The 144,179-nt window shown below is 40.1% G+C and overlaps 1 protein-coding gene and 1 non-coding gene across 4 annotated transcripts; both read right to left on the reverse strand.

The window, feature by feature from the left end:
* Positions 1–3,727: 3,727 nt before the first annotated feature.
* Positions 3,728–106,255, reverse strand: CUL3 (cullin 3). Of its 3 annotated transcripts, XM_056120821.1 has the most exons (16): positions 106,082–106,255; positions 82,983–83,180; positions 57,212–57,325; positions 34,080–34,240; positions 32,386–32,500; positions 31,040–31,268; positions 26,378–26,523; positions 25,061–25,237; positions 22,644–22,814; positions 22,015–22,122; positions 18,085–18,209; positions 17,524–17,620; positions 15,762–15,896; positions 11,759–11,945; positions 9,590–9,735; positions 3,728–5,426 (listed from the first exon to the last, which is right to left on the reverse strand). In XM_056120821.1, the coding sequence occupies exons 1-16, from the start codon at positions 106,145–106,147 to the stop codon at positions 5,295–5,297; spliced, it is 2,307 nt and encodes a 768-aa protein (XP_055976796.1). In that variant the 5' UTR covers positions 106,148–106,255; the 3' UTR covers positions 3,728–5,294. The 3 variants fall into 3 exon arrangements, with proteins under 3 accessions (XP_055976796.1, XP_055976803.1, XP_055976811.1); XM_056120828.1 differs by lacking the exon at positions 82,983–83,180 and having other exon boundaries at positions 106,082–106,254; XM_056120836.1 differs by lacking the exons at positions 82,983–83,180; positions 106,082–106,255 and adding an exon at positions 81,561–81,623.
* A 27,031-nt stretch (positions 106,256–133,286) lies between these two features.
* On the reverse strand, positions 133,287–133,393 carry LOC130030904 (U6 spliceosomal RNA). Its single transcript, XR_008793569.1, has one exon. It is a non-coding gene; the product is annotated as a U6 spliceosomal RNA (small nuclear RNA).
* Between the last annotated feature and the right edge of the window lie 10,786 nt (positions 133,394–144,179).

A 144,179-nucleotide genomic window follows, 5' to 3' on the forward strand; every position in this document is an offset into this window, starting at 1 on the left:
AATGATTGTTATATTATTAAGTCTAACTATTCTAGGATGTTGTGATAATGTTTTAAAGTCAGTTTTTAATACTGTGTAGAACTCAGCAGTTGGTTTGAATTTTCCACCTTTATACCTAAACTTTATTTTAAAAAAATTAACCATTTTATCATCTTATTACCAATAATGGGCTGGAGCAATAGCACAGTGGTAGGGCGTTTGCCTTGCACGCAGCCAACATAACCAACCCGAGTTCAATTCCTCCGCCCCTCGGAGAGCCCGGCAAGCTACCGAGAGTATCTCGCCCGCACGGCAGAGCCTGGCAAGCTACCTGTGATGTATTCAATATGCCAAACACAGTAACAAGAAGTCTCACGATGAGGCTACTGGGCCTGCTCGAGCAAATCGATGAACAACGGGAGAACTGTGACTATTACCAGTAATGCAGCACAGATTTCAATTTCTGAAGTTCCAAATAGTGATTACAAATGTTCATTAGAGACTTATGAAGTGCCCACACCCAACACATGCCAAACACTGTACTGAAACATTTAGGAATCACAACTGCATGTTCTAGAAACCCAGTAACTAATTTCCCCACACTTTATATATATGTGTATATATGTATATATATGTGTACATACATATATGTAGTACCATTACACATACATACCTATATGTATACATATGTACATACATATATACACACACAGCACCATTACACATTATTTGAATGGTACTTTACCTGAACACAACTTCAGTGTTACAAAAAATATACAAGGCTAGTTTGAGCTCCTCATATATTATTAACTACTTTTGTGTCACCCGGAGTTCACCTTAGATCCTAATGGTTTATCAAAAGGGACTTAAGGGACTGGAGCATACAGCAGGTGGGGCGCTTGCTTGCCTTACACGCTGCCAACCCAGGTTCAAATCTGGCACCCCATATGGTCCCCCTAAACACCACCAGGTGTGTGACCCCAAATAAAAACAAAAACAAAGCACTACATATGTCCAAAGACAAATTTGGGGGCTGGATAGCATAGGAGTTAGTAGATAGTATAGGAGTCACATGCCTTGCATGTAGATGAACTTCTGGCAACACGTGGAACCTCTGAGCCCTGCCAGACTGGCTTGCTGAGTCAGGTCCTTGCACTGAATTTTCAAACAATTGTGGGGTGTGGCTCTGTCCCTGTGGACTGGCTAGAAACTCCACCACTCCCAGGGGGAAATATTTGTTACGTTAATACAAAATCATTAAAAAAAAAAATTCTAGCCGTTCATGTTGTTCCTCGAGTTAGTTTCATGATTCTTCCTGTCATTCTTATTCTCTCTCATTTTTGGCTACTGCATTTTGTCTAGGGAAGAAAAGATGCTAAAAACCATGGATCTGCTTCTAACCATCTATTCAAGTAGGTAAAGCTGTCATTGAGACTCCGGAATAGCAGTTATTGGTGGCATTTATGCCAAAAATAGATACTAGCAAACCTAATAAAAATCCTTACCCTGTTGAGATGCCTCATATTATTAAATTTTAATTTGCCTTACTACATATCATGTAAATGAGGGACAAGGTGGCACTGCAATGTAGCACTGTTCTACCACTGTTCATCGATTTGCTCAAGCAGGCACCAGGAACATCTCCATTGTGAGACTTCTTGTTACTGTTTTTGGCATATCGAATACGCCACGGGGAGCTTGCCAAGCTCTGCCGTGCAGGTGGGATACTCTCGGTAGCTTTCTGGGCTCTCCAAGAGGGGCAGAGGAATCGAACCCGGGTTGGCCGCGTGCAAGGCAAACACCCTCACCGCTGTGCTATTGCTCCAGCCCTTGAGGGAAAAAGTAAATGATAAAATTATACATAGAAAATCAAGTCACCTAGGACACAGGATCAAATTGGTACCGCCATTTAGTAGCAGCGATACTATCAAGTGATACAAGTGTATGGAATAAAACAAGGCACTCAGAGCTGTGCTAACCTAATGCTGACACATTATTCTATGTACTTAAATGTTACAGCAATTTAACGTTTCTGCCATGGTTTTGTGCTTTGGGAAATTAGAACTACCTTCAATGTTTTCTTATCTGAAGTACAAAATACTATGTGCAGAACCATACAGTAAGCTATGTAGTCTGTATTTTTTTTAATAACAGCTTTCTCCCAAGACTGAGATGATCCAGGAACTAATAATTCAGTAATAGATAATCCAATAACAATGCATCAGAAAGCTTAAAAACAGACTACATAAAAACTGAGTCTAAAATTATTGTTTTACTTTTGTTTATGTAGGAAACAAAAATAAAACTAATAACAGTTAAAGTGAAATGATTAAAACTGTAAACACAATCAGCATGATCTAAACGTCTCAAAATTATTTCCTAAATGGAGGAACTAAGGAATACTTAGCAGAACACGAGACGATGTCAATGAAGTAATTTTCTAAAGATAGGGCACAATCTTAGCATCAATGGTTGTCATGTAAGCCTATCTCCACACCCAATATACATACTAGGGGCATGGGCCATCTTGGGACTTTGAAACTAATACTTCTTACATAGAAAGCTCATCAGCATTTTAAGGACTGAGTGGTATGTGTGTCTCACCTACATAGGTGACTCTAATATACTGTTTAAATGTAATGCATCTCGAATGCATCCTATCCCCCACCTCTTTTGAAAATTCACGGACATAAAGAATTCTTGCAATCACAACCACATTTTATTTTTGAGGCTGTGTGCTCTGGAACTGCAACAAGTTTTCCATCTTTAAATAATATGGCAATTCAAAATAAACACTGTCCTGGATTTGAAAATGGTTGAAAACTGTATAACAAGTGTTTAACAAAGATTACATCGTTTTTGCAGTTGGAAAACTGTGTTCACCACCCTCCTTTAAATTCAAGTATGTCACCAAAATTGATTCACATCAGACAGGAATAACCAAACAGGTTAGGATGCATTGTTCTTTGAAATTAAATAAAAAACAAAAACATTACTTGCTGCAAATAAAAAAAGCTCGGTCAGTATTTACTGAGTGGCATGAACTAAAATACTTATGAGCTAAACATAAACATCAGGAGGTCCAACTTTTTCAATGCAAATCTAAACTCAGCTGCAGGTGAGAGATTTTAACATGTAAACTTTAGAAGCATAAATATCAAATATGTGTTCCAAAATCAAATGTGTACGTAAATGTATCTCTATACACTAGATTTGTATATCCACACTTGAGACAATGATGTAAATTTAATTTTTACTGACGTTAATAGCTTGAATTTGCACTTAAATGCATTTATTTCATTTAGTTTTTCAAATGAAGTTTCTGTATCTTTCACAATTCATTCTGTATCTTCACAATTTCATTTCCCAAGGTGTTATATAAACATCATTTAACTGGGATTTGAGAGCAATGAAAAAAAGTTCTAAAACCTAAAATATCAGTATCTTCCTGAAGATACAACATTTTGCCATAACAAAATACCAATTATGTAAAAACAGGAAATTGAAAACCTTCTGTTTTCCAAGTTACACCCAAACTACTAGCTCTCACGTTTGGTTTAAGTATCCTGAGAATAATGTTCATGATAGTTCTCAACTGTATCTTAATTGCATAATGGAAAAGTGAAAAAAATGTAGAGATTAAAGCATAAGGCTTATAATTTCTACAGTGCAAATGGAGACAAAATTAAATTCAGCAAGAGCATATCTGCAAGTGTGAAAGTAAAATTATAACCCAAGACGCATGGGGAAAAATATTTATATGGAGTTTTTAATCCATATTAGAATTCAATCGTCGTTAACTTGACCATAAATTTAAACAGATACCATCTTTCGAGACATACATTCTAATAAATGTACCAACAGTATTGATAGTCAACGAAGGATCAGTTATTTGAACTTATTAGTAACATTTCATATTTCTATTCAACAGAAATCTATAGTGGTTTGCCCCAATTACATACCTGAAACATTGTCTTATAAAAACAAAATGAAATAAAATTAAATTAAATTGAAGATAAAAATACTCTGAAGTTAAAATAAAGCAAATTATAAATCTTGGCAGATCAGATAAAAAAACATTGGTGAAAGTTGGAAGCACAGGAGAATTGACATAATCCTCAGCACAAAGCACATCTTTGAAAACAAGAGACAATGACTCTTTGGCGGACAAGAACGAAATACCCAAGAATCATCAGATCTGAAAAATATTGCTTAATCATGTTCCAAACGGATGTAAGAACTGAAGATTTTGTTGGAAAACATCAAGGTAACCATATTTATTGCATCTTTAGAATGCATTTTCAAACGAAATGAACGGTGCACCCCAGCTTCACCAAAACACACATCTGAGAAGGGAAATCTGAACTTAGTTATAAATAGTGTAGATTGCGTGTGCTTTTCAAAGGGGCTGAATTAAATATAACCAGCTGCCAACTTTGTGCTCTGACATACTTGAATTAGTGGGTACGTGTGTACTAAATTCATTTATTCTTCTCTACAATAAATGAAATAAAAACACCACCCTATACAATCCACTATTAGCAGTGAGTACAACAGCAAAAAATTATTATACAATTTATACATACTAAAATATTTTCTTTTTATAGAGATAAAGCTGAACAGAGCCTAATCAATATAATACTTAATTTGGGAAATCTCAAATTACAATAGGGAAAAACCAAATCAGGGTGTGTCGTGAGCTCAAAACAAAGGTTCCTGGTCATAAGGCTATAAGATTAGTAAGTGCAAGTGGTAGAACAAAGCATGCTCAAATCGTATGCTTGGGTCTGTGTATATTTATCAAACGTTTAAATTAAACAAGACTAGCTAAAGAAATGTTTGAAGCAGAGCAAGGTAATTGGGAACTGTGTCATATCTTTTACCATTTTTGTTTTTACCCAACTTATACAATGCGCAAAGTGCTAAGCAACACTACAAAAACACATTTACATCAACACTGAAGACCTGGGGAAATGAAATCCAACAATTTTATTTTAATGAGCTGCATTTTCTAAATTTTTTGTTTTATTTTTTTTTCCTGTTTTCATACAGTATTGAAAACAAAACGCGGCACATTCACATTTTCCCGAGGAACTGTAAAGATGATCTCTACAGGGATAAACGTTGGAAAGCCTGAAGCTCAATCAATTGATGTTGAAAACTCTCAAAGGGAGTAAAGGCTTGATCTGAACGGTCTAGAACATGTACTGCAATTTAATAGAAGAGATGGTCGTCTTAATATTTAATGATTTAAAAGAACTTCCCAGTCCATGCGAAGAGTACAGTCCGAGAATAAATCAATTTTTTAACGCATTTTATGCTACGTATGTGTATACTTTGCGATCCTCAGGCGTTCGTGCCAAATATTCTCTCTCAATAAGTCCTTCAATACGTTTCTTAATAACAACTGGACTTGGTAAGAATCGTGCCTTCAACTGTTGAGTTACCTAAAAAAGGTTAAAAAAAAAAAAAACCAACATTAATTCCTACTAGACAATTCTAATGCAAGACATCCGTATAACATTTTTATATCTTAATGGAACAGTAAGTTCTTATTAAGACTCAGATCATACTTCAGTAACCTGAGTAGCACTGTTAAAAGTACAGAAAATTTTGAGTATTTTGTTCAAAAATATAATGTATGGTAAGAGCATACTTGTGGTGTGAGAATGTAACTATAAACACATTAGTTAACTGATTTAGCTGGAATACAGTACCAGTATATTCCTTCTAGTTTAACCACATCGATGCTATAATCCACTAGCCTGCCAATTATTCTCCCAATTCACAGAATTTGGGAAGCACATGTGAAGCACATGGGAAGCACATGGGAAGCACAAACTCTGGGTCTTGACTACTATCTTCAAAGTTCCAGCTCTCAATCTTACTAGCTCTGTTGTTATGGGTAAGTTACTTTTAACTTCATTAAGCTGTCATGCATAGCAAATGAGTTAACAGGTGTAGTAAAGTGATGCTTTAAAATAGTACATGTCTCTAATTTCTTTAACCACCGTTACCATTCTACAAATTATATCAGTAATAATCAGTCGTAAATTAATCTCAGCAAAAATAAAAGTTAATCTCTATGACTCTGATTCATTAGTCATTTCTGATACAACACTTTTGGGGCTATGGTGATGTGTCTCTCCGCAGTGCTGGGAACCCCAGGGGTCACTGCCAATGATGTGTGACCTGGCAATATTAGATCCAAGGTTCGGTGCCGGGCACAAAGAAGATGTGTCACCTGAGGCACACCAGGTGTAGACACAGGAGATGCTTGGGAGGTCACTAGGCTCCACCTGGTATGCTCGGGGCAATGGAGGGCCAGAGATACAATTGGGGAACCCAGTCCTTATTGACATTCTTCACTGGCAGTACAGGAAAATAAGCCAGAGAGGAAAACGGATTTATCCAAGCAGTAATTGAGCCAGTAGTCAGAGATTAGAATCTGAACTGTTCTGCGCCCCCAAATCCATACTTTCCCCATGAGTCTATCTACTCTGCTGTCTTGCAGACCACCCACATGTGAAAATTTGAGTTTTTCTTTAGCTCCTGCTGGCATAGTTCATTTCCCAAGAGCACAATCATTCTTTGAAACCTGAGACTTCACTATTTCATTCTCCAACAAAACTTCAGTATCAGTGAGCTTCCCAGTACTATCACTTCCTGCCCTCAATCCACACGAGGTCTGTCAGCTCTGACTCCATTTCCCATATGATTATCAACTTCCTTTAACCCTGGGCCACACCCCGTAGTGTCAGAGGTCACTAATGGAGGTGTTCGGGGGGACCAGTGTATGAGATGCTGGAATCAACCAGGTCTGCCACATGCAAGGCAAACACCCTAACCCACAGTATTATTGCTCCTGTCTTAAACCTAACCACTTTCTTAACAGGGTCCAGACTGTGCACATGCACACTGTGTGTGTGTGCGTGTGTGCATGCATGTGTGTGTATTATGTACTTGATTTCTCTTGGTTTCTAATCCAAAAACACCTATTCTTCAATATATCATTCAAAATTGACCACAGTTCTTTGCTGAGCGAAGCTGTAATTTTCAAACTCTTTATGTAGACCAGGACAACAAAATGCAGTCCCACAGATCTAATATACCCGCTACCCGCTCTGCACACTTTCACTAGAACAGTTACACTTCTTTACAACTATTCCTTGCTATGTACAAAACAACACAACAGAAACCTACATTGCCACCCTGTGTTGTCAACCAATTCCACACAATTGTAAATTCAAGTTCGGTTAAGTTCCTGTGTATCATTTTCTGATATATTTCAAATTCGAGTTTCCTTATACTCCTAAACCTAAACTCTACTGCATAACTCTACATTCTGTTACATGGGGGACGAAGACACATGATACGGACCATTTCAGTTTGAAATGCCTCAAATTTCCACATCTTACAAATATTCATCTGGACTTGCATACATCCTTGATCAGTAACACCTCAGTTCACTGGCCTTTGTTCTTAGACAAAGGTATTTTCAGAAACACGTGTACTACAAATTTACCACCAATTTGTGTCCTATTAGTAGCTCTGGTATGTAGGTAGCACATACAAAAGGTTAAAAATCACTGCTCTATGCTGAACGTAGACTATAGACCAAACATGACTGCCATTCATTGCCTCTTTTGCAAACCACAACACTCAAAAGGAGAGAGAGAACAATAGGGAATGCCCTGCTACAGAGGCAGGGTGAGATGGAGGGGATGGGGGTGGGAGGGATACTAGGATCATTGGTGGTGGAAAATGGGCACTGGTGGAAGGATGGATGTTTGATCATTGTGTAACTGAAACTCAAGCACAAAAATTTGTAAGTCTACAACTGTACCTCATGGTGTCTCACTAATAAAAATTAAAAAAAAAATCACTGCTCTAGGGGTCACGGATGTACATAGTTGAGCAGGTAAGGTACTTAAACCTAGCGAGCCTGGGTTAGATCCTCATATAGTTCTCTAAGTTTAACCAGAAGTGATCCGCGAGCATAGACCCAGGAATGAGCTATGGGCACAGCTGAGTGGAGCCCTTGCCCCTGCCCCCAATCAAAAAAGCCGAAAGCCAAAAACAAAAACAGAACAAAAATCAGGGCTCTAAATAATTTTCATTTTCAGCCAGGCTTGGTACATCAATGATCCCTTCATTCACCCCACCCCGCCCAAGCCGTCTCCCCCAACTCTCCCAGAGCCTTATACATAAGGCATGATTTCTGTCACTGAGCTCAACACTGGCTTTTGCTTTAAGCAATTTTCCTTTACTCTGAGTCATCCAGAAGAATAAAACCAGAAGTCCTCAACTACACCATTTTATCTTCTAAGACTACTTACTCTGCCCTTGCCTACATGGCAACCTCACAAAGGACAAAACCCTCACTCTCAACGATTCAACTCCAATTTCTTAAGTCAAAGACATTAAATGTCCACCGTTATCAATCCAATGAAAGCATTTGGAAAAACTGAAACAATCACTGTGCTCCGGTTTCTTTATTTGGTCTTTTTAGTTTCGACACTGCTGACTACTCACACTTAGAATTCTCTTCCCAATTCCATGTGACACATGTCAACATGTATAAAAACTGATACGCAGCACATTTGCTCCCACTTCTGATTGTGCAGGTCACCTTCTAGCCAATCAAGCAAGAAACTGAAAGTTACCCTAATTTTTCCCCCCTTTTCAGCTTCAATTAATCCCGCTGATTTTATTTCCCACAGGTCATTATTCTGCTCTTCACCCTCTACCAATGTTTTATTTAGGCCTGATCATCTCTCCTCTAATGGCCTTCCATTCCTATGTTTCTTGACTTGTAAAACAGCAACAATTATTCAGAAACACCTTTGGAGGGCCAGAGCCATAGTCCAGCGTTTGCCTTGCATTCGGCTGACCTGGGTTCAATCCCCGGCATCCCGTATGGTCCCCCAAGCACCACCAGGAGTAATTCCTGAGTGCAAAGTCAGGAGTAACCTCTGAGCATCGCTGGGCGTGAACCCCCGCCCCCCCCCAAAAAAAAAAAAAAGAAAAGAAAAAAGAAAAAGAAACAGCTTTGGAAGTTGGAGTAGTTCTACAGACGGGACTTGCATTGCATGCAGCCAACCCAGCTTTGATCTCTGGCAACCTGTATGGTCCAGAGCATGCCCAGGAGTAACCTCTGAGTGCAGAGCCAGGAGTAAGCCCTGAGCACAGCCATGTTGTGTTTAAATTACCCAAAATTTAAACAAGCAAACACTTTAGATTTCATGTGGTAATATCCCTTGTCTGTTCACTATGCATGGATTAGCTCTTGAAGTGTCTCATTATTAGGTGTCGCTTTTCTTTTTTATTACTTTTAATGGAGTTGGTTTGTTTTGGGGCCACACAGGGCTGTACTCCGGGCTTACTTCTGGTGGTGCTCAGAGGACCACACGGAGTGCTAGGAGTCAGCAGGAGCAGGAGCGCAGGGCGAGCACTTTCCCTTCTGCTGAGCTGTCTCTTCAGCCCGTAAGTGCCATGTTTATAATGTGTTACCTGGCCATGATCTCCTAATTTGAAAACTAGCTGCGTACAGCACTTTTCTAAACTGTCAGCGCATGCTGCTGCTTCTCCATTAACCGCGTGTCCTCACCTCTGCTACTAACACGTTGTGCTGCATCTTCTTTCTAGATTTCATTATCCGGACTATAGCAGCTTCTATCTCATGTTTTCTGTCGTCATCTACTTTCTGCCTGGTTTCTTTCCTTTCTGGGTCAGATTCACCTTGTTTGGCAGCAACTGAAACAGAAGCACAGGCATTAACCAAGAAATCAGCATATAGTTTCCAAAGTAATGAAAATTTACTTTAGGAGCAAAACAGTATGATTTAGCCCGATTCACAGGAGAAAGTCTGTTTCGACTTGAGTATGCACATTTATTAATAAATCCAAGTAACCAGTAAACTGCTTAGTAACAAAAATCCTGTTATTCTAAATTAACTTTTTTTTAAAGAACTGGAAGTTTAATTTTACAAAGATAATAAACCAACTTTATTTTTGTAAGACAAAAATGTTTCTTCCTGGGAGAAAAATGGTAGCTTGCGTGCTCGCTCGCTCGCTCACTCTTGCTCTCGCTCTCTCGCTCTCGGCTTTTGCGCCAAGAGAGAGCACAAGGTACCATTTTTTTTTTTTACCATTTACACCACACTAGAAGGTGCTCAGGGAGCACCAGAAATTGAGCCCAGGTCAGCTGTATGCAAGGCAAGTGCCCCACCTGCTGTACTATAACTCTGGCCCCAGTAGCTAGGTATCTCTAGCTATAAAACTGTTGGCATGCTCTTGTGACATAAAGAGGTACTTTATCTAGTATTTTATCACCCTGTCTCCAAGTTAAACCTTTCTAAAAGTACCTAAGATAACACCTTCCTAGACTCTACAGGAAGGAGTATGTTATAGCTAAGGTTCAGCCAGATTTCAATAATTCAAAATCACCATTATTTGCCAGTAAAGGAATTTCGCTTAATTAATTTGTACCTCTCACCAATAACCTAGCAATTTCCTATTGTTCATCTTTTTTCAATGGCAACCACATGATCATAAATGAACACTATATTCCAATTTTTTAGGAGGTTTACTGCTCTGAGTCTTCAGGGCAACTGCTGCCAAGTCTTTCCCCTACAACTGTGTGCTGTTTTAAGTAGGAGAGGAGGCCAGAGAGATAGTATAGCAGGTAAGGAAGATGCTTGCTTGCATGCGCAGACTTGTGGTCAATCAGTACCATATATGGTCCCCTGAACACTGTCGGGAGTGATCCCTGAGAATAGAGCCAGGAGTAAGCCCTGAGCACAATTTTTTGTTGTTGTTTTGGGGTGTCCTTAAACAAACAAAAAACCACCCAAAACAAAACAAAAAAACAGTAAAATAGAAGAAAAAAGAATAGTAGTAACTGGCTTATTATAATCTGCTCACCAACTTCTGAAATCTCTAGAGGTAAAAATTGGAAGATTTACAAAGAACCATCTGGAACACTGCTGATTCAGGCAGTGGCACACCCACCACCAGACTAGAGATTTAGAAGATGATCCTGACATGTACATCCACGAAGCCCTTTCTAATTAGAATCCCAGGTAAAGAAAATGGCTTTAAATATCTTTTCAAGTTAAAATATTTTTAAAGTAAATTAAAAGAGCATTTGCACTATTAAAGCACAAGAAATAATAATGCCTTTTCTTTCAAAAAGTCAGTGTCATAAAGAAAAGGAGGGGCCACTAAGATAGTTACGTGGGCCAGGAGCTTGCCCTGCACATGGATAGCCTGAGTTTGGTTGATTCCCGGATACTCCATATGGTTCTGATCCCTGAGCACAGAGCACTGAGCCAGGAATAAACCCTGAGAACCTTTAGGTGTGGCCCAAAAACCAAAAAGAAAAGGTTTAAGAGGTACTGATTAAGAATAAATAGAACCAAAGAGATATACCAATCAGGGTTATTTGATTAAAACCTGGATCTAAGATGTCCATTAACCATTAGCTTAACCAGTGAAAAACAACTATTTTATAAACGCTAACACACTCATAAAAACCAGTAACTTTTAAGTAGAGAACCATATGGAAGTAAACTTGTCACAGCCTGAGTTAGATTTTTAAACACTTACTGTACTTGGAACTCAACCACATTGTAACAGAAACACCAAACACTCGTCTTGTTTCTTAATTCTCCATATTATGCCATACCAGAAAGCAGTCTTTTAACAGCAGAAAACCAACAGATAGGATTTAAGGAGGAAAATGTGTAATTTAGAGGGGAAAGTTTTCCTTCAGATACCTGTTTGAATCTTGACTCTGTGTAGTTTAGATGTGAACTGGTCATTGACTGTGAATATGTGGCCGTTTTCGATTTCCTTGGACTTGGGTTCTTTCGTGAGCACCCGCTGTGTTGGTTTACCACAGGCGAGGGACTGCAGGGCTCTGACAAGTTCTCTTTCAGGGATATCTGTTTCTTGCTGAATTTCCTGAAATTCCATCAAATTGATATCATTACGGTTAAAAAAATAAATTAATGACACTAGGAGAGGCAATTCAAGAAAAAAATTTCATGAGGTGATCAAGGAAATGATTTACAACAAAGAATTCCCTGGTTTTGATATTTATACTATTTAAACAAAACCTGATGTTACCTGACTAGAAAAAAGGACTTAAATTACAAAATACTGAAAAGGGGTCTTTTTTGTTTTAGAATATGAAATATTCTAAAGCCATAACACAGCAGAGATTAGGTAACTGCTTTTATAATGAAGTAAAAATAAAAGTGCTAACCAATAATCACTAGTTTTACAAAGACTTTAATTTCCTTCCAAATCTATCCATACTACTTTCTGCTAAGCAACTTTTGCTTCATGATAAAGAAGTGCAAAGTGTATAATATACTATCATGCAAAGTGTATAATTTAAGCTGTTCACATTTAGTACTATGTGATTAAACTTTTTAAAAACTGCTAATATAAAAAATGAAAAAAAAATTCGATAATATGTTCTGGTGCGAACGTGCAACTTTGGTTACATTTTGATAGCACTAAAATAAATTACAAATCTGAAAACAAAAGCAGTTCAGAAGAGAATTAGTGTGCAATTCATAAATTTAGGAAAGGGAAGGAGAAATGTGAATTTTAGTGATGAAGATTTCTTTGCTTCAATAGATCTTTCATATATTCACCCATTTTAGACATTTTAAAATGCTACAGACGTTAACCCTAGCAAATTAAATAGAAACTAAGAGAATGTTGACTATAATTATTCTAATGGGTGTTAAGTGACTTATTCACATATTCCACTCTTTCATACATTAAAAAACTATAAATAACTTCGGAAGAGATATTTTTATGATTTACTACAGCAAATTAACATGCTGTCTATGCTTTTGACTACCTATCTACATACCAGTAAAATTAAATGATTACAAATACACATATACACTAGCCCAGTGTTAAACACAAGTGGTATATCTCACAATGTAACTACTTCTGGGGAGTTGGTGCCACAACAGGCAGTGCTCACGGATCACTCAGGGCTGAGGAGCAAACACATGTTGGCTGTGTGCTAAGAAAACACCCTAGCCGCTGTGCTATCCCCACACAACGTAATTTCTTCTAGTGATTTCTTAAAGATTTTCCAAACAAGGAAAAAGACATTACAGCTATAGGAAATTCCATATTACATGTAACAATATAAATGCAAACTGAAAATGTGTAGACTTTATATTGGAGCACGCTTTTTGCCTCGAGTGTAAGGGCAGGTTAGGGACCAGAATGACAGTATATTGGGCGGAGCATTTTGCCTTGCATGCAGCTCCTCAGGGTTCCATTCTCGGCACCCCATATTATCCTCTGGGCACCACCAGGAGTAATTCCTGCATGCTGAGCCAGGAGTAACCACCTGAACATCATTGGTATGACCCAAGAACCAATAAATAAATAATAACAATAATAGTAATGCAGATGGATTTTCCCCAAAGCACAGAGATTTTATATTTAATAAGGTACTGGAAAAGTGACTTTCAAGCTACTAACTATTCAGAACAGCATGTGAATTCATCCTCTTCAGCACAAAGTTACTCTTTTGCACATCTGTTGGACTAAAGATTGTCTCTTTGGGGGCCACAGTAAACAGAGTACCTGCCTTGCACACAGCAGACCTGTGTGATTGCTGGTATCACATACGATCTCCTGAGCAGTGCCAGGAGTGATCCCTGAGTGCAGAGCCAGAAGTAAGCACTGAACAATGCTGGGTGTAGCCCCAAAATATAAAACAAAAATAGAATTTGTACTTCCTTTTTTTAAAAAATAATGACTAGTTTAAGATTTTTGAGATATAACTTTCATACAATAAAAACATCAATTATATATATATATACATATATAAATTTGATGAACCCTGACAAATACATAGTCTTTTTTTTTTTAATTTTACTGAATCACCGTGAGATAGTTACAAGCTTTCATATTTGGGTTACAATCACACAATGACCAAACACCCATCCATCCACCAGTGCACATTCCCCACCACCAATCTTCCCAGTATACCCCCTTTCCCCACCCTCCCCCCTGCCTGCACGGCAGACAATATTCCCCATACTCTCTCTCTACTTTTGGGCATTATGGTTTGCAATACAGACACTGAGAGGTCATCATGTTTGGTTCATTATCTGCTTTCGGCACACATCTCCCATCCCGACCGATTCCTCCAGCCATCAATTTCTTAGTGATCCTTCTGTATCCCAGCTTCCTTCTCCCCTCCACTCATGAGGCAGGCTTCCAGCTATGGAGCAATCCTCCCAGCCTTGTATCTACTGTCCTTGGGTGTCACCCTCATCTTATGTTTCAATTTGTACTTTCATAGCCACAAGCAGAATTCTACCTCACCCCCATTTACAGGTTAATTTTCTTGCCTGCCCATGATCTTTTCATTGTTTCTTTTTTCTTTTAAATTACGGTTTGATGCTCTTTATGTGGCATGATGTATAATTTTTTTTAAACTGTGGTTTGTAAATTTAGTTTTATCCTTCTGTGGTTTATGCAGTAATTTTGAAAAGGCCCCACAGTTATCAAAATTATAAAACTATTCCATGTTTTCTTTTATCAGTTTTAAAGATTTGTTTTTATCTTTTTGAAATTTAATTCTGCATTTGATACATGGATCTAAGGTTCCCATACAATATATATTGCCACTCTCACAGGGATCAATTCTGGTAGAGTTTGGGAACAGTATGTGGTGCTGGGCATCAAACGCCATTGTCGAGTGAAAGGCAAGCACTCAACCTCACTGTATTAGCTCTCCAACCCTTGAAACTTCTTATTCCTGATATAAGAAATTAATCATAGGCCCAAATGTCAAATTAAAAGCAGCAAGTAACTTAGAAAACATTGGAAATTATTGGCAATCTTGGGGTAGCCAGTAATTTCTTTGGATATTAAAATTATAAGTTATTAAGGAAAAAGGTCAACAGACGTGGCTAGAATTTAAAATCCCACTCTTCAAAATATACCACTAAAAAATTAAACAAAAAATAAGCAATAGTTGAGGGAAAATATTTATAGGACACAAATCTGAGAATGGATTTGTATCTAGAATTCATAAAAAAAACTTTTGAAATATTCAAGACAGTTACAATGTCACTATAAACAAGACATATTAATAGTATAGACACATAAAAGATGCTGAGCATCATTAAATTCTTAATAATAAACACACCTGCTAAACTGGCTGAAATTCAAAAGACCAGCAGTGACCTAATTCTAGAAAACATGCATGGATTAAAGAAAAAAAAAAGGGGGGGGGAGGTGCATTTAAAGAATTTCATTCATGAAAAATTCTGCAAAGGTCAAAATTATTCTACGGTAATGTAATGCAGATCACTGGCTACCTGGGACTGGAAACAGTGGGAAGGAATGAGTCGAATCCTTTGACTACTATGGAACGTGCCTAATTTGGGGGAGCAATAGTTTATATTTTGATTCTGAAAGGTCAACTGTGCAGCTTCTTAAACTCATCAATTTATGCACTTAGTATATATTTTATTATAATTTAGGTCTCAGGAACGATGAAACATGACCCAAGATCTGTATAATGAATGCTCAGATGAATCCATGACCCGATTTTAGTAGTTTTCTTTAAAAGCATTCAAATGCCACTCAAAACACCATGACTGTCATGACCAGAATGCTCACCATCGTATTGTAATAATTCTAAAGGCTGGTCAAAGAAGATGCATCTAACATGTGAGAATCAGAAACAGTATGACTGGTTAAAATTTGCGTAATTATATTCCATACCTCAAATGTGTACTTTTCTCTATTATTAAAGAGCATTAATATGGTCATCTGGAAAGTGGAGACTTGCAATATGTGCTTCCGCGTATTAGAGCCAGTTACTTGTGCCCCTCCAACACCAACTTCAGATCCATCCTCCTGTTTCATTGAAAATAAAGGTAAGATTATCTACTGGTAACTCTGGCCGTACGTCTGAAAAGTCAGTCCTATAATAATGTCCAACCTTCCCCCTTTGTTAAAACGATAAAACACTCCTATAGAAAAAGAAAATGCTACTTAAAAACGTAGATGCTTATATGTATGAGAATATTTTATAGACAGGAATCTTAGCATTGTGAACAAAAACTGTTTTTTATACTTACACCTAAGATTACTTAAAAAGTACACAATGAAGTAATAATGGATTAATTAGCACTGCCACTACACCGCCACCAAAGGTGTGCCAAGGAGTAGATACTCTTCTTATGTGATTCAATCAGTAAGGTCACACAAACCAGAGGATGGGAGAAGTGCATGAGAGAAAATTTCTGATATATTCCTGCTCTCTGATTTAAGAGGTCAAAACAGAGATTTAAGTCTTCGCTAGTATATGATTTGTAAAAACCCACTAATCTGCTTATAACATAAAATCACTGATTTCTGTTGAACATGTTTAAGAAAAATATTTTTCTTTAAAATAAAAACAAGCCCACTGAGCTAAGCAGAACAGGGAGGCTTCCCATGTGGCGTGTGGCTTCTCTCCCTCCCCTGAGGAGGCTCCGGACCCAAGTACTTGATTGACAGGAACCAGCGGCCCCAGGCTCCTGTCTCTCCTCTGAACTACACCCTGGGACCAGTTTCATTTCCTATGGGTGGAGACTGGGCGCCAGCAGCACAGTCTCCCCTCAGAGGCAAATAAAAAGTGCTTGACACTCAAAATCAAAACAAATCAAAAAACCCCAAAACAAAAACCAATAACTGAAATCTTATGTATACTTCCCAGTTACATAAAACAGTGTCAAACATTATTCAAGAAAACAATGGCTATTCATTTCAATTAAATATAATAATTAGAACATGTATAAGCATTTTAAATGCTACTTTAATAAACAGTGTTCTAGTGACATCATATCAAACTAGGAAGAATTAAAATATTGAAAAGCTTATCTACTGCCAGGATGACAAATTCAGTAGTTTTCCTTAAGCCTTGTTTAGAATTTATTTAACTTTGTACGTTAGAGCATGTAAAGTCTAATTTGACCTTATATCAGTAGAAGTGACAAGAATAAATATCACAATTTTAAAATGAGATACATATTTTTTAAAAACTTTAAAAAGTGGAGGAAATTCCTAAGTGTGTTTTTGTTATCGGTCACATCGGTAATGTTTTGCATTTCACAAATCTTAAGTATTAACTGCTTTGGTTTACTAGAAATAGGATTACAGGAGTCTAAGATTATGAAAATAACTGATAGCTTATATATTCCCTCAAATCAATTTAAATTATTTTACACAATGCTTTCTCAAGCCTCTCTTATAATAACGCATATAATTATCTTACTATTAGCTATTCCTTAAGAAAAATTGATAGCTAATCCTTAAGACAAACTACTGATAGACACTTTTAAGTTATTAGCAACTGAGGGTATAGAAGCAAATACATTCAAGTTTCCCCATCTAAAAATACCCGAAATAGGGAAAGAACAGAAAAATAATTTATTCAGGTCAACAAATCCCAGACCTATAGGCTACTTAAGGTAAACACATTCAGGCCATCAATATTTACCTTTTTTACTGGTCCGTAAAAGGTGGCATTGAGATCTGCGGAACCCATATGATGCTGGAGTGTGAGTTGTCGGCCACTGTGTTTGGCTAAGTAAAACCTTGAGCAAATCAAACCAGGTTTAGAAAAGTCAGACCATTTTTCATATTTAAAATTATAAATGACAGGAGGGTAATAATCCTTAAACATCATTAAAGGGAGACTTTAAAACTCAAAGAAAACTTTAGGAATCAAAGGCGGAAACAAAGCAAGGGACAGATCCAAGTAACTTAGCTGGCTGCTAAGTGATGAAGGGGGTCTACTCATTTTTACGGGTATACTTTGCCCCTGGTCTGCTGCTCAGTCACTGTTCAAAAGATCAGCTTGCTCAATGACAAACATATATAATAGTATATATAGTAGAAGGCATATCCAAGGGCCAGTGGGACAGTACAGTGGGTAGTGCGCTTGCCTTGCATGCACTTAACCAGGTTTGGTCTCTGGCACCCCATACGATCCTGAGCAATAGCTCAGTGGTTCCCGAATACTTTGATTTAAAATAAATAAATAAATAAAATACTTTACCTTCTAAATATCTCAAAAGCGTGTCTTGGTGCTGGTGGGATATTGCACTTTGGTGTGGCTGACTGAGTGGGCCAATATCCTGTCGTGAGCACCCGAACCGTGAGGTCAACACCACCTAAAGAGACCTGTGGAAACGGGAAAAAAAAGAAGTTTCCTCCAAATTAACTAGGTTTAGTATATCTGTCTAGACACTGCATTGAGTTTTCAAATTTCACAATCTTAAACGCAAACATTTCTAGTATCTTGGTTATATTCCAACAACATTTATACAGGACAGAGTAGATCCAGTTCTAGACACTGAGTGTTCTATAACTTCCTCTACAAAAACTATGTTCAGAAGAATCACTGCCACAATCAGAATTCCTTTTGTGACTGAGATTCACGGCTATTCCTAGACCATTGTTACCTAACCTATTTTAGTCTGTGATACAGGTTTTTAAGAGAAAGATAAATTTATAAATACCAACAAGCATTTCACTCACATTTCATCATGAATAGTAAATGATGATTCCACTTTAAAGAAATTAAAGCTAGAAATCTTAGCTGATGAACCTTTGGAGCTATTCTAGCAGATGATGAACAGAGAGTGTGAAATTGCCTATATGCGAGTGGGTAATGGATGTGTGGGATCAATGGATCGATTCAATGCAGCCAGACAATGATATCTCTGCCCTCTTCTCTATACAAAACATTTAGCTCCCTATCTTCAGGCCTTTCTTCCAAGTGTCACTTTCTGAAAGGAGGACTCTGACCACTGTCCCCTGCAACTCCTCCGTATCTCCTTATTACTCTAAGGTGCCAAGTGTTTCTCACCTGTAACTGGGTAGAATGTAACTTCCATCAAAGTAGGAATTTTTTGTTCATATTTAGCACAGACAACAGTGATAACTGGGGGGTGGGGGGCGGGAGGAGCCTCAAAAAACAACCTAGTGATTAACATTTCCTCATCCTAGCTACCTTAGTAGGATTTTGAAACCATGCAATTTGCTTATATTCAAAGATGACACATGACAGTAACATGTACACAGAAGTGGAATAACCAAGAAAGACTAGAACCATTCACATGATTTACAGATGTAACAGAATTGGTAGCAATCATGGATTATTTTGGCCCATTCACTTAAAAATACAAACAAAGGAAAAATAGACAAACCTTAAATTACTCTCAAATATGATACGTGTCTAAAGTGAAATATTCTAAAGTAGTATAAGACTTTTAAGAAATTACTTCTTTTATGACATTGATAGGGCTGAAGTGACAGCGCAGCAGGTAGGACGTCTGCCTTACATGCTGCCGACTGGGCCGACCCGTGTTCGATTCCTACAGCCCCTCGGAGAGCCTGGCAAGCTACTGAGAGTATCTCACCTGCATGGCAAAGCCTGGCAAGCTACCCGTGATGTATTCGGTATGTCAAACACAGTAACAATAAGTCTCACAATGGAGATGTTACTGGGCCCGCTCGATCAAATCAATGAATAACGGGAGGACAGTGCTACAGTGCTATGACATTGAAAAGCAAGTTAAGAACTCTTTCTTGGTATATTTCAATAAATCAAGAATCACTAAGGAAGTTACAGAGCATCAGCTCAAGAACTGGTAGTTTAAGAATGAAAAAATTTCAGAAAGCTCTGTTTTGACTATGCAACAATTATAAAACTGTCACTAACTACATACAAAGAATACCATACAATAAGTAAGTGGAAGTCATAATTGAAGAGCGATATAAATACTTGTTGTAGATAAATTATAAAGCATATTCTATGAGAGCACAAAATACATCTGATTATGATGAAACACTAAAAAAATCTGATTTTTTAAACTAAAGAAAATAACAGACTGATAAAATCCTTTCTCCACCACCTTTTAATCAAACAGCTCTACTTAAAGAAGGTAATTTTCACATCCAAGGTCTTCAGCCAACATAGGCATAGTAATTAGAAACTTAAAAAAAAAATCCTTTGTGATGTGGGCTAATCTCGCTGCTTTGAGATATCTCATTGTTCTTTTGATGTGATCAATCAGTTCCCCAAATGCATTTGCAAAATAGTCTATCTTTTGTTTCCTACCAAACAGCTTCATACTTTTTACTCCTTTATTGAAGATAAACTATCCACCTAAGGACCTATTTCTGGACTCTTCATTCTATTCTGCTGATGTAAAAGTCTGTTCTTATTCTGGTACCATACTGTTTGAATTACGATGGCTATTACAGTATAGTTTGAAAGTTGAAAAAAGAGAAGCCTCCCATCTTTTCCCTTAGGATTGCTTTGACTATTGGGGCAAAGGCTATTACTTCATATAAATTTTAATCATGTTTATTAAGACTTTTAAAAAATGTTGGTTTTCTTGAAACAACAATATCTTCACAAGCCAGCAATATTGACACACATCACAAAGTACAAAAATAATCCGTGTTAGTGTGGTTGTGTAGAAAAAGGGACACTCATTCACTACTGGTGGAAAAGAGGTCTAGGCCAAAATTTTGGAGAAATATGGACACTTCTCCGAAAACTAGAAATTAAGCGTTCATATGACACAGCAATTTCACTTCTGAACAACTACACACAAAGTTTAAATGAACTATGTCTACTGCAACACTTCACCACAGGCAAACTCTGGAAAGAACCCATGAGTCTAAGAACAAAGCCTGGATAAAGGAATTATGGCACATATGGAATATTACTCGGCTTTAAGAAAAATGAAATCATTCAATTTGCTGCTACATGGGTTTGATGAGTATCATATGCTGACTGAAATTAGCCAAGAGAGGAACAAAGAACAATCTCTCTGAGATAAGTGGAATATAAAATGACAAAGCAGGGATATGACAAAATGCCTAAAAGTCACAGAAACTAAGAACAGAACTGGTTTTTAGAGGAAACTTACCAAAGGTAAGGAAAGAGGACAGCACTGGAACATTGGTCAAGGCACATGGACACTGGTAGAGGGTGTGGTGGTGGAATGTGGCAAGCACGAAGCTCTAACATTAATAGTATTGTAAACCAATTATTCAGTTTCTACCCAACCAAATTTCTATTTATCACATTTTGTCGTTCCTGAACTCAGCCATTTTCCACTAGATAGACCATTCTCCACTTTAAAGACTTAAGAGTGGAGAATCATGTAACTATTTACATTAGAGACAGACTAGAAATCTCCCATTTCTGAACCTCCCTACCCCCTGCCATTTGTACAGAATTAGGTGTTTTCCCCTATCTTATTAGGAATGAGATTAAGGTATCAGAAGAAATAATTTTATATTTAAATATCAAAGGATTTTGTTACTTGCTGTGAAATGTCTGAAAGTGGTAGTCACTTAAAGAGGGAAAATTTCTTTTTTTAAAAAATTATTTATTTTTTGCCACAACCAGTAGTACTTAGGGCTTACTATTGGCTCTGCACTCAGGGATCATTCCCGGCAACACTCGGGGGGAACATATGGGATGTCAGGTATCAATCCAAGGCTGACTATGTGAGGCAAAAGCCCTCGCCATTGGACTATCACTCTGGCCATAGAGAGAAAATTTCCTAAAGAAAAACCGGTGTTCTAAAAATAAAATTAAAGTCAAACTTCTCTTCCAAAATTTCCACTGACTCACATACGCGAGTACCAATGGTGTTACGTTCACCTCATCCCTATCTGCTAAAGGATGCCATGGCCATTTATGCTGATCTGACAGATTATAGAGTACGAATACCACGGATTAGGAAAATCAGATAACTATTTTTAAGACAGCACAGTGCAGGAGTAGTGCATGTCAACTCATTTAGTTTGCCTTGACCTAGTACACTTTCTAGGTATACATTCTTGCTGCCACCAATATCATGGAAAGAAATGCCACCAGCTACTCATCTGATATATGGAGGAAAATGATATTGTAAGGTACTTTAAATGACATACGTAAGTAGAAATTAATGCAGGTTCTCACCCCAGTGGCCTGTAGATGTTGTCTGAATTCATCCATAGTTGTGTTTGAGATGCTCATATCCCTAAACATTCCTTCCAGTTTTGATGTGAACTGACATCCACATTCAGTCTGTGGAAAAAGGAAACATTTATAAATGACAGATTTTCCTGAGAGAATGCACAAACTGATTTCACTTTACTGCAATCTTTCTGAATCTGAGTGTTTAAGCTGTTGGACAGCGAGAGCTCAACAGCCTAGAGGACCCCCCCAATACCATGCTGTGAGTGGCCCCCAAAATAATAGGCCAATAATTCTATTTTAAAGTAAAGAATCTCAGACTCAGGAGATTCCAAAAACCCTTTAGGGAAAGGGCAAGTTCTGCGCTTCAGGGGATACAGGCAGTCCACAGGTCACACTGAGTGTAACAATACTATAGGGCAATACTCCCCTTAGTAAGATTTGATGACATCATCAGCACAGATTTTATGCCCCTTTCAAATGTGCACTTCCAAACTGAAAGAATTTCCAGAAAAACTCAAAGTTCCAGATCTTGAATAAATGTATATAGACCATTTAAAAGAAAATCTAACTATTAAGATAATCATAAGATTAATACTAGCACTCTTTTTTCTTTCTTACATACAGCTTACCTTTAATTTAGATATCATATTTTTTTCAGAGTCATCTGAAACACTTTTGTTTGTGAGAAGCCTCCGTGCCAAGTGTTGTTTATAATAGCGTTCAAATACATCTTTTTCTTGCATAAACCTAAAAAGGACCATTGCTTTATCCAATATTGTTTCTACTTCTTGTTCTGTTAGCTGAAAAATTAATTAGAAGACTATTTAACAATGTTTTATGAGTTTTTGGAGTAGCACCAAAGTTCATGCACAGTTCAAGAATAACACTAGTTGAAAACAGGTTTGGCTAAGATACATCAACCAGAAGGGGTATCTGGTGGGCGAAATGCATCCTACTTCATACAGTAACAAGTACAATACTACATCTTCATCTAACAGAGTATCAACAGGGGTTGGAGTAAAGTCCCATTCTCCAGAGGACCACCACTGAACAGAGGGAAGGATCAATTATTAGAAATGGCTGCATTAAAAAATGGATGAGAACAAGTGAAATAAAAATTTTATCACACATACTTTGTAATGTCCTTGTACAAAAATCAGACAGAAATAAACATAGCCAAAAGGCAGAGACACCTTCATATAAGCTTCATATAAGGTAACACTGTTGTAATTCTTACGAGCAAAACGATCCCTTGCTTTCTATGGGTGAAATGATGCTGTGACAGGCTAGATTAAGCGTGTGTTAAAATGCACTAAGAGTAGACAAATGTCTCTTCGGTGTGTCTGTGGTGCTCCTCACACACTTTAAGTGAGCTGCCAGAGAAACCTGTTGCTTTCCCCCATTCCCTCACAAGTTCTGAAATGAAGTAAACACCACTAGGTTATGTGTGCTAGCAATAAGCTTAATTTTATTTTCTAAGCTATAGTGAGCTTCCAAGACCTCAAATACTTTGGGGGGGGGTGTAGAATAACAACTTTGGCACAAGATTTCATCCATCTTTTGACAGCTTGTCAAGATTATGACTTCAGATTCTTGATATTCACATACTATTTGATATATAACCCCCCCGTACTGGATTAGATAAAGGTAAAGGTAAAGGCCCTCCCGTTGATCATCGATTTGCTCGAGCGGGCCCAGTAACGTCTCCATTGGAGATTTTGTTGTTACTGTGTCTGGCATATCGAATACGTCACGGGGAGCTTGCCAGGCTCTGCCGTGCAAGCGAGATACTCTCGGGAGCTTGCCGGGCTCTCCGAGAGGGGCGGAGGAATCGAACTCGGGTCGGCCATGTTGGCTGCGTGCAAGGCAAACGCCCTACTGCTGTGCTGGAGCAGTATTTTGTGCTACCCATATTACCTTATGAAGCATCAAATCTTCACTGTCTACCAATGAATTTGTTTTGCTGTCAGTTATGTAAGCGAAACGTTGAAATATTTTGTTTGTTTTTGGGTGGGCCAAGGGCTTACTCGTGCAGGGATCACTCGTGGCAGATTTGGAAGGCCATATGGGGTGCTGGGGATAGAACCCAGATGGGCTCGATCCAAGGTAAGTGCCTTATGTGCTACACTATTGACTGATACAGGGGCAGTGTAAGGGAATGAGAGAGTGAAAGAAAGCCAGGTGAATGTAGTGGAATTTAAATCTCATCCATGGAACAGGTAGCCAATCAAAATAGATCATTTTACCTGTCAGCAGATAAAAGGAGGCCCCACTCTGCACACAACCAGGTAGAAGGCTGATCAGGTTGGGGCAGAATTCAGGCTGGGCTCAGACACCCAGGAACGCTCAGATTCAGGCAGGGCTTGGACACCTAAGCAGGGGCAGATACCATGCATAGGAGTCTCAACTGTGCGCACCATGGTTATGCCCACAGACTAGGATAGCAGGAACAGGAAGCCAGGAACTGCTGGGGTACAGCCAAGCGGCCCAGGTGACAGGCACAGAGCCCAAGGCTCTCGCTCATGTGCAGGAGTCTGGAGACTAAGGGAAGTTAAGGCGAGATGTCAGGGAACCACTCGGACAGAGTCTGGGAAAGGGCCAGGGCCAGGATTTCAGAGTAGGAAAGTGTCCATGCCATAGAGTGATCCAAGATGGGACTGGGCCATCACACACCAAGCAGGTCGAGTGGTGTCATTCATGGTTAAAGGAGGGACCTCGATATTTGGGGAAGGACTCAAACTCATGTACTTGAACTGTACAATAAATCCTAAGTTTTAATCTTCCAAGTTTTGTGTGCAATCTTTCATTCAATTCTCAAGAATATAGCAGCGCAAGAATATCCACTTTCACACTAACACTATCACTGCGGCCCTGGAAGTACTTTTGACCATTACAATCACTTAAATCCTTTTCAAAGATCCCTGCACATATTTAAGTACGGCCAAAAGGTCACGCTTCATTTTACAGGCATAAAAAAATCCAAATTTTATGCAAGTTTTATACTACTAATAAAATTTAATGTATCTTCAAATGCGTTCATACTTACCCCTTTAACCCCCTTTTTCAGCTTATCATCAATAAATAATGAGAGGTATTCAGGGGACCGGGAGTTGAGGTTGAGAAAATACTCAAAATCGCCCGCAATCGTCTGTTTAAATAGCCGATCATTATTGAACGATTCCTGGAGAAAGCGATCAAACCTGCTCTTCAAATCCAATAAACCCTTTCAAATAAAAACACAAAAAATTTAGTATGCACTGTTTTTCTATAAATTATAAATTTATGAGCATGTTTTTCTTATATTTACTACTAATAAAGATGTACTCTATATTGAACTTACAAATTACCTATCACAAGCCTAAATATACATGTAAGCCTGAAAATTTGCTGTGATGAAAAATATTTTAGCTTCCACTTACATATTATTCTATAAAAGATAAACCTAAGAGTCACCTCGCTGCTTCTCTCCACTTTTCTACCTTAACTGAATGACACCCATATACTGGCTCTAACAATATACGAAAGAAGTTGATTTTCAATATTAAAGCATGAAAAGCTTGAATATAATTATTGTTTGGAACTAAAACTGTGGGAAATCTTCCCCCTAACAGCAAAACAGGTTTAGTTTACTTTAGACATGAGGGCCAAAATGTGCACCAAAGCAAGAATAGTACCAGAAATTACTACGACCTTAAGACTATATATAAAGGCGCTTGTTGCAAATGCTTCATCACATGGCCATCTATGTAAATTTCCCAGCTTTTGTTCTAAATGTACCTCCCAACTGTTCTTAATGTGCATGCAAGTATGGCTCAGGAAGGCTGGGCCGGGGAGCAGAAATTGTGTCAACAAGCAAGCAGCCAGCTTATCCGCTGGTTCAGGCTGTCCAGGTTAGCTTACAACTTGCACCAGCCAAAGTTATCTGTCTCATTCTTTGCTACTGATCCTGTTGGACAGAGGTCAAGTTGCTAATCCAAGTGTCTTTATTGTGGCAAATCACCACATTTGTAACTAGCTATTTTCCCTGACAATTGGGCCAGAGAGGTAGTACAGGAATTAGTGTGCTTGCCTTACATGCAGCAAATCCTGGCTCAATCCCTTCTTACAGTCAACTCCTTGCACTGACTCTGGAGCAGAGTCAAGAGTAAGTCCTGAGTACGGGTGACCCACCTCCCACCCCCCAAATAGTTTAACTTTCATTCTTAAAAAATGGTTACCATACAAATGTGCATATGGAATGCTAAAATGCACAATTACATTAGGACAAGAAATAAAAATATATGCCCTGTAGGGGTAACATTTCCAGTACTTGTCAAAATTTATCATAAACATCTTAAAGAGAATCTTTAGAGTATTTTCTTACCTGGATATAGTCAACAGGATTCTTTCCTTCTCCCTCCTCTGAAACAAGGGCTTTACCTTGCTCCCTTAAGTAGGAACTCATACACTCACACATTGTTTTCAAACCATTTGGCACACGACTAAATAATTTGTACATGCAAGCAAGATCTGCAATAAGAACATACAAATGGACATTAAAAGTTAAGAAGGGGCTGGAGTGATAGCACAGCGGGTAGGGCGTTTGCCTTGCACACAGCTGACCCGGGTTCGAATCCCAGCATGCCATATGGTCCCCCGAGCACCGCCAGGAGTAATTCCTGAGTGCATGAACCAGGAGTGACCCCTGTGCATCGCCAGTGTGACCCAAAAACAAAAAAATTAAAATAAAAGTCAAGAAAAAAATGGAACCTGTGTCCATGCTGATTTGTGATACTCAGAGAAGCTTGATTCTCCATTATTATTTGCTAAACACACACATACACAAAAATACAATGAATTAAAAATAAATGAAAAACTTTTTTTTTTGAAAAGTGCTTCCAGATGAGATGCTTTGAAAGTACCAATAAATTTATCTAAGCAAATTTAATTTACATGGAAGAAAAGGGGCCCAAGTAGCTTAATATATAAAAAGAACAGGAACAACAACCTGAAGCTTGGGGTTCCTACATAATTTATTCTATAAATTTCTAATCTAAAACCTAGTGCTACTACAAATATCTATCAAAAGGAAAACTTACGGTGCAACTTTCTGTAGTCAACATAGCAAGGAAAAAACTTTTAAAACCAGTAAAACTGCAGGTATTTTTAAGCATTATCTAAAAGGTGTAGATGGTCGGGCTGGTGTGTGCAAGGCTTAATGTTTGATCCCTGACACTGTACAGTCTCCCTGAGCACTGATGGGTCTGAGAACCAAACACCTTCAGTCCCGCGCCAAAATCTCCAGGACAGATACCTGGGCATGGAACACCATTCTGGAGCCATGTCTGCTAGTGCCCCCTATTTTCTTTTTTTAAAAAGGCTCGGATGACAAAAATGTATACTCCATGGATTTTTTTGGTTTTTGTTTGTTGTTCACTCGCAGAGGGGCTTCAGGGGTCATACAGGGTGGCGGACATCCCTAGCTGACCCTTGCAGGGCACATGTCCTGCCTGTTGTAACACTGCTCTAGGACCTCGGATTTTCGACTTCACGTATCACTGCAAAGTCTACATAAACGTACAGATGAATTTCATATTAACATTTTCTTCAAGCAATTCCTAGTATTTTCCAAGTGATTCAAAATTATTTTCCATATTGAAATTTTGGTTTATATCACTGTATTATTTTTTTGTTAGAAGAAAAACACTCTGGATGCCCCATGTGATGTGATTTCTCACAGATTAAAATGTGGGCTTAAAAGAGAGCAATTCCATATTTAGTGTTTCTCTAAAATAACCTATTTTTGTCAAGCTTAAATATACAAAAAAAATGTATAATTAAGAACAGAAAACTGAGGTTTTGAAAAACAGTTAGAATAGAACTTTCTAGCTAGGTGGTTGGAAAACTCTTGCTTGGAAGGAAACAGATAGCAAATATTTTAGACTTGTGGGTCAAATGATCTCTGATGCAACTCCTGAACTTTGCAACTATAGCAAGAAAGAAACCATAGATAATACAACATGAATTGAGCACATAATAAAACATAAAAGAAGATTCAAATTTACACAACTGTCAGAGAAAATGTACAAGTATTTTTTTATGTCTCCCCCCCCCCCCCCCCCCGCCAGGTTTGGTAAGCCGATTTGGAAGATAGGCTATAAGCTTCCTACCCTGTTTTTGTAAGCTTGATTTAAAACCTAAAATTAAATTTGTATGAATTTTAAAATGATTAGGAGCAAGTCTTAAGAAAGGAGAATTTATTCCAGTGACCTTGAAAGCACATTTTAAAAAAACAAGTTTTTTAAATAATATATACACAAAATAATTTATACAGGGAAAAAGAAAATTTTAGTTTCTCACTTTGGCATGAATTACAACCAAATCTCCTATGTTCAATAAAGACATTACAGGAGCAGGGGCGCTAGTACAACGGGTAGGGCCTTTGCCTTGCAAACAGCCGACCTGAGTTCTAATCTCTGGCATCCCATATGAGCTCCCAAGCACTACCAGGAGTAATTCTGGAGTGCAGAGCCAGGAGTAACCCCTGAGCATTGTTGGGTGTGAGCCGAATAGCAAAAAAGAAAGACATTACAAATGCAACAGCAATTATGAACTTTACTGTAGTAAATTCGACATTCTGAACATCTCTAATAAAATAGTTCCCAACCTGCCTTTTTCATTTTGCTTAGTTATGTTATATATCTAATTAGATGTAAATTAGTATGATTTCGCTGTATTTAATCGTATATAAATGTATGGTATGGTAAAAATAAAATTCAAAATATTAATTACCTCTGTATACACATAATAAAAATGATATGCCAATAACTTAATTGCCTAGTGCCATCTGCATCTAACAATCAATCCAATTCCTCCTTCACTCACAGTGGGAAAACTGCTTGACTTGATGACTTATGAAATACTTAGCCTCATAATGGTGAAGGGATGGCACTGACATGTTTCACTATACTGCTTAACCAGGGACTAGCACAGTCAATACAGTTCACATTTAGGAAAACTAAACCCAGGATTTTAAAATTTAGAATCAGTGTCAATTACTTATTGAAGACTTTCAGTAGACTATGGTAACGATTCTGATTGTCTTCAAATATGTACTTATTAAGCACTCGACATTTGTAAGGCATTTTTAATAACTTTCCATTGAGATTACTGAGAACAAATAATTCAGGCATACCGCCAAATTTTCCCAAATATTTCCTATCCCCAATCTCCCCAGTAGGTTAAGAAAGTTGATCAATAGTTTATGAGGAGTTTGATCAAGTTTGTTTTAGAGTTTGATCAATTCTCATTTTGCTTAAGCAGGAAACTGCCATTCATACAGTTCTAGCCCCGCAGGAACTATGTAGCTTAGCACTTGTCAAATTAAAGAACATGGTCAAAGATAGCTTGATGCCTATATTTGTACAGCCCAGAAACTAAGACTGGTTTTCGCATTTGTAAATGACTGAAATTAAGTCAAGGTTTTACAGGAACACAGTAAAGTGTATTCATTTGTGTTATTATCAGTGGCTACTTCCTCTCTATGACAGAAGATTAGATGCTTACTACATGGTCCATAAGACAAAGCATTTGCTGCCTAGATTTTTACCAAAAAAGTAAAAAATAAAAAAATTAAAAATAAAAATAAAAGCGCCACCCCCTAACTTGACATCCTGGAATTTTGGGAGGGTCACACTGGCGGTATCCACAGGTTCCAATGCTCATAGGTAACTTGGTGGGCTTGGGACCGAACCAGGCGATCCCTCATGAAGAGTTCTCAGCCTGATGGGCTCTCTCCGTCCTGGTCTTTCTGTTTTATCAGGTATATGTATCATAAAGGTTTAGAAAGCAACTCTCTTCAGTTCAATTAAAAAAATGATTCACATCTTTTCAAGAACCTACTGCATTTTACAGCCATATTTATGTAACCATTTTAAAACACAAAGGATTTAACCAAAGGAAGCATGAACAATCTCTCTTCCTTTCAGCCTTCTGTTTCCATTTCTTAGTCACTTTTTAACACTAGGCCGGAGAGAGTCAGTGGTTACGGCACAAAACCTTGCATGTTGCTGCCCTTGGATCAATCCCCAGCACCACATGGTCACCTGAACATCCCGGAGGGTCCATGCATGAGCACAGTATCCTTACGCCTCATACTGAACTGCAAGTCTGAGTGGCTGAGAATAACTGGGAGTCCCTGTCCCCCAAGGATAAAAGCGAATAAAATAAATCCTGTATGTAACCACCCCATTTTCTATCTATAATTTTAGAGTTCTTCAAACCAAAGAACTAACTTAGCTAAATTACGTCAACACAGAAGACATACTTCTGCTTTTCTGGAATCCTTAGTAGACTAACTCCCTCAGGAAAACATGCAAAAACTTTTTAAAGATTGTAACTTCAGATTTTAGCTTATTGCAGTTTAGGGGACTCATACATGTAAGGCAAATGCTCTACCACTAAACCAATCCCTAGACCAAACTTTTAGATTTAAAAAAAAAAAAAAACAACTTTTAGTTTGGGGTATTTGGGACCAAACTTGGTGCTCCTAAGGGCTTGCTCAGGGATCATTCTTGGGAGGCTCAGGGGACCACATGGAATACCAGGACATGTATCCTGATCAGTTGTGGACAAGGAAGTGCTCTCTGTACTATTGCTCTGCCCCTCCTCTAAACCTTTAAATTTTAGAAGAATTAGAGGAAAGCATTTGGGAATGGAAGCAGTTCTAATTCTCTGCTGTATAAAAACTAAGGGATAATAGAGTTCATTCACTTCACACTGATATTAATCTTCTGGGCTGAGAAAAACATGAAGGAGGCTTAAGGTGAAAGAGTAAAAGGCCTCTCTACATGCACCAGACTATCAAAAAAATTTCATTAAGAAGTCCAAAGTTTTAATATTAAAACCAACCAACTTTACAAAGTACTACAAAGAAATAGCAACAAATTATTGAAACACACCACAATACTTATATTGTATTGCAATTAAGGGAGAAAGTAAATTACTGAAAAGCTGATTTAATTATTTTTCAAGTTCTAATACTTACCTTCTGTCTTTCCATTTTTCAACATATGTACTAGCCCAGAATTTTCCATTTCTACAATAGTTTTCATGTGCTTAGAAATGAGTTCCCTCTCAACCACCTTTACAATGGGCTCTTCAGTTGATTTGTCAAGGCAGTGCATCACCCGTTCTATTTCTTCATTAATTCTAGCTTCTACTTTCTTTATATATACGGAAGCACTGTTTTCTGCTAAAAATTTCTGGCTTTCCATCTGCAATTAAGAAGCATTTTTTAAAAAATGCAGAAGCAAAAGGTGCTTTTGCTTTTGTCATAAACCAAGCTCAGTAACATGCACACTCTAACATTTTCTAGTATGTCTTACAAATTTTACAAAGTATTACTTACACAGACTAAATGGTTAAGTTATCCTTAAACAGTGTTTTTCAAACTTTGCTAATGTACTCTGAAAAGCAGAAAAAAGCAAGCATTTTCAAGCCAAGGCTCAAAAAGCAGAATGAAGCATCTGACATCAGGAATGGGAATATGTTTAGATCTTTCTTCATCTAAGTTTCATATAAAATTATACTTAGAAATGATCACAGACTTACTGGCAAATTGCTAGTTACCAAAGTTTCCCTCTAAGCTTCATTCCCAGTCTCAAATAGTACATACATATACACTGAAGTCTGAGAAATAGATCTTAGCTCCAAAGACCTGGATCAAACCAGGGCTGGCTGCATGCAAGGCAAAACGCCCTAAGCCCTGCATTTATATTTAAAAAGCTTACTATTGAAGTTACAGAATACTTTAGGTTCATATTCAACTAAGCTTTGTGGCAATACAGTGAAGTTCCTGCTACAAAGCGCATATTAATAAAAGCTTTTTCAAAGATCTCTGGCTACTACTATATTGTACTGATCGTGGAACTTATTTGAGTTACTGTTAGCAATTGTCACTAAAACTTAATACTGCTGTGGGGCCACAATGGACTCAGAGGTATAGAGCACTTGCCCTGAATATGTAAAGTCCTGGGTTTGATTCCCAGTGACACTCCGAATCTTTGTCAAATATGACTTTTCACTTCACTTTTAGCAATTTAATTGGATTTTGGTACTCATTTATCTATTAACTGTACTACTGACCTTTTATAATCTCAGGGCTAGGATGAAAGAGACGTTACTGGGGCCTGCTCGAGGAAATCGATGAATAACAGGATGATGAAATGAAATGAAAAAAACTGACCTTTACTTTTCCTGATCACCATTCTTTAGGATTATGGAATCATGTATATTCCTTGATTTTATTGTATTTTAAAGCCTGAACAGAGAAGTTTCTACTAGCAATGAACAGTTGAACACCTTAAGAAAGCATTTATTTTCGTGAATTACCTGAAAAAATTCTGCAGACATTTCCAAAAAAGGAGCCTCAAAATCTTCCTCATATACGGATCGTCCTTCAAGACCTAAAATCATTAACATCTGGCAAGCATTTCTTATTGCGCCTCTGTCAAAAAAAGTTAAACCACTTGATAATCAAATTACATTAAAGATTTGTGTAAAACTGCAACAGGAAAATAGCTGGATCATGTGCAAATGGAAATGCGTATCTTCGAGCAATTCCACTTCTGAGTGTTTTTCCAGACCATGAACACAAATTTAAGAAGGTTATACACATATATGTTCACTGTGGCATTATTTTCAATAACTAAAATATAAAAGCAACTAGACATTAATGCTGTATTGATAAAGTACATGTACATGTGGCTTACATATAGACAATGAAATACTATCATCCAGCTTAAAAATAATTGAGGAGTAAATTAAATAGCGATGGAAGTAAACTTTCGATGGTGCTCAATATATACATATATATATCAAATTTAATGATGTATAACTTAAACTTATACAATACTTTTAGAGTAATGTTACTTCAGCAACAAAAGTTTTTTAAATCGTTTATCTAGCTCTTTTCCTCAGTTTTTGGGAAGCAATCTTTAAATCCTTTGATTTTCCCAAGTGACAGGAGTGGTTTTGATAGCCATTGTAATCTCTTGATGGTTTATACTAATGAATTGGCACATAATAGAGTCCCGGACTCTTACATTGGGATCACTCAGATGGTACCACCCCCAAACCTCACCCATAGCATCTCTTACTTTGACTAATATTATTTGTATCTTTTTATTATAATAAACTATAATCCTAAGTGTAAAAAAAAGAAGGTACAATAGTAGCTATCAAATTTCAGAGCACTATTTTATCAAGATGCCCAATCTACCAGAAGCATTTTGTTAATAAGATTAAGGTTTCAGATTAAATTGGAAAGCAGATCTTGATTGTTAAGGCAATTTACAAGTTGTTCTCACCTAGTATAACTTAAAATTTTTAAGTAAATATATCCAAGATGTCCATGTGTTTATTCTAAAAAAGAGGTAAAAGGGGTGTTTACTGAGAAAAACAAAATAGGAGAGAAAATTTTTTTTCTGAACATGTGAACAATCAAAGAGACGATCTCAATATTTGGTACCAAATGATTTTGGGTGTTCATGATCAAGAATCATAGTGGAGAGAAAAAAAATTTACAAATTCCCATCTAACAGCTGCTCTGAATACAGACAAGCAATCTTGCTTAAGTTTCAAGTTTTTCTGGCTAAAGTGTAACAAAATGGCACTAAACTCATTTTACCATGGGGGGGGGGGGGGGGACAAAAGAAAGAGATTTAACAGGAGGGTGCTGTTTCCTTTTAACAGATAAAGGATCAGAGCTAGACAAAAAGTCCTTAAAATGCAGCAAAGGAGAAAAATGCTAGCATACGTTTTCAACATGACAAAAATCAAAAGGGAAGATTGGAATGGCTGCTCTGTTCGATTTTTAAAGTACATTTTAAAAAAACAAGATGGTCTCTTCCAAAAATACATGTGCTCTTAAGTAAAAAAAATAATCAATTTCGTTAATTTAAAACGTTTGAAGATTTCCACACTGTATTCAAAATCAAATTTAAATTCTAATAAAATTAGGAAACAATTTAGCTCTCAATGTGTATTCACTGAAGACCAAACCCAGAATGAAAAGATGATCATACCTGTCTACAACTTCTCCTTTCCGCTCTCTTGCAATCATATCCAATAGTGTTTGTCGTAGATGATCCCTAATACACCCATATCGTACAACTTGATCTCGAAAAATAATTAATCCCAAATTGTAGACATTCTCCACATTATTTTGTTGTACATATACACGGTCCTGCAGTTAAAACAAAATCACATAAACATGAGTACAAGTTCTTGCAAACTAAAAACAGTCACTGTATGCTACAATAATGCATAGAATAGAATTCCGAAATCAAGTTTCCACTTCAAATGATCTTCAATAAGATGAAAATTACTTAATCTCTTAAGTTAAAAGCCTGAACAAATGTTATTAAAACAAATAGTGGGAAGAGAAACTGTTTACCCTAAGGAAAAGAGGAGAAAGAAATCACACCAGGAAGAATCAAAGACACTGACAACCAGAGAGAAAAGGAAGAGAACGAGGGTCCAGAGTGCTAGTCCAGGGTCAAGGCACAGGCCCTGCACACGACCCAACCAGGTTAGAGCCCAGTACCACAGGGCCTGAGTAGAGTAGCATGGGGTCTGGGGGCCCTCAAAGGCCTAAAATGAGGGTCCTCCGGATTCCCTAACACTACATCTGAATGTCCTCTTCTCCCCAGTCTTTGTCTCCCAAAGTTGTACCATGGCCAAAAAAATCTGTTTTACCTTATTTAATACTGTATTTGAAGTTCCATGAAATAAAAGCTTAATGAAAAACATCATTACGTTGACTTAGGCTGACTACTTACAGGTACGTATTAAAAGGTTCTAAAGGCTTAAACTGAGCTGCCAAATTTGGGAGGGAAAGGAGGGTAGGGTACACTGAGCAGTGCTCAGAGCTATCTGACGATGGGGGCATGGGGGGATACGCAGGGCGAAGGACTGAACCAGCGCTGGCTTCCTGTAGGCAAGCACCTTAGCGTTTATCTCTGGGGCTCACACCACTAAGCATCATAGATTTAAAACACCTCCAGTCTGTATCACTCTAACAGATTAATGACTGGCAGTCATTTCTTTTTCCCAACATAATCACAGGCATCTCATTCTCCCAACATAATCACAGGCACAGAACCCCAGAATTACTGGCAATAAACACTATTTCTACATAATTTGAAAACTCCCAGTTATACCAAAATATACTGAAATGTAACTTTTTAACTCACAAAGTATCATTCCTTTCAGGATATTTTCTTTTGAGGGCCACATCTACTTGTGCTCAGGGAGCATACAGGGTGCTGGGAATTGAACCCAGGCTCACCGCTACACAGCAAGCACATCACCAGCTGGACTACCTCACCAGTCTCCTCCTTTTAGTTCTTAATCTGCTGGCTTTGGTAAGCTATAAATTTCTTAAAATGTTGAATGACTGGGCCAGAAAGATAGTACCGAGTTAGTGCCTTACATGCGACCAACCCAGGTTCAATCCCCGAGTGCAGAGCTAGGATTAAGCCTTGAGCACTGCCAGGTGTGACCCAAAAATCAACCCTAAAATTACGATACTGCATGTTTGTGTATAAAGAGGCACTCACAGCTTTCATTGGATTCCTGAAGGCATCTAAATCAAAACAGTTAAATACCACCATTCATTACAAGCAACACTGAACAAAACTATCAGATGAACAAGAACAGAAGTTTAATAACCACATGGTATTGATCAGCCATTCAATTAATTTTATATAAAAGTAGAACTTCTTCCTATGACATCATTCCTCCAAACTTCCATCACTCATTTTATACAGAGGTACATAAGTAACAGCTACAAGGAAAGCTGCTCATCTATTAACATCTGTGATGGTTTAACGTTCTGACACTGCAGTATAACCTTGGCTAAGTTCTTATTTTTCAAATCCTGACATCAACTTTAGCGAGCTCAATTTTTTCACTGGTAACTTCTCCATTAAGTTCTTGGACTTCACACAATTATTTTCATTTTTGGTCACACCTGATGGTTACTAGGGGCCATTCCTAGCTTGGGGTTCTAGGATCACTATGAGGGTCACTGGTGCTTCAGTCTCTTGGGCTATCAACTCACCCAAATTCCCACTTTCAAGATTTCAAATTCCCAGTTTTCCCCTGACCACATCAGCCCTCCTTTTAATGACTTTTTAAAATTTTCAACTTACGATTTTTCGGGAGGCAAAGGGTAGGGGATTGAGTTATACCCAGTGGTCTGCACGGGATCTGATGCCCAGGATTCCACCCAGGGTTGTGGCTCATCCAGCACTGTCCCTCCTACACTAATGTTCTCCAGACCCTATTTCTTTGTAATAATGCTACCTTTATTCTTGTGACCATTAGGCCAAACCTGTCATTCTAATTTTCATTCACCTTTCAGCACAAAACAAGATGTATTCAATAACAGCTGTCACAGCACTGTCCACTGTCCTCCTGCTGTTCATCGATTTGCTCGAGCAGGCACCAGTAACGTTGTGAAACTTGGTGTTACTGTTTTTGGCATATCGAACACGCCATGGGGAGCTTGCCAAGCTCTGCCGTGCAGGTGGGATACTCTCGGTAGCTTGCGGGGCTCTCTGAGAGGGGCGGAGGAATCAAACCCAGGTCTGCTACATGCAAGGCAAATGCCCTACCCGCTGTGCTATCACTCCAGTTATTGAATAGTAACTGTCATAAAGCTAGAAATTTTAAAATTACTTGAAAAATTTAAAAATCCTGTTTCAAAATAAATCCCTTTTATTTGAAAAAAATCATTCCACTGCATTATTTATAAGTTAGATTTTCGTAGTTTTATGAATTTTCATGGTACAGTAAAGTGCCACCATTCTAATCCAATGACATCTATATCGGTATATGGTCAGTTAATTAAAGAGTTGATGAGGGACTAAACACACACACACACACACACACACACACACACACACACACATCTACAATCCTTAATGTTTTAATTTAAAATACATTCAGCTATTAAGACTTTCTTTTAAATATAAGAAATGAGTTCAATATAGATACAAACACAGATACACATATCTACTCTGATGCATTAACAGTTTTTAACTTTCATTAGTCTAATGAAGATGAAGCATAAACAAGGAATATTTTTTATGTAAAATCCCTTCTGAGATTTTACGATTTCCACTCCAATCTGTTAAATTATCCACACCTAATCCAAACCAAGAGCAATATGCCTTATCAAAATATTTCTGAAACGTTTGTTTCAAAACATTCATGGTTCAATTTACCATAGAATAAACTCAGACACTTTACACCATTTTATTCATTTATACAGCATCAAATTATATAACAGTAACAGGCATAACTGGCATAAAACAGGTTTGAAAACATAACTGATAGAAAGTACACAGATGAAGTATCAAGAGCAAAGCAGAAGACACACTGCAAAGCTGTTGAAGTGTGGAAGTGCTAGAGTAAGAAGTGCTGGCAATTCTGGCAAGTCCTTTAAATTTCAACTGTCATAAAAACCCACGAGACATTACACAAATCTTGTAGGGGAGACAGAAAGAAGGATGGAGCAGAAGAGGATGCATTTGAGCAAACTAAACTTAATATATCCACTTTAGATCTTTCATGAAAATAAAACTTTAAGAGATACATTAAAGAATTAAATTACATTTTAATTGCTTTTGGTGGAATGGCACAACCTATAAAAATCTCAAAACAGAGGACACATGACATATTTGCCAGTAACTTCTCAATAAGCGTTTAATTAAGGATGGAATCATTTTTAAAGCGCCTCCTCACCCCACCACTTTTGAGTCTTATTCCAGCTTGATTTGTATTATCATAAAATTCACTGTCTTTAAAAGTAGAGCTCGATAATATTAGCTTTATAACTACTGCCACTACCCATTCTGGAATGTTTTCATAACCCGCCCCCAAATTCACTCCTGTTCATTTGCGATCAATCTCCATACCGAGCAACCCCTGCTTTCTATCAATTTCCTTTTCTGAATATTTCCTATAATTGGGACTATATAATGTACTCTTTTGTGCCCAATTTTTCACTTTGCATTAAACTGCTATGTGGCTCATTGTTGTTGTTTTGGTTTTGTTTGTGTTTTGGACCATCCCAGCAATGCTCAGGGGTTACTCTGGCTCTGCACTCAGAAATTACTTCACCAGTTTGGGGACCATATAGGATGTGGGGGTTGAATCTGAGTCGGGCACAAACAAGGCAAGTACCCTACCTGCCATTAGTATTCTCTCTCCAGTTTCAATGGTTCAGTCTGAACAGTATTCCTTTACATGGATCTGCCATATTTAGTTTAGCCATTGACCAGCCCGTGAGTATTCAAACCTATTTTCTGTTGTGACTGTGGCCACAATCCTCCTTTCCTGGGGCATTCTGGCCATACCTGGTGGTGCCTGTGGGCTACTACTTGGTTACTCCCAGCTCAGTCAGTGTTCAGTGGAGTATGCAGTACCGAGGATCAAACTCAGGTCTCCTACATGTAAAGCCCATACTCGGCCCATTCAATTGTTCTATGGTCCCATTTGGGCACAAACCTTTTGTGAACGCAGACCTGCATTTACCTTAAACATATTGGTAGCAATGTAAGCACTGGGTCATATGAAAACTGTCTTATCTACTGAAAGTAGATACATCAGCCACACTAAGTTCTTGAATAGGAAAACTGTTGTGGAAAAAACTGGATATTAAATCAGAAATTCTTCATGTAATTTCAGTTCTACCATTAAATGGCAATGAGAGCTTGAGGAAGTCACTTACCACTCTATCAAGCACAAAGGGCTGGTAAAGATAACCTCAACTCTAATATGATTTCCTATGACCGTAACATTCAACCAAGATGTATTTTCCTCTTACTCTTTCCATTTCTACTTCTTACCAATCTCCTCTAGCTCTTAGTTCCCCTTCTCAATTCTATGCAGACCGATGCTATTACTACCAAAATAAAGAATATTTAACGTTCAGGACTATGGAGTACAGGGCTTGTTAAGGTGCTTGCCTTCAGATGTAACCAATTTCAGTTCAATCCCTGGCATCACGTATGATCTCCCGAGCGCTGCCAGCAGTGATCCCCAAGGCCAAAGCCAGGAGTAAGCTATGAGCACTGTCGGATGTAGCCCCGAACATCTCTCCACTCCTTTTGCAAAAAGAATATGCAACAACTTTATGACCTATGACGTGTACTGCCTCATGTCCTCTGACAAAAAAATAAAGGGCAGAAAAAGTGAAAGGTGCAGTAAATGAATTCTATCAGTTATCAAAGGTAAGGAAGAAGCATGTTTTAATGAAGGAAACAAGATATGAGAGAAAACATCATTGTAGTCCAAGCAGAATACAGAACAACAAAGTCCACAAAAGATGAAAGGAGACAAGGAAACACACTGTATAAAACAGTAGCTCAAACTACCTCAACTGGAAACTGGGAGATACAGATGACTGTAATATTTAATATTAAGAAAAAAGTTAACTCTGAAATCTGATTACAAATATTAGAGAACTGATGAGTGGAAAGAGAGCCCAGAAACTTGAGTATGGCTATCTTAATTAAACATTGTATATATGTCACCTGTATTGAATGTCTAGTATTTATAATTAATTTTATCAACAAAACAAAGGTTTTCAAGACATATATACAAGTGTTTCTGCACACACAATAAACTTACGATCTACACATATATACTAAAATATTTTTGTTTTTGCTTATCAGCACTAACAAAACAATTCAGCTTGTGGTACACAATCACATTTTCATATTAGATGCTGAGAGAACTTTTAAATGAAATAAGTAGCTGATTTCACATAATATAGTATTAACGCAGCATTAGTAACAATTTAGTAACAATTTTTAAAAACTATTGCAATAACTTATTTGTATTTTTGGGGGGGAGGGGACTTTTTGGATCACACCCGGCGATGCACAGGGGCTACTCCTGGTTCTGCACTCAGGAATTACCCATGGTGATGCTCAGGGGACCAGATGGGATGCTGGGAATGGAACCTGGGTCGGCCGCGTGCAAGGCAAATGCCCTACCTGCTGTGCTATGGCTCCAGCCCCAGCAATAACTTATTTGTATTTTTAAAAAAATTTTAAATCCCAACACCAGTTAATTTCTAGACAAAGAAACATAAATCTCAAAGTGAGAAAATAATCATCTTCAAAGAGAGGTAAAGCAACTAAAGGATAACTCAAAAATAATACTCCCAAATGAATTTTCAATGAGCTCAACATTTGCAACTTATCAACTGAAGAGAGCTCAACAGAAAGTCAGTGAATCCTTCTGTTTTGTGTATATTTTTTTTAGAAACTGAGTCCAGCATCACAGAACTGAACCACACCCCCACATCTGTTTGCATTTTTAAGCCAAAACACAGGCTTTAAAATATAAGATGCTCTGTAAAATATGCTTGAAAACCATGTATGAGTCAAACTTCAGATTTAGCAAGGGGATGTGAGTTTCATCATTACAGAGATAAAGTACATTTTAAATTTCTATTTATGGTTCTCTCTTAAAATTGCCACTCTAGTCTAAGCAAATAGAAAGCAAGCAAGGACATTTAAAGGCGAGATGGACTCAGAGGTGAGAGCGAGTAGCCGATGATGGAACTACTGTCTGTTTTCACCGAGTTTGGAAGACACTGTTTTTGCATGACTTCATCTGCAGTTAGGCTGACAAGTCAACAAAGCACCCTTATTTCCATTTAGTCCTGAAAGAACTGTTTATAAAAAACAACTTTCCTCCTAAGAACAACTAAGAAATTGCGGTGATACATTTACATTTACCAGTTTAAAAGCATACATTCGAGCAGTTAGTCTAACAAATTGAGGTGAGAGAAATGAAATCTTCCTCAGCTACAAGAAAGGGGAAACCAGCCGATCTCTTGTGAAACTCTTGGGTAATACTACTTATGACCAAGGGCTCACTGTGCAGTCCCAGCAGATCAGAATTGTCAGCCTACAAAATGCTTGGTCCTCTAAGATCAGAGATTACTATGCAAATCTTTTCCCTTTGGTAGATGATGGGTTCACCAAGATACCAAATCCATCAACATGCCTAAATATTTCACTAATGTACGTGAGAGCAATACTCAAGCAGACAACAATATTCTTACAAGTATCAGAATGCATTATGCAAACTGAAGCATATTTTGAAAATTAAACCTGTGCAAAGTTAAACAGCATCAAAGCTCATAAAATGGTATTAAAAACAAATCAGAAAAACAAAAAACCCTTCAAATTTGATTAAGTTTTTTAAAAAACTACTGCCTGCAAGAAAATGGTTCTATAAATATTTTTAACTAATTATAGAAGAGCAAAGTAGAATAAATGGGTAATAGGTACAGTGATTAATGGTGCTTTTAAGAAAAGACACAAAATAGAATAAGTTCTCTCAGTATTTTATGTTCTGCCTCATTTGAACAATGTTACCGTGAGAGATTAAATAGGTATTTGAGAAGCAAATTTCAAAACTAACCTTTGAATTACATTCAACTCTGAAAACTTAGTACTAAAACAGCAGTTCTTTGTTTCAACTATGAATTTCAAGGTATCGCTTATTATACTTTTTTTTGCTTTATATAACAATAGTTTCGTACTTGAACCTAGTAGTTACTGATTAGAATTTATTCATCTATATACCCCTGCCAGCTCGCACTGAAAAAACCAATAGTAATTTATTTAAAAAAGACTATTAAAATTGGAATAACTCTGAAAGCTGGTTTCCGAAACAAACTGCTAAATCTGTTAGTTAAAATTCTTAAGTAATGACTTCAATTTCTTGTCTTCATAGCAAGAGGATCTATAAACTTGGTTTTATCCAGATTTTAAAAGAGAACAGAAAAAAAAAACATTAAGAGGGCTAGCACAGCAGTAGGGCATTCGCCTTACAAGCGGCCAACATGGCCGACCCGAGTTCGATTCCTCCGCCCCTCTCGGAGAGCCCGGCAAGCTACCGAGAGTATTCGATATGCCAGACACAGTAACAACAAAGTCTCCAATGGAGATGTTACTGGGCCCGCTCGAGCAAAAATACTTATAAATATTAAATATTCATCCTACCTGTGAACTAGAAACAACCCCTAAAAAGTCCAATTCATTTTAAAGAAAGAGCACAGAACTGTAACAAGTGGCCACAGACTGTCAGGACATGTTTCTGTCTGAACCTGCTCCCCCCAAGCCTCCTCATGAGGGAAGCCTCTATCAACAAGGAATAAACTTATGTTTTCAACAGGATTCACTTTCAAACAGTGAAATAAATACAAATTAAGGAGGCTTAATACAGTAAGTAAAGGGATTAAAAAAATACTAACACACACACACACCACACACAAAGAAAAAAACAAACCAGAAAAGTAGGCTTCTACTGCTGTTATAGAGGAAAAAATTAGTTATCTGCTGTGAAATGCCCATAGTACACTGTTAATATACAAAATAGTAAACCATACAGACTGATTATCACTTTGTATTTTACTGAACTATTGGTAAATGAAAGCACAAAACAGGTATCAAAAAGCTTGGCTCGAAAGTTTAGCACCAAAGCCATAACTTTCACCACTGTGAAATGGGGCTGACATTTTTCACAGGGCTAGGGGTATTTATAAAATAATGTAGCTGTAAAAATTCTGTTTAAAAATACCCATTTATTTTAAGAATTGTATCCTAGGATATTTGATAAAATCAATAACTTGGTTATACTTTCTCAAAGTACTGTTCACTACTGTAAAACTTAATAATCTAATGATGATAGGAAAACAAACCATGATTAAACCAGGCCCTTTGGAAACAAAAACTATAAAAGTTCAATGAAAATAAAGCTATCGCACCTCATAACTATCGAGAGAACAACTATTTAAAAAAAAAAAAACCTCAGGAAATAACAAGTGCTGGCAAGGATGTGAAGAAATTGGAAATCCAACTAGGATAAAAAATGGTGAGGCAGCTATACATAACAGCATGGCAGTTGCTTAAAATATTAAAAACAAAATAATTATATATGATGTATAAAAAAAGCAAGGTCCAACATTATCTGTACATAAATATGCACAGTAGCATTACTCAAGGCACAAACAACCTGTGTTCACTGACAGACCAATAGGATAAGTAACATGCACATAACGTACAATAGAATTATCAGTGAGTCTTAAAAAGGGAAACTCTGGCACATGCTCCAACATGAATGAGCCTTGGGTAACAAATGGAAAATAACTCTATGAATCCACTTATGTACAATTATCTACTGAAGTCAAACCCAAAGAGTGAGAAAATATAATGGTGCTTATCGGGGGATAGACCAATGAGTGCTACTATAATGAATGTAGAGTTTTAGTCTTGCAAAATCAAAGTTCTAGTACATTTTGTGTGCAACACACAATTTAAGAAACAAATACGGGGGCCAGAGAGAAAGTACAAAGGTCTAGGTGCTTGCCTTGCATGCAAGCAAGTACAGTTTGATCCCCTCCACCTTGTAAGGCCCCCCAAGACCTACTGAGTGTTTCCTGAGCACAAACCCTGGAGCAAGCGAGAACAATGCTGAGTGTGGTCCAAATACTCCCCTCCACCCCCTCCCAACTTAATCGCCTGCCCCAGGCAAGCAGTTAGAACTTGAGGCCAAGGTTTACAGAGAAGAAAAATGCAAAAGAGCCATTTTCATTAAGTCTACTGACTTACCACCTAAGCATTAGTGAGACACCAAAGCAAAATCAAGAGTAACACTGATTTCAAGAGCTGAACAGGTAAATACTGAAACTCCTGACACACTAGCATGGACAGTAAATTGGCAAATACTTGGGCTTTGAGCGAAGACGCCAGAGGAGCTGGGTGTTTTTTGCCCACCCCCTTCCCTCCCTTTTTTCTCAGGGTCTGAGTGAAGAAGACATGCTCTGGAGATAAAAACAAAAACAAAACAACAGACTTGTAAGGGACCTGACTCAAGTGACAGCGCACCTGTGAGACCCTGGGTTTGATCCCAAGCACCACACACCACCCCTTTCTGCTCTCTCCTGACCAGTCCCCCTGGGGTCCACTGCTAGGCTTGACCGCTGAATGAGCAGGCCCAAAGCAGTAGTCGGGCGCTACTGGCCATGTTCTCAGATTCCCCCAAACTGGCGGGGCGATTAACCCTACTTTAAAAAAGACCAATCTTAACAAAGCCTGAAAGCCAGTCACACAGATCATGGTGGCCTGCCCAAAGTTGCCTACTAATCAGAAAAATCTCAAATATCCTTTTAAAAAAACATGATAAATAACGCTGTCAAATTACTGGGCTTGTCTCACCTGCAAAACAAAGTAACTGCAGCAGCAGCTCAAATACTGAAACCTCAGCAAATCAAAATATTCAAAGCGCCTTATACTATTCAGAAAGCAGAAAGCAGTTTTTTAAATAACACAAAGTAAACTCTAAGGAACTATAATCACCAAACTACTAAAAATAATAAAGCTATATAATAATAGGAGGTGAGATAAAGTATATTTCATGTAAAAGGCATAAAAGATGGAAAAGCCAATAAAGAACAGATGTGACAGATAGAAATAAAAATAGGCAGGGTTTTAAAAATATGTTTTAAAAGTATAAAGTGACACACATTAAGGACAGAGAGGGAATACAGGATGGTATCTATCCTGCAAACAATATCCTATAGAAAATTGACACAACTGGTGATGTAGACAAAACACACTCAGGCAAGAAGTTTTACTAGAGACAAAGGATAAGGAGTAAATTGATTCAACATGTAAACAACCCTAAATTTAGATTCACTGTGTAACAAAATCGAAAACATAAGCAGAATCAGACAAATACAAAGTCAAAGGTGAGGATTTTAGCACATCTGAATAACACAGAAAGGAGAAAAGCCAAGCCAGGGTCAAGGAGACAATGGCTCAAAGTGCTGGAGGCAGGAGCCCTGCAGGTGAGAGGCCACCCTCAATGCCCACCCACAGGGGACCCCAACCACTTTCAGGGGTGGCCCAGGTGCCTTGCTGGGAATAGCCCCTCATTACTGCTGGGGGTGGCCTAAAAACAAAAACAAGCAAAATCTTAATAAATATGCATAACAAATGCCACCAAAGTTTCTTCACCACAAAGGAAATTAACAAAATGTAAAGGCAATTTACTGAATGGGAGAAAATATTTGCAATTAACATCTGTCAAGAGGGCAAAGTATAATCACATAAAGAACTCAGTGTAATTCAAACGCAAACAAATCTAAAAAAAGAAAGAGAATCTAAATAGTATTTTCTCTAAATACACAGAAACAGAAAAAAATGCTCAACCTTATGAATCATCAGGGAAATGCAAATTAGAACGGCAATGAGGTACAAACTTCACAACTGTAGGAATGGCTAGTATTAAAAAGACAAGTCACTGAGAACTGGCAAGGATGTGAAGAAAAGAGAACTGTGATGGGAACGTGTATGTGCCTTACATAGGCAGTATAAAGGTTCCCGAAAACAATGAAAATACAACTGGTAAATGATTCAGAAATTCTATTTCTGGCTATTCCACTGAAAAACTCAAAAGATACATGGCCCTCCATGTTCACTGAAGAACTACTTACAGTAGACAAGATATAGGTCCAGACATAAAGAAACAGAGGAGGAAACCCTAAGTGCACAAATAGATGTGAACAGTGTATGAATGGGGTAAGGGAAAGGACAGGGAATGAGGAAATAACGAAGAAAGGGGAAGGAGAAAGGAGGGTAGGCGAGAAAAGAAATCTAGTCACAACATAGGTGGACCCCAAGGGCTCTATGGTAAGAGAAGGAAAACCCTTGTACGCGCTCGCTTACACTGAAAATCTAAAGAACAAAAAGAGAAAGACCGCAGATGCAGAGAACTGAGTGGTGACTGCCAAGGAAATGGACTGGAGGTAGGAGGAAAAGTGAAAATGGCTAAGAGAGTCTTCATCACAACAGGTGTTCATCTACAGGGGAGGAGAGGCAGGTAGCCCTGGCACAGCCATTTAGGGAAACAGCCAATCCCCCGATGGATGCAGTTTTGGAATAAAGCAAGCAAAAGGAATAATGGTATTGTTAATCCTGGTACCTAATAATGGTAAATGTTTTTAACGATTCTCTGTAATTAACATTAAGTCACTGAACACAATTCACAGCACGAATACTACAATGATATTGTAGTGCATGGAGATCTAAAAGTCATCATCAAGTAAAATATAATGTGGCTCTGGGATGGCTATTAGATGTAATGTAGTGACTGGTTTACCCGTGTGTGCGTGTGTGCGTGTGTGCGCGCGCGCGCGTGTGCGTGTACGTGTGTGCACGCGCATGAGGACATATATTATCTCACACTAAAAAATTTGAGTTATGTGAAAGATTTGGACAACAGGAATAATCAATCTGACGTCATATATATTTTATCCAACAACTGAAAACTGAAAAGCTATAATTAAAATTTGAAATTTTCCTTCAAAGAAATCACTGAGAAAAAAAGAGATTGCAAAATGAGATTTCTTTTTGTTTTGGGTCACACCCTGCCAGTGCTCAGGGCTACTTCTGGCTCTATGCTCAGAGTTCACTCCTGGTGGGACTCAAGGTAGCCTATGGGATGCAGAGGATCAAGCAATGTGCAAGGTACATTGAATCATAGCTCCAGCCACCGGAGGAGGATATTTGATCATAAATTTATATGCCCAGAACCTTTACCAGAACATATAAAGAACTTTCACAAATTCAAAGCACAAAGCTTAGAAACCTCACAATTTTCTATAACACGTGGCAGTCCTTTCCCAAAAAAAAAAAAGAAAAGAAAAGAAAAATAGAAAACCTTTCATATCAGCAAAGGGTTGGTGTATTCTGAAATGGATAAAAATAACTACTAAGAGGTCTAATACTGCTGACCAGCTTTTAAGTGTTTCATAATGACAATTTTAAACAACTTCTGATGATTAGGTACCTAAAGTCTTAAAAAATTGAGTAAGGAGAAAGAACACTAAAGACCTGTAATGCTTCAATGGCTTAGAATCACAGATTAAGCCACTATTCTTAAATGAGATTTGGGTCACCAGGATTATCTGCTCAAATAGGACGTGGACACCAAAAAACTTCCCAAAGACCAGACTGGAAAGGAAAACAGTTGTTAAAACTGTGCTGATACAAAGATGTAGTCATTGTATACTTGCAGAAAGAATGAATTTATTCTGACATGGTTGAACAATTTAAGCAATTTAAAGCTAAAGAACAAAAGTTAAAGATTTCCAATTCATCATTAAACGATTTGCTTACTACTCCCAACTACCTATATACTACTGGAGTAGTCTTCTGTGTGTAAATCAATCATTCAACCTTGGAAGAGTTATAAATTCTGTTGAGCAGAGCTAACTGACACAATTACTATGCACTACTATGTAGCTAAATAGTGAAGACCATAGGCTTTAGAATGAGGGGGAAGAAGACTTGGATTCAATTCACTAATCCAGTCAAGGAAGTGCTGATTTTTTGCAGGCCAGTTAATCTCTAACCTCAGTTCTTAATCTCTCTAACCTTAATTTACCATTCATTTGCAAAATGAAAAATACAATGCTAACCTGTAATATCAAGTATTTAAAACTTGTAGCACAGAAAAGCAGCTATGTGAAAAATGTTATGTCATGTATGAGAAACATACTTACTTTTTAGAGAAATTTAAAGGATTGTGTTAATGAATTTAATTCACTGCCCTATTGTTTAAAAACAATAAAGACACTGTGAAAATTCAATGAAATTATACATCATTATAACAAGTATTAGGTAGAACTTGCAGCAACCAAGGGTCGATCAACGCACTACAAGAGCGCTTAAAAAAAAAAAAAAACTCATTATTTTTTTAAAAAACATTGCTTTTTTCCCCCCCAGATACCAAATACGGGTGAAGTCTACTTTCAATTTTTACATGAAACTTTAGAGCTGTAAAATGTTATATTCAACAAATCCTCATCCAGATCCAATTGACAAAGCCTCAGAAAATCCGCAAAATTGCATATAAAAGGGTTTGTTATGTGAAGAGGCACATATATTTATCTCTCTGAGTGGCTATGAATTTGACTATTTTAGGGAGCCTATAGTCCCATCCCCACCTCTGCATAGGAGACTGCTATGAATTTTTACAAGTACAGAAACAAGAATCTTACCAGAAAAGTTAAACCACTTAAACAAATTAAAGCTAAAGAAAGAACAAAAGCTGATGATTTTTAATTCATCAAACAGTTTGCTTACTAATCCCAAAAACCTATATACTATTGGTAGTAGTCTTCTGTATGTAAAAACGGTTCCCTTTCATACTATGTCAAGAATTACTGCTTTGGGGACTGGAGCTATATAGTACAGTGGGTAGGGTGTTTGCCCTGCATGCAGCCAACCTGGGTTCTATTCCCAGCATCCCATATGGTCCCCCGAAAACACTGCCAGTAGTAATTCCTGTGTGCAGAGCCAGGAGTAACCCCTAAGCATCGCCAGGTGTGACCCAAAAAGAAAAAAAGAAAAAGAAATACTGCTGTTGTGTTGGAGAAAGAGTATAGGGCTAAGCCGCTCACCGAGCATGCAGCCAACAGGGGTTCGATCTCCAGTATTTCATGTGGTCCCCCAAGAACTGCCAGGAGTGATACTTGAGCCCAGAATCAGGAGTAAGTCCTGAGGAGGACAGCTGGAGTGACCCAAGAACCAACCAAAAGAAATATGCGCTCTTATTTCGGGCTGCACCACGGATTCTGCTTCGTGCAAGGCAGCAGGAACACTCATCTCCTTGAACACAACTGCTATACAGTCAGTGCACACAAACAAGAACCATTCACAGGGCAGAGTAATCCAGGAGATGTGGCTTAATCGGAACCAAGTACTGAGACAGTAAGCAAGAAGAAATCCTAATTATCAAAACAGAACACCATTTTTTGGGGGGAGGGGGCTCATTTTGATTTTTGAGCCACACCTGGCTATGCTCAGGATTCATTCCTGGCTCTACACTCAGCGATCACCCCTGCGGGTTCTGGGGACGAAATCAAGTGCCAAGAATTGAGTGTGGGTCAGCCAAATGTAAGGCTAGCACCTTATACCATGCTTTGGGCCCCTTTCTTAGATATGCCAAGCTATTATGTTGGCAGTAAATCACAAATCTAAAACTCAAACATCACTAAAAAAAGGTAAAAATAAAAAGCCTCCCATGAGCATACCCTTCTAGCAAAGTAAAAATACTCAACAGGAGCTAGAGAGACAATACAGCAGGTAAGTGCTTGCCTTGCATGTGGCCACGGATTCAATCCCTAGCACCACAAATGGTCCCTGAAACCCCTAAGAATGATCCTGAGCACAGAGGCAGAAGTAAGCCCTGAACATAGGTGGGTACGCCCTTTACCCTCTCAACAAGAGGCTTAATAGCCCAAAGCCACAGAATTCTATTTTCTTTTAAGATGTCATTTTGGAGCAGATAAGGTGTCATCAAGATTCTTAAGCAACTTTCCCTTACTGTGCATTCTAATTATTTTCTAAAAACTTGTGTCTAAAAGTGTCAAGATCTACAGGGAAAGAGAAAAAAAAAAAGACCCACAAATTCTATCGTTTCATGCTCCTATCCTCTTCTGACCTCCAAGGAAAGCTTAACATTATTCCTTGTCGTCTATTACCTTCGATAACCATGGCATTCAAACTAACCACCAATCTGACATCCTTACTGATGTCCAAAAATTTGCTTCCATTTTACCAGGCTTCCCTTCACCCACATATTGACATCAGCAAACTTGACCACGAGAACACGCCAATCACCACACCACTAAAGAACTTTCTCCTTCTGCCTTTCCTACCAAAACAACGTCATACTCATTTCTCAGGGACCCCTAGACCTACTGACTTAATAGCCAATACTTTAATATCCTGGATTTTACGATTCACCTATCTTTTTTATTAAACAGTACCACCCACCATCTTCAACCGTACTAGATTAGAATTCTCCCTCACATCCACTAAGACAAATGCTATCAGTGGATTCTCCTTATTTTGAACGTTTTCTGAAACCTCTAACCAAACTTGGAAAAATACAAACACTGCAAATGTTCCACTGAAACGTTGTGAGATTTACCCAAATTATCCCCTAAGAACTACAGACGATCCACTTCTTAGCTATTTCTCAGCTAGCCGATCGCAGCACAAGAGTAACACTCCAATCTCTGCCTCTCCTACATTACTTTCTCCCGTGACTCTGCGACACTACACTTCGTGTCTCACATATAACCTGTGAGTCCACCATGACTTAACTGGGAGAGCCTTTAGTCAACCTAAATCATTAGTCAACCAATCATAAGCAACTCTCCTGGTCTGCAACCCTCAACTGATGGCTACAGCTTCTATTTTACTAAGAGTAAGAACATCAGAATGAGTAGTTCAGTCTCTCATCTCTTCACAAAGTTATTGCTGTTTTCTATCGACCGCATCTCTTTACCCATCCTTGATGACTTTCCAAACAGCCCAAAGAAACGCTGACGCTCTATCTGGGTTCCCTATATCACCCCCATACAAACTTTGAATTTACAGTCTCTAATCTTGCAACACTACTATATTCTTGCCATTAGAAAAATGACTGGAAATAATCGAATTCAAATAAAATCTTGAAAATATCCTCAGAATTCCCCAGAGTTTTATAAAGAAAAATTTTTATCACTTCTATTCATTCTATGTATTAAGATAGGAGATTGTTTTTATTTCCTTTGACATTTATTCTAGTTTCTCAGAGGGAGACTATAGAATATCTCCCACAACTTCAATTTTTTGCTTGACACTGCATTTATTTTTATGGTTTAAGAAGAAAAAAAATGAACCGTATCACTATAGACTTACGGATTTATCAATGTTACTATAAAACTTTCTTCAAAAGGAACTCAAATCCTTTCCCAATCATTCTTTTCAGTTAGCTAAATAAAAATAAAACTTATTCCAAGAGTCCAAAATAATAAGTTTACCATGTTAAGATTTAATAGAAAAAAATTTAAAAAGATTTAATAGAAGAAATTAAAAAGAACAAATTTAAGTAGTGAACACAAACACGAATGCCTTCATAGAGAAGGGTGGGATTGCAAAATATAAAAGATAAAAGGTCACCTATTCAATTGAGGGACTTACATGCTTTTCTTTTAGACATGGAATCTGCCAAAGGGCAAAGCTATCTGGGACAAGTTCTGACCAATGGCTCCATGTAACTTGTGACTCAGTTTTAAGAGTCAGTTACGTCTCTTGTTTATGTTCACTGAGTCCCAAATGTGACATTTCAGACACGCTGCTTGTTAAAAGCAGAAGTCTGAGGGGGGTAGTTAAGTGGATCAACAGTGAAGCATATTTTCTCCCCTCCCCCGAGCTTGAGATCTAAAACTCCAACAGAAAAGTGTTCACAGAAGAAAATCAGTCTAGATACCATAAAAGGACATATAATTACATTTTAGGTATATCCCCTATTTTTGCAATTTATTTAAACCGAGGCCTCTGGAAAACAGGTAAAAAAAATTCCTCAAAGAAAGTAATATAGATACCATTAGAAAAAGTAGTTTTAATCTTTGGAAAATTGAAAAGCAATTCTTTATCCTGCTGAAATACTGATTGCACGGGTACATACATCTGTCAATAGTTTTGTACACTTTAATTCTAAACACTTTAACATGGAAATTTTACATTAATTTTATATTTTTACTAATACAGCCTGAGAAGTTTTACAGTCCCGGGAAATATACCTCATGCTTGTGAGGCACCACGCTACCGCTGAACAGATCCCCAGCCCTTACCTTAATTTTTCAAAGCACATTCATTAACTTAGCCCAGAATACTACATTTTGGGGGAAGAAAGTCGATATTTAAAAAAGGAAAGAAAGAATTCTACTTTGTGGAGAATTAAGACTGTTCTATCAAGTCTATTTTTTTCCCAAATGAAAAAGGTGTTGCTGTTTGAGAACTCCAATTTCCTTACCTTCTATGAATGAAAAAACTGAAAACTATAGAATTTTAATGTTCCTTTTCTTATTTCCTGTAACAGTAGTTGTGAAAGGGGAGGAGGGAAGGGAAGAGCATTTTCTAGAATTTTATTTTACTCATACCTCTCCTATGAGGGCTGGAGCAATAGCACAGCGGGTAGGGCGTTCGCCTTACAAGCGGCCAACATGGCGGACCCGAGTTCGATTCCTCCGCCCCTCTCAGAGAGCCCGGCAAGCTACCGAGAGTATTCGATATGCCAGACACAGTAACACCAAAGTCTCCAATGGAGACGTTACTGGGCCCGCTCGAGCAAATCGACGATCAACGGGAGGGCCTTTACCTTTTTACCTTATCTCTCCTATTGGGTTTATGTGAAAAGTAATATAAGAGAACAGGCCTGACTGATAGGACTGAGTGTAAGATCATTCAAAGGCCAGGAAGATAGTACAGTGGGTAGGGTACTTGCCTTGCATACAGCTGACTGGGTTCATCCCCTGGCACTGCATATGTCTCCTGAGCACTGCCAAAGTGACTCCCTGGGCATAGCCAGGTATGGCCCAAACGCCACCCCCACACAAAAAGACTACATGTCATATTGCTAAAGCTACCAAACTTAAGGACTTGGGTCTGCATCACTTGCAAAACATTTTTTGTTTTTGTTCCACACCCAGCTGTGCTCAGAATCACTCCTGGTGAGCTCAGGCGACCATATGGGCTTCCAGGGATTAAAGCCTGGTGGACCACTGTACTCTCTCTCCAGCCCTACAAAACATCTTTTTTTTAAGGCATTTTGAGGAAGCATGACTTTTGAAAAAGAATATATTAATTTAGTCGGTAAATTTATGAATACCTATTTGGGGTGAAGAACTATGCTAGGTATTGGAATCATATTAGCCGCATTCACAGGAAGTTCAAGCAGAGGGGAAGTAAGGCACTGAACTGTTGCTAAGGATAATTGTGACAACTGTTGGAAATGATACATTGTATAGGCTCCAAGAAAATCCAGAGGTCAGTGGAAAGCACACCAGCCACTCAAAGCCAGGGTTTGCAAAGATATTCGGGTACTGCTTATGCGACAGAAAAAAACAGAGGAAACATTTAGACAGAAAACATGCATCGTAAGATGGTAAAGGTTTCAGCATGGCAATAACATGATCACATGATTTAAAATACCACTAGCAACAAGAAGAAGACAGCAAAGATGACAGCCAAATGATGCTGTTAAGACTAGCTACTGAAGGGGTTGGAGCACACGGCCAACACGGGTTCGATCCCCAGCAACCTGTATGTTCCCCCGAGCACCACCAGGGGTAATTCCTGAGTGCAGAGTCAGGAGCAACCCCTGTGCATCGCCAGGTCTGACCCAAACAGAAAAAAAAAAGGAAAAAAAGAAAGAAAAAAATAGACTAGTTACTGAATACGCCGACAAGAATGGTGGTTGGTCAAGGGTAATCGATACGCAATAAATGATGCAAGGAGAGAGGAAAATAAACCAACCAAAATAATTCCCTGGTTTCTGGCAGAAACAAATGGATGATAATTGATTATAAACCCATTTGTAAATATCAAGTTTGTGTTAACTCTCAAGGAAATCCTCAACTAGACATATGAGTATGAGTCTAAATCTTAGGCTGGAGAGATATAATTTGGGAATACTGCACAAAGGGAAATATTCAACTATTGTAATGAAAGAGCTATCTTAGAGAGAAAATCTGTAAGGAATACCATAAGAAGACGAGAATGGGATAAAGCGGAGAAAGAAGAGTTCCAAGTTAGTAGGCATACCAGGGCCAGACAGAGAGTTCAGATAAGGCCTTGCATATGTCAACCAGCGTTTGATACCCAGCACCTATTATGGTGCCCTGAGCTCTGCCAAGAATGATCCCTGAGCGCAGAGCCCCAAGTAAGCCTTGAGTACAGTATTTAAAAAAAAAAGGCCAAAACCAAAAAATATTCTGATAAGCTAAAAGATAGAATCCTTCACACAGGTAGAGAACTGGAGGGCACTGACAGGAGACACTGCCCTCCTTTGAAACAGCGTGGAAAAAAGAAAAAAAGTCAAAGTGGAGAAAACTGATCACAGTTCAGTGGCAAGAGCTAAATTTGTTTCCCACCTGACGCTCTTCTCTTTCTCTATGAATAAAAGGAAAAATATTATTAATAAAGGGGACCAGCAGAAGAACCAGAGACTTGAAGAGAAAAGACTATCTGCAAGTGGTGGAGTGAGCTAATGGGAAGGCCAAGACAACAGACAACAGCATGATCTAACTCTGGGGCTTCAGGGGCTGGAGAGATAGTACAGTAAGTAGGGCATTTGCCTTGCACACGGCCGACCGGGGTTCAATTCCCAGCATCCCATATGGTCCCCTGAGCACCGCCAGGAGTTAACTCCTGAGTGCAGAGCCAGGAGTAATCCCTGTGCATCGCCAGGTGTGACCCCAAAAGAAAAAAAAAAGCCTTAAAAAAATAAATAACTCTGGGGCTTCCTCCAGTAAAAGCATAATGGAGATAAATTACTGGGTCTATTCAGGACTGTGCCAGCAACAGATCAGACAAAAAATATCAATAATAGTTCATTTTACTAAGCATATTACCATGCTTAACATGGATGGTTTCTTTAAGCCTCATGATGACTGTAGCCAAAAAGCTTATTATTTTCATCTTCTAAGAAAGTTAAGGAATGAATAAGTTTCTTGGTAATGGTCATGAAACAGCCAGGATCCAAGGTTTAAAATTCCATTTGGAATCCAAGAAATGGAAATAGAAAATGAAAAACTAACATGACGTAAGAGCAAGTATGTGTGTAATCTGAAATGTTTCTTTTAATAACAGAGTAATGAACCATGAAAATTACTTGAGAAATGGTTTTCTTAGTGAAAATGTAGTTAAAACTCACCTAATCCTGACTGTCAAAGAGAACAGTAGCAAGCTAACTTATCACAGTATCCTAAATACTAGGTTTTCACACTCTCATTTACCTCAAATGTCAATACAAAATGACAATGAGACTTAGAAGGAATAAATTAGCTGTATTTTTAGAAAGCAATCAGTGAAGTGTGTATGTTTTCTTTGAAGCACCATGACTGACAGTGCCAATAAGGACAGGGATTCATGCAAACAATGTCATGATAGCACACCTTCCACCAGTGTCCCCTTCCATCCACCACTGTCTCAGGGCCCTTATTCCTAACCACCATTGCCCTTGGTCAGCCTAGTTCTAAAACCAGTTCACAGGTTTTATTACCTTTGATCATTTGTTATTCCAATAAATATTTCTGATCAAATTTCTGTAGCACTGTCCTCCCGTTGTTCATCGATTTGCTCCAACGGGCCCAGTAACATCTCCATTGTGAGACTTGTTGTTACTTTGTTTGGCTTATCAAATATGTCACAGGTAGCTTGCCAGGCTTTGTCGTGCGGACGAGATACTCTCAGTAGCTTGCCGGGCTCTCCAAGAGGGGCGGAGGAATTGATCCTGGCTCGGCCGGGCTGGCGGCTTGCAAGGCAAACACCCTAACGCTGTGCTATCGCTCCAGCCAAAAAATGCATCTCTCCAATATACTTATCACTGAGCCCAGACAACCCAGAGATAATAAGCGTGACTGATTTCCATAATTGAATCAAAAAAACTTGGTTGATTGGAAGTTCTTTAAGAGAACCATTTTAGTTTGATCATTGTGTAACTGTAATTCAAACATGAAAGCTTGTAACTTTCTCAAGGTGATTCAATACAATAAAAAAAGAGAGCACCATTTTATGAAGTGAGAGAACTAGAATAAGTTTTAACCATTATATTACAAAGGAAAAGAAAAATGTGAAGAGTATAAAGGTTTAGAAGAAAATGACATTCAACCCCCAATTCTGCTGAAGATACAAATATCATACTTGATAATTTAGTAGTGATATAAGCTTAATACCTCGCTTCATCTTATAATACACTATTAGGAAATGTTATTGACAGCTTAGCTTAAGTCAATGTTTTCCAAATTGTCTCAACAAAGCACTGTTCTTGACAAAAAATAGTTATATATGTAAAGATATGTGTGTATAGATATAAAGAGTAGACACATTATAGGAATTTCTACTTGGAGATAGATGGCAGCTGTTATTACAAAAACAGTTATGTTAATATGAAATAAGTTGCTGAAGATATGAAACCATTAGATTTTACAAATTTTCTATGAATATTTAGTTTTATCTCTCATACTGTCATTCAGTCACTTTTACCCAGAGATGTATCTTTGGCATGCGAGTTTCCTGGAAGAAAACAGAGCAGTCTCCTGCCCCTGTGCCTGGCTGTCCTCGCCAGGGCCCCTTGGAGGAGGGCAGGTTGAGTTTCCCTCCCCGCCCCGACCAGAGCTCCGGTAGCTGAAGACCTCCAGAACCAGCCACAACCATGTTGAGACTACTCTCCATACGCATGAAGGTACCAGCAGAGGAACAAAGGCATGAGGGTCCCAGGGCTGAGCATACTCCACCCAGATCCTCCATCTTCCAGTAGGCAGGGGTCACACCCACCAACTGACCCCCAGCGCCGCGTAATCCCATCAATGGCCAAGACGCAGAGACTATAAAACCCAGCTTCCGGAAGCACGCTGCCGCATTTGCAGCCGCGTGACATCTATTATCTCATTCTTACTTTGGACAACCTGGCCGGCTACCAAAATGTACTCTGCCCTCATGGCAGAGTCTGGCAAACTCCCCGTGGCGTACCCAATATGCCAAATACCAGTAACAATGATGGGTCTCATTCTCCTAACCCTGAAACAGCCTTGAATATGGCACTTTTTAAAATCTCAGAGCTAGGATGAAGGAGACATTACTGGTGCCTGCTTGAGGCAATCAACGAACAACAGGATGATCGTGATCGTATCTTTCCCCTGCATTTTCTATTCCCTTCACCCAGCATATGTAAGAACAATTAAGATCTTACCCCGATAAGGCTGATCCTTGCCTAACTTTTAGGAATAACAAAATATGGTCAGAGAGATGGTCCAAGGGCTACAGAGCGCAGGTAGCTGACCCTAGCTAGATCCCTGGACTTCCCTACAAGGACAGAGAAGCCCAAGTAATCCCTAGTGCCCCAGGCCGGAGCAGCACTGAATCCTCTGAACCATGAGAACCATGGAGATCACCTGTTAAGTCAGCTGCAAGACACCACAACTTCACACCTCCCACCCCCACTCCACCTCAGCACTGCGTGGGAAGCTCCCCTACCAAAAGAACAATGAAGCAGCAGCACTTACCATATACATTAGTATGTCTCTAATCATCACCATAGCTGTTTGATGATCATTCCAAGCTTGATTTAGCGTTTGAAGAAAGTTGTTATTCAATGAATTTAGTACATCTTCTCGCACCTATTAATAGAAGAGTTCATCACAGTTTGTTTATAAGCATACATGCACAATGCACACTCAAAAACATACATGCACATCTGTTCAATAAATAATGCAGTGGAATTCTATTTTAAATCAAGAAATACAATAAGCTAGTAGAAATATTTTAAACTAAAGTAAAACCTACACACAGACTACCAAATGTGTTAATGTGTGGTCCAGGTCCACCTCATAACTTTCAGAAATTGCAACAACTTCCTGGGCACTTTTCAACGATTCATTAACTTAAAGGTCAGTCAGAATGAAATCCTTGCTACTTACAATGCACTATATTAAAGTGGTCCAATGCTATTGTTCCAACTAAATTTCCTACTTATATAACCCTTCCCCATCTATGAAGAAAGACTGCGAAAAGTGACTTCGCAGTAAGCCTAATTGGGCTCAAACTCCGGCATCCTGTCTATCTGTGTAGGTCTTGGGTACTTCATTTAATCGTTGTGCTTCAGTTTCCTTGCTTGTGAAATCATATCCATTTTGCTGTAGAGTCAGGGTAGAGTCTGGCACTCAGCAGGCAGCACATGTGCTGTACCACTTCTTCTTCCTTGATTTTCTCCCTTAACAAACCAAGCTTCCGTTCCAACTCCACAGAGAGGAGCCTTCTCATCACCGTAGTACAAACCACAACCTCTATCTCTTCATGCTCATCCCTATCACACTTTTAAATGACATGCTTATAGTTTCACCTACTATAACTTCCATGGCAGCAAGGATTCTAGTTTTCTGTGTATACCTCGTATACCTAAGAATTTAGTAGGGCAGAAGACCCTAATTTCATCCTCACCATCCAATAACACACCACCTCCAGTTGTTAGAATTTTTCAGGCTCTGCCTATGGAGTGTTAACTGTCTTCCCAATACACTCATGCTAAAGATAATCAGACTTCGAGAATTCCTTTCTATAGTTCACAAGCAAACTGCCACCTGCTTGCATGAAAAGTTTTACTATTGCTATTCCTTCCTGCTGTCATTAGTCTTATGAAGAGATATTTTAAAACTAGAAACAGAATTTGGACTCTAGTCTAGCTTTATCGTAAAACAAGTAGTGTACTTGTCCTGTAAGTTACTACAGCACTTCTGAGACTACTTTGTCCACCTCTACAGTCATTCAAATCCATAATCCTTTATGGTATAGTTCAACTCTGAATACCTTAAACCTAACCAGACATCCTCTATCTCAAAATGTCCTCTACCACAGATAATCTGCACTTGTGGTTAAACATTTTGGGGAGGTGTTGTGAAAGACTCTCAATCAAATTTGTTCTTTCTGAGAAACAAACTAACCATTTATCAAGATATACAAAAAGCTATAAGCCTAAATTATAAACACATGGCAAAAATGTCATTGTATCTTAGATCTAGCTTAAACAAGCTGAAATGCCAAACCTGAAATAATACACAACATACTTTCTTTCAATAAATAGGCAGAAATAGGGTTTTGTTTTTTCTTATGTATTTGTAGAAAGGAGGTCATTAGGAGCTTTTAATAATCAGTCACTGCAGCAATCCTATTAAACATATCATATGAAAACCACTAGTCTCTATCAAACAATTGAGAATCTTACTCTTTATCTTTGTTCAGAAGACAAAGCTCCTTGACTTCAAGATACACTATGTCGCAAATATGTTCATCGTACCAAATGATAAGCTCTCATGCTGGTCAGCTGACAGTCCGGAAACAAATACTCTACGCCAAATTAGCAATATATTTCAATTCACTAATCCTAAAACTTGTTAGATACAAATTCCTAGTTAACACTAAAAACACACCAAGCTGAAAACATGTCTATTTACAAAATTTTTCACTAAGCCTCACTGCTACTGAAACCTCTGAGCAACAACTGAAATACTAAAACCATGAACCACATAACAAAAATGAAATCTTGTATATTCCACACACCAACCATCTAGCCAATTAATCCCATGCACTTAAATGAACTCCCCACTGACCATGAATTCTGGGCCACACCCAGAGGTGCTCAGAGCTTAATACTGGCTCAGTACTTAGGAACAACTCCTAGAAGGGGGCCTCTGGGAACCACATGTGGCGCCAGAGATTGAATCTGGGTTGGCTGCTTGAAACGCAAGCACCCTACCCACCATATATCTCTCCAGGTTCTCAGTGAATTTCTATACACTCCTGTTATAAAATAGTTTTGTGTTAACTGTATATAAAGCTCCACAATGGGAAAGCAAAATGTTCTTGATGTACTTGCTGACTGAAAAAATGACTGAATAAAAAACATTGCCGTAGGTTACTCTCTTAATTATTGACTGACATACTTTAAAATAATCAAGCATTAACTTTTCTATACACTTGTCTTTCAACAAAATAAACACGCATTCAACTATAATTTGTCATAAAATAAAACGGCTTTATTTACATTCTTCAAAAATTATCAACCCATCAGTAACAATAACTTTTACTTAGAAAATAGCTGAGTAAGCTGACTTAATATTTATTTTTGAATGATTATACATTTGCAGACATTTTAATTGAAAGTGAAATGCTTTCTATAAACTTGCCACAATCTGTTTTTAATTAAATCACTCTATGAGCAAAAATTCCTCAAATAATATGCCAGGAAATATTCTTGCACTCTGATATATAAAAGTGATTGGGGTTGGGCGATAGCTCAAAGAGCTAAAGCACATGCTTTGTATGTAATCCTGGAGAACCTGGATTTACCCCACAGCACCAAAATGGTCCCCTGGGCACACAAACACCCAAAGCAAACCCCAGTATTAAGCTGAGAGTAGCCCCAGTTCCGTCAGGTATGGCTCAAAAATGAAGAGAAAAAAAGAAAAAAAAAAAACCCCTGAATGTGAATGCTTTAACCATTACAAAGAGCACAACAAGCTTTAAGAAACACCGGCTTATAAAACAAAACATACATGAGGTGAAAAAAGATTTTAACCTTTATTTTACAATATTTTAACAACATGGAATTTGAAAAAAACCGTGGGGTTTGGGCCAGAGAGTACAGAAGGATAAAGGCCCTTGTCTACCATGCCACCAACTCAGTTCAAATCCCTGGCAATGTTGATGGTTCTCAAGTATAGCCAGGAGTCCCCTGAACACCTCCAAATGTGGTCGCAAAATAAAAACGATGTGAGGGCAATGTGGGTATGGGTAATATTGCTAGTCTCACAGCCTAAAATAACCAGCTGACTTTGCACCGACAAAGGCTATATAAAGGCAATGCCAGGACTAAAGAGGTGTGAGGATCAGCACAAAATCAAAAACCTACATTAAGGTTTCTAGAGAAAGCATTGGAATTAGAAGGATTAGACCATGAAAACACAGGACGGAACCAGCAGTGAGAAGTAGGTTAAAATTAGTCACTGAAAATAATTGTCTGGGCATGGCACTTGATCCTGCAAAGGAAAAAGTGACAGTCCTTTAAAGTAATACTTTTTAAACGTTTACCACTAAGTTTACCTGAGAAATGTTTACACAAACTTGGGTATATAGGTATATAAAACAGGAATTTTAAAAATCAAGTATCTACTGCTAATGAAACTTTAAGTTACACAGGCACAGTCAGCAGCTATAAAACCTAGAAGACAGAACAAACTGAAAGAAAATAAGATGTATCTAATAAAAGATACAGAGAAAGAATTTATAAACCTCAATAAAAAAAAGCAACCTGATTTTTAAAGACTGACAAAAAGATCTGGACAACTCACCAAAAAGATATCCAGATGGCAAATAAGCAATGAAAAAAATACGTAAAGATAGCCAGTATCAGATCATTAAGGAATCATTAATCAAAACAATGTAACACCACTACATATTCATTACTGAACATTAAAATGATCAAGTTCAAAACACTAAAAACTAACAATAACTGCTGGTGAGGATACAGAGCAATAAGCACTCTCATTCCTTGACAGTGGGGTGATGCCATTTTCGGACACAGTCCGACAGTTTCTTACAAACTAGAAACGCTCCTACTATCTGATCCAGCTTCATGCTCCTCAAACATAAATAGCAAAAGAATGACAATAGACATGCGTACAAAACATCTATAGCAGTTCTTTTTCATAATTGCCAAAAACTCCAAAGCAATCAGTTCTTTAGTCCCTCACTAGGTGAGTAAATTATAATCCACCAGACAATGGAATATTATTTATCGCTAAAAGAAGAAAGTTATTAAGTTTAAAAAAAAAGGCAGAGGACCTAGGCGATAGGTGTGCACAAGCACTGCATACTGGAGACCAGGTTCAATCCCAGGCACTGCATGGTCCTGAGCATCTAGCTGGAAGGGCACCGAAACTAAATACAGACAAGGAAGAACTTTAAATGGAATAGACCAAAGGAAAGGAACCAATTTGAAAAGGCTATACAGTGTATGATTTCAACTATATGTCATTCTGGAAAAGGTACGACTATGAAAACGGAAGACAGTGTTTGCCAGGACCTACAGTGGAGGGAGAACATATAAATGAACTGTCAGAAACCAGGAGATGTTTAGGGCAGCGAAACTACTGCATATAAAATGGTAGACACATTCCATTTTATTTTAGGTCCACACTCAGCAGGGCTTAGGGCTTACTCCTGGTTCTGGGCTCAGAAATCACACCTGGGAGCCTTGAGAGATCAAACTGAGCAAGCCCCCAGTCCCAACAGGCTATACTATCTCTCCACTCATGGTAGATACATTTTATTATGTATTCATAAAGATTAACAGAATGTTAATTAGCCCTAATTGTAAGTGTAGATTTTTCGGGTGATATTTTGTCAGTAAAGTAAAACCACCATCCATGGTAAGAAATGTACCATTCGGGTGTGGAATGTTGATACCAAGGGGGACGGTGTGTGTGATAGGAGGAGAGACTAAAGTATGAGAAATGGTGGTATACATTCTGCTCAATTTTCCTGTGAACCAGCAACGGCCCTTCTTATTAGAAAAAAAAGAAAAAGGACTACCCAAGAGGAAAAGAAAGAAATCTGTCTGAGGGAAAAAAAAAAAACCCACAAACCAACAAAAACTACCTGGGTGATTCTGCTACAATAGTTAAGATGAGGAAACTTCTAGAGCAAGAGTGACCATGTGTTTTCCTCTGCAGAAACTTTTTCAACAGGATTATTTTATAGTTACAATGAAACAATTCTAAGTCTTTGACATAGCACACAATGCCTAGCTATATGGCATCATTTTCAAAGCACCATAAAAATTCAAAGAAAGAGGTTATTAAAATGAAATTTTTTAACAAAAGATTGTATTTAGGGAGGTGCAAGGGGATTCACACATTTGAACTGTGTTAAGGAATGAGAGAGTTAAATACCAATCCACAGAGTCAACAACACTGAAATCATGAGACCCAAACTTTAACAAGCCAACTTAAAAAGGTGCCTGTGAGATGGCAGGCCGGGAAGGGGAGGCAGGGGATGGGGATGGGAGGGAATGGGAGAGAAGCTGGGCTGGTGACAGGATGAGTGCTGAAACATTGTTATATGTAAAGCTAAGCTAACTTCATAAATCACAATGCTTTAATAAAAAATAAATAAATCAAACCACACTGAGGTAACAACAACAGAAAGACGTTCCAGTTTTAAGCAACTTCCAATATAATGTTACAGAAAGCATTAAAAAGGGGGGGGGGGGGCACAGAACACCATAAAAATTAAAAACGGCTGTTCTATAAAGTTAAAACAAAAACACTGGAAGAAAATGATTTCCAAAGTATCACAGAGATTCAAAGAAAGGGTTAGTTGAATGAAATGTAATAAAGGATGCAATTTTAAGTTACTTCCAATATTACCAAAAACTTAGTGTAGGACTGTCCTCATGTTCACTGATTTGTTCGAGTGGGCACCAGTAACGTCTCCATTGTGAGACTTGTTGTTACTGTCTTTGGCACATCGAACATGACACAGGGAGTTTGCCAGGCTCTGCCGTGCAGGCGGAATACTCTCGGTAGCTTGCTGGGCTCTCCGAGAGGGACAGAGGAATCAAACCCGGGTTGGCCATATGCAAGGCAAAAGCCCTACCGATGTGCTATATCGCTCCAAATCTGGAAGAAAATACAAAATGTCTTAAATTCAGAATACTAAAAAACAAAACTGTCAGCTCAGTAAATAATTAAAAAAATATATCCCTACATGCATCTCTTAACCGACTAAAACATATCGATAACTTCAAGTACTTACAACGATTAGAGCAACTAACTCTCATATAATGCTTGTGAGAATACAAAATGGAAAGTCCCTCCAGCAAGTTTAGCAGCATTCTACGAAACTAAATATACACTTGTATATGACCCTACCATCTCATTCCTAGGCGTTTAAAATCTATAAAAAAAAAACTATATTCATATAAAATCTACACAAAAATGTTCAGAGTTCTATTCATAACTGTAAGAAGCCGTAGAAAACTAAATGACAAGCAAATAGTGATACAGTCATACCACAGAGCATCGCTCAGTGATACAAAGAACAAAATACAGAAACATTAAGAGTCTGAACCAATTTCTTAACTCTATTGTAACCAGTCTGGCCAACAAGAAAATATATGTGAGGAAAAAAGTCTGAAAAGACTATGAACTATGACACTGCAAAGCAAACAAAACTATAGTGACAGAGAACAAATTGGTGGTTAATAGGTATTAGGATGAGAGAAGGATGTGACTCAAAGGGAAAACAGACACTACTCAGGGTGAAAAAAACACTTCGCATTGACTATGGTAGCCATTATGTGAATCTACACATGAGCTATAATTCGCATACATGAAAATACAGCAAATTTTACTGTTTTTAAAATTGGCAGTAATTATGACTTCTCCAGGTAAGTCATGCTTTATTATAAACATAAGCTGTGATGCCACAACCTTTAAGCATAAAAGCAACCTAACTACAATCAAGGATTTATTGAGCACATCAGCCTTATATTCTACAATAATTCTAATTGGCATACTACATTATTCGTTTCTGTGACCAGAGCTCTTGCAGTCTTTTCATTATATCCTTACCAAAGATTAAGGTAAAATTACTCAGTAAAAAGGAAAGCTTTATTTTTCAGCATTGAAATAAAACCTGTTCACTGATACCAAGTCCATCCAAATTGCAACACCCCCTCAGATTAATTAAATTACTGATAAAAGAAGAATGGTGCAAGAGTAAGAGAAAGATCGGACATAAGCTCCCAACATCTTCAGGAAATGAAAGACAAGCACAGACTCAGGGCTAGTAGCTCCCAGCTGGACTAAGGACATTAGTAAACCCCCAATACTTTTTACATAAGTAAAATTTTTTCTAACCACTATTTTCACCCTCAAAATTTCTACAGCTGAAGTAAATTTCAGTCAGGCAATCCTAATTAAATGTCTAGGTGATGCCAAAAAATTAAAATTAATTCATCAGCAAACACTGAATTAGAACTGAGTCACAGCCATGACAGGGACTTCTCAAGATTGAGAACTTTCTTCTTAAAAAGTCGCAAAACTCAGGGCAATATTTAAACCCCCAAGCAGACCAGTCATTAAGTTACATAAATTTGTATTTAGTATTGTCACTGTCACTGTCCTCCCGTTGTTCATCGATTTGCTCGAGCGGACCCAGTAACAACTCCACTGTGAGACTTGTTACTGGTTTTGGCATATGGAATACGTCACAGGTAGCTTGCCAGGCTTTGCCGTGCAGGCGAGATACTCTCAGTAGCTTGCCGGGCATTCCGAGAGGAGCAGAAGAATTGAACCCAGGTCGGTCAGGTCAGCCGTGTGCAAGGCAAACACCATACAGCTGTGCTATCGCTCCAGCCCGACATGAATTTAGAATAAATAATATACGCCATTTGTTAGCAGCATATGTTTGCCAGTAGCAGAGAACGTTAGATTTCAATAATAATAATATTGGTGTGGCTGTTAGTTGGTTATTATTTCATAATAATTTTGTTGTCCCAGCCTACTCGGATTGGAGTCGAGCATACTCCACCCAGATCCTCCAAATCCAGTAGGTGGGGGTCACACCCACCACCTGGTCCCCTGGCGCTGTGTAATCCCATCAACGGCCAAGACTCAGAGACTATAAAATCCAGCTCCCAGACAAGAACAGTGCAGTCTTCTGCCCCCGCGCCCGGCTGTTCCTCGCCGGGGCCCGTTGGAGGGGAACGGGTTGAGCTTTCCTCCCCACCCCGACTCCGGCAGCCGAAGACCTCCAGGACCAGCCACCACCATGCTGAGACCACTCTCCGCACACATGAAGGTACTGGCAGAGGGACAAATCCACGCGGGTTCCGGGGCCAAGATCTCCCAGCCTACTCGGATTGGAGTAGAGCATACTCCACCCAGATCCTCCAAATTCCAGTAGGCGGGGGTCACACCCACCACCTGGCCCCCTGGCGCCGTGTAATCCCATCAACGGCCAAGACTCAGAGACTATAAAATCCAGCTCCCGGAACCGCGCGGCCGCATTCGCGGCTGCGTGACATCTAATCAGGACATCTTTTTATGACATCTTATTATCTCATTCCTACTTTGGACAAACTTGCAGGCTATCGAATGTAGCCTGCCCACAGGGCAGAGTCTGGCAAACTCCCCGTGGCGTACCAAATATGCCAAATACCAGTAACAATGATGGGTCTCATTCTCCTAAAGAGCCTTGAATATAATCTCAGGGTTAGGATGAAAGAGACGTTACTGGGGCCTGCTCAAGGCAATCAACGAATAATAGGATGATGAAATGAAATGAAAAAAATGAAAATTTTGTTTGGGAAGTGGGCTTCCCTAGTGGGCCTCAGGGGCCCAAGGATGCAATGCTGCTTGGTCCCTGAGGTCTCTGGGACCACCAAGATCACCAGAATCACACACCTCAATGATCCACAGGCTATGAAGTGCCTCAGATCCATACAGCTTGGGCCAGTAGAGTCTTCCTGTGTCGTATCTCCAGCCCTTCTCACAGATTGTATTATTACCTTGTATTCCAAAATTTTCTTCCCTGCTTAAGTGAGCCTATGTGAAACTAAAAATTCTGTTCTATGATGTACTTGATGATGTGGAGGAAGAAGGATTTCTGGTTATCCCAGGTTTGATCATAATGAATGGGTCCAGTGTAGCGAATACATCACCCAGTGTGAAATCCAAAGAGGACCAGGGATTAAATGGGCACGAGGAGAAGGAAAACTCATTTGCAGAGTACATGTGGTTGGAGTATGAGGAGGATTTCAACAGACAGGTGGAAGAGGAGCTTCAGGAGCCAGAGTTTTTGGACCATTGCTTCCAGAAGATGTTGGATGAAGAAGACCAAGACTGGTTGATACCTTCATGGGACCTGCTGCAGCAACAGTTAAATGGACTGTCAGTAAGGGCTACAATTTTGTATTAAAATACACATCATGTATATAAAACATGAATGGGACATGAATAGGAATACACACTAATGATACTAAGATCATTTTTAAGTATCACAACAGAGACATTATACTATCCCAGAAATCCATAGTATTTTAATATTCACAGAACAGCCACAACAATAAAATCAGTATTTGCAGACAACACCTAGGCAGTTAAGTAGGACTTTGGCTAATTCACTTAACACACCAGCTGGTCTATATCTTCCCTCTTCCAATATGAATGAGGATGATTAAAAGAATTTCACACTATATTCCACTAAGCTACTTAGTAAACCAATATACGGCAGATTGTTTCCCTTGATTAAAATTGGTTCTGGATGATTTAAAGGGTCATTTTTCCATTGTTGTAAAATAACAAGTCACTGGAAGTCGGTTAAGTGCTTCTCTCTCCTTTAAAAGACATTGTCCCTTTCATCTGCTGAAATCTGAGTACTTACATAAATGTCAAACATTTACCAAGATCAAAGTTAGCATTTAAGCTGCCACATAATAATATTTGAATATTTTTTCAAATCCTGCATTTGTTATCTGGGAGGTTGACACTTAACAAATTTCACCAGCTTTGTAAATTCTACTTTTAAAGGACACCAATAATTACTCTTTAAGACCTCAGAAAAATTTATTTCCTCATATTACAGATTAATATGACATAAACCAAACAATTAAAGTAGCTTACTACAAGAAATGACTCTCAATAGAAGACAAACCAGGAAATACAAAGAACATCTCCCCTAAATCAACAGGCCTTAGCCCCCCCCCACACCCCACTGCTAGATTCCATATTTGAAAGACTAGAGCACAACTTTGTTGTTACTTCATCTATGGGTGTGCCTGTGAGCAACTCCCACACTTAGCAGGTGATAATTGACCATGATCAACTGAATTCACTCCTCTGTATAGTATCATTCATCACTTATAAATCACTTGTAATGATACCATTTTATTGCTATTATAAAATGCTTAGAATAGTAAATGCCACATAACATGTTCCAAATGTAGTAATATTTGTATATCTTAAATACATACTTTTTTTGAAGGGTGATCTGGGTTTACTCCTGCAGCTACGGGGCGGGGGGGGGGGGGGTTTTCACATGTGGTCCCAAGGAATGAACCCTGTGTTCCAGCATGCAAAGCATGTGCTCTAGATCTTTTGTTATCTTCCCAGCCTTTATGAAGTTATCTGGTCAGGATAATCACCCATGGAAAGCTTATTAGAAATGCACAATCTCAATCTCAGGTCTTATATCAAACTGAATCAGAAAATATCTTATATCAAACTGAATAACGAGATCTGAAATTCACAGGTGCCTTGAATTTTAAGAGGCAAGCAAAATATACACTTACACAGGTATGTTTACTTATTTCTTCTAAGCTTCAATTTTCACTCAATTCTTGCTTTCCTCTAACAAATTTAAAAACTGGAAGGAGTTTTTTGTTTATACTTTGAGGAGTCTGTAATGCAGTCAATGCATTATTGCATATTTGATATTTGGTCAGTAGACAATGCAATTGACACCTCTTTCAAATTCCTGGGAATCTTCTCAAGACACTATAAACTGACAGGATTCTATAATGATATAAAAAAAAATCGCTGCCTCCTTATATTCTCTAAATTGATCGAATTTTTCTCATTATTTTCCCTAACTTCTAAAATAAACATGAGAATCTTGGTCAGAGAAATCATACTCAGTACCATTAATGAAACAGTACAATAGCCATTACAGGGAAAGCTGTTTTCTTTATTGCCCTCAGATTGTTCTACAGATAATTTTACTAAAGTTATATACAGTTAGTAATGCAGCTTTAAAAGTTTAACAATTTACAAAGAGCCAACTGCTTGCAATTTCATATCAAATTCATTTCTAGTGACTATATTTTCTATTGCTAAGTATTCAAAATTTAGCATTTTTTTTTGGAGGGGTGGGTTCAGTGTTCTGGGGCCACACATGGCAGTGCTCCAGACTTATTCCTGGCAGTGCCCTAGAGACCATATGCTTTGCAGGGGATCGAACCCAGGGTGGCCTTGTTTGGAGCAAGCACTCTAGCCACTGTACTCTCTTAGCCCTCCAAATCAAGCTTTTGCCTAAAAAAAAAGTCTTTTCCAAAACTGACAATTCGTAACTTTAACGACCGCTTCCAATAAGTAAAATAGGATGCAAGGTGCCACAGGGAATGCAAGATATATTTAGTCACTTTACAATCTGTGTGGGGGCAAGGAGAAAAGTAAAGTCTATTATTAGCCCTTCGGTAACCTTTATACAAAGTAGAATACAAAAGAGCACTAGGAAACTCATAAGATTCAAAGCAGAGGTACACAATGGAAAGCAGGACAATGCAATTTCACACTATCATACATAAAATTTGTTACAAGCTAGAGGAAATAAAAGTTATCTGAGCTTGGTAACATTTTTTAAGTGATAAATACTTCAATTCTCATCTATTAATGATGTTTAGAAAATCAAAATCAACTCATGAAAAATAAGTCTTACCTACTGGTGAAAAAGGAAAGCAAAGAAGGAGCATGTGACAGAACAATATGAATCATCAGTTATAAACTATTACATTCCAAATGCTCAAGACAGCAAGACACGTGGGTCAGAGAGATGGATCAAGAGGATGAGCGCATGCTTGCATGCAGGTCTGGGTTCAATTCCCTGAGCACCTCTGGGGGTGACCCTGGAGCAAAGACTGGAATGGCTGAACACAGCCTAATGCATCCCAAAAACAAAACAAAAAGAGACAAGTTACAGATTAAATGTCACCGTAACATTAATGTCACTGTTATACTCTGAACAACTGGGAACATGAATGACAGAGTTAATAAAACATACAGTGCCGACAATTAAGTAATTAGTCTTTTTGTCTCCTTGAGTATCAGGGAGGAAAACAGAACCACAATTCTGTAAGATCACTATGATCTGGTTCCTGAAAGACTGACAACTCCAGTTTAAAAAAAATATTTACCAGTGGTATAAAATCCTAAAATTAGTGTGATTTTAAATAATGAGATACACTGATTAAACAGTGAGATAGTGATGAACAAAGAGATGAATTACCCAGAATACGTAAGACAAAACAAATCTCAGTAGTTCATGCTATAAACTATAATTTTCATTTGACTCAGTATTCTCAAAGATTTGTTTCAGCAAGCAATTGCTGAATGCCAACTATATGAAGCGGTAAGGGACACAAAAATGAATGAAACAAAGCCTAGGCTAACTCATTCACTTACTAGAAAATAAACAACCAAAACAGATACCTGCCCTCAAAATGTGCACGTTCTACTCTGTGCATCACAAGGTCTACTTGGGTACTGGAATCACCTGAGGAGGTAAAGAACACTGAGCCTGGGGGTCACACCCTCACAGGATTCTAATATGGATTATCATGACTGTCATTTGATCCTCAATATGTTATTAGGGATATTAGATTGGAATTCAAATAATTCTCCAGGTGATTCAACAGAAGTTTGAGAATCTCTGGTATATTCAAGAATACAAGCAAGAACAGTTCGTATTTTACATAGGAAAATACGCTAAGTAACACTTTAAACTTGACATACTCCCTTCCCCAAATATCAGTTCTCTTCCTGTTGTATTAAAGTAGATCTCCTAAACCCAGTACCCCATGGTTTTCGTCTTCCTGACCCAAATAATCCTAATTCCCCATCTATCCAGATAACCTCTTTTCTTTTCCGTGTGTGCTGTAGTTTGCTATTCTGTGGCGTTAGGAATCGTTACAGAGTCTCAAACATTGATAGCCTAGATTCCTCAGCAAAAACAAATAGAACACCCTAATACAAATTTAAATCACTCTTCCACATCATACATCAAAGGTTTTAGACACTCAGACACTTAAGTACTTTCAGCCATCACCCTAAGCAACAACAATCTTCTAAGTAATACGATCTCAGTGTCTTCCAACAATTTTAGCCTAAGGACAAAACAAGGTAGAAGCAAGGAGAGCTGTGGAGCAATCAAGCATCAAGCACCAAAGCGGCACTCATACTTTTAAAACTTTTACCCCACTCGATCCTTTTGATTATCAAATACCAATGTCTGTACCCACAGGATCCAAATCCCCTGTTTTCAAAAGCTAGCCCCACTATCATCCGTTTCCTACAAACGCAGCCAAGTCCATTAGACCCCATCCACTGACCTGATTGTGCCAATGTCTTGCCTGCTTAACTTAAAGCCTCTCTGAGACTACTTACCTACTGTTGTTCACGATATCAATGTTCTAATTCATAGGATAATGAAAAATGACCTCTTTTCTCTACTTTTCCCTGGCTCCCCCTCAATTCCACTTACTTCCCAGCACTGGGAGTTTCTGGCCGACCAGCATGTGCTATATTTTTGTCAGAGGCTGAAGCACACAACAGATCTTAAGATGTGGGACTCTGAGCTGGATCCATGCTTTCTTTAAAAAAAACTTCTAGAATGTTTTGATCAATGTCCTAAGTCACTGATACAATTACATTTTAACAAACTTCCCACACATATGCCATTAAAATCTTCATATTCAATCAGATTTTCTTAGAATTAACAAACTTCCCACACATATGCCATTAAAATATCTATATTCAATCACATTTTCCCCTCCCTCCCTCCCTCCCTCCCTTCTTTCTTTCTTTCTTTCTTTCTTTCTTTCTTTCTTTCTTTCTTTCTTTTTGGGTCATACCCAGTGATGCACAGGGATTACTCCTGGCTCATGCACTCAGGAATTACTCCTGGCGGTGCTAGGGGGAACCATATGGAATGCTGGGAATCAACCCCAGGTCGGCCACATGCAAGGCAAATGCCCTACCCACTGTGCTATCGCTCCAGCCCACAATCTCATTTTCTTAGGAAAAAAACTGACCTACAAAATGGCCAGTGCTTGCCATCAAAAATTAGTAACTCCATTTCCGCAAGCTGTTAGTATCCCCACACAAATATTTTAAATTTACCTACAAGCAATAGCATAGCAGGTAGGACTTTTACCTTGCACACGGCTGACCAGGGTTTGATTCCTCCGCCCCTCTTGGAGAGCCTGGGAAGCTATAGAGAGTATCCGGCACGCATGGCAGAGCCTGGCAAGCTCCCCGTGGCGTATTCAATATGCCAAAAACAGTAACAAGTCTCACAACGGAGACGTTACTGGTGCCTGCTCGAGCAAAATGATGACCAATGGGAGGACAGTGCTACAGTGCTACCTACAAGCAAACGTAGTATTATAACTCCGGTTCTTCTTCATTTCCCTCTAAAAATCAGGATACAAATTCACATATGGAAAAGGAATTTGCACAGACATATCACAGACATTAGCAACTGAGATACACACCACAGGGTGTTTTTCTACAAAGACTTCACACACACACACACACACACACACACACACACACCTCAAACAAGAACGCACACACACCCCTCAAACAAGAAAGCCACTGAAAAGTTCCAACTATCTGACTGTGAATGATTTTAGAGGAGGTAAGGTCCTTGGCCCACCTGGGCAACTCCCAGCCCGATATAAGGTCTCCAGAGCCCAGCCAGGATCACTCCTGAGCAGAGAGGGCTATGCTGAGGCACCACTGGTCGTGACCCAAGCCCTCCACTAATTATTTTTGAAGAAATTTTAAATCCAAACATTCTCCTTCTAATCTTCAATTCCCCTACCCGTAAAACAAAGTGCTCAGAACTGATTAGGATCACAAGAAACAGATTCAAATACATAAATTCAAAATATAAGCTATGTGGAGATAGGCAGCTAGATTAAGGGGTTGCAAAGCACACTGTACATGCAAGGAGCCCAGCTCAATTCTCTGCACTTCAAGGTCCCATGCACTGCATCAGGAGTAGCCCCCAGGCACTGTAGTTTCTTCAGTGCGTGGAGAGATGAAGTTCCTCTTAGACCGCCTTCCTCTCAAGTAAGATGTTAATCAAAGAACAATATATCCAAAAACACAGCGGAAAGTCACTATTCTCTGCAGCAATACGAAATTGTTTCTAAGAAGTTAAAACATTTCTTTTCAGCTGTTTTTCTAAAAGGCAAATAAATACATGACAACCGTAAGCACACTTATGAGGTTGCCGTATTATTCAATCATTACTATCAAATACTAACTTCTAAGAGGGGAAAACTAAGCATAAAACCAATTTAAAAAATCTGCTAGACATCACAAAACTGTAGTCCAAGTTATTGCCACATTAAAACTAAAGGCAGTTTTCCACTTTCTTGCCAACAACTGCAAGCGTCCTAGGTCCGCCTTACTGAAGCTGTAGCAGCGGGACCTACCCCCCTCGGCTGCAGCCAGCCAAGGGCTCAGCTCTGCCACTTCACTGGTGGCCCAGCCACAGACCCTGAAATTTCTGCGATTCAATGACCACTTCCAATCCCTCAGTACTGAAATCCCAGTAGGAGCACACCAAATCAGATGGGAAATAACACAGAAGACAACTCAACTCAAGGAAAAGCAGTACACAGAGGCTCAACTAACATCAAACAGCTTAGTAAATACTCAGACAAAGACATAATCCCATGAGAACAATTTTCACATAAAGACTGATTTAAAAATTTATTTTAATATTGGAGCTTTGTTATCTAGTCAACTTCAACTCTAGAACTGTATCCATATCCATCCATTGTGGCTTGTGGCTACACTAAAATAAAACAGGGGGCCCACACAGGGGGGATCAAACTCAGGACCTGACACGTTTTGGATACATAGACACACACTACAACTTGTTATGCTTTTAACCTAAAAGCATAACATTTTAGCAAAAGAATGAACAGTAAATTGCAAAAGTCACAGGCTAAGGCTGTGGCTCAAGCATAAGAACACATGAAGTACTGGATTTGATCCTTGTGGTAATATATCCCTCAGTCCCCCCAAAAATAGAAACCATGTCCTTCTTAAATCTTAACCCCAAATTACCAAACCACATAATTAATCATCACAACATTTAATTTTATGTTTTGGGTTCCTCCCAAGTGGTACTCAGGAGGCTCAGGGTCCCTTGCCAGTGATACTCAGCCAACAAAAGCCAATGGTTCAATGCAAAGGCCGAAGAAGTGGTGTTGCCCAGGTCCTGCAGTGCCAGGAACTGAGTGTCGTCCCTCCGGTCTCAAGGGCCATGCCGGTGGTGATCAGAGGCTTCCAAGAGCTGCATCAATGATGTTTTGGGGGTCACACGGGGCTGGGAGTGGAACCACAAACCTCTAACCTCTATACTGTCCAACACGTTTTATATCATTTTAAAGCATCTCAGGCCAACACACTAATTCCAATATCCTTTTATAAATAATATGAAATACAGAAAATGTTAATGATTTGCTTAACTGCCAGCAGAATTAGTTAGTCCAGTTCCCTTCCTACTCGGTTCTTTTCCCACCACAACTTCATCTAAGTTATTCCTTATTGACTAGCCTGCTGTGCTCAACGAAAGAAAAAAAGTCTGTTGTTTCACTAGGAATCTGTGAAGTCTTAATCACAAATAGAAATCGGTGGGTTTGGTTTGGTAGTTTGATTTGGGGGCGGGGGGTGGGTAGGGGAGAGTGGGTTGCGGCTCACCCAGCTGTGCCCAGGACATATTCCTGATTCTACACTCAGGGATTCCTCCTCAGGGAACCTTATGGGATGCTGGGGATCAAATCCAAGTCAGTGGCATGCAAGGAAAGCGCCTTAGCTACTGAACTATTGTTCCAGTTCCCTAGAAATCTTCTTAAAGGAGTTGGCGTTAAACGAAACAAGCAAAATATTTTACAACTTAAGTTGCCAATAGTATCTCAATTTAAAAAAAGAGCTGGGGTGGACCATACCCTATAGAGCTCCTGGCTCTGTGCTCAAGGGTCACCCCTGGCATGCAGGGATTTGAAACAGGGCCAGCCTTAATCTCTGTGCTATCTCTCTGGCCCTGAATCTCAATAAATCTAACCGAAAAATATTTTTTAAATTAGAAGATGGCGCCAATCCTAATCTAACCATGCCCACAAGTAATAGATCTAGCTATCACTGTTTCTGAACATATACACACATCTCCTGCCCCCGTACCTGGCTGTCCTCGCCAGGGCCCCTTGGAGGGGAGCGGGTCGAGTTTCCCTCCCTGCCCCGACCAGAGCTCCGGCAGCTGAAGACCTCCATAACCAGCCACAACCATGCTGAGACCACTCTCCACACGCATGAAGGTACCAGCAGAGCAACAAAGGCATGCGGGTCCCGGGGCTGAGCTCTCCAAGCCTGCTCAGATCGGGGCTGAGCATCCTCCACCCAGATCCTCCATCCTCCAGTAGACAGGGGTCACACCCACCAACTGACCCCCAGCGCCGCGTAATCCCATCAATGGCCAAGACGCAGAGACTATAAAACCCAGTTCCCGGAAGTGACATCTTATTATCTCATTCTTACTTTGGACAACCTGGCAGGCTACCGAATGTAACCTGCCCACATGGCAGGAGTCTGGCAAACTCCCCATGGCGTACCCAATATGCCAAATACCAGTTACAATCTTGGGTCTCATTCTCGTAACTCTGAAAGAGCCTTGAATATGGCACTTTTTAAAATCTCAGGGCTAGGACGAAGGAGACGTTACTGGTGCGTGCTCGAGGCAATCAACGAACAACAGGATGATCGTGATCGTGATACACACAATCAAAAGATAAAGTTGTGATATCACAACTCAGTTAAATAAATGTCAAAATCAAATTATTTTCTATTTTAATATCAGAGCTGAGTCTGAACCACTGTTTGGTTATTTCAGTCTCCTCTGCAATGTTCTACTGCAAATGTTGAAAATTCATTAGGATTCAAACTGAAGCCCTCCATCGTTTTTCTACATGCTTTCTTCTATTTCCAGGGCTGCATATACCCAAACAAACACGTCCAGTCCAAAATTCACAGAACTACATTTGCAAACCCAATTTCACTGGCATCTTAAAATGCCAAAGAAGCTCTTCTCTTCGACCCCACCTACAAATTCAAAATTGAATTCAAAACTTTGAAAGCACTCATGGGGGTCTGAGGCAGCTGAGGGGCTGACACAACTGCCTTGCACAGTGCCCAGTGCCAACCATGTGCACCAGTCTGGTGTGCCTGCTGTCTGTGACCCCTACACTGCACATCATTTCCAGCGGCACCACAACTGAGAGGATATGCAAGTGTCATGGCCAGGAGAGGGACTATGCCTATCCCTCTCACCCACCTGGGGAAATCCACTGAGCACAACTGAAATAGGGCACATGGGCAAGCACCACCCCTGGCAAGGACCACAACTCTGTGTGTGTGTGTGTGTGTGTGTGTGTGTGTGTGTGTGTGTGTTTGAGAGAGAGAGAGAGAGAGAGAGAGAGAGAGCAAGCACCCTGTCAAAGTGTCAACAGAATTGGGGTAGAGGGATAAAATAATAGAAGTGATATATCTAGATCACTTTTTATTCCCTACAACCAATCTTCCTGTCACAAACACTCTTCCTACACCTGAAATCTATCCTGCATCTGGATGTTTTTTCAACACCCACTGTTCAAATCTAGTGTAAAATCGTTACTTCTTATCTGAGTCTAAGCAGTATGTTTTGAAACATGAGATCATGTCAGTGTCTTGCATAAAGTCCTTAACTGGTTCCTAGACATACATACAAACAAATATGAAACCTACATTTCATGACTTCAATGCTTGGTACGATGTAGCTTCTGCTTTTCTCTCTCCACCGTCAATTTTATTCTTTCACAGTGCCAATTTTTAATCCACCATTCACAAGGCTTTTTGTTTTTAAGTCCAATTTCTTTTTTTTTTTTGGTACAGGGATTGCAACAGCTAACTTGCTATCTTCTACTGCAATACTGCCATGTCCTTTTATTACATACGGTTTAATGCTGTTCTTGTGCCACCACAGGAGTTGAGGAGCAGGGGCCAAGGACGTACGCCTCAAGAAGCTGAAAATATTAACAGGCGCTTCACCAGACATACATAAATGGCTTTAGCCACTTTCCTCTGCTGGAATGCTCTTTACTCATGAGCATGTTCTCATTCTTTATGTCCCAGTTTAAGCATCACTACCTTCCTCAAAAAGTCCTTTCTCAGTCAGTTATCCTTGTCAACTTTCTCTATCACTGTAACCAGATTTTTCCATTTTATTTATTTATCTTTTAGGGCCGGACCTGGCAGTGTCAAGGACTTGCCCCTGGCTCTGCACTCGGGGCATACTCCTGGCAGGCTCAGGGGACCATTTGGGGTGCCAGGGATTAAACTCAGAACAACTGCATGCAAGACAAGTACCCATCTCTCCGGCCTTCTATTGTATCAAAACATTTGTTTCTCTCTTCCATTACTACAGGGATCAGATATGTTCTACTTATCAACTTATTTCACACACCAAAGTCAGGGCCTGAAAAATCTGAGTTTGGGATACAATGTTCTACAATGACAAAATGCTTAACTGGAAAGCAGAACTTTTTTACTAGACTTTACTAGATTTACTAGATTTTACTTTAGTAAAATCTAGCTTTTAAAAGTTATTTTAGTTAGGGGAAAAAAAGGGCAAAGACAAGAACAAATTCCTGTGAATTCTGGAATGATTTCATATTTACTCAAGACTTTTCTCAGCTTTGGTACATCTACACAATGGAATACTATGTAGCTGTCAGAAAGGATGAAGTCATGAAATTTACATACAAGTGGTACTACATGGAAAGTATCATGCTAAGTGAAATGAGTCAGAAAGAGAGGGATAGACATGGAAAGATTGCGCGTTCATCTGGGGGACATAAAGTAACAAAATAAGAGACTAACACCCAAGAATAGCCGAGATAAGTACCAGGAGGATTACTCCATGGCATTGAGGATAGCGGCACATGCTAGGGGGAAAAGGCAGCTCAGATAGAGGAGAGCACCAAATAAAGGGTGTTGGGAGGTTCCTCCCAGGAGGGGAGATGCACGTTGAAAGTAGACTATGGACTGAACATGTTTGCCACTCAATGCCTCTTTTGCAGACCACAACACCCAAAAGGAGAGAGAGAACAAAAGGGAATGCCCTGCCACAGAGGCGGGGGGGATGGGGGGATGGGGGTGGAAGGGATATTATCCATGGTGGTGGTGGAGAATGGGCACTGATGGAGGGATGGGTATTCAATCATTGTATAACTGAAACCCAAGCACAAAAATTTGTAAGTCTACAACTGTACCTCATGGTGTTTCAGTAATAAAAATTTAAGGGGGAAAAAAAAAGACTTTTCTCACTGGTGCGGCATAGGACATCACACCCAAGTTTGCTTCTTCAGACAATGTTCTTCTAAAGACAGAAAGGATATGCTACCAAGAGAAATGGTATTTATCCTTTCTTGAGCGCTTCCACTGTGAAACCAACGATCAGCTAAATTTATTCCAAAGAAATGACTTTCCGTCATCTGCCATACTACTTTACCAAAAACCTGCTCGAATGCTGACTATTCTCACCCTGAACTCAGGATTCCAACAAACTACAATGCAATGGTTCTAATTTCATGAGAAATTGCATTTCCACAAATTCTTCAGAATGTTAAGTCTTGGTTAGCCTTTTCCACTCATGACCTGTTTTGCCCAAGAAAAGCAAGACGCAGCCACTCCCAGTAGCAAACACCTCAGATTCATTATGCAGTTGATTTTCAATTAATTTTCGATCACTGTACACTCAAAAACCTTTTGCTGCCTAATTTTCCTGCAATCCCCACCAGGGAGTCACATTCCACAGTGTAAGAAGCTAGAATTGTTATCAACTGCCAAAAGCTTCACTTCGGTAGAAAGTAACTTTGCTCTAAAAAACTATTACTAAGCAGTTCAACTAACTGCTAAAAGCAGAAAAGTTCTTTTAAAATTGAAGAGATCATGTAAAAATGCTTTCAGGACCACAAAATGAGATATATTCTGAGAGAGTAATAATAGTTATTTTTACATCACAGAACTTGAAACGATATCCTGCCATCCAGTCAGAATGTGTGATACAGAGACAGGCAATATAAATTTTATGCAAATTTTTGCATATTATCATTAATATCTATAAATCCTACGTGGTAGAACAAATTGAGACTTCCGATATCAGTAGACAAATGTTTTGGGCTACCGTATAATGGCCCCAGATGTCCAGTGATACATCTTTTGGCAGTATGCTTTTCAAACAACTACTTAACATTTTTTCCTAAAAAAAGTAAAATAAAGGGCAAAACCAAAATGAAAGCATAAAGACACTACTGAAGGCCCAAAACTTAGCAACTAAAACAAAGAAATCAAGTCATTAAGTGAGCCAAATTAATGCATTTCCCAATCAGAAACTGACTAGGTTAAACCAAATAGTGTGAAAGAAAAAAAAACAATCATTTTCTGATGGTAGTGAATTATCATTAATGTGTGGACATACATTTGAGTTTCTGAGCTATACCGAGCTATACTGAGGAATTACTCCTGGTTCTTGTTCAGATATGGGTCCTGGCAGGGCTCGAGGGTGCAGAGACAATAGACAATACTGGGGTACTGAACCCAGGTTACCTTTACGCATACTGGCTGCTACATATCTTTCCAGCTCTCAGCTTGAATTTAATACATTAGGAATTACCTGTATTTTCTGAAACAGCAGTTAACCTTATTGACGGTGTCTTTTAAAAATTTACAATATGTGGAAGCTCTTACAGTCGCCATGAATTACTGCTCACACGACACCAACTTTTACCTGGCCACATCTGAGAATCCAAAATTTATAGTCACTTAAACACTGAATTTACACTTTTCCTTTTCTCCTCAACTTTGAACAAACGCATCCAACTACAAATGTTTTTTTTCACATCTGTGCAAAACACTGCTTCAAATTAATAACTATTTCAGAACAACTCCTACTACTATGCTATCTTTGTTTTTCCGTGCTTATTCCTACTTTGCTCATCAGAAGGCTGACTACCAAGTCTCCATCTTATTTGTGGAAGATGTATGGCTTAATTTTATGACCATCAGGTTTACAGTAGTTTTAATGCCAACAAACCTCAGAGATACGCCAACTACATTTTAGTTAAAAAATAAACCAAGACCTAAAATTTAAAAGACTACAGTTTTATAAGCATTAAGCTAATATACCTGAAGCCCTTCCTTAACCCTTAATGTCAGCAAATTTTACTGCATCTTGATCCATTCACCATGCCTCAAAGTAGTCAAGGTCTGAGTCATACAACCTCAATTCTGATCTAGTTATGCCACTTAATAGCTAAGAGACAAACAATTTTCTGTGCCTTTAATTTCTCCAACTGTAAAAATCAAGGTAACAGTAGTGTCTGGTTCATTGGACTATAAGCATTAACTAATTTAAAATACGTAAAAGTACTAGATTTAGACAGAGCATTTAGTAATGATAAAAACAGCTGTATTATCATTACTTTTAGAAACCCAGACAAATAAAACCATACTTCAATTCTTCCATTACTTATCTCCATTATTCTCAATTCCATAATCTCCATATTGAAGAACCGAGCTGCTCTAATGTTAGCCTGACTTTTTAAAAGTAAAACTCTTCTACTTCTTTTATGCTTTTGGTGCCTCATGAATTAAGGGTACTTCCTCCCTCTCACCTACACTCTACTTATTACAGTTTAAAGACTCATACTTTTGTTGTAAGTTTTCCATTCTCTGAATTCTAATATTTCTTCTTCAAAGCATGCTATCAAATGCCAAATCTTGATTTCCAGTTTGGAGCTGCAGTCCAAGCTTTACACCCGAATTTTACCTCAAAATATATATATATTTTCTAGCATCTTGTTATGATTTTTCATTTTTCTTATCCTTACATGTACAATGAAATATAAAATTTCCAATATACTTTTAAGCAAAATTTGTCATCTTACCCATTCCAAATGTTTTCCACTATTTCTACTAATGGCACTGTAATGCTCCCAAGAACCAAATTCTACCTAGTCCTATCACCAAAATTTCTCACATAATCCAGTCAGAAATTTATATTCTGACTTTTATATTTATAACTATTTATATTCTATCACTTTACTCAAGAATTTCCAGGTCTTCTGCTTTTATACACTGATATATATTAACATACGTGGTAGTTATAAATTTCTATCATGTTATTATTCTTAAAATTTTGTGTCACAATGTTATCATCCAATAAAAAAAACTCCAATGTTACAATCAAGCTCCTCAGTTTGGCTCTCAAGTTTCTGTTCTTAAACCCTTACAACACTATAATCCACTAAGCAGTCCCCCACTGTTATATACCTCAAATTCTACTTAAAAATTCTACTTAACAACTCCATGTACTCACTTTACCCCTATATAATCACACTGCTTTTTGTCCTAACGGGACTTCCACACTGCTTGAAAATTTTCACAACTTTGTCCAACCGAGTCTTCTCCTATAAATCTTAGAGCCCAGAACAGTTTTAAATTCCTAAACTATTTAAACTATTTATTAACTACACAACTCACTAGCCACGTAATCTAGATATGCTAGATTATCTAAACAATCACCATTATCAAACGATGCACAAGATCTGCGACATCAATGTAAAAACCAAGCTAAGAACAGGTAGTATATCTCTTTATAGCCACGATAATTTTCCAAACACAAGTTGTGCATGGTAAGCACTTTAAAAAAATTCCTGATTTCATGAAGGATACAATCACCTTAGTTCATGATACCAATGTAATCCCATTAAGAGAAAGGAAATTATAGAAGAAACAGAAGTAGAATTGACTATTTTATAACCACCACAGTAATAATGATTCATGCAAGAATCATCAATGGATGCTAAATCCATTACATAAAAATGTCTTGGGGAACAGGATATTTATACAGTCTCAAAATATATCTGAACAGATTACTTATGAATTACAAAGGGAAAAAAGGTACCTTCACAGTGGAGAAATCTGGCGGACACCAAGTGATCAAAGTTAACATCACCAATAATGGGATAAACTGACATCATGTGCCTCCTGATGTGATGCACTGAGGACACAACATCACTTATGTATTATTCCTGCCAAAAATGCATAACCTGAAACTAGTCATGAGGAAACAATCAGACAAACCAAAAACTGAGGGACAATCTACAAATCATCTGACCTATATGCTTCAAAAATGTCAATGGGCTTGCTGAAAGACAAAGGCTGTGGAAGTGAGCGTGCGACCCTGGATTGGTCCTGGATCAGAGAGCAAACTGCTAAAGGGATCTCACTGCTACACAGAACAACCAGTGAACTGGAAGGTGGACTGTATTAGGTAACAGTAATAAAGTTCGACTACCTGATTTTGAGCATTGTTCTTTGGTTAAGAGAATTCCTTATTCTTAGGAGAAACATTCCAAAGTACTTTAGGAAAAAAAATGAATCTAAAACAATTCTAACTTGTTCAGCAATAATAGTAAGTACCAAGAGCAAGTACCAATTGGCAAAATGTTAACTGGTGAGTAGAGATGAAGGTACTTAAGAAATCATGATAGCTGCTGGTTAACTTATCCATTTTCTCAAAGTAAAATTTAAAACAAACATCCTACTTCCACTGTGTTTGGCATATCAAATACGTCACAGGGAGCTTGCCAGGCTCTGCCGTGCGGGCGTACTCTCGGTAGCTTGCCGGGCTCTCTGAGAGGGGCGGAGGAATCGAACTCGGGTCAGCCATGTTGGCTGCGTGCAAGGCAAACGCCCTACCGCTGTGCTATCGCTCCAGCCCTACTTCCACACAAAAATTTCAGTATTTTTATTTCTGTAGTACTTTATGTTTTACATTAAAATCTTAAAGCAAGGCATACTTGCAATGGAAGAGTTCACCCTATATAAAATACTTATTCTAAAAAAGCAACTATACCTTTTTGGAACCAAAGAACCAGCATATCATGTTAACAACTCACCACTAATTTCTCTTTTGAAAAATTCACATTTACTAATGTGAACCTCAGTTAAAATGAAAAAAGCCAATCTTAACTGGTGAAAAGTCTTAAGACAATTTTTAATGTAGTTTTATTATATTCAAACATACAGAGAAGGAGTGCTAAAAGGAGCTGTTTGAACATTTTAAAGAAAAAATAACATGATAATAAACATTTTAAAATAGTCTGGTATGTGCCTCCTTCATTATGATTATAGAATCTATCACAGATCAAACTTTATCATCCCTCAATTACCAACAATTCTTATATACCTTTGATTAAGGTTTTGTAATACAGCCATTAATTATTACTTCTAAAAAAATACTTCTAGTCAAAGTAAAATATAGTATATATAAAGAATTTTCTAAAGTCAGAATAATTAGTAACAGTCCTTTAAAGATGAATACCTTATTTATGAGATGTTCGGTAACAACTTCTCTTAGTCCAGTGTAGAGTTTTTCTCCATGTTTATGCAAAACCATTGTATATGCATTTCTATAGAGCTCCTCAAAACTAAGACCACTGTTATTCTTACGCTGGATTTCTTGAATTGCATTTTTCAGAAGGTCCCAAATGCTGTTTACATATTTTTCATCCATGGTCATCTGTAATATCCAAGAGAAAGAGACAAAAACAAAAAAAAAAAGAAAAACAAAAAAAACCAATGGTTGAAAATCTTTCTGCATTTGTCCATATAGTAAATATATAATTATGACTAGGACTATAAATCTGCATAACTTTAACAAATGTTAACAATTTTTTATAACAGAAACAAAAGAATGCAATTTAAAGGTTTTTCAAGCTGATCAACTTTTCATAAAAGTCCCTTGACACTTAAAATCATCTGCAGCAGAGGCTCCACTTTTAATAAAAGCACAATCCCTGCTGTTAATACTTGCTTTAGCCAAAAACATAAAACATCTTTTCCTTAAGTTTATTTATTTAGAGGAATGTTAAGTTGTATCAGAGAGATAGTGAGGATAAATTCCCTGATAAGAAAGATATCTGGGACATGAATACTATTTTCTTCTCCTGAAGCTTTACAAAGCTCTTTAGCAAATTCAGGACTAAGAATGCAATTTTAAAACAAAAAAAAAAAAGGAAAAAAAGAAAAATGCTCTCCTTTGCTCTAGTGCTCTCTTGTATTCCTCATTTCCCATGTTATATTCCTTGGTCTATTTCTATAACTTTCTTATATGCACCCCTAAACTTCCCCTCTTCCCCCCCTCCAAAATACCTGCCATTCTAAACCTCAACCACCCACCTACTCCTCACCTGTATCCGTGTAGCTGAAAGTAAATAAAGAACATAAACCCACATTCAAGCCACCTCAGTTAAAGTTCATAGTCAGTAATCACAACTCAGTAATCACAATTTAGTACATCTCCACAATTCTCTATTTCCAGTTTCTATCCTTCATGATCGTAAATACCATCTTCTCCATCCTTACTACAGAATAATAATCTTCTTCCTATTCCCAGAAAATAAAAGAATCTGAAGACACACTGCCACACTGCACAACCGCTCTCTCCTGTGCGCTCTCTCTCTCTCTCTCTCTCTCTCACACACACACACACATTCTCTCTCTCTCTCTCTCTCTCTATCATTTCAACATAATCTGCCAGCTCCTGTGTTTGACATTTACCACATAGGCCAGACAGTAAAGCATCATCCAGGTAATTATTTGAAATGCAGATTTCAATGCCCACACTAGACCTACAGAACCATAATTTACATTTAAAACTCCCAGAAAATACCTTCATAAAGTTTAACAAATATAGTTCTAGCTCCACCCCAATACATGCTAGGTGTTCTATCATGGATTTACTTTCCCCATCCCCGGTTTTACCAATCATCTCCCTTCCCAAAAACATCAACTTCCTGTCTGAAGATAACGTCCACCTGCGTTTAAAATAACTTCCCATCTTCAAGCAAGCAAATCTGCACAAACCCATGTATTTCTCCATCACTCCCTCACTTCTTTCTTTTCCATTTATGGCAAAATCCTGGGTAGGGGAGGAGAGAACGTCTATATTAATATATCCAAGCTCCACTTTCCCCCTTTGTCTTGAATTCACTGCAATAAAGCTTTCCACGCCATCAATTCACTGAATCTGCTTGAGAAGATCACTAGTGACTTACTTTCATAAGTCTCAAACACTACAATTTTTTTTTAATCCTATTCCACTATTTGTTAGTCTGCTTATTGTTCTTATCACTACAACCTCCAATCTTCAGGCTCAGAATCTAGACCTCTTATCTATGCTTACTCAGGTTATCAGTGGTGCTGATTCTATTTATTTTCATGACTTTAAATTAAATCTCAAAATGTATATAGCTTGCTCTGCCCTCTCCCCTTAAGACCAGTCATATACTTAACTGCAGGTGCAATGGTTCTATGTGAATGTCTTCAGGCCTCTCAAATTTGCAGGTCTAAAACAAAAATCCTGGGGTAGAAGCAATAGGATAGCTGAGGATAGGGCATTTACCTTGCACCTGGGGTTAATCTCTGGCATCCCATATGGTTCCTGGAGGACCAATAGGAGTGATCTCTCTAGAGCAGAATCAGGAGTAACCCCTGTGCATCACCTGGTGTGGCCCCAAAACAAAACAAAATCCTATCTTCTCCCTGCCCAACTCAGTTTTCCCGTCAGTCTTCTACTGACAATGTCCACTTCACAGTGTTAGTTGCTGAAAGTAAGAATCTCACAATCCTCTTTACTCTCACCTCTGTCCTAAACCAAGAGATCTTTTTTTTTTTCCCTACAATCAAAATTAACCCAGCACCTTGACTCCTTCTCACCTTTCCAGGGCTAATAATCTAGTCCAGAGAGCAGCCTCACCCTCTGAAAATACTAATCGAAGCGCATCACTCAATGGTCAAGACTGACTGCTCCTTTCTCTTGAAACTTAAAGGTTTCAAGTATTTTAGGAAGTTTTACTCAACTGGTCATCTGGCTGCATCATTCTTCCTCCTTATAGATTCTGCCTGAGCCACACCAATATTCTAGCTTTACCTCCAAGTTCAGTAAGAGCACTTAAAATGTTGATGGTGGTGCACACCACCTGTGGCTCACACTTTGATTGTAGTTTAATAACACAACTGCAGTGCCAGCATGGGTATGTCAAAGCTCTTTGTATCTGCTCCTTAAAACTTACTTCCTTGAGAGAGAACACAAGGGATTGCCCTGCCACAGAGGCGGGGGGGATGGGGGGATGGGGGTGGGGGGGATATTATCCATGGTGGTGGAAAATGGGCACTGGTGGAGGGATGGGTATCTGATCATTGTATAATCAAACCCAAGCACAAAAAATTATAAATCTACAACTGTACCTCATGGTGTTTCACTAATTAAAAAAAAAATTTTAAAAAAAAGAAAACGCAATATGTCAACATTTTTGTTTCATGTGAAAATACCATTTATTTTATTTTTCAAGATATGGCATAAATAAAGTTTCTGATTTTCTACTGCCAAAAAAAAAAAAAAACTTACTTCCTTCTGTCAGGAAGGTGCTTCAACCAGATGTCTGCATGGCTCATTCTCTTGATCATCTCAGAACTCTACCTATCAATGTAGTCTTATAATGAAGTCTTAACTGACTATTCTTAAACAGCAAAGTCAGGCCAGAGAAATAGTACAGCGGGCAGGGTACTTGCCTTGCACGCATCCAACCTGGGTTCAATTCCTAGCATAAAATATGGTCCCCGAGCTCTGACAGCAGTGATCCCTGAGTACCGAGCCAGGAATAAATCCTCAGCACAGCTAGCTAGGTGTGGACCAAAACCAAAAGAGAAGAAAAAAGAAGATGCGGAGGGGAACCCTCACTTTAAAATACACAAAAAAATTAAATTTTTCTTCTTCACTGTCTTCTTCACTGTCTTCTTCAATGGTCCCCAAATACCAATTCCTTTTCCTAGTTTCCTTCCTCTAAGCCTATACTCAATTACTGAAGGTGGGAACTTTTTTTTAAAAGATCATTTAGCCAAGAAAATGTTATATAATAGGCACTCATGCTTGTGGACTGAATGATTTTCTATTAGTCTCAGACTAATGAATCTCTTATATACCTTTTAAAACCTTCATGTTCTGGGGTCAGGGAGATGACTCCTTCAGGACTGGGCCCTACAAGCTGGAGGCCTAGGTCTGATGCCCCTAAGCACCATGCCAAGAGCACACCTGAGAATCAGCGGATGTGCAACCTCCACCAAAAATATAACCTACAAGTTCTGCACTCATAACCTGAGCAACACTGCCAACAATTATGGGCTCCACACATACGTTTTTGGAGGTGATGTGCTCATTACATGGACCATGGCCATCATTTCACAAGTGCTTACTTACCTCTAAAGAGCTTTCTACATGTCAATCGTAACTCAACCATAAAATTTTCTAAGAAACTTCTCTAGGCCATATCCAATGATACGAACAGCAAAGAGAAAGGAGTAGGTAGGGAAAATAATTCTTCCAGTCACCCTAACAGAAAAATACCAGTTGAAGTCTCAAACGAACGCTTAATTACTCAAATCAAAGTGAGTCTTACCATCTGATCTTTCCTGGAGAATTTAAAATCGAACTCCTCAACAAAGGGTCCCAAAGATCCAGTGTCCCCCCCCCACCCGCCCTCCACCATAGACCATAGTGTCCCAACAATGGGGGGGTAGTAGCCTCAGATGCAGTGCATCCAAGATGGTGGGGGGGGGGGGTTCATTTTGTTCACTTAAATAAGATAGAATTCCATGAGGGAAACAGTTAACTTTTGTTCCAAATAGGGGGCTATAAGCCAAATAAATTTGGATACCTATGCTTTAACAGAACAACAACTCTATTACTCAAAAGTCTTATTCAAATCCAATGTCAGAGACTATGAAATGACTTTTAGAGAATTTAATTTACCCCTACATATAAAACGCTCCTTGTCTTTAGCAGGTATCCAGATACAAAGGAAGCCACACATACAATAATAATAGCCTCAAATTCTCTGTATATGTGCAATGTGATTTCAGTTTGCTAACAGCATATGCACCGGTTATGACCATGTAAACGGTTTAAAACATCATCCCTTGACTTGAAAAAAAAAGTATGAAAAAGGACCAGAGCATTAGTACAGCATAAAAGGCATTGCACATAGCTTATCCAGGTTGGATCTCTAGAATCTTATATGGTCCCTGGAGCACTGCCAAGAGTGAGTGATTCTTGAATGCAGAACCAGGAGCATCCCCTGAATATATCCAGTAGTGGCCTCCAAACCACAAAATTAAATTTTTTTAAAAAAAAAGACATACATAGTCAGAACAACAACAAAAAATACTATTAAGGAGCTGGTGAGAAGTACAGCAGATAAGGCACCTGCCTTTCACGTGACCGACCAATGTTCGATCTCCAGCATCCCATATGGTCCCCTGAGTACACCAGGAATAAGTGATACGAGTCCAGAACCAGGAGTATGCCCTGAGCACCACCAGATATGGCCCCAAACCAATTAAAAACGCAAAGAATAAAGTTAAATACTGACTATAAACTCCGAAGATAACTAAACTGCTGATTAGCTGAGGCAAAACTTGCAAAATTTAGAGGATCTTCAATGGAGGTTCACAAATTTGGCCTACTGCCCTTACAGAGAGGAAAAAAAATCCTCAGTACCTTCTCAGACACCCAACACCTTTAAAGTGAACACAAAGAAAGCACCCTCAGGGACCAGAATATAGTAAAGAGATTAAGTAAAATGCATGCCTTGCAAACGACAGTACCCGGGTTCAATCCCAGGAACCCCATATGATCTGCCAAGTCCACAGTGAGTGATACCTGGGCAGAAAGCCAGGAGTAAGCCCTAAGCAGAGCCAGATGTAGACCTCCCTTCAAAAAAGGAAAAGTACCCCACCTGAACTGCACCTGAGGCTACTGTTGCCTTACCCCAATCATTCCACCTTGGGAATAAAAGCTGGGGGGGGGGGGGGGGGGGGGGTTTGAAAAGAACCTTCTAAAAAGTCTTTTTATAACCAGCATATATTAGCAAAATTTTTATTGTGTTTAGAATATATAAACCAAGTGGCTTCAAATATTGTACAAGTACTCACATTGTTATAAAAAATAATTTCTCCCAGCTAATATAAATCAAGAACTGTTATGTCTTATAGATAGAGCAAGGCTGGAATCACAAAATAGCAGTATTTCTTCTGATGATGATAAGCAAGGTACTTTAAAAAAAGCCTAGGAAGAGTAAAATGACTCACACAAAACCACAGAACTGGAATTAGAACTTTTATGTCCTAAAATCTAGTCCAAGCCACTGACTATTCCACATTCTAGTGTACCAATGCAAAATATTACCACAGTGACTTACTGATAATCTTGGTTAAGATAGGATATAAACAAATATGTGTATATACATACATATATATATATATTCAGGGAACATAAGTTGTACTATGCAGTAGTATTTGTGTCACAGTTTTGCTAAGTTTCACAAATTATGTTCTAAAATTTCTAAGCCTTTATTTCCTCATTTGTAAAGTAGAATTAATAACTACAGTATATCTCAAAGTATCAATAATGAAATGAAATAAAAATGACAGAATTTAGCACAGCTCAGGGCAAAGATTACTCCCTACACATCAAAGACTATCTTAAACTATCAGAAAAAAAAATACTTTTTAAGCATAGAAAATGAGGAGATGAATTTTTAACACTAAATACCTGGAACACAATTCTGCTAAATACGAGTCAGTAAAATGTAGCCTCCTGTCCGAAACAATATCCCCTACTCTCTCCTATTCTCCAGTGACATTAAACTGATTTTATCCTCATTTTTGTCCCTGACTCTCTACATACTATACCGAGACACTTGAGGCATTTTCATTCATCATCTCATTTACACATACCTGTACATCTAGGTTGCTCACAATCACAAGACCCTAGATTGTCAAGGGACTCAGGAACCAAAGCAAATTGTATACGAAATTTAAAAACACTGTCTGAACACTTTTCTGGAAGGAGTCCCTAGTTCTCAATTTTCAAAAAAAGTGTGACCCTAAATTGATCTCAAGCTGGCTTATAATTACTGGCTTATGTAAAACTGCTACTAAAGTCCTATTTCCTCAATCCTTATATACTGTTTGCTAGACATCTCCAAGCAAATGCAGCAGAAACAGATTAAACATATCCAAAATCTCTGTTTAATGCACTCTCCAAATCCACCCAATTCATCCTCTTATTCTCTAACTCAGTAGAGACAACACGAACTAGTGACACAAGCTAAAAGCCTACATCTCTCAATCTTTCTGTTCTCTCACTGTATTCCCATCCATCGAATTCTTCAAACGTTAGGCCGGATATCTCTGAAATGTCCCAACCAGTTGGTCCTAAAAGCGCAAATGTCCTAATCTAGTCCTGGCCAGAGCATTCTAACACTAATAAATTCTAATAAGCTCTCAAAATTTATCTTCCCCATAATCACCATTACAATTAACAATTAATCAGTATCACAGCCTTGTTCAACACCTAACTTCATTAATGACATGGGGGTATGCTTCACAAGGGAACACAAAACCCTTTGTACAAAGACCGCTTACATCTATTTCTCTAATTTCACTTTCACTATCACCTTGCTGTTATTCCCTGACCTTAAACCAACTGACTCGGCCAACCAACTGCCACACCTCTCTCTAATTCACCACTGCCACACACTTTCTTCTGCCTCTTCTGGGTCTGATTCTTACACAGCACAGGTGTCATATCCTCCAGGAAGTCTCCAGGCTTCCTCAAGCAAAGCTGATGACTCCTCAGATCTTTCAAAAAAGTACTTAGTTGTATCTGTGACAACTCCACTACTACTTTTCCACATTACTTAAGTATATTGGTACTTTTTCCTTCCACTAGTCTGAGTACATAAGAGACTGTGCATTTTTCAATGCCTGCCTCTCAGAAAAATCATAAAAAAAAGTGTCTGGTGAATCAATATAGTTTTACCTGTTATACCAATGAAAACTTGAAAACATGATCACTTGAATTTAGTACTAAGCACAAATGCAGAGAAAAACGAGGGGGGGGGGAGGCTGGTTTTATACCCAGGGATGCTCAGAGAGTATCCAGGCCTCCTGCATACAAAGCATATTGGGCTAACTCTCTGGTCCAAGGGAAAACATCTTAAAATGCTTACCTAAAGTAATTACTGTTTTTAAATATCAAATGTCTTTTTCAAGTACAAAGTACAATCAACATTCTCAAATATCAAATATCAAGTAGTATTTTCAGATTTTCCCATTCAGATTTTCTATTTACCTAACTAAATGACTATGCAGTCTTAAGCCATCAGTAAACATAAAGTGATAGGAAAATAGTGGATGGATCCTCATTCACCAGATGAGGCAGCCGATATTTTCCTAAATCAAGTCTGAAAGTAATACACCCCCCCCATCAAGTTTCAAGCACAGTTCACCCATTCTAGATTCAGAACACATTAACTGCTAATATAAGTTAAGAAGACTTAAATATTAAGTCTAACTATAATATTATGTTATCCCATAAAAACATTAGTTTGTATTTTAGTCAAAAAATGTAAAGGCCCCCAATATCAAGATTTTTTAAAAGTTCATTTTAGGTGGCCAGGAACATAGCTCAGTGGTGGAGAACCCATGCCCTGGGTTCAATCTCTGGCACCACGAAAGAATTAAATGAAAATATTCTTTGAAAGTAGTATTTTCAATTACTCAAACAAGATTTTAATCCCAAACTGAAGCTAATTTACTTAAATTGCGGTCAAGGAAAGAATCTGGCAACAATCCTCCAGCAAAACAATAAAATGATAAAATGCGCATACACATAATACACACAAAACATTTAACATATATATAATAACCTTCCCCTAGCAGCTCAGGTCACAAAGTGATCAGCAAAAAGTAAAATTCACTTAGCAGGTAAAGAAACAAAGGCTCTTTGCAAAAAGAAAGATGTCATTGAAAAGGATCTTAAATACTTATGGTTTTATCAAGACTTTAAAAACCAAATTCACTGGTAAGTGTTCTTCACAATCCCCCTCTTACCACTCTGCAATCCAGAATCATCATTCCTTTAGAAGTATTAGGAACAGCAAAGACATTATTTTTTTTGTTTCAAAAGCTTCTGTTTTTCATCTATATTACATTACTTCAAATTATATAATAACAATCTTCAAAATGCCTCAATTTGGAAGAATGTTCGTTTTCAAATACTTACATCCTGAAGGTTCTATAATTACTAGAATCAAGGAAAACTACAGCATGAGCTAATTAAAACTAAAAAGAAGAGAGCTGTATTCACATCCGCTATATACAAAGGACAGAAGTCTTTAGTGCCCTGTGAATAATTTTCTACAAGAGATTTAGAACAGGGTGGGTGGTAGAAAGGGTGAGAATTTGAAATTCCAAGCAATGCAGAATGACACAGCTAAAAAAAATAAACAAGAAAAAATGCTTGATCTTAATTTTAAGCTTCAGCCTTGAAAAAAATTGCTCTGGTACAAATATCTAAGGAATGGCAGAGTTCCAGTTAGCTTAATTAAGCCGTAACTTATGTAAGAAATCGTCTTCCTAGATTATAAGTTCCTCAGAGTACATTAGGTCTATCTACATTTTATTTTATCTAGTATAATACATGGCATCATGCCTGTATGACAAAAAAAAAAAATCCTAATGTAACATATAGTTTAAAACATGATGAACTTTATTTGATGACCAATGATTACACAATGACTTAAGAGATTTATCTATCAGTTTATCTTTTAAGTTATTTTTCAACCATCAAAAATACAGCCAATGATCCAAGCTTTGCGGAAAATAGCCCACTGGGACACATTCAGACAAATGATTTAAATTCCGAAACTTGCAGGACAAATGGGGATAAATGATTTATCAGATAACAAGACAGTTTGTGAGGGGCAGGAGCAGTATTATAATGGATAAGGCACTTGCCTCGCACACAGCCAATCTGGGTGCTTTACCCCGCATGGTACCCTAAAGCCAGCCAGGAGTGATGCCTAGGCACAACCAGGAGGAAGCCCTAAATACTACCAGGAGTGCCCCCCACACCACCCCCCCCCCAAAAATTGTGAACGCTTACTGCATAAGCAATTGCTCGATAGATGGGCTTGCTTCTCTCTACAAAAAAAGGAGAGAGAAAAACTTTACTTAAAAACGTGCGCCTGTAGAAAGGAAGACTATGACAAAGATAGTTGGAAATGATCACTCTGGATAAGAACTGCATGCTGAAAGTAGGTAAAGGAACAAACATGACAACCTCTCAGTATCTGCTCTGCAAACCATAATGCCCAAAAGGGGGGAGGGGGGGAGGGAAAGAAAAAGAGCGGAGATGGCTGGGAAGGAGAGAAACTGGGGACATTGGTGGTAGGAAATGTACACTGGTGAAGGGATGGGTGGTGGAGCACTGTATGACTGACACCAGGAACATGAAAGTTTGTAACTGTGTATTCTGACAAGAGATTCAATTAAAAAAAAAACTGCACCTGAATATAAGTTTAAAACTACCAATGTTCTCTGAATTGGTGTCTTTTTTATTGTAATGGAGACCATTTGAGAAAGTAAGGACTGATGTGAAAAGGGGGAGAAGAAACCAACTGAAAAGCACAACATAGAAAGTGGCCTGGGACCATTCTGTGAAGTCACAAACTAAAGTTGATCTACACTCAATTGGCTCTTAATATCAGAAAATGTTAATACTGATATTGAGAAAGCTAAAGCGTCAACAGAAGGTTTAATTAAAATCTGTGTTTCAGTCCTCAATGAGTATACTGCACAAAATAAAAATAAATGCAAATTTCAAACTATGTTTTTTTTTTAATTTACCATTTTATTTCCATTCAGGCCAACAGACAATTTAGAAAATAATCTATCACAAGTGGACAAGAAATGTGCAAGGGCACTGGTGGAGGGATGGGTACTTGATCATTGTATAACTAAAACCCAAGCACAAAAATTTTTAAGTCTACAACTGTACCTCAGGTCGGCCATGTTGGCTGCGTGCAAGGCAAACGCCCTACCGCTGTGCTATCGCTCCAGCCCCGAGAGTATTCGATATGCCAGACACAGTAACAAAAGTCTCCAATGGAGACGTTACTGGGCCCGCTCGAGCAAATCGATGATCAACGGGAGGGCCTTTACTTTTACTTTTTACTTTACAACTGTACCTCATGGTGTTCCACTAACAAAAATTTAAAAAAAAGAAAAAAAAAGAAAAAAAGGAAATGTGCAAGGGCAACGGATGCTGGTGTTCTGAAGTTTAGCCTATCAGTCTTCATGACTAATCCATAACCCTGGTGGCTTCCTCAAGTGTAATAAAATACTGCACAAAAGGCTGCAAAATTATAGAATATAATAATCTGCTTAGCTTCATTTCCAATGCAGCATAGCCCTAGAGAATGAGGCCCGTTTCCTCATGCCCCAGTATTTGTTCAAGTCACTTGAACGCCTTCCTTACGGCAGGTAGAACTTCAGGGACAGCTTTTGCTGCCATCTCCTCTATCTCCCCAAGGCTGGGAGGCCCTGCTCCTCTTTGTCATGCCTCTGCAGTTCACCAAGGATGCTGTAGTTCCAGTGAAAGTCACCAGCCTTCCTGGGCAGAATGTGGACATGTATGTGCTTCAGTCTGCCTGGTCTCAGAACCATCCTGCATAGAAAAGTGAGAGAAGTCCCCTGGAAACACTTCACCAACCTGTCAACTCTCTGGGCTGCCTGACACAGATTGGCCACTTCATCAGGAGGCAAATCCTGGAAGCAGTCCACTGGCTGAAGGGACACATGAGGACATGTTCTGGTACCACAGGCTTCCTGTTCACAGGGGCAAAGGGCAGTTCTGTTTTAAGAACCAGCATGCAGGGCTTGGTGAAACGCTGGCCAAGTCTGAAGAATAATTTTCTCACAATTGAAGTCTTCTGGACTACTACCTCGGGCTGCTCAATGACAGGATGTCCTGAGATTCACCATGGAGAACTCTGCTCCGCTTCAAGCAGGAGACAGGCAGAGTATGAGGATACTGCTTCTTCGTAACATTGCCTTTACAGACTTTTCTCAGTGTGACTGACCACCTGTGTGGACTTTCAAAGCTTCCAAGACCATGGGAGCTGGGAAGTGAAAGGCAGGAGGGAGTCCAGGGCATGTGTGGCAGCTGGGAAAGCACCCACTATGTGCCTGCTCAGGTACCCAAACAATTTTCAATCAAGGTCAATTCCCGGTTGGCCTATGAAGTCACAAGTGACTTACAATTGCTAACAACATAATTTCAACTATATCTGCTAATGGCTTTCACACATTGAAAAAAGTGTGTAACATTTCATACTTTGATGACCACCAAAAAGGAAAAGCAACTATAAATATTGTTACTAAGGCAAGAAGAATCAACTTCCTATCATGCTGGGGACAGAACCAAGATCATATTTTACCCTTGATTCACATTCCCACTACTGCCACACCAACACCTTCCTGGAAAACTAGGGCTCACTGCCTGCAGTAGGCACCTGGGTTCATTTTTGGTGATGCTCGGGCCTGGCAATGCAGTGCTGCTTGGGTCCAGAAGTACTTGGGACCCCTCAAGGAGGTCATGCCTGCCATGCAGTACCAGATCAACACTAAAGCGCTAGGAACGTGCTCTATCATTTCAGTTATCCCCATGGTGCCGCTGTTCTTGCTGAAGAGATGTTACTGTGCACCCTAAAACGCATTTTCCCAGAGAAAACAATATTCAACTTGAATGGAATTCTTCCAACAATACAACCTGAGACCTTCCTATTATTAAAACTATAAAATCAACACTTAAAAATTACCATAATACTTAATGTATTTCCAATATCCTACTATATGCCCAATATTCCACTATACCACTAAATCTCACACATTATTTATTGAAAGACTGTACGTATAAATTTGCTCTTTAAAGATTTATTTGAAAAAATAGTAAAGCAGGAATCATTTTGGATGAAATCAGTCGTAGTGCTAGTAAAATAAGACAAATATATCTAAGCACAAGTTTTGAAATCCCCATTTCCGCCCTACAATCTAAACTTTTTATTATCCATTTTAATCCAAAGTAATGCATTCTTCTCTTTGACTTTAGCATGTAAATCTGCTTAAATAGGCAAGGCCTGGTTTTTCAAAACTAATACCAAACTGTAAGCATTAAATTAGTTTAAACTGCAATCAGCTACATGCAATTCAGATGTTAGCTTTATCTTTCCTTGAATGAACCTACCTGTAAATCAAAAATTATGACAGCAAGACATATATAAAATGATTTAATAAGTCTATCGAGTCTAGTCAAAATTTCTGTATATCAACTCACACCGAAAGAATACAATAACAGAGCTTACTCTCCCATATTCCATATTAGAATGTAACCATCTCACTGAAACACACCATTCTTATTTCAAAGGAAATCTAGAGCCAATGATGTAGATGATTCAGTGATAGAGAGCATGACCTACATAAGCAGAGTCCTGAGTTTGATCCTCGCCACCACACAACATAACACAGTCCTGACTATCCATTCCTCCCTCCGCTCCCTCAGTAACCCCTTCTGGCCGGGCCCGAGGGGGTGAAAAAGAGAGTGAAACCCAAGACTAACATGATGGCAACTTTTGTAAAGGAGTGTGTTAGGCCACAGGAGGAGAGGTGCCCGTTCAGTTCACTTTCAGACCTGAGTAGATACACACCACTACTCCGGGGGTGGGCATGGACCTCAGAGGTTACTCACAAGCCTTTCATGCATGAGGCAATCCCCAGCACCACCAAAAAGTAAAGCTAAACACAACACTTTTACATAAGTTTTTAAAGTTGGAAAGGAGTCTAAAACAACCCCAAATTAAAATTTCTCTTTTATTGCAGGGTGAGGGTCCCACACCCAGGAGCGCTCAAGATTTTTTATCTGGGTCAGCCACATGCAAGGCAAGTGCCTTACAGGACTACCTATCTAGTCTCCAAATTAACATTTCTATCTTACAAAAGAGCAAACTATGGATAAGTGGCAAGTCCAAAACTGTACCGTTAGTTGGAACAAACATCAAGTCAACTCCAGTCATCTGCTTGCTCAATATTAAGAAAACATTTCATACCTGAACATGCCAACACTAAACTGTAATTATAAAATTCAACTCCATCTTTCAGAGCCTAGGAGATAAACAGCACAAGCATCAGGGGCATACGCAGGGGATCCCAGGTAGATTCTTGGCACCACCCTGCACTGGAACGGCCCCAAAGGTCCCTGAGCACCACAAGGTGAAGCTTCCTTCCAGACTGGTTAGTCAAGTATGGGCTGGTGGTGGTCCCCCACGTTCCCTTGCACTGCTTGGGAGTCTTCCCCTCCAAAAAGGGAAGGAGAAAAGCTTTGAACCAGAAATCTGGTTTCTCAGTCATTTTCTTTCATAAGGGCTGGAGCGATAGCACAGCGGGTAGGGCATTCGCCTTACAAGCTGCCAACATGGCCGACCCGAGTTCGACTCCTCCGCCCCTCTCGGAGAGCCCGGCAAGCTACCGAGAGTATTCGATATGCCAGACACAGTAACAACAAAGTCTCCAATGGAGACGTTACTGGGCCCGCTCGAGCAAATCGACGATCAACGGGAGGGCCTTTACCTTTGGGCTGGAGCGATAGCACAGCGGTAGGGCGTTCGCCTTACAAGCGGCCAACATGGCCGACCCGAGTTCGATTCCTCCGCCCCTCTCGGAGAGCCCGGCAAGCTACCGAGAGTATTCGATATGCCAGACACAGTAACAACAAAGTCTCCAATGGAGACGTTACTGGGCCCGCTCGAGCAAATCGACGATCAACGGGAGGGCCTTTACCTTTGGGCTGGAGCGATAGCACAGCGGTAGGGCGTTCGCCTTACAAGCGGCCAACATGGCCGACCCGAGTTCGATTCCTCCGCCCCTCTCGGAGAGCCCGGCAAGCGACCGAGAGTATTCGATATGCCAGACACAGTAACAACAAAGTCTCCAATGGAGACGTTACTGGGCCCGCTCGAGCAAATCGACGATCAACGGGAGGGCCTTTACCCTTTACCTTTTTCTTTCATAAATGTAAGTCATGAGCATATGCCTCATATTTGGTAAATTACCCTATAACCCTCTACTTCCACACTATTAAATCAGAAGAGTTTCTAATAGGCCTCTGAGCTGTCCAAAATTTAAAAATGAATAAAAGTGCAAATAAATTACTTGTTTACTTAGCTAGAAATAACATTCATCCAAAAGACCACCCAAACACTTACAATTCATTTGCATATACCATGAAGTGAGTTCTTTTCACGCTTCTGATCTTGGGGTCAGAGCTATAGTACACAGTAGGAAGGGCACTTCCCTTGCAAACAGCCAAGCCAGGTTCAATCCCTGGCAACCCACATGCTTCCCGAGCACAGGGCCAGAAACCCTGAGCACTGCCAGGTGTGGCTCCCCACCCCTCCCCGATAGTATCCGATCTTTTACTTTAAGTTATTTCTTAGAATCCAAGGTTAAACAGCTAAAAAGCACAAAACCTTAAGAAAATACTTTTTAAACATCTGCTTAAATTTTTGTAAAAACAAAGTTTAAAAAAAAATATGCTCTTGGCTTTACAATTTAAAATGGAAAGGTATGAACTAATGAAAGTCAATTTCTAGGTTATGATTTTGACTATACTATTCAAGTCCATACAAAAGGACTTCATATGTTTCCTTTAAGAACAGCCTAGATACTTGAAGAGACTGGCTAAAAGGGAAATAGCATGGTGCTAGCATGTTTGGAAAGTCAGGTTCCCTTAAAACAATTTATATAGTCAAGTTTTACTGAATAATATATACTGATTCAGAGTTCTTATAATTTGCGGTCTCTGAGAATACAAATTAGTGAGGCTTAAGTTTGCAAAGAGTCCTTCTGAGTCCTTAAAACTAATTCCAAATTATTTTCATAGAGTACTACTTTGAATAAGGTTCAAAATCTGTGGATCTGCCTCTAGCTAATAATTCAAATAGTAATCTTAGAATTATTTTTCCAATGCTGTCCTATTAACGAAGCGAACTATGTCAGAGCCAGAGAGAAAGAAAGTACAGCAGATAGGGCGCTTTCCTTGCAGAGAGTGACCAGGGTTCTATCCCCTGCACCCCGTAAGTTTGGTCCCTGATCACTGAGTACAGGGTGGGAGTAGGTCCTAAACATTGCTGGGTGTGCCATCCCCCACCCCCTAAAAGGTATTTCAGAACGGAGCAAGCTCTCAACAGACTGTAATTAGGCAGTGTGATGTTATGAAAAGAAGAACATGAACTGTTGAGTCAGACACACCTGGGATTTCAATCTACCCATTCCTAGGTGTAAAATTAGTATCATACATACTTTACCAGTTCTCTGAGGTCCAGTTCAAAACAGGAGTGACAACATTTAAGAATGTGGTCTGGATCTGAGATAAAGTTCAAAGTACCTTAAAACAAAGGCTAACATAAACTAGACATTCAACTATAGTTAATGATCTTATACCGCAACTTCTCATATAATTAATAAACTAGATGTACAAAAGAAAACATGTTCCCGATTACATCCAAGTGGATCCAGCATACAGAAAGTGCTGCTCTGTAAAGAGCAGCTTTAGGTTAAAAATACTTAAAATTAGTATGTTCAAGCATTCTGCAGAGCAAAACAGCTTGCTTTTATAGAAAAGTATTTTAAAGGAGTCTCGTATTAAACTAGGCAAGATATTCTTTTTAAGTCTTTTATTATTTGCTTAGCAGTAATCTTTCTCATTTAAAAAGTAGTAATAAAAAAGGTAAAGGGAAATTCTTGGTAACTTTTCAGTTATCAATGTTGCAAGCCACAATGCCAGGGAGGGAGGGAGGGAGGGAGGGAGAAAGAGAGAAGAAAAGTGCTTGCTATAGAGGCAGGCAGGTAGGCAGGCAGGGAGTGGGGGGTGGGGGGGTGATCAGAGGGAACTGGACACTGGTGGAGGGATGGAATACTGTATGACTGAAATCCAATCATGAACAGCTTCGTAAGGATCTATATCTCACAGTGATTCAATAAAAAAGTTTAACAATAAAAAATTATAAGTACTATAAATGGAAGTAAAATTAAGCTTTATTTACATTTTCTACTTTAAAAGTGACAAAATTAAGGGCTGCTTTTTATTCTTTGTTTTGAAGCCCAACCTGTCTGTGCTCAGGGCATACTCCAGGTGGTGTTCAGGGGACCATATGCAGAGCCCAGGTTATAACCCAGGTAGGTCATGCACTGGCTCTACCCACGTACTCTCTCTCAGACCCCAAGAAGTGCTTTCTAGTAGCAGTGACTCTGCACTAGGAGCACAGAAAACTACAGTAGCAGTTTCAATTTCTATTAACTGCATCAACTTGAGCAAATGGGCAAAAATACACTACTCAATGTTTTTGAAAAGCTAGATTAATGACTAATGACTTTAAAGCAGTGCTCAGAAATTAAGACTTTTATACAAATGGCAACATATTAACTATGCTGAATGGCTAGAGAGATAAATTTAAGTGATTAACTACCCAGTAGACCTCTCAGTCCTGGTAAGCCTCTGAAATAAATGTCCTAGGGCGGGACAAATTTCAGAGAGGGAAAGGTGCTTGCTTGCCTTGCACGTGGGGAACCTGATTCAATTTTGAGCACTGCCACAAGTGATCCCGAAGCACAGAGCCAGGAGTAAACACTAAACACCACTGGTACAGGCACCAAAAACCAAAATGCACATACATACGCAAATAGAGATACAGCCATCTGAGTAATTAGGTACGCAATTATGCTCAATGAATTTCAGTTGAAAATTCTTGGGTTTACCACCAGGAACTTTTTAAAGACTGATTACCACTATTTATGAGAAAACGCTCTCTGACATTATTTCTTTTAATCTTCCACAATATGTGAGAAAGAATGCTATACATTCCATCCTAAAGATAAGGAAACAAAATAAGGAGTTCATTAAGTCGTATAATTTTCTTGAATATTGGTGCTAAACAAAGGCTAATATAAAATAAAAGTGATGGCCCCATTAAAGAAAATCATTTCTAACCTAGGAGACAGGCGGGGCTGGACAGAGGACAGCAGGTTAGGAGCTTGCCTAGCACTCAGGGGACCTGGGTTTGACCCCATCACCCCTAAGCCCACCAGGAATGAGTCCTGAGAGCAGAGCCAGGAATAAACCCCTAAGCAAGGTTAGGTGTGGCCCAAAGAGATGGGTTTTTTAACACTTGGTCATTAAGGGAAACAGCAAGGTAGTTACCATGATTGGGCAGACAAGAAAAGAAACATTTTGCTTTTCTAAGAGGAGGAAGTTGAAAATAAGTAAAGATGTGCAACTGAAAGGAAAGAAAGGGGCTGACACAAATAGCACAACTTTTCAGAATGCAGTAGTTAAGCTTCTTGAAACAAGATATAGACAAATTCTCAATAAATGAGTTAATAAGGAAAGTAATTAAAAGTTTGTTCAAGTTCATGCACGACCCTTACTGAAAACAAGAGACCCAAACAAGGTGCCCAGTGACCACAGACAAATTAGAGTGAGGGGCAGGCCTTGATGCAGCCACCCAATTAGCATGCACCATATGCGGCCCCCACCCCCACCCCTGCCAGGAATAAGCACTAAGCATAACAGAATGCAAGTCTAACCTCCCCCCCACCAAAAAATACCCCACCAGAAAACTCGAGTACTGTATTTCTCTGCAATTCCCTGCGCAGTAATTTTTTTTTAATAAAGAACATCCAGATAATCTAGAATGAAAATAACAGCCAACAGCAGGCCATGCTTTATAAATATAAGATGCTGGGTTCAATCCCTGGTCATGGGGAGGTCTGGAGGGGGAATAAAAAAATAACAAAACGTTATCATTCCGGTCTCAAAAATAAGAGTTAGTCTGAGTCTGAATTATATAAACTTCCTGAACTAGAGAATCTGTTACTACTTAAAATTTTATCAGTAATATTCATATAAAGCTTCCCCATTTTATTTAAATAAATTGACCACGACAAATTATTTGAAAGAGCAAATTCTTACACTGTATCCTATGTAACTAGAATAGTTTTGAATTAATAATTGTTATGAATTATTTTCTAACATCTTCTGAACTGCAATCTAGCAAGATCAGGGAAAACAGTAGCACAGCGGGTAGGGCGTTCGCCTTACACGTGGCCAACATGGCCGACCCGAGTTCGATTCCTCCGCCCCTCTCGGAGAGCCCGGCAAGCTACCGAGAGTATTCGATATGCCAGACACAGTAACAACAAAGTCTCCAATGGAGACGTTACTGGGCCCGCTCGAGCAAATCGACGATCAACGGGAGGGCCTTTACCTTACCTTACCTTATGCTTCTTTTTCATTTTTAAAGAGAGGTACTGATAGCTACAACGCAATTATCTGTCCTTGTATTATCATAATGAATAATCAGTCTAAATGCAAGCAATACTTTGATGAATTGGTTACCGCTTACTCCACTGTTTACAAGAAAATACTAGAGAATGAAAAACAAATTTAAAAGTTAATTCCTCACTCTGTATGATTTGCAAGACTATTATTCAGCTTTTCTGTATGTCTTGTGCAGGTAGTTGGAAGCAACACTTTCTCTACAAGAAACCTAGTATGAAATTCAAAGAGATCCCTCCAAATCTGGTAGCAAGGGAACTAAAAAAACAGTGACATCAACTGGTCCTATTTGTTGCTAAACTCTTGTGTTAGTAAGAACATCAGAAATGATCTTAAAACTTGATGCTTTCTGGGGCTGGAGTGATAGCACAGCAGGTAGGGTGTTTGCCTTGCATGCGGCTGACCTGGGTTCGATTCCCAGCATCCCATATGGTCCCCTAAGCACCGTCAGGAGTAATTCCTGAGTGCAGAGCCAGAGGTAACCCCTGTACATTGCAGGGTGTGACCCAAAAAGAAAAAAAAAATGGTGGTGGATTCCGTCTGATAACCTCCACATCAATCATTGTCCTCAAACAGGTGTTCTGTAAAGTTCACCTAGAATTTTGAAGAGAACATGACAACATGACAACATGACAATTAATAGATTCTACCTACTAATTGAAGTCACTTTCAGATTATTCTTAAACACAACCACTTTCATAATGTCTCATATTCCGAAGTTGCTAGGCCAAGAGAGCAAAATCAGAGATACTAGCACTTTCATTCAAACATTATCCCCTCCATCTAATCACTTTTTAAACCCATGTGGACAAAATCCTGAATAATAAAGGTGATGAGGAAAGGCCTTTCACAATAAGAACAAGAAGGTTCGCCTTGACAACCAAACCTACAGGGTGGAACAAAAGTTCAGGAGACATATTCATTCCAACAGCAAGGAAAGAAGAGCAGGGACTTTGGAGGCAGCATGATTTGGTTCAAATCTTAGCTCCCAAGATTTAAACACAGCTACAGCCTCTTTAAAAAGCTTCGTGGCCCATGTTGTTTCTTGGAGTACACACACACACACACACACACACACACACACACACCAAAAGGAAAAAAAAAAAAACACTTAAAAGTGAAATGACACTTTGTGCACAGTACGTGACATTACTGAGATACTTTTCCTTCATGAAAAATTTATAAACACAAAAAGTTTCTAATTGTTTTCCATCTTAAAAAAATATATAGCCCTGGAAATCTTATGAAAAGGTCCAATTAAAATACAAAATGGTGTATTAAACTGTGGTGAGGTAAGCCATAATTTCTCCTGTTGCAAATGAACAATAATAAAGGCACACCTAAATACATACCCCAAATATTTAAAAAGATCCTCAGTTTACTTATGGGATTCTATCTGAACTACAAGCTTGCCTAGCTTAAAATATCCTCTAAGGAGTACTCATCACATTCATAATGCAATGAAAAGAAAAGAGTTCCTCAAACATATTTACCCATAAATTTTATGAAACAGAATCTAAAATCAGCACTTGAGACCTTTGGTGAAGCTACTTTAAATTTTGAACTAAAGTAGCAATATAGCCAAGTATGGGTATGTACACAGGTATACTCAATTTTTATGAAAATAACTGCAATATTTCTAACTAGCAATTCATGCAAACTAGTTATATAAAAGATTGCTAACTGATAAGAAATTTTTGATGGCTTATAAACATTCAAACACTTATCAAATAAGTGAAATATCATACCAGACATAAAGCCATTGTCAAAAAGGGCTCAAGACTTACAAGTTTACACGTTAAAAAGCATAGTACTTTTCAAAATGAACTATTTAAGAATGTCATTCTTATGAAATAAAAATCCACAGAATTAAAAAAATAGCAGATATTAACTACTTAAAACCAACATCAGTCACAAACTTTATTAAAGCTTTTTAGGTAAAGCGAGATAGATACCCTAACAAATGACAGAAAGGGCTCCAAACTAGCTCATAAACAGAATGCTATTTTTAAAATATCAGTTCCTTTACTACGTGTCAAACTAGCACCTAATATTGTATTATTCGGCTAAAGGAGCAATTAAATCCCCACTACCACTTCCACCCAACAATGCAAGATTCAGAAAAACAGGAACCCTGGTTTTTTTAAGCAGTAATGATATATAGCTCAACAGTGCCCTAGAACAGTGCCTGGCATACAGTAAGTACTCAGTATTCACTTGGATGAAGGAATCACAGGTAGAAACAGTCAAAGCTCTCTTAAAGAGCTCAAAGAACTGATCACAAAGCTACATCTTAAACCTAGAACTGGTTACTCACAATATTAACGTAGCATGATCAACATAGTAGAGCTAAGGTCAAATGAAGCGACTCCCCATCACAGTCATCTAAACTAGAACTCAACACTTCAAAGAAAAGCACTTTTCCCCAGAACTTGCTAAATTCCGAATACCCTGAAATTCTGACAATAGTGATCCCAGGTGCGTTAAGAGGGGAAACTACCATCCCGCACAAAACTGGCAAATGCAGCTCCATTATAAGGGAAATCATCATCCTAAGGGAACTTCATCAGTGCTCTTTGATCAACGTTTCTCACTTTCTTTATAAAGTGAGAATCACAAGTAGCTGCATCACATGTACTCTTCCTTCAAAGCTAAGGATGTCTGAGAGCCTTCTCCGGGACAGTTTCTTGCTCAACCAAGACCCTGATATTTAAGACAAAAGAACGCCTTTACAAAAAAATTAAAAAAAAAAAAAATGAGTTCATGCCCCCCCCCCCTTTTTCTTTCAATGTTTTAAGACTCTGAGAAAGGAGGGCCGGGATGAGGATGGGGATGGGATGCAGATCTTTCTCTCGTTGTACGCTTAAAAAAAAAAAAAAAAAAAAAAAAAAAAAAAAAAAAACCCTTCCTTTCAACTGCTAGTTGGTCCACCTAGACGCAGAGAGACCTGCTAGTGGAGCGACACGAGCAAGTATGTCCAGTTTCTCCGCGCCAGCAAGCACCTTTCGGATGGCTCGCCACTGGGCTCCGGGGCTCAGCTATGACACCCTAAGTTAGACCCGAGACACAGCCAAGGGCTCAAAAGCCCCGGGAGGAAAAGTTTCTACGGAGGAAGGAAAACGTGTGCACGCACCAGATACATCATCCTACGGAGCGGGGCGAGCCACACGCTGGGGGGCTGCCTGGCTGGGGGGAGGGGGGAGACTCGGTGATGACCCACGGGGTGCCCCTGACCTGGCCTGGCCGCGCCGCGACCCTGTCCGCGGGCAGCGTGGCCACTTCCGCCCCAAGTTTGTTAAAAGTCCTGGGGCACACGGGGTGGGGGGGGGGGAGATGCGCGGCGGCCACTGCACGGCCACGACGGGGAAGCCCTGTCCACTGCCGGGGGTGGCAGAGGGGTGCAGGGAGCTGGGGGGGGGGGTGTAGACCCCCCGGGACTGCCCGGGGGTAGGGGTGGGGGAGGCGAGTGAGGAAGGGACCGGGATGCAGGAGTGAGGAGGGGGGGCGGTGGTGGAGGGGGGGGGGAGTGTCCTGGTCTATTTTTTCTTTTTTTTTTTTTCCTTTCCTCCCCCAAAGTTGCACACCGGTCCCCAATCCCTCCCCGCGCAGGGGTGCCGGGCGTCCCGGGGAAGCCGGCCGCGGGAGCGGGGCGACGGGCTTGGGGCCTCCCCAGCCCCGCCGCACGCGGGGAGAGGCGCCGCGCGCGCGGAGTCGAGTCGGGGGGCCCCCGCGCCCCGCGCCCCGCCCGCTCAATCGCTCGCCCGCCGCGAGGGGCCGGCTCCGGGGCGGGGGCGCGGCGGCGCCGAGGCCCCCGGGGAACGGCCCGGGAGGGCGGCCGAGCGGGGGCCCCGCGGCGCCCCGTTGCCGGGCAGGCTCGCGCCCCGCGGCCGGCCGGCCGGCGGCGTGGGGGGGAGGGGAGGGGAGGGGAGGGGAGGGGAGGCCGAGGCCGCGGCCTGTTGGGGGGTGCTGGCGCTGGGGGCGGTGGTGGTGGGAGTTCAGCCCGGGCCTCCTCGCGTGCGCCGCCCGGCCGGGCCGCCCCCTCCTCTCCTCTCCCCGCCCCGCCCCGCCCCGGGGGGGTCCCCCGGGGGTCCCCGGCACCCTCCCTCCCCCCCCCCCGAGAGACTCACCGGAAAGGCCCGGATCCGCATCTTGGTGTCCTTCCGGCTGCCCGTGCCTTTGCTCAGATTCGACATGGTGCTCGTCCCCCCTCCCCGGCGGCGGCGGCTTCGGGTGGCGCTCCCTAGGCGCCGGTGTCACATTTAAGGCGGGCGGGCCAGGCGAGGGGCGACGCTGGCGCTGGCGACGGCGACGGCGACGACGAACGGCGGCGCGGCCCCCGGGCAGGGCTGAGGCGCGGGCCGGCCACTGGGCGGCCGCGGCGGCGGCGGCGGCGGCGGCGGGGGCGGCGGCGGCGGCGGCGGCGCGGGCTCGGCCGAGGGGGCTGCGCTGGCGCGGCGGCTCCGCGGGGTCCCCCCCCTCACGCCCGGCTCGGCTCCCTTTTATCGCGCTCCTCCGCGATGGCGGCGGCGGCGGCGACGGACAAACATCTCACTGCGCAGGCCGAACGTCCTCCTCCTCCTCCTTCTCCTCCTCCGCCTCAGCGAGACGAGATCCGGCCCAGAGGGTGGAGGGGGGAGGAGGGAGGGAGGAGAGCCCGAGAGTGGAGAGATTGGGGGGAGGGGGGGGGCGGGAGGACGGGAGGGGGAGGCGGGCGGCCGCGGCGTGAGGCGTGGGGGGGGTGGTGGAAGGAGGAGGGGGGAAAAAAAACACACACACGCTCGGCTCTCGCGAGAAGACGGCGGCGAGCGCGCTGCCCCGGCTGGGGCGGGGCAAGGCCCGGCGGGCGGGCGGGCGGGCGGGAGGGAGGGCGGGGCGCACCCCCTCCCCCACCCCACCCCTTGGCGGGGTAGTGGAGGGAGAGCGGCGAGTGGGGCGGCGTGGGCGGGGCCGGCGGGGTGGAGAGGTTGGGCGAAGGGGGCGGGGTTCGGGGGGAACCGGAGGCGGCACCTGCCTTTTTGAAAGGGGGGAGCGACGGCCGCCGCCGGAGTTCCGGGCGGAGGTGGCCGCTGATTGGTGGAGCGCAGCGGCGGTCACGTGGGCCGGGTGGGCGGGGCAGGTTCGGCGAGGCCCAGCGAGGCGGGAGCGGGATAGGTCGCGCTGGGCTGGGCGGGGCCACGGCGGGGCGGGGCTGGGCAGGGCTGGGCGGGAGCCGGGGAAAGCTTCAGTCTCCCAGCGGGGCGTGGGCTCCGCGGTCGGTTCGGTCTAGCTCCGAACTGGTTCCTCGGGTGTTTTCTAGGGCGGGCGAATAAATAGGTACCGGAGCATTCGCCGGAAAAGTTAAACCGGAGAGCGTGTGCGGGAGTTACCTGTCGTGTTTGGAAACTAGATGTATAAGCTTAGCCAGGTTTTGGGCGGTGAAGTCGCACACAGGGACAGTCAGACGGAGAGAGGTGGTGTTCATGCACAGAATTCCCATCAACTTGCAAAAGTTCCAGAACCTCTGGATCCACGGTTTTTTTTTTTAAGCGGGGAATTCAGCGTTTAGTGGTAGCCAATGTCGTTGTCACTAAAGCGAAACGACAGGTTCCTTACTGTGGTGCAATATTTGGGTAAACGGGGTTGAATAGTAGTTGCAACGATACTAAACTTGTCTTTAACCTGTTACATCATTTTTACCATGACTGACAGTATGGAAGGTTTTGAAAGCCAAAGTTATCTTTGCCATGGTTCGATGTGAAGTTGGAAGTTAGCGTCTTTGATTTCTGTCGTTGCCAAAAGGTTTCACTGTTCATTAATTGGGAGTCTCCCCTCCTAATTTAGCTCTTTGCCCACTTGATGTCGTATGCAAATTTCTCACTCCGCAGGGCAATATTGTAAAGTTTGCGATTTCTTTTTAATACAGCCCTGTTGTTGGGCTGGGTATCTCATTTGGAAGCCAGGGTGTGCTGCTTTTTTAACTGACAAACAATAAAACTGAAACATAGTATTTAGTTGTTTACTACAAGACGAATTTGCCCGAAATTAACTTAATGCTGACAATTAGATTTACTAATGTTGTGATTTCATCCCCTACTCCGATGAAATGGCCTATTGGAAATAACATTTTCTTATTTTGTTTTGTGGTATTTGCTAATCAAAACATGAGCTTAAGCAACAAGGACGTTGCCTGAAGCAATATCTGTGTACATGCTGAAGCTAAAAATAGGTCATCCAGAACCGGGTTGATAAGGTAAGATTGGGAAAGGCTGACTTAAAGAAAAGGTAATTGGATGGGAGTTTATAATCTTTATGCTGATTGAACGTCGAATCCATAATCATTAGAATATGATAACCGATGTCTTCTATTGGTTAGACGATCATGTGACCCAGTTTTTTTTTTTTTGGTAATGTAAGAATATAGACTCTGTCTGCACTGTATGACTGAAACCCAACCATGATCAGCTTTGGTACTCGTTATCTTACGGTGATTCCATAAATATATATATATATATTTAAGGACTTTTTATACTTTCTCCAATTATGAAAATATTAATAAACTTGTATCATGTGATTATAAGATTTAAAAATTTAAAAAAGGCTTTGTATTAAGAGAAAAAAGGAATATAGGCTCTGGAGTCATTGGTTTAAATGCCAGTTCTACACTTTACTGACTGTATCATATATCTTATGGAGCAAGGTTTCAATTGTCAGTGCTTGGAGTTCCCTATCTGTAAAGTGGAGGTGAGAATAATAGTTTCCACCTTGGACTACTATGAAATTTAGACTATTTAATATATATATATTTATTTATTATTAATGAGACATCATGAGGTACAGTTGTAGACTTACAATTTTTTGTGTTTTTCAATTACACAATAATCAAATACCCATCCCTCCACCAGTGCCCATTTCCCACCACCACGGATCCCAGTATCCCTCCCATCCCCCATCCCCCCCCCATCCCACCCTTTATTTAATATATTTTTAAAGTCCTGAGAACAATAGTCAGCACAGAGTGACTACCAGGTAACTGTAGACCAATACTATGTTGATTACTTAAGGTCATCGTCTTCCTTTATGCAATAGGTAGCTTCTAGAAAATACTAAAAGGCCCTCCCGTTGATCGTCGATTTGCTCGAGCGGGCCCAGTAACATCTCCATTGGAGACTTTGTTGTTACTGTGTCTGGCGTATCGAATACTCTCGGTAGCTCGCCGGGCTCTCCGAGAGGGGCGGAGGAATCGAACTCGGGTCGGCCATGTTGGCCGCTTGTAAGGCGTACGCCCTACCCGCTGTGCTATCGCTCCAGCCCTAGAAAATACTAATATTCTTTTATAAAATGAATCTTATTTCAAAACTAAGCCAGTATCCAGCACTTCTGATTTCACACACAAAGTATTTTTTAAATGCTAGGGCAGGGGCCAACGCAATACAAGGGATAGGATGCTTGCCTTGCATGCGGCATCCCATATGATCTATCCCCAACATCACAGATGATCTCCGGAGAATCACCAGTAATAATCCCTGAGCATCGCCAGGTGTGGCCCCAAAACAAAAAACAATCAAAAGAATTTTTAAAAACCTTGAGCACCAATATAAAGCTGGCATCTTAATGTTGTCAGACAGAAGTACTAAAGTGGAATAACTAGTGGGGGCCAGGAGAGACAGTACAAGGGATAGGGTGCATGCTTTGTTCTAATCCCCAGCATCCTATATTGTCCCCACCAAGACTGATCCCTGAGTGCAGAGCTAGGAGTAAGCCCTTAGCACCACCAGGAACACGAGAAAGAAACAAGCAGAAAAGGAATAACTATCACATAGCCCCCATCATCTTACTAAAGAAAAACGATTTAAGCCCCATAACCAAGGAAAGTTAATTTTTAAAGACAGTTCTTTAAATTGATTTAGCCATATGAGTGATAATGATCTTACAAGAGCATTGAAAAAGCCTCTCCTTTAAAGTATATTTTTAATTATAAAACAAATAATCACCCTTGATTTAGTTGGAGAGCCCCTTTCTTCATATATAGCTTACATTTAAGCCATTTAGCTGCATGTGAAAGAATCACAACCATCTCCTGTTAACCATGAAAGACCAAAAAATCTTTTGGAAGTGAATTTGTCCATCACTGTCATTAAGAAGTTGATGGCTCATTTATTCTTCTATTTATTCCTTTATTTCAGAACTCTTTGGACTGGAGCGATAGCACAGCGGGTAGGGCATTTGCCTTACACACTACTGACCCTGGTTCGATTCCTCAGTCCCTCTCGGAGAGCCTGGTAAGCTACCAAGCGTATCCCACTTGCACAGCAGAGCCTGGCAAGCTCCCTGTGGCATAGTCGATATGCCAAAAACAGTAACACCAAGTCTCACAAGGGAGACTTTACTGGTGCCCGCTCAAGCAAATCAATGAACAATGGGAGGACAGTGCTACAGTGCTACATTTCAGAACTATTTATTATATTTATTAAGTGGATGCTTTAGTAGAGAGACCTGACATTGAAAAAACATCTAGTCCTTTCAGATTCAAAATTTGGAAGCCACCAATCCAAGTTGGATTTGGCAACAACTCTCGACAAATTCCAAGCCAGAAATTAGAAATTATTCCTATCTAGGAATTCAGAATCTTTCAAATATTTATGAAGTAACCTCTAAAACAACAACAAACTAGTTTTTTATGCACTGTTTTACAGTGTTTGGGGGTTTGGGGAGAGGTAGGGGGCGGGAGTGGGGGTGGGATTTTATTGGCCACAGTTGGCAGTGCTAAGAGGCTACTCCTGGCTCTGGGTTTGGGAGTCCCTCCCCACAATGCTCTGGAGACCCTGGGATACCAGGGACCAAAACTAGCCCCACCCCCACCCCATTGCTCCAGCCCATTGAATCATGTCTCCAGGTCCTGGCAGTAGTCTTGACTGGCAAATGGATGAGTAACTGTCAGGATATTCGGGGGGTTTCCCTTCTTGCTGTTTTTTTTGTTTGTTTGTTTATGTTTTTGCCAGTTTGTACTTGATCTACGGGAGAAGACCGCACAGGGAAAGGTTCTCACTAGATGTTGCATGCCTGCTGGTTAGCATTCAACCTATGCTAACTCTCGCCTGACCCAGCTGACCCCATTTCCTTGTGTTTGTTTGCAGCACTTTAGAATCAGAGAAGTTTGGGCGGCAGAGGGGACCCCTTTTCTACAGCCCAGTCTAGAAATGGACATTGTGGATAATAAGGAGCCGATGACAGGGAACGGCCTCTTTTTGGCCATGAGTTTCTAGGTCTCCAGGATACCAAGCTTCTTTAATTACCATATCAGGTCTGCTGATTTGATTGTGCAGACATTGGTTATTAAAACGGCTGACAGCTTCCCTACTCAATTAGAAAGACCTGTTCAGTGATGTTTGAACTGACAAATATTATGCTAGGGAGAGATGTATGTGTTTTCAAATGGGAAGGGGAAGATTTGTGTGTATTGTCATTTCCTTGAACATAAGGGATAGATTATCTCCTTTCTTCCTTGTCTCCATCAGGCAACTGATAAGTACAATAGGTCATTGGGTGTGGAATTGCACAGAGAAGGAGCATTCCTATCGATTTGTGACATGGAGGAAAATTCTGTTAAGAACATAACTACAAACACCTACATAGATAAAAATTATGGGTTTTCAATGCACCTTTCTTGCTATATATGTATATATATAGTGTATTTATATTAGATATACATATACAATATAGAAAGAAAGCGCACAAACCGTGAACATATGAGGCAAATTACAAAGTTAAAGAAGAATCTTAAATGTCCACTATATTATCAGAACCTCAAAAACCCATCGCTCAAACTCAATCGCGATTTTATTGCGTTGCCATTTAAAGCATCTCAATGGCAACTCTGAACTATCCTGTTTATGCCACATTGATCAAGTAAATTAATATGTTGGAAATAAAAATAATACAAATGCAAACAACTCATTTAACAAAATGTAAATTCTCTTTTTAAAGGTACAGGTATGGCATTCATGTTTTGTTCTGAAGAATTTCCTCTTTTTGATAATAGCTGGATCAAGAAATCCCCAAGGACAGTTATGAGTATGTACTGCTTTCATTCATGATGAGTAGTAAATAGGTTGAAATTTATGGTGCTTAGTGAAGTAACTTAATTTTAAAATTGAGATAAAGCATGGTTCCAAGATTTATAAAAGTATAGTCTCGAAACCAGGGAGATGGCTGAAAGGTTATAATGCATGCCTCACATGCTCAAGGTCCCGAGTTCAATCCCTGGCACTCCTTTGTATAGCCCTGGTGACCCCCAAGTACTGATAGACTCAAGCAGTATTGCATTCCTGAGCCCAGATATCAAACTGCTTCAGGCCCTCAGATATAGTGCAAATAGAGCCAAGCGTGGCTTCCAGACCCCAGAACTTACTAGGGAGGTCCCCAAAAGTAGAGCATAAAGTTTATGCTAGATTTAGTAATCGTGTAAACTATGCCTACCACATCAATGTGATAAACTAATAATATCTTTAAACTTTTTCAGGAAACTAGTTGCATTTAATTTAAAATAAAATCATTTTATTATGTCCCGTACTAGTGAAAATCAAACCGAGGTAAGGCCAGGGAGTCCCCCAAGAGAAAAAGAATAACCTTAAAGAGGGGTCCAAACGATAGTACAGCGATAGGTAGGATGTTTGCCTTGCACACAACCGCCCTGGATTTCATCCCCAGCATCCCATATGGTTCCAAGTCCTGCCATGAGTAATTCCTTAGTACAGAGCCAAGAGTGACCCCTGAGCATCGCCGGCACTGACCGACCCAGAAAACAAAAAAAAAAAAAAAGAAGAAGAAAAAGAAGGAGGGGGGAGAAGAAGGAGAAGAGAGAAGGAGGAGGAGGAGGAGGAGGAAGGGGAGAGGAGGAGGGAAGAGGGAGGAGAAGGAAGAGGAGGAGAAGAAGAAGGAGGAGGAGAAGAAGAAGGAGGAGAGGAGGGGGAGAAGGAGGAAGAGAAGGAAGAGGAGGAGGAAGAGAAGCAGCAGCAGCAGCGGAGGGGGAGAAGGAGAAGAAAGAAGATGATTAAAGATACTAACAAATGAGAGCAGACCAACAGATTTCTCAGGCAGGAGACAAACTCAGTATCCCAGAGCTACGCTCGTCCACCATAGGATGCGGGCTACTCCGCTCTCAGTGCCTAGGATCTCTGCTTTCTGCCATCCCCATGGCACCACAGCCAACTAGTATATGATCTCACCAAAGGCTTAGGGGAGCACCACAGCTAACCACATGTGTGAACCCTTGAGTGAGGCATGGCCTCTTCCATCAAGCCCTGTGTGAGTGCCTTAGCCACAGCTAGAGTGCAATTCCCAGGAAGCACCACAACCGAAGAGCACCACAGGCACGTACATAATCTCTGATCAGAGCCGCAAGCATTGCAACGGAGGAAAGGAAGAGGGAAAAATGCTAAAAAAAAAAAATTGTTGGAGCTGGCTCAATGGAACCAGGAATGGGTGACCTCCCCCCATCTCCCTCTATTTCCGGCAGCTTGGCAGTCACACCCACAAGCCACCTCCTGCCATATAATCATATCAACGGCCATGATCTGTGAGAGACCACCAAACGATATACTACGGCCATGCCTCCAGACCCCATGTGAGGCTGTTTCATTGGGGGCAACCCAAAGAGGGCGGGTGAGGCCCCTCCTTGCCCCAATGAAGCCAAGCCTGGCAGCCAAAAACCATCAGAACTCAACCACTACCATCACGCCCACTCTCCACATGCTTGGAAGGGTCTAACCTGGGAATGAATGTATTCCTGGACATCTCATACTTTACAACACTGATATACCAAGAGTAGCACACCACATTTGATGGGGTTTAAAGTAGAAGACAACCAATCTTAGGCGAAAGTACATTTATACATATATTATATATATGCACACAAAGCTCAACCTTCAACAACACGTTACTAATCTCTTACAGAAGGACTTAATAGATACGGGGTGAAATACAACAATCCTCACACACTTGCCTCTGGGCAACTTTTTGTGGATCATTTTTAGCACATTTTTCATAACAAGCAATACAAAATAAATTACTTCGGTTCCGCTTTGGGGGCAGGGTTTTGGGTTCAGGATGGAAACATCCGAAATATGGTAGTGGGAAGCTGTAATGGATGTTTGAATATTAAATCACAAATATTGTTAACAACTTTATAAAAATAAAAAAGAATTGTTGGAGTCAACTTCTATTCCAAGTTAACATGATAAATTTGTAGAGCCACATGGCTTGTAGTTATGGGTGGTTTTTTGTTTTCCAGTGATTTTTTATTTTTTTTATTTATTTATTTATTTTGTGGGAGACAGATGAAGTAAGCATCTATACCTGTTCTAGTCACTGTGTTTTTTTTTTAAAGTGTTGCTAAGCTTTTTTTTTTTTTTAATTTTTATTAGTGAGACACCATGAGGTTATGGGTGTTTGAACCTTCTGTCTTGGGGCAAAAGACCCATTGAATGGCAAAAAGAGAAGTATTCATAGAGATCTTACCTAGCTGAGGTCAGCCTTGGAGCCAGAGTGGTAGGGTGCTTGCCTTGCACGTGGCTGACCTGCCTTGAATCCCGACAAGCACTGCCAGTAGTGATGATCCCCGAGCACAGAGCCAAGAGTCAACTCTGAACACTGCCGTTGTGACCTAAAAACTAAGAAGTACAAAAGTAAAATAGAAACCTTCTAGAGAATTGTTGGGCTGGAGCGATAGCACAGCGGTAGGGCGTTTGCCTTGCACGTAGCCAACATGGCCGACCCGAGTTCGATTCCTCCGCCCCTCTCGGAGAGCCCGGCAAGCTACCAAGAGGATCTCGTCCAGGCAGAGCCTGGCAAGCTCCCCGTGACGTATTCGATATGCCAAACACAGTAACAACGAAGTCTCCAATGGAGACGTTACTGGGCCCGCTCAAATCGATGATCACCGGGAGGGCCTTTACCTTTACTTTTACCTAGAGAATTGTCATCCATGAGAAATTTGTCAATGGTCCTTCTCAGGCTAATATTCTGGTTGAAAAGTGCCTATTTCTACTTGCACATTCATCATGAGAGAAAATTTGTTTCAGATGCTTGGATTGTCAAGGCAGTTTCCTGCTACCCTCTTCCTTTAATAATTATTATAGTGGCATTTGTCCTTTTTCCTGTCAGCACCCCATTTTTCTTTCTTTTTTTTTCTTAAAAAAAGGACTACCACAGAGTTCTTTAAGTGATCTTGAGGGACATTTCCTAAGCCCAAAAGGGCCAGCTTATCCTAGGGAATATATCAACGAGACTTAAGCAAAGCCTCAGGTAGGTAACGGAAAGGGCCGATTGCGGGGCATTGGAGTAGTGACCATGGGTGGCTTGGGTTCCTTGCAGAAATGGCTTCGGCTCTCATTCCTGTAAGCACCCCACGGCTTCCTGCTCCTCTCCTGCCCCCTCCCATCTCCCCTCTTTTCTCTGACTCCAAGCCTGCCTTTTCCCCAAATTCCATTTTTTGCTTAAAATAGTTCAAGTTTGTTTCCGCCGAGTATCAGTCAGGGGCCTGGCAGGAAACAGATGGCTTGCTCACACGGGGACATGGACGAGAGCTAAATCCAGGGACTATTGGCAGTCGCCTGCGCAGAGTTAGGGGGTGTTCCAGGGGAAAGGAAGCACCCCAGGGCTGGCAGCAGCGGGGAGGCTGGGGCCACTTTGCAGGCGGGAAGGGCCGAGGACGGAAGTGGGCAGGGAAAGGCTCTGGAGGAGAGCACTGCTCAGGGAAACTGAGGCTCTGGGAAAGGCCTGGCCACTGACCATACTGTTGTGTGAGGATGGAGTGACTGGACTCCACTCCTTTCCCTCCCCAGGACTGCTGGCTAATGCCTCTCCCTTAGGATGAACAGAACCCAAAGCCCGCAAGAGAAGGAATCCACTGATGGAGCCCAGACAGCTCAGCCCTCCAGGACAGGAAGCCAGGGGAAGAAGGGTAGAGAACAGATGTGGAGAGGCAACGCATAACCTTGCAGACGGCATGGGCACAAGACGTTTGATGAGGGAAGTAGAGCATACATCTCCGTTCATCTTTATAAACCACCCCGCCACCCTCACCCTGCATTTGTAGAGTCCGTACACTCCACATAGGCTCCCCATTGCTTTTTTTGTTTTTTAATTTAATTTAATTTAATTTTTTGCTTTTCGGGTCACACCCAGCGATGCACAGGAGTTACTCCTGGCTCATGCACTCAGGAATTACTCTTGGCGGTGCTCAAGGGATCATGTGGGATGCTGGGAACCTGACCTCGTTAGGCTGCGTGCAAGGCAAATGCCCTACCCGCTGTGCTATCGCGCTAGCCCCTCCCCACTGCTTATGAGGGGATGAAGCATGCTGGAGCAATAGCACAGAGGGTAGGGCGTTTGCCTTGCACGCGGCTGACCTAGGTTTGATTCGCAGCATCCCATATGGTCCCCTGAGCACCGCCAGGAGTAATTCCTGAGTGCAGAGCCAGGGGAGTAAGCACTGTGCATCGCCGGGTGTGAAGCAAAAAGAAAAAGAAAAAAGAAAAAGACAATGAGGCGTTGAAGGAGCTCAGACCCCAGACATGTTCCCCAGACAAGTGCTGCAATGGAAAAAACCTGTTTACAGCAGGATTTCTTGGGGTGATAGGCAGGGCCCTTTGGTCTTCATCATTTGCACAGATACCATCAGAGAGATGATGTCTGTGCCCACACAGGGTCAATGCTCTAATTTTTTATTAGATTGGTTTGTTAGGGTGGGGGGGAGAGGGGCACACCTAGTAGTGCTCAGGGCTTACTTCAGGTTCTGTGCTTGGAGGTTGATTCCAGTGGTGCTTCAGGAACCAGGCGGTGCCAGGGGTCCAATCTGAGTCTCCCACACTCAAAGTGTGCACTGCAGTCCTCTGAGCTCTCTCCAACGTCCCAAATAGTTTTTCGTTAGGAAGTAATAGACCACCATGGTGAAGTGTGTCAGTACTGGATTCTACTCTGAGTTCTGTAGCCTATTAAGTGAGGCCCCATTTATTCTCACAAGGAAAACAAAGTTAAGAATAGTGCAAGCAGGGCTGGGGGAGATAGTGGAAGGGTTGAAGTACATGCTTTGCATGCAGAAATTGGGTTGGATCCAGGCAGACCCCTGAGCACACCAGTAGTTATGATTAGAAAAATGAATGTATTAAATTCATTTTTATAAAATTGAATTTTTATAAAAATTTTTCATAAAAACGAATTTATGAAATTTTGCCTACTTCTCAGATAGAGAAGGGATCATCAAATAATGGGTGCTGGGAAGATCCGCCCAGGATGTGAGATGCATGCTGAAAGTAGACTATAGACTGAACATGATTGCCACTCAATGCCTCTTTTGCAAACCACAGGACCCAAAAGGAGAGAGAGAATAAAAGGGAATGCCCTGCCACAGGGGCAGGGTGGGATGGGGGGATGGGGGGTGGGAGGGATACTGGGATTGGTGGAGGTGGAGAATGGGCACTGGTGGAGGGATGTGTACTTGATCATTGTATAACTGAAACCCAAGCACAAAAAATTGTAAGTCTACAATTATACCTCATAGTGTTTCACTAATAAAAATTTTTAAAAAAAATTGTGCCTACTGGGGAAGTTTGGATATGACTCAAGGAGAGAACACCTGTGTGAGACCTGTGTTAAATCCCTGAAATATTTCCCCACCTTGTAAATAAAGGAAAAAAGAAGGAAGGAAGAAAAAAATGAAAGGAAGGAAGGAAGGAAGGAGGGAGGGAGGGAGGGAGGGAGGGAAGGAAATGAAGGAAGGAAGGAAGGAAGGAAGGAAGGAAGGAAGGAAGGAAGGGAGATGGGAAGGAAGGAAGGAAGGAAGGAAGGAAGGAAGGAAGGAAGGAAGGAAGGAAGGAAGGAAGAGAGATGGGAGGGAAGGAAGGAAGAAAGGGAGGGAGGGAGGGAGGGAGGGAGGAAGGAAGGAAGGAAGGAAGGGAGGGAGGGAGGAAGGGAGGGAGGGAGGGAGGAAGGAAGGGAGGGGGAGGGAGGGAGGGAAGAAAGGAAGGAAGTATATAAAGGAAGGAAGGAGAAAAGGAAGAAAGGGAGGAGACAAAGAAGGAAGAAAGAAAAGAGAAAGAAAGAAAGAAAGAAAGAAAGAAAGAAAGAAAGAAAGAAAGGAAAGAAAGAAAGAAAAGGAGAGGGGAAGGAAGGGAGGGAGGGAGGGGAAGGAAGGCAACTTCATAAATCATATGCAAATAAAATAATGTAGCAATTCCCCCCCTCCACCACCACCACCACCATCAGCCTGCCAACTCAACATCCCTGCTCCACCAAATATGGACTAAATCTTCCAGGAGGTGCGCCAAGCAGCTATACCTATGCAATCACCGCCTCCCCCCCCCCCCCCCCCAGTGCTGAAAACCCCAGAGCATCCATGGGAGGCGGGTGAGCAGAATACCCACCAAACCGAGCTCTGGCAGCTGCACCCACCCCTGTCACTACAGCTGCTCCACGCACTGTAGAGACACCCGTATCTGAATAATTTCAGGTACCGGCACTGGGACTCAGAACTTGGGGTTTTCTTTCGGAGTCAGGGTGGGCAGCCTCTCCCTCACCCCCCTACACTTCCGGAAGCCCAGCAGCCCCACCCACCATCCGGCTTTGCCGCCTTCTCAACTCTTTGGCCCAGACCATAGATCTGGAAATGTCTGGACCATAGGCCACATATGTGGCCACGTGACACCTCCTGGAGCAAAAGCTTAATACATTCTTAGACAAAGCCCTACCCACCCTGCAATCTGACATAACAATGTTCACATCAATTTATTTGCTAGATCTATGGATTTTAATATTGCAACTTTATCTCATCAGTTTTTTTTGTAGGAGTACTGCTATTTATTCAGCCACTGATTAGCTGATTGAATTGGGCATGAACTCCATCTTACTTTTAAAAAAAATTTGTTTATAATTTTATTTATTGAATCACCATAAGAGCAGTTACAAAGCTTTCAGGTCTAAGTCTCAGTCATACAATGAAACACCCATACCTTCACCATCAGTGCCCATTCTACACCCCCCAAAACCCCAGTATACCCCCATCCCACACCCTCCCCCTACCTGTGGAGCAGATGATTTCCTCATTACTCTCTCTCTACTTTAATTACATTCGACATTTTGACACCAGATCCACCATCTTTATTTGGGATTTTACCCCAACACTCAGATCTGCTGAAAAGTCAACAGTAGACAATTTGTTTTCTATTGCTGGTTATGAATAACATATGACGTCGCATGGCTGCAGTAGTGGCCACACGATTTTGAAATTTCAAAATTTTAACACTTAAATATGGAGGGATTTCTGCCCAGACCTGCTGGGTTCCGAGATTTGTTCCTGAGTCTCTTGGATCATGGCCATTAAGCAGCTTGATCAGGAGCCAGAAAGGCCATTTGTGGGCAGCGACTCGGGGGAGTCTTGTTGGGTCAGGGAGGTAAGGACCAGCTCTAGCCCCACCCTGTGAGGCCCCGCGTGTCTCGTCACTATGGGCCCAAACCTGACTATCCAATGGCCTCTGACAGATGGCGGCCACCGAGCTGCCAAGAGAGAGCAGGTGGAGGGACAGCACCCTTTTCCCCCTGGGGTGGCCTGGTGACAGTAACCTACTGTAGGGTCTAGACACATTTCTGCCAAAAGTCGCTGGGTTTCGAGATTTGTTTCTGAGTCTCTGGGATCATGGCCATTAAGCAGCTTGATCAGGAGCCAGAGAGGCCATTCGTGGGTGATGTCTCGGGATCTTGTTGGGATGGGGAGGAAAAAGCCGGCTCCACCTACATCCCATGAGGTCCTACATTTCTCATCATTGTGGGCCCAAACCTGCCTGTCCAGTGGCCTCTGGAGGAGGCCCCAGTGGCCGCCATGGGGAACAGGTCAAGGCACAAAACCTATTCTCACCTAGGGTGGCCCGGCACCTGTAACCTACTGCAGGGAGTAGTCATTTCTGCCAAAAGCCGTTGGGTTTCGAGATTTGTTTCTGAGTCTCTGGGATCATGGCCGTTAGGCAGGTAGATCAGGAATCAGAGAGGCCATGCCTCTAATTATATAGCTGATTCTGAGGTGGTTTGTGGGTGTGTCTCCCACATATCTAACTTTTGGCTGTTTACTTTCTTGGCAAACTTTTCCCCAAGTTTTTTTGGTCTGGCCAAAGGCACAGCAGCAATTTTGGGGTATCTGGAAGTCTGAAGGCACCATCAGGCTGCAGATGCACTCGCCTCACAGGTACAGATTGACCTGCTGGTGGCACCATACCCCCCATCTCATCAGTTTTAATCCTGGAATTGTATCAACAGTTGCCACTTTTATCTACTTTAATTTAAAAAAAAATTTTAAAGAAAATAAAATAATGAAGATGAAAGTATTCAGCATAATACTCGGCATATAGTTGAAACTCAAGGAATATTAGCAGTTAATTAAATTTCTAATGCCCATTTTCACATTTCAGTCTAAGTTTTGCAAATGACAAGTGATTTTGCATTCATGTAGCCACCACAATATCCTAATTTGCTCGGTGTATCCCCCAACACCCAGTCCCATCACCATGCTTCCCTGTCATCCAGGCCTGGTCCCAACCCTTCCATCCTCCCGTTCTCGTCATTTCTAATCAGCATTTTTCTCATCTGCAATGCTTCTTCCTCTGGGTCATTCAAAGACTGGCTTCTGGTCTACAGATGAAGTTCCCAAGTCATCTGTCTGCCCAATGAAACCCAGTAGCAGCACGCTTCCTAAAAACAACGGCAAAGAATAAACAAAGCTGAGACATCTGCTTTGATTTTTTTTCTAAGCAGATCACAATCTTCTACATTGCTCTAAATTGCTGAAATACCCACTCCCTCCATACACCCTGGTTTTATGTGACCTCAGTTATGGGATTGACACTTTTAATCTACTCTGCTTATTATAAGGGGAATAGATTATAAATCTATTTTGGGGTTGTTAGGCTGTTACATCTCATGATCTTTCCTATATTGTTTTCTTTCTTTCTAACACATACAAACATTAGCGTTAGATTTGTCAATGACCTCTGGAGCAGTTTATCATCATTTGTCCTTCGGCATTCCTTTCTCCACTGCCATGCCCCTTCTGTCATACAGAGAGGGAAGTCAAGCTGGACCTTACGTTATAGCAATTGCTAGGAAATGAAACAACTCCTGTCAATGTTAAACAAAGGTCACATTTAATTCATCCTTAAGACTTTTTTTTTGAAGGGGCTCCCAAACCATGCTCAGAGGGCCACTCCCAGTAATATTTATTCAACTGGGCTGGGTGAGTCAATGTGGGACCATCATGCTTTGCTGTTCTGGCCTTGTGAAGCTGGGGGCTGCCAGTACAACCTCAGCTGTCCCAGAGGCTATCATGGCCCCATCTAGTGATGCTTGGAGGGTCATGTGGTGTTAAGAATTAAATTTAGTGCTTGCACATGCAAAGTATCTGCCCCTGACAACCAAGCTGTCTCCTTGACCCAATGTTAACATTTTGATTGAAAGTATGATGCTATATTGTCTGAATTGTGTGTGTGTGTGTGTGTGTGTGTGTGTGTACATGCACACACGTACATGTAATGTCAAGGATCAGAAATAGTAGAGCTTTCAGGATCATGCTTTGTCATTTTGAGAAACCAGGGATTTTAACTAACAAAATACACTTGCAAGGTAGCAACACAGGCATTCTAAGCCTCTGAACCACTCCTCTAGGCCCAGAATTATTTCATTGTCTACTGCTAAGAAGGATTTTCTTTCCATACTTGTTCCCAAGCTTTGAGAAACAGTAAAAATGGTTCTCTTGGCTCTCCTTTAGTGAATTTCATCACCATTAGTTTGGGCGATGGTCCACAGCTACCATCTAATGTTACACTCACTGGTCAATAGTGACCATGAGGTGACATAGAGAAGGATCACACATCGATCGAAAGCAAACAACACCATCTTGTTTGGCTTTTTTCATTGTTTCAGGAGCCACCATCTGTGGTACATGAAGGCCAGAGCTAAACCTGATGGTGCTCAAGAGACCTGGAATGAGGTTCTCAGGATTAAAAGCATGGCCTTGCATGTGCTAGGCATGTGCTGTAACATTTGAACAGCACCCCCAGCCAGAATAGCTTTAAAAACAACAGAGTAACACCTAGCAGAGTTCACCTAAGGCAAGCTGGTGATGTTTGGGGGTCATTAGGGCTATAACTGGCAGTGCTGGAGAGGGTTGGGTGTGAGGGGTTAAGAAGGTGGGGGATAAGGGCTGGAGAGATAGCACAGCGGGTAGGGTGTTTGCTTGCACGCGGCCGACCCTGGTTCGATTCCCAGCATCCCATATGGTCCCCTGAGCACTGCCAGGGGTAACTCCTGAGTGCAGAGCCAGGAGTAACCTCTGTGCATCACCGAGTGTTACCCAAAAAGCAAAAAAAAAAAAAAAAAAAAAAAGGGTGGGGGTGGAGGTGCAGACAGGGTGCTGGAGAACTAGTTCATGGTAGGCTTGTGCCAAGTCACTTGAATTATCTTCCCCACACAACACCACTTTTTAAACAGAAGCCAGCAGGATTTCTTAATCAGTTCCTCGCATGCCATTTAAACACAAAGAATACCAACGATTTTATCAGGTGGTTCTATCAAAGGCATTGGGCAACTGAAGAGTGACATGAAATTAGAGAACGGTTCGAAATTAAGGTTATCCTGGGAAAGAAGGTATCTGAAACAGCTGGATTTGTTTCCGCTGCGAGTGATTGAAAACTCAATTTAGTCTGGCATGGTCAGTGATCAAATCTGTCATCTCCAAAACAAGAGGTCTAGAATTAGGGAGCTTTTCCTGGTGCAGTCTCTCAGGATGCTAGTATATTTGAATTCCCAAACTCTCCCTTCTGAAACAGTGCAAAACTACATTGACCAAAGTAGCCAGGTGCTTGCATAACACCATAGTTGTTCATCGATTTGCTCGAGTGGGCACCAGTAATGTCTCCATTGTGAGACTTGTTACCATTTTTGGCATATCAAATATGTCACGGGGAGCTTGCCAGGTTTTGCCAGGGAGTTGGGATACTCTCGGTAGCTTGCTGGGCTCTCTGAGAGGGATGGGGAAATTGAACCCAGGTTGGCAGCATGCAAGGCAAATGCACTACCCGCTGTACTATCATAGTTCATTAGGGGACATAATTTGAGAAGTTGTGTGCTAACTCTCCAAAATCCACAGTTCTCCGTTTAGAGCCCTCAAAGTCAGCAGTGCCCTATTAGGTAGGGTGCACACTGTCTCAGAGCTTTCCTAAAGAAAATGTTTGTGGGAAGAAGACGACATTAAGCCATCCAGACCTTAGCATTAATTACTGCATCAGAACTCGGTGTACACAGAAACAAGAAAATTCCCCCAGAGAAACCTGCTAAAAGGCAAAAGTAACTTCCTTATCATTTCCCCCAGATTTCCAGTAAGATAAATATATCTATGTAAAACATATGGGAAAATAATTTCACCTAAGAGATTCCAGTGTGTGCCCATGTTGAGTCTGAATATAAGGGTCTGAGAACCCTCCAAGAGGTCCCCTTAATCGAGTCTGGCTCCTGAAGGAGAATCTTAACTTTTTTTTTAACATTGTTTGACTGACATTTTATTTACTTATTTTACTTTTGACTGGAGCAATAGCACAGTGGGTAGGGCAGTTGTCTTGCACACAGCTTTGCACATGGCCGACCCGGGTTCGATTCCTCCGTCCCTCTCAGGGAGCCAGGCAAACTACCCAGAATATCCCGCCCACACGGCAGAGCCTGACAAGCTCTCTGTGATGTATTCAATATGCCAAAAACAGTAACAACAAGTCTCACAATGGGAACGTGACTGGTGACCACCTGAGCAAATCAATGAACAACGGGAGGACAGTGCTACAGTGCATTTTACATTATTTATTTACTGATATTTAATTGAATCCCAGTGAATGACCAAGTTGTTCATGATTGGGTTTCAGTCATGTAATGTTCCACCATTTGTCCCTTCACCATTGTACATTTCTCACCACTATGTCCCCAGTTTCTTTCCCCTGCCCACCGCCACCCCCTCTGCCTGCTTCTATGGAAGGCACTTTTCTTTTCTCTCTCTTTCTCTCTCTCTCTGAGAATCTATTCTTCACTCCACTTCCTGCTTGTGAGTAAGAGGCTGGCTCTTCACCCCGATCTAATGACAGTTAATCAAAATATCTTGCAAGAACGGAGTATGAGCTTAGGTTCATTTTAGATACTCCTCATGGGAAAAGTGAATCCTTGAGAATGCAGTACTGTGTTAGCTTATAAATATTACAGATAGATGATTATTAAAAAATGCTTATTGATCATTCTGGAAGTTTGCAAGTTCTTGACCCTTTCTTGGCCATTTGGTAGTGAAGGGATATGTGTGTCCCAAAGACTTATCAGCTGATTTAACAAGGATATTTGTCTTTGAAAATAGAAGCTAATATTTCACTTGTGTCAAATTGGTTGTGGTGCTGGGAATCACACTTGAGACCTCATACATAGAAATCATACATTTTATCTCTGGGATCATACCCAGCCTTAGTCTAAATTTATTGGTATTCTTTAAAAAATTCCACTAACTTCCTAAAAATAGGTAAATGTCTAACGTTTGTATCGCAGGGGTTATTATTCGGGTACACGTGCAGAGGAAGAGATCTACCACGGACTGAATATTCACTGTGTGCCTGTTTCACATCTCAGCCTTCTCATTTCATCTTAGCATCAACCTTGTGTGATTCGTTGTGAGGATAACATGGGGATGAAGAACTGGATTTGATGCCAACACCTCACTCATGAGCCAAATGCTGCAATATCAAACAGCTACAATAACAGTCAGTACTATCTCATGAGATGGTAGTGAGAATTAAATGAGTGAAGGAAAACTAAGGGCTATAACTTAGCAACTTGCCAACAATAAGCACATATAAAATAGATCTTTTCTTATTTTTTCTTATCTGCAAACCAGGTAGTCACATCTCAGAGAGATTTAATAACTTGAGGTAATTCAGTAATTTCCCTAGAGTCAACACCATCATGAGAGGGATTCAAACCCACTGATCTAATTTTAGGTTTAGCCAATCATAGGGTCTGCATATTTTACAGTTACATCATTTGATGTTGGATAACATTGGGTTGTCCTTGGTCCTCCCACAGGGAGCTTAGGTTTAGTTGACTTACTCCCACAACAGTGCCCTCGAGGTACCCAATTTCATCAAGCACTAATAATCCTATATTGCTTTTCTCTTTCCTTTATGTCATTTGCATGGTTTAGCAATGTCCTTTTAGTATAGACACAGGAAGACAGTCGATGCTATGCTTTGTAACATGGGAATTAATTGACTCCAAATAAAACCTATTCCTGGGCATCCAATATATTTTACCTGAATTAAGCCTCAGTTGACCTTACTTCCTAACACCCCCAAAAGGAGGGTCACAATGAGAGGATTGGATGGACCCAGGACAAACTGTAAGCTGCCCTGGCATCAAAAGGGAACAAACTAAGCACCATAAGTATAATAAGTTAAGAGCATGGTCATGGAACAAACTCTATCATGACCCAAAAAGAAGTAACTGAATAAGGACTCTGCTAGGGTTAGAAAAGACTAACCTGGTTTGAGTACTATGGTTTGGAATATATAGGGAGATGTCTCCCGGAAGAGCCAACCTTTAAACTTAAGATATCTCTTACCGTGTTCTTACAAAATTACTAGAAGTAGTATAGGAAGTAAATTTACCATAATTGTTTAAATGGCTTACTAGCTGAGGAAAGGAGAAAACAATATACCTTGGATGGAATCCCGCCCTTGAGTGGATCTCCTAATGATCTGGAATGCTGAACCCTCAGATGAGATTTTGTCCTTGAGTTAATCCCTAGAACTTCCCCTGAAATAGTGGCTTTACCTCTGTTTGTTGTTATGACAAACACCCCACCTTGTGTACCCACCCTTCATGATTGCTATATTACTATGCTAGAAGGGGTAAGAGGGAAGGGTGAGAACTGAGACTTTGGAGACTTTGGGACTTTGAGGACTTTGAGGACCATGAGACTATGATGAGATGAGAAAGGAGAAAACAAGGGAGAGAACTTTGAACAAGGGGACTAGGATGATGGAACTATGATGACTGGGACTAAGACCAAATCTGTCACTATGCTGTAAGGGATACATCAGACTAAACAGAAGAGGAGAAATAAGCTGGCCACCGACCAGCCTAGGGCCCAGTCCCTGTTCTCTGTTTCCCCAGTCCTTCATCTGTCCGGCCTGGGGAAGGGGTTCTTGGCCACCGAATAATGCTTGAGTCCTGTGCGTCCCCATGCCTTTTCTCTGGAAACTCACAATTTTTCCATGGAATTGCCTATTTCACACTGTCCATTCCATATTGAACAGTAGGACAAAGCTCTTTAAAATTAGGAACTGAAAATAGGTATCAACCTGAGTGCTCTCTACCTGGAGGACACGGGAGATGCTGCTCAGTGACTCACAGAAAAAAAGACCCCAAGAAACCACCTTGTTGCTATTCTGAATAACAACTTGGAAATATATGAATGCTCCTAGCTTGGGAAGGTAAATGATTGGTGGGGGGTGGGGGCTGAGGGGTTGGTGTTTCATAAATAGCAGATACAGAATCCTGGTGAGGAGAATGAGAGACTTTATTAATCATGTTCCTGACCACCTGCTGGATTAGCCTTTGCTTTGCAAAAAGCCTTCCACCTGTGCAGAATAGGTTTCATGAATGTGCAGCAAAATCTAACATAAGAACCTCAGAATCAGGGGGCTGGAGCAATAGCACAGCGGGTAGGGCATTTGCTTTGCATGTGGCCAACCCGGGTTCGATTCCCAGCATCCCATTATGGTCCCCCGAGCACTGCCAGGAGTGATTCCTGAGTGCAAAGCCAGGAGTAACCCCTGAGCATCGCCGGGTGTGACTCAAAACACACACACACACACACACACACACACACACACACACACACACACACAATGAATCTCAGAATCAGGCAGTATGAGCTAGAGTTCTTCAGAGAAACAGAGCCAATAGATCATAGATCTACCAAAGATCATAGATAGATCATAGATATAGAGACAATTTTCATTGAGCAATGGACTCATCATTATGGAGGCTAACAAGTTTCAGCACCTGGTCTCTGCTAACTGGATAAGCAGGAAAAACAGTGGTGAAATTCAAGCCAAGTCTGAAGGCCCAGGGATCCATGTCAATGTGCAAGTATAGATTAGACTTATGGTATCTAAGTACAGATTCAATTTCCTCTCCCTTTGCCCATTTGTTCTCTTAGAACCTCACTGGGTTGGATGGGGCTCACCCACATAGGTGCATTGTTCTGGATTTTGTCTCACAGGTAAACCCAAAAGAAATGTCTTACCTTGTCTTATCAGCTTTCTGGCAACCCTTAGGTCTGGTCAAATTGATAACATAAAATTACTCATCACCCCAGGCTTTGTTTTCTGTACTCTGCAGAGAGAAATGACATCAAAGGAAAGTAAAACCAAACCAAACAAACATCCTAACAATAAACAGCATTTGGAAGGCGTGGACAGTTAGTCATTCTTCAGGTTCAGCAGTTTCTTTATTTCTATGGCTTTTTACTAATGAAGAGCTCTATCTACTTTTGACATAAATTAATAAGGAAAGATTGAGTTTTGCTGAATAGGTCCTTTTAGTATGTTAGAGAAGAGATTTTGCAGAAAAATGAGTATCTTAGTTCAACACTATCCCAGCTATGGCTAAGTGATGATTTTTCAATATGTATATTAGAGTTTCTCTTTGTTACAAATTATTATTTTGTGTATTTGACAATAGTGTTGGTCAAACACTATGAAAGCCTAAATAAGATAACCACCAAAGACAAACTTGACATGGTTTAGTTGACCAATATGATAAACTTGTTTTTTGACACCAGGATTTGATTTTATTATTAGAGGTAGGTCAGATTAAGGCCACCCCAGGCAGTGATTGTGGGGTCTACTCCAGCTGTTGTGCTAGGGGTCCTTGTGGTGCCAGGCATTAAATCCAGATCAGCATGCAGTACAAGTGATATAACTGTTGAACTCTCACTATCCCTGATACCAGAATTTCAATGTCCTATGTTAATAGTTAAAGCAAATGGAATTGGTGATTTGGTTTTGGATATTTAATTACAAAAGAGTCAATTCAAAATGTTTAACTCACCCCCGAATACAAAACAAAAATAAAAACAAAAACAAATGCTTGATTTTAAGTTTTACCTCAAATAGAAAAACAAAAGACCTATAAGTTATGGACTCTACTTCTTTGCAGGCTGACATATTTAAGAAATAATGTCTTAATATTGTCAACTGAATTTCAAACGTATCTCCCAAACAGGGTTTTGTTGGGTGGATTAAGAGTAGGTAGATAATAGGTGATTTAAAAAAAATCTAGTAAAATGGTAATATAGAGTCTATGTAGGGAAGGCTCTGACTATTTCCTGCATAGGACTTTCAACTTTATATTTGGCTTGATTTTTGTATATATGTTTTGGGGTCACACCCTGTGATGCTCAGGAACTATTCCTGTATTTATGTTCAGGAATGACCCATGGCAGAACTTGGGCAACCACATGTTGTGTTGGGGATTAGAATTGTGGGTCAATGGGAGGTAAGAAAGCCCCTTAACCCCCCCTCTTCAGCTCCAGAGTTTGACTTCTTTTTTAAATTAGGTGTGTGTGTGGGGGGGGGAAGAATGCACTATAAAGTTATATTCAGTTCCAGCCCTCATGTAAGTACAAAGTGTGCATCTATCATAGGAAATCTCATAGTGCACAAGATAAATAAAAATAAAGAACAATGGTGTCAGTTGCAATTTATTGAGTACCTAGCATATGCCACGTCCAATAAGAAGTGCTTAGTAAGTAGTGTATAATTTAATTTAATACTGATGAGTATTGCTGGAAGATGGATCACTATCCTTATTTTGCAGGTTAGAACAGGTGCAAGAAAGTAACCTAACCTGCAAGGAGGGCGTACACCCAATAAGTGTCACAACTAAAAGACAAACCACATCTTTCTGAGTCTTATATCCACTCTTTAGTCACCAAGTCCAGGAGGGGCAAATCTGAAATGGAGGAAGTTGGTGATTATCTAGTTCATTTCTACCAACACCTATTGCAAATTTCATAAAGGGTCAGTAGCATCAGAATCCGAGATTTTATGCTCCTTGACCAAGGCTTTTGGTACTAATCAGAATGTGCTTCAAAGTGCAGTTGTTTTCTACAAAATGGAGTCCCTGTAGGGTTCTTTTAAGTTACAAGTGTCCATGATACAATTTGATCATAATTCAATAGTAGAATTTGATCTATACAGTTTTTTCATTATCAATGATGGCACCCCAATGATTAAAACAGTATTACCAAAAGACATCACTGGAGGAAGATTCTAAATGCACTCAAGAGGGCACATGTTTTTGGCAGGAAAAAATGCATACAATCAGAAATAAGTGATCATGCATCCATTTGAGAAAAAAATTAATAATTCTAATAATTCTGGAATTTTATTTTATAGCTCAGTTCCAAATTCTGTACTTTTTTCTGGGTCATTTCATTTTATTTTAATGACTGATGTACACTCTGAAAATTGCCCTAAAAATTTCATAAACGTAGAACAGAGAAGTTGGGAGCATCAACCCCCACCCCCCTAATAAAGGTCGAATTTCTCTTCATTCCTGTTGACTATTACTGTCTTCAGTGTCTTCGGGGTCTAGACATTGTAGCATTACAAACCTAAAGGGATCCACTAAGTCTTCTGTTGGGCTTTAAGTTCTAGGTAGCTCCTCATCTTCTCTCGGGCTGCCACTGAAATGGTTGGCGACTTCTTGTGAAAAGTCCTGAATTTAACTTTTGACTCTCCCACTCTCTAGATGAGTGACAGAACAGCTGCTTGTGTTCTGACTCATTTTCCCATCAGCTATAAACCACTTACCTAACAGGATTATTTGGAGCATCAAAAGAAAATGTGTTTCTGCTTCAAAAACAAAACAACAAAAACATGAAAACCAAGAGGATTGTGATAGATGATTTTTTTTCGTCACTGGCTTGTGTGTCTTTACCAGTTTCTAAAAGGTGTGATAATGTTTTCAACATATGCAGGTATTATGTACATCTCTTTCTTTCCTTCCTTCCTTCCTTCCTTCCTTCCTTCCTTCCTTCCTTCCTTTCTTTCTTTCTTTCTTTCTCTTTGTTATTGAATCACTGTGAGACCCTTACAAAACTGTTCATGATTAGATTTCAGTCATACAGTATGCTAACACCCATCCCTCCCCAGTGTACATTTCCCAGCACCAGTGTCCCCAGGTTCCCTCCCATCACCCCTCACCCCCACCCCCTGCCTGCCTCTATGGCAGGTGATTTTCTTCTCTCTCTCTCTCTCTCTCTCTCTCTCTCTCTCTCTCTCTCTCTCTCTCTCTCTCTCTCTTTCTATGCACATCTTTCTTGATCTCCAGAACATAGAAGTGTCAGAAGATGGATCTTCTTCGTTGATGCCTTGGAATGGGACTAACATTGACTTTATTATGGACTATCTATTCAAAGATTTCTACACACATAACTACTTATAAAGACAGATCTCCCTCTGTAACAAAGAACAGATATACTAATCATCCTATGCAAAAATAATTGGCCCTAGTCTTAGGATTTCTCTACTACAGCACCATCTACTACACAAACAGCTAGGCTCATTCATGTTTCTGTGTAGGAAATAGAAACTAGTAAAAATGCTAATTCTCTACTTACCACCCTTGTGTGTAATGGAGTCTTTTGTCTCAGACCCTGGAGTGCCATGCCTTCTGCCAACTTTCACCAAACTTTGGGTGGCTTCTTGAATGATTGGCAAGGATAGAAAAATCTCAGATACTTCCCAGTTCTTGACAAGAAGTTAGGATGGAAAATGAAGACAAATTTTTATCCTCTTAGCATGTCTTGAGATAATTCTTACAAAATGTCCATCAATGCTTTTTTTTTAAAGAGAGAATAGACAGTTTATTGTCATGATCAAATTCACAGATTCTGTGCCCAGAATGTTTGGGATCTGATCCTGTGTAAGGTTCTCTTTAACTTTTGGTACTCCCAGAAACAAACTCTTATTTAAGGGTAGGGTGAGAATAGTTATTCGGCAGGCATGGTATCTGGTAAAGAACAAGGAAAATATCTATGAATTTTATTGATTTTTAATCATTAATTTCACAATGGATTAATTCATTTAATAATTTATTTATTTCCAAGTAATACAGTGATGAATTCCAAGTAATACAATGTAATCCTACCTAGAAACACTTAGTAGTCAACATGACACAGGTGACACTGAGTATTCCAATCTAAGAGGTGAGAAACTTAAGATCTCTAACACCTAAGCCTTTCTGTCATGGATTAAAGTCTCCTGGGAGCTGGTTGGTGCAGATTGTCAATGTGGATCTTTTGGTGTGCTTTGCTCTGAAGACAAATTGAACTGCAGCGGTCACTGACAGTTGGAAGTAAGACTTGGGTGTGTCCTACATTAATAAGGGTCCAGGAAATCAAGTTTTTACAAATATTTCTTGTACTCCAGACAACCTCTAATAATATTTGGTCTTAGGAAGTTATTCCACTGAGTTTCCCAGTTTCTTCATTGGTAAAATGGGAATCATAATAACATTAACCACAGAAGGTTAATAGAAGCTTAACTATTCAATTCATCTTATGCATTTAAAGTAGGCCAAATAATTTTGTACACACTTAAGTAAATATCAGCTATTGTTATAAAAGAATATGATGTCTCTGCATAGATAGATCTTTGTCTTTATTATTTCTCTGTATAGTCTGGAAGTTGACTTCTAATTCCCTAAGAGTATGAAGTTTTAAAAACTTTTTGATACACCAGCTGTGTTTAGGGTTTACTCCTGATGCTGCTCAGAGATCATGCTTGGCAGGACTCAGAGGACCAGATGGGGTGCTGGACCATATGGGTTATTGAAACTGAGGCAGCTTCACTAAAGTCAAATGCCCAACTGACTGTACTATCTCTGTGGCCCCAACATCATGAAATTTTATTTAACTAAATGACTGAGATGGACTCTTACAGATTCAAGGTATATTTATCTTTGCAGTTGTTGAATGTCAACATTGGCTGCCCATGGGAAACACCAAGAAATGTATTTAAAACTCCTTATTCCTATTTAAATTTCCATAGAGAATTTATGAGGCTAAGCACTCCTGAACTCTTTCATTTAAAGATTTACTGCGTTGTCAGAGAAACTAATTAAATTTCATTTGAAGTGTCAGGAACACAGCAACATTAGACTCAATTTTCTGTTCTTCTATTATGGGAATTTGACTATAAAAGAGAAGTGTGTTTTAAACTCAATTTTCTAGCATTATGTATCATTTATGTCAGAGTCCCGTGAATCAGCATCATAGTAACTATGGAATTCACCAAAACAAAACACTTAAGAATTTTAGTAAGCCTACTTAACTGTTGATTAAGGTAAAATACTCTATTTTAGTAAACAACACGAACAGAAAATGATAACCCACCAAGTAGAAGACTTAATGTTTATGGAAACCAGCTATTCACAGGTTCTTAGCTCTATTCCCTATCCGGGTAACATTCCAGACCTTATTCTGTATTTTTCTCTCGGCCACCTTGTCTGCACTCTTCATCTCTTATTTAAAGATCTCAGTCACTCTCACACATTCTCCCTATCTTTTTATTACCCTAAGGGAATTGTCTAAGAAATTTCCCCCTCTACAATTTCTTTCCCCCTCCTATAGTTTCTAGGTATTATTTTCTTTACCCAAATCTATAGATGTAAAATAATATATTTTAATAACATATATTTGAAAATAAAAAGGAAAATAATTAATGTTTTTATAAATATTTTATCAGGACTTAGGCTGAAAGAAAATGAACTATAATTTTCCACATTAAATATTTGCAGTTTTTTTTTCTAATTTTTATTAGTGAGACATCATGAGGTATAGTTGTAGACTTACAAATTTTTGTGTTTGGGTTTCAATTATACAATGATCAAATACCCATCCCTCCACCAGTGCCCATTTCCCACCACCACGGATCCCAATATCCCTCCCACCCCCTATACCCCCCATCCCACCCTGTCTCTGTGGCAAGGCACTCCCTAAAAATTTGCAATTTTAATGCTATTTTATTTTTAGCTACTGTTCCCTCCCCCATTTAAATATCTTTTATTTGAAAGCTACTAAATGGCACTTATTCTTTTTTGTACCAAAGAGAGATGTAAAACTCTATAAACTTTCCTTTTTTTCCACTAGTCAATTTATTTTTTTTTTAATTTTTATTAGTGAAACACCATGAGGTACAGTTGTAGACTTACAAATTTAAAAATATGGAACGCTGCACGAATTTGCGTGTCATCCTTGTGCAGAGGCCATGCTAATCTTCTCTGTATCATTCCAATTTTAGTATATGTGCTGCCGAAGCAAGCACTCCACTAGTCAATTTAAATGAAAAATTTTTGATATCCTGAAGGTCTATAAAGCTTTCCCAGATAGAAATAGGATAACATTTGCTATAAATTCAATCCATACATGTGATGAGAATTTTTAAATTTTATTAAAAAATTTTTGCTATCATAATTTTTCTCTTGAATTTTCCAGTAATTTTCTTTATTGCTCAACACTAAAAACAATAAAATTTACTGCTATGTATAATCAAGTGTGTTTTTGTATTTTTATTTATTTTATTTGGGGTGCACACTCAGAGCTGTTCAAGAACTATTCCTGGTTCTCTGATTTCATTCATAGTTATGCTCAGGGACCCGTATGGTGTCAGGAATCACACCTTGACTTTCAGCAGCCAAAGCATGTGTTACCTTACTGAGCCTTTTCTTCAGCACAATTATTTGTTTCATTTTGGGGTCACTCTCAGTTGTGCTCAGGGCTTTCTCTTGACTCTGAACTCTGGGATTACTCCTGGCAATGCTTGGGGACCACATCTGGTGCTGGTGATTAAACCTAGTTGGTGTGTCCAAGGTTAGTGCCCTACTCATTGTACTATCTCTCTGGCCCATAATCAAATATTTTTTGTCCTATCTATAGAAAACTGAGTCTAAAACTGTGAGGAAAATTTATTATTATTATTATTATTATTATTATTATTATTTGCTTTTTGGGTCACACCTGGTGATCCACAGGAGTTACTTCTGGCTCTGCACTCAGGAATTACTCCTGGCAGTGCTCAAGGGACCATATGGGATGCTGGGAATAGAACCCGGGTCAGCCCCGTGCAAGGCAAACGCCCTACCCGCTGTGCTATCACTCCAGCCCCCAGTGAGGAAAAATTAAAGAGATTAAGCATTTAAGCTAGGCTTAATACATTTAATATTATTCAAAACTATCACGAAATAAATCAAGAGTAAAAATGTTAGTTCAAATAGTGTTACAGATTTATGGATGTTAAGTATTTTAAATAGCTTATTATTGCATATCAGGTATCATTTAAATAATGCAATACTAATTGAGTTTTATTTCTCTCCTATATCTTGTTGAAATTTTTAATTTCTTCTGATGAGTTTGAAACAAGCACTAATCCTAATTTTCTGAAAATAAATTTTATTCTTATCCTTTGACTGCTTTCTAGGACTTCAAAAGCCATTAAAACATAGCATTTATTCGTTTCTTTTACTCAATGATATTTACTGAATGCTACTATGTGCTGAATTCCAGAAATATCATGTTAAAATGACAGGCTTTCTGGGCTTTCTGTCCAAGAAAGTAAGATAATAATCATACAAGTCACCCCCCTCCCCTCCCGGCCCATTCTTCCAAAGGCCACAAAAGACAACTGTGGTCAGCTCTGTGTAAGAAATCTACCAGACATCATGAGAACAAGCACTAGGAAACTCTGACCTAGGTTGGTGAGCACAGGGAGGGCTTTGCAGAGATCAGAGAGTTAAGTAAAAATGAGATTTAAAATGAGCTTTGGTTACAATAGTAGCAATTAGATGTTAGTAGCTCTAAGAGTCTGTAGAATTCCACATCTAAATTTCACAATTAAAGTGAGCAGCACATCATAAGTGTCCTCTTCCCCTTTACTCTCATCACTAATACATTCTTTCAGGCAACTTTCTGGGCTTTAAGTCCTCTTTTATTTACAAAACAAATTGCAATGTCAGGTCCAACTTTTAAATTGCCCTAAGAATAAAACAACATAAAGAATCATGTGCGAGTGATTTGTTTACATGACAGAATTCTATGCGATTTATCTTCTGTAGCATTTATTATTTCTTTTTATATAGCCAGTAGACAAAAGAAGTTGGTGCCTTAGGGAAATGACTTGTCCTTTGCAACAGAAATTTCTAGGTGTTCTTGGCCAATTGCTTATTGGCAAGTAATTTGAGTTAATAGCTCCCTGATGAAGATGTCACCTAGATACAGAATAAAGTGAAACCAACCTTATGGGGACTAGAGAGAAGTATACAGACATCCCAATACCAAGAGGGGAAGTCCATTCATTCATTCATTCATTCATTTATTCATTTAATGTTTCTGTCAGTGTTTTGCTCTGAGACTAAGAAAAAACAAGACAGTAAGGCAGAAGGGGTTCCTCATTGGGATGCTATTAAACTAGTTTTAGGCAAATGTTGTGGATGGACTCTAAGATGTATGCTTAACTTCAAGGAAACCTTGAAATAACATTAACCTGAATGTCTCTAAACAACAAGATCGATGACGCAGTCTCGATTTATGTATAGACCTCAAGGATACACACAAGTTGGAAAGATCTCCATCCTGTTAGTCTTAACTTCATCACAGACCCTAGCCAATACCCTCTTTGGTGTTTAAATTCCAGGAGGAGAGGGGAGTCCAGCTGGCAGAGAAAGGCAACAGAACACCCTGAGGAAAAGGGTAGGCAACGGGGTGGGGGTGGGGGGGTGGGGGGGCAGCATTTCAGGAGGATGCAAGTCAGTGTCCTGGCAGAGTGTAGCTCTCTCAGCTGACTCATGCCCAGTGGATTTAGAGCAGGTTTCGGGAGAAAGATAGCGGACCTCCTCGATTCTCAGCTCACCATCAGCCTGGTCTAGCATTTTGAAATTGTCACAGGAAATGAAAAGACTCTGAAGCTAATGAAATTCTATCTTTTCCCCTTTTTGGGGAGTGAGTGGTGGGCTCTCAAGCTGTGCTCAGAGGATCCTGGGGTGGGAGGGCATTTCTGGATAGTAATTTCTGTAAATTGGACAAACCGGCAGGCTACTGAATGTAACCTGCCCACATGGCAGAGGGCTAGGACGAAGGAGACGTTACTGGGACCTGCTCGAGGCAATCCACGAAGGTGGTGATCATCGTGAATTTCTGTAAAGTCATCCACTTACTGCGAAGAGTCCAGAGGGTCAGCAGAGACTTAGAAGATACCTAGTGACCTTGGAAACTACTGTTTCAAAGCAGGGCTGTAAAAATGGACTCGTGAGAGATGTCATGGTAAAGTTCAAATGCCACCAGCAAGAGAAAACAGGCAAGAGTTGCTTTGACAACACTGACCCCTCTTTTGATGCCATCTCCTATGTCTTTATCTGCCCAGATCCTCAGGGGTCTAAGCTATATCCTGGATACCTAATAGTCTTAGGAAAAGCCCCAGAGAGTCTCATCTTGTTTTGGAGGAAGTTGGAAGTTGGGTCACACAGCATGTGCTGATGGCTTACTATTGGCTCTGTGCTGAGGGGGCAACTGGGGTTGGTCGCCTGCAAGGCAAGTTTCTTAACCCCTGTAGTATCTCTGTGGTCTCACGAAATCTCATCTTTCTAGGAAGGTTTTGAAGCTAATCAAATCCTGTCTTTTCTTTGTGGGGGACCTTCCCAAGCAGGCCTCAAGGGACTTGGGAGGAGGGAACTTCTAGTAATACTTGGCTAAGCAGACCAGAGAATTCAGTGTGTAAGCTCACCCAGGCAGAGTTGTTCTAGAGTGACAGTGTTGAGGACCAGCAGGCTCATACCTGGTGTGCTTAGGACCCCCAGAACTATACCTGCCAAAACTCAGAGGGCCCATGGAAGTGCTGTTGCTGTTACCTTGACCCCCAATTAAATCCTATCTTCCCATGGAAGTTTCTACCCAGCATTTTATTTATTTATTATGGGCCCCATTATTTTTTTTCTGGGAAAAATATCAATAATCTAAAAAATCAATTTCCACTAATTGCAATCTTTATCATAGTTAGAATATATGGTATATCAATTCTTCCTGAAAATATAAAAACATAAGGCGATTGTTTTAGGTTTTATATATATGTATATATATATGAATCACATATATTTAATTTTTTGTAAAAATATGTGTCATGATAAAAAGTAGAAATGTATAAATTAATAATAACAATTAATAAATTAATAATAACAATATAAAATCCTGGAGCGATAGCACAGTGGGTAGGGCGTTCGCCTTACAAGCGGCCAACATGGCCGACCCGAGTTCGATTCCTCCGCCCCTCTCGGAGAGCCCGGCAAGCTACTGAGAGTATTCGATATGCCAGACACAGTAACAACAAAGTCTCCAATGGAGACGTTACTGGGCCCGCTCGAGCAAATCGACGATCAACGGGAGGGCCTTTACCTTTACCTTTTACCTTTAATAATAACAATAATAATAATATATTTTGTTCAATCTACATCCAAAGTACCAATTTGGAGATCCAGGGAGATAAATGAGTAAGATGCTTATCTAATACATTGCCAACCTGGGTTCAATCCCTGGCACCACATATGGTCTCCTGAGCACTTCCAAGAGTGATCCTTGAGCACAGAACCAGGAGTAATCAGTAATCCTTGAAAACAGTGGGCATGGCCTAAAAACAAACAAAATTACCAATGTTTACACTATTATTTTAATGATAATTCATTGATTATATATATACATATGTGTGTACTAAATGAAAGACATTTCTTATACTTTGGAAAATAGCATACAATTTGTGTATTATTTTATAATAATGATGAAAAGAAAAGTATCATCTCAACAGAGAAACTATACTTATGGGCATCTCTCCCAATTATAAACTTTGTACAGTCATGTAATTCTGCATATGATTTTACAAGTCTGGTTCTGTGGGCCTAGTCTGATGTTACAGGATACCTATTAAGTCCAAGGTACGCTGTTGGAAATTTAAGACATGTCAGTGAGATTGACTAGTTCTGGGCACTGTTACAAGTCCCAGAAAGATAAATGAGTTTTCTCCAGTGATGACATTAGTTAAATAGTTTACCCTCACAATAAATTTGTCACCTATTCACCAGAGTTCTTATTAAAGACCTCAGAACGAAAAACAGACTATTAAGTGTGAAAGTTGGGGAACATTGACAGTGACCCAGCCCGGATTGGGTTTGAGTATAATAATAATAATTGAGATTATTCACTAGAAATATTGCTTTTGATATTACAGCAACAAGAAATAAACTTCATGTAGATTTGGGATTTGGGTATGTACTCGTTAACATACCTATCTCTGATACACCCACGTTTGTCTTCTGAACTGAGATATAGGTATGTATCCTTTCCTGTACCCAGAAGAGGAAATTATATATACATACAGTTATAAGGTTTCTCTATTTTCTGTGACAAGTGGTATCCTAACATATGTCAACAAACACCTGATTTCACACATGTGCACACAAGCATGGGCAACAAGAGCCAATTATCTTTTGATTTTGGAGATGAGTAATACTTCTATGTGCATTTTACCCAGAACATATGTCGACTGCAGACTTTATATGGCAACATAAATTTCTAAAATGAAATGGACGGGAGAAAATGAATATATGATAAAACTCCTAGAATAAAATGGAGGAAAAAACTTTCATGACTTTGGCATTGGATTTGGCAATGACTTCTTAGATATGACATTAAGGGTACAGGAAATGAAAGTAAAAATAGACAAATTAGAAATCATGAAAATACAATGCTTCGTGCACCAAAAGATGCTACCAGAGGAGTAAAAGAGCAATAGGTATATTAGGAAAATATTTTCAATCATATACTTGATAAGGGATTAGTATACAAAACATGCAGAGCTCCTGAGATTAAAAATCTAACCAACCAATCAAACCAATTAAAAAATGGGTGAAGGATTTGAAGAGGCATATCAGGTACATCTTCAAAGGAGATATACAAGTTACCGATAAGTATGTTAAATATGTTAAAAGTCGCTAATTATTAGGTAAATGAAAATCAAAACTACAGTGTGATACTTATAGTCTACATCTATGCTGTGGTACTTGTATAACTCACACCCTGTCAGATGGCTATTACTTTTTTTTAATAGTTTTATTTATTGAATCACCGTGAGAGTAGTTACAAAGCTTTTGAGTTTAAGTCTCAGTCATACAATGAAACACTCTTACCTTCACCAGTGCCCATTCTCCACCACCAAAAACCCCAGTATACCCCCACCCTACACCCTCCCCCTATCTGTAGGGCAGATGATTTCCACAATACCCTCTCTCTACTTTGATTACATTCAATATTTTGACACCAGACCCATCATTATTATTTGGGATTTTACCCAACACTCAGATCTACTGAAAAAGCAACAGTAGACAATTTGTTTTCTATTGCTGGTTATGAATAACATATGATGTTGCATGGCTGCATTAGCAGCCATGCGATTTTGAAATTCCGAAATTTTAACAATTAAATCTGGAGGAATTTCTGCCAAAACCTGCTGGGTTCTGAGATTTGTTCCTGAGTCTCTGGGATCATGGCCGTTAAGCAGCTTGATCAGGAGCTAGAGGGCTGTTCCTGTGCTACGACTTGGGGTCTTGTAGGGGTGAGGAGGAAAGGGCAGGCTCCACCCCCATCCCGTGAGGTCCCACATGTCTCATCACTGAGGGTCCAAACCTGATTGTCCAATGGCCTCTAGAGGATGGCAGCCACCGAGCTGCCTAGGGGGAGCAGGAGGAGGGACAGCACCCTTTCTCCCCTGGGATGGCCTGGTGACAGTAACCTACTGCAGGTCTGGACGCATTTCTGCCAAAAGCCACTGGGTTCTTAGATTTGTTTCTAAGTCTCTGGGATCATGGCCATTATGCAGCTTGATCAGGAGCTAGAGAGGCAACTCAGGGTCTCGTTGGGATGGGGAGGAAAGGGCCGGCTTTAGCCCCATCTGGTAAGGCCCCACGTGTCTCGTCACTGCAGGCCCAAACCTGACTGTCCAATGGTCTCTGGCAGATGGTGGTCACTGAGCGGCCAAGGGGGAGCAGATGGAGGGACAGCACCCTTTCCCCCTGGGGTGGTCCGGTGACAGTAACCTACTGCGGGGTCTGGACGTATTTCTGCCAAAAGCTGCTGGGTTTTGAGATTCGTTTCTGAGTCTCTGGAATCATGGCTGTTAAGCAGTTCGATCAGGAACCAGAGAGGCAATGTCTCCAATTATATAGCTGAGCTGGAGGTGGTTTGTGGGTGTGTCTCCCACATATCTGACTTTTGGCCATTTACTTTCTTGCTAAACTTTGCCCCAAGTTTTTGGGCTCTGGCCAAAGGCATAGCAGCAATTTTGGGGTATCTGAAACTCTTACGGCGCCATCAGGCTGCTGATGCACTCGCCTCACAAGTACAGACTGACCTGCTGGCAACACAATACCTCCGTGGCTATTATTTTTTTTAATGAATTAAAAATAAAAACAGAAAGTAGCAAGTATTGGTGATGCTGAGAAAATACTGGAATAGTTGTGTGTTGTTGGTAAAAAGTAAAAAGACACATGACTGTGGTAACAGGCCCTCCCTTTGATCATCGATTTGTTCGAGCGGGCCCAGTAACGTCTCCATTGGAGACTTTGTTGTTACTGTGTCTGGCATATCGAATACTCTCGGTAGCTTGCCGGGCTCTCCGTGGTAACAGATGACAATTATTTAAGAATTAAAAATAGACCGTCAACGATCCATAAATTCCATTTCTGTGCACATACCCCAAACAATTGAAACAGAGTTGGAAAGAGGTATTTATACAACCATGCTTATAGCTCTCTGAGAGGGGCAGAGAAATCAAACCTGGCTCAGCATGCAAATGCCCTACCGCCGTGCTATCACTCCAGTGACAGATGTTTATAGCAGCACTGTTTATAATTCACAGCTAAAATGTAAAAAAAAAAAAACCTGTATTCTCTGATGAATGAATGGCTAAGGATAATGTGGTTTATACATGTAATAGAGTATTATTTAGCCTTAAAAAAGATATTCTGATGAATGCCTCAATAGGGCTAATTCTTGAGATGTTATATGAAGTTAAGAAGTTAGCTACAAAAATTCAGACGCTATATGATTCCATTTATATAAATAGGTCTAATCCATAGAGGTAGAAGATAGAACGTTGATTGCCAGAGATTGTGTAGGAGGGAATAAGGAGCTATTATTTAATGAGTTTGAGTTTTAATCTTGCAAGATGAAAAGAGTGCTGAAGATGAATGATGGTAATGGCTGTACAACAATATGACTGTATTTAATTAATAGAATGGAACACTTAAGGTGCAAATCTTGTTGTGTGTATCCTAAATCATGAATAATTTTTACTAGAAATATTATTTTAATTGATTTTACTCTTTTGAGAAATTTAAGGGATAGGCATGGAATCCACACTTCTAAGAATTCTTCCAACCCCAGAGTATAGTAGAATAAGAAAAAAATAGGGATCAGAGAGACAGGACAGAGGATAAGTTGTTCGCCTTTCATCCAGCTAACCTAGGTTCAATCCCTGACACCCATCATGAGGGGTGGTCTCTGAGCTTAGAGCCAGGAATAAACCCCAAGCACTGTGAGTGTGCCAATAAATAAATAAATAAAATGAAAAGAAAGAAATAGACTAGACATAATTATTTACCATGCTTTTTAAAAAGTTGTACAATGAGCCTCTACAAGCATAGCTCGGGCATGTGGGAACCAGGACTTTTACTCCAAACTGCCGGGACTGCACCAGTTCCCAGGTAACCTCTGATTCCAGAAGTCACGCCCACAACCCGCCCCCCCAGCGCCATCTTTACAGCACACAGCAACAGAGAAGAAAGGCCGCTGGGAGGCTCCATAGCTCCCGGAGAATGCTCCAGGTCCCAAACAGAGCCGAGATCACCGGGAAGTCCCAGATGGGGTAGATGCCACATCCCGCCTCCTCCAGATAGAACCCCGGTGACCATGAACCTCTACAAGCATAGCTCGGGCATGCGGAAACCAGAACTTTTATTCCAAACCGCGTGGCTGCATAAGCAGCTGCGCAATATCTCCTTATATACAAAGTGATCAATGGAAAGTAAATCATCCAACGTTTCTCCCTGAAAATCAGGCTTAACTCTTTTACAAACCACAACACCCAATAGGAGAGAGAGAACAAAAGGGAATGCCCTGCCACAGAGGCAGGGAGGGATGAGGGGGATGGGGAGGTGGGAGAGATACTGGGATCCGTGGTGGTGGGAAATGGTCACTGGTGGAGGGATGGGTATTCAAAATAAATTTTAAAAAAAGTTGTACAAACATTATGAACAAGTAATAAGGGCTATGATGTCAGGTACTATAAAACACCTTCAAGAAAATATGTCTGTACTTTTAAGAAGGAAACTTAAGAAACGTTATGGGGTAAGTTTCTTGGGGTCATTTGCCCACTACTCCAAGACTTTTTTTTATCTTTTTGGGTCACACCTGAAAATGCTCAGGGGTTACTCCTGGCTCGTGCACTTGGGAATTATTTCTGGAGGTGCTCGGGGACCCATATGGGATGCTGGGAATCGAACCCGGGTCGGCTGTATTACGCCCTACCAACAGTACTATCACTCCAGCCCCTCCAAGACTTTCTTAACTGCAGCTTGATTGTCATTTTTGACAAGCACTCCTCAGGAGATGCTGCCAGCTCCCGTCCCATCCAGGGAGTAATAACAGAAACTGCAGATGTGCACCTCCAATTGAGAACTGCTGCTCTAATACCAAACGGTTGTTAAAATTAGGCAGTTGGGGCTGGAATGTCAAGAACCCAGTGGCTATAGATCAAGGGAATATCAATGAAGCGGAAATCTCATATACCAAGTACTAAGAGCAAGCCCAAAGACAGGAACTTGATCCCACAAACCAGCTAAAGTATCTTTAACTTCCTTCAGAACAGCTCTAGGTGACTTGATCATAAAACAGGCTAAAACAAAGGTGATTCAAAAAACTGGAACGCATGTTTGGCATGAGGATGATCTGGGCTTGATCCCAGGCAGACAGGTCCCTTGACACCTTCAAGAGGAACCACACCATGCTGGAGGATGTGACCTACTAAACAAACCAACCACTCCCCCCAATAAAGACCATGGTCTCTTCTAGGGCTTAGCACAGGAGTTTAATTGCTAGAAGGGAGACTAAAGCAGACAGGCCATGCCAAGGTAGCAGAGAAAGGCAAGAATTGCTCTAACTGGAATGATCCAGCCAAAGTGTCATGGGAGACCTGTCTTGTGAGCAGAGTAATTTTTTAAGGGCAAAACTCAATGGTTGTACGGGACGGAAAACCACTCAGATTAATTCCAATGGAAAGGGAGTTTTATTTTTAGGTTGTAGCACTCTCACATAAATGAGATACAGCTGGGAGTGTAGCTGCAAATTGGGAAGCTGCCAAGGACCATCACTGCTTTTTTCTTTCAGTGGCTACATAATTCTTCTGTGCTTAATTTCGCAGGCATACTCTCCTCTGTTTGGCACACCAAATAAGTAAGCAATTTTCTTTGCTTATTCTTGGTCTCGCGTCTATCCTAACTTTATCTGGCTTGGGATTAACATATTCCTCACTCAAGAGTAGACTCCCGTGAGCTTTTCTCAGAGTCTTCTATGTTGAATGAACTCAGTGAGTTAATTCCAGAATTTCAGGAGAAATAATTGATGGGTGTTGTTTAGGTCAGATCCGTACCCATCGTGATTTATTCACTTGAGAGTTGTCATGGGGACACACAGCAAAAAAGTGAAGCCAGGATACCTATTTCTTTAGTAGTCCTTGTGGAGTGGGATGGGTCGCTCCAGTTACCAGTAAAGGGAGTGTGGCAGGACATTCCTCCAGAAATATCTCTGCGAGCAACAGCTGTAAACTGTGAGTAGAGTGGGGAAGAAATTAACTGCTGGCAGAGGAAGGCATCAACAAGGGTACTGAACAGAGGCATTTTATGGTTTGGTTAGTTGTGGGGCCACACTTAGCAGTGCTCAGGGTTTACTCTTGGCTCTGCATCCAGACATCAATCCTGGCAAGCTCGAGATGGGGTGTGGGTTGGGAAGGTTGGGGGGAA

Source organism: Sorex fumeus, unplaced genomic scaffold (genome assembly GCF_029834395.1).
Source record: "Sorex fumeus unplaced genomic scaffold, SorFum_2.1 ptg000005l, whole genome shotgun sequence".
NCBI classification, from domain to species: Eukaryota; Metazoa; Chordata; class Mammalia; order Eulipotyphla; family Soricidae; genus Sorex; species Sorex fumeus.

Excerpts from the sequence above, each read along its gene's own strand:
- CUL3 (XM_056120821.1), bottom strand. The coding sequence starts at position 106,147 with ATGTCGAATCTGAGCAAAGGCACGGGCAGCCGGAAGGACACCAAGATG. Across the intron at positions 22,123-22,643 it reads ATATGATATCTAAATTAAAG|ACTGAATGTGGATGTCAGTT; the intron begins GTAAGCTGTATG and ends CTTTTTCCACAG. Across the intron at positions 11,946-15,761 it reads GAGAAAAGTACACATTTGAG|GAAATTCAGCAAGAAACAGA; the intron begins GTATGGAATATA and ends ATGGAATTTCAG.